This window comes from Rhamphochromis sp. 'chilingali' (genome assembly GCF_963969265.1).
Source record: "Rhamphochromis sp. 'chilingali' genome assembly, chromosome: 1".
In the NCBI taxonomy this organism is placed as follows: domain Eukaryota; kingdom Metazoa; phylum Chordata; class Actinopteri; order Cichliformes; family Cichlidae; genus Rhamphochromis; species Rhamphochromis sp. 'chilingali'.
This window is the reverse complement of record NC_137929.1, coordinates 26,897,908-27,018,022: the sequence shown is the minus strand read 5'-3', so window position 1 is coordinate 27,018,022 and position 120,115 is coordinate 26,897,908. Positions and strand designations below refer to the sequence as shown.

At 42.3% G+C, this 120,115-nt stretch overlaps 1 protein-coding gene and 1 long non-coding RNA gene across 7 annotated transcripts; one reads left to right on the top strand and one right to left on the bottom strand.

The window, feature by feature from the left end:
* The first annotated feature begins 8,783 nt into the window (after nucleotides 1-8,783).
* Nucleotides 8,784-73,316, top strand: LOC308412197 (nuclear factor 1 B-type-like). 5 transcript variants are annotated; one of them, XM_080906365.1, is made up of 12 exons: nucleotides 8,784-9,106; nucleotides 13,264-13,795; nucleotides 46,965-47,021; nucleotides 48,945-49,013; nucleotides 51,536-51,656; nucleotides 52,233-52,351; nucleotides 55,295-55,429; nucleotides 55,537-55,721; nucleotides 57,892-58,030; nucleotides 58,674-58,756; nucleotides 62,721-62,809; nucleotides 66,279-73,316. In XM_080906365.1, exons 1-12 carry the CDS (start codon nucleotides 9,089-9,091, stop codon nucleotides 66,409-66,411), a joined length of 1,680 nt encoding a protein of 559 aa, XP_080762491.1. In that variant the 5' UTR covers nucleotides 8,784-9,088; the 3' UTR covers nucleotides 66,412-73,316. The 5 variants fall into 5 exon arrangements, with proteins under 5 accessions (XP_080762491.1, XP_080762490.1, XP_080762489.1 ...); XM_080906364.1 differs by lacking the exon at nucleotides 8,784-9,106 and adding an exon at nucleotides 10,289-10,722 and having other exon boundaries at nucleotides 55,298-55,429; XM_080906363.1 differs by lacking the exon at nucleotides 8,784-9,106 and adding an exon at nucleotides 10,289-10,722.
* LOC308393529 lies at nucleotides 20,304-24,738 on the bottom strand. Of its 2 annotated transcripts, XR_013970998.1 has the most exons (4): nucleotides 23,186-24,738; nucleotides 22,902-23,034; nucleotides 21,224-21,288; nucleotides 20,304-21,125 (listed from the first exon to the last, which is right to left on the bottom strand). It is a non-coding gene; the product is annotated as an uncharacterized lncRNA (long non-coding RNA). The 2 variants fall into 2 exon arrangements; XR_013970997.1 differs by having other exon boundaries at nucleotides 20,304-21,288.
* Nucleotides 73,317-120,115: the final 46,799 nt, after the last annotated feature.

Genomic DNA, 120,115 nt, shown 5'->3' with positions numbered 1-120,115 from the left:
TTTTTCTCTTTGACCCAAAAACAAAACAAAATGTGTTAAGAATATGAGTTAAGAATAACTCATAGACATCTGAAATATGATGAGATGGTGAATCCAGTGAATATGCAACCGTTATTATATTGTATGTATTGAGTTTATTGTGAGTTTTGGATAAAATAAAAAAAATCTGCTTTAGACCTCAGTCTGTATAATATTAAAACTTGTAGACCAGCAACAAAACATCACAAAACTAATCCCACTAAGTTGCTGAGCATGTAGTTTTACTTGAATTTAATGGATCTCGGTGTCTGAATGAACAGTAGAGCAGCACGGTCCCTGCCGTGCGCACACTGACATCCACTTTAAACAGGAGCATAAATGTTTTTTTGACATTATTTCACAGTTTTTCAGTGAGTGTCCTACAACTGCGACACTAAAGTCAGGCTGCCTGGCTGTTTTAATTGCTGTTTGCGTCTCTGTGTACAATTACCATACGAGCGATTGTTTCCAGCCAAACGGTCATTGTTCTGAAAAGTTCTTAAGTCTCAGTGAAGCGTGCCTAATGTGTGCACGATCCGTGAACATAATCTGTGTGTGCCGTCCAAAATGGTTACATGCTTTTAGCATACTCTGAACCACACACACACACACACACACACACACACACACACACACACACACACACACACACACACACACACACACACACACACACATAGCCATCATGGTTTTGACCTTCAGCTGTCTACAGCTCCAACAACTAGTCATCGTGGATGGATTTAAAAGATGAGATCGAGACTCTGTGTGTGCATGTGTCTTTTTTTTTTTATTCTTAATGACATTTGGGTTTTAAAGAAATTGAGCATGCATACTTGTTTGCAATATTTTCTCAATACGCTTTATTTTGCTCACCTATTATAATCATCCCAATTCTAAGAAAGCACCCACCAGGATTTTCAGATATGTCCAGCTTCCTGAGTGTGCTTGGATCTTCATATAAACTTTTTATGGTATTTTGGAATAGATTTCAAAATAAAAGAAGCATCCTGTGTGTTTTAATGATGTGAAAACTGCAACAGAAACTAAAAAGTCAAGCCAAGAGGTATTTTACATTTCATATAAACGGCACTATCGCAAGAATGCCGCATTGGTTTCAGTAAGCCTTAAATTTAATTGGTGAGTTTGGGCTTTGGGATGTTAATTTAAGCGGACCAGTCTGCAGCAGCCAGGGTCAAATGTGCTCCTAATCTCTGCTACTAGTTGGTCAGCTGGACTAATTAGATATGGGACCACCTGCTAGTCTCATGGTCTATGACATCTGGCTGAACAAAAGAAATAATTAGCCACATGCTTCATAAAAATAAACTGTGCTTGGAACAGTTATCATATAAGGCTGTTTACCTGTCTAGGATTAGAGTTAGTGGCTTGGCGTGTTCTGCTGCTATGTTGCCCAGGCTAAACTCGGATTAAGTCAACGCTAAGGAACACCGAAATTTATTACTGGAACGCTAATTATGAGGCACACGATCATTTTCATAATTCTATCCATATGGGCCTCGTATCTGAAATGGCATAATGAGCAGAATCACCCCCATCATTAGATATACTTTGCTTCGATTGCTGGTTCCAACATGCTTCCTTACCTGTTGGGGTCTCTTGGGTCTTTTTATCTACAAAAGTGGACACAAAGCAAACTTAACATCTTTTTGAGACCTAAAATGACAATTCTTACTTCCTGTCTAATTGCTGTCTGATGAAGAAAGAAGTTATTTGTGCAGATCAGTAGCAAATGCATGCTAATTAGATTTGTTAGACCTCACTGACTCATGTGCGCGCCTCTCCAGTAGCAGGTGTCTGCTACGTTCCTCCATTTCCAGCACCACAGCTGAACTTTCTGAACATGGAGGTATTGATTGGCGTATTGATTTTCAAATAAGCTTTCATTGTAGAAAGTAGAAATCCAATTAAAAGTTGAAGTTAATCCACTCAAGACGATGAAATGTATCGATTTTGACCTCAAAATCAATAAGGTGCACGCCGCTCTCGTGAGAGCTCAGTGCTTTCTCCGAAAGAGCGAAGCGCACGCTTTGCATCAACTGAGTAATAGCTCTGGAATGTTATTGGTTTTTTTTCTATCTGCCAGGATATCAAGTTACTGAAAGAAAATTCTTTAAATCCATCCAACTGTGTCAATGCTTGTGCTCTGTTCAAATATATGTAAATCCTACTTTTCCTATGACCCAACTGTAGAAAAACCCATAATTACGCCCATAACAATACCTCATGTCTCTATAGAATATACACCCACTGCCACTTTATTAGTTACGCTTTGCTAGTCTCATTTAAGAGATGCCTTAATTCTTCGTGGCATAGATTCAACAGGAAACATTCCTGAGAGATTTTTGGTCGATATTGGCATGATAGCATCACAAAGTTGCTGTAGAGTTGTTGGCTGGACATCACGATGCAAGTCTCCCAAAAGGTACTCTGTGAGATTGAGATCTGGTGACTTTAAGGCCACCTTAAAGAAATCAGTTTAAGATGATATGGGTTTTGTGACGTGCTGGAAACAGCCATCAGAAGATGAGTACATGGCGGTCATAAAGAGATGGACATGGTCAGCAGCAATAGGTAGGCTGTGGTGGTGTTTCAGCAATCCTTAATTGGTACTATGAGCTACAAAGAAAATATCTGCCACATCGTTACAGCACCACCACCGGCTGAGCTATTGATATAAGGCAGGATGGATACATGCTTTCATGTTTATGCCAAATTCTGACCAGCAGACCAGGGAACTTTTTTGGCCAAAATTGGACACTACTTGCCCAGTTTTGTTTTTTCCCGTTTTAGCCGTCCTTCTCATTGTGGCCTTCTGCTGCTTTAACTCATTTACTTTGATTGCCCTTCTACCAGCTTGAAGCGGTCTGGCTATTCTTTTCTGATCTCTGTCATGAAAGAGGCATTTATATTCACCCTAGAACTGGTGCTCACTGGATATTTTCTCTTTTCTCTCAACCATAGAAATGGTTGTGTGGGAAAAATCCCAGCAGATCAACAGTTTCTGAAATACAAACATGCCTAAATACATTAAATCGCTGCCATGTGACTGACTGGTGAGATATTTGCATTAACCAGCAAGAGCTGAAGAGGCATACCCAATAAAGTGTCCGGTGTCTTGTTTGATTTTTTATTTTTTATTTTTGTCTTTTTTTACTTGCACAGAGCAAATGAAGGAACATATACTGAGTTCAGTCTCCTAAAAAGACAATCTCAGATTGAAAACATGCAAACTGAACACAGAAACTCCACAGTATTTAACAGCTGGGGCCTCCAAACATAGGTGTTGCGTACTTTTCTGCAAATGAGGAAAAAGTCACGCAGTGTCGATATACAATGTTAAGTGTGTTGCCGAGCTAAAGATGCGAACCACGTTTCAGTTCACAGGCCTCATCTCAGCTGGGGCACATCAGTAAAATCATTGCACAATAACCTATAACAGAAATCATCTTCCAACTTCTGTTTTCTCATTTAAAGAGCTACAACTTGATCGGCCTGAGATGTCTCAGCTTTTTTCACATCCAGTCAGTCTACCATCATTATATGTTCATCGCTATTTGCAAATATCAGAAGTTCAGAACCTTAGCAGGACGAAAACGGTCCCGGCACCACATTTGGACAGTTGTTTTTTTCTGAATGGGTCAGATTTCTTTCTGTTCCTTTCACATGTAAACCACAGATTTCACTGACACCTTACGTTCCTTTGTCTTAAACTCTGCTCTGAGTGGACATTTGCCTTCCTCTACTCACTGTCTCCTTGTTGTTTAGGTCACCTCATTTATTTGTTGTAGCTAATGCTAAGTTACTGTTGCTAAGTCCACCCACTGCCCTGTTGCTGGGAAATCCAGCTGCCACGGAGTGGCCTCAGTGAGGAGGATTGGAATGTGGCAGGAGGAGAAAAGGTCTTTTCAGCTGGCATTCAGATAACATTTACATGGACACGCCTAACATCTTAATATATGGATCAAAATACAGTGGGTTCCATTAAAGCCCAAAGACTCTGAAAGAAGCTCTAAAGCAACAGGTCTCATGATGACTACTTGATATTTATGGCTTTTTTTGCTGCTTTTGTTATATAATGAGGCAACTTTCAATAGGAACAGTGACATCTGATAATCCTTTACCTTAAAATCCTCACAGCAGAATATAGAGGACCTCAGTATTTTCAGATACCCACACAGTGACATCAGACCGCCTCGGTTGTATTGATGAGTGATTCCCAGCACTGGCAGGTTTGTCCTTGGATGAAAATGAGGTTGAGTGATGGGGGAGGCCAAAATGTCAGCGCTGGGTCACAATCAAGTTGCTTCTTACCTTTTATATTCTTCCAAAATGAAAAGGTTTGACTCTGTCCAGATTTTTATTTTGGCAGATGATCATTTTACATGGCAGTAAATTGAGCGGCAAATTTCTTTTCCATGTTGCTGCAATTCATCTCGAGCACTTGGTGGAACAAATGTAAGAGAGGCAGAGGGGAGGGAGTAAGGGGGGGTTAGTGTGGGAGGGGGGGATGGTGAGGGTTACTGGGTCATGGCTCTTGTAATTACCACAGTCAGGTTCAAGTCACTGGTCAAGCTGTTGCTGATTTTTTTTTCTGTCTTCCCATAATGCAACATCATCAAGGACTGTCCTACACGTGGCTCAGCATGCCTCTACTGATGCCCCTTTGATTAGGTGTCTCACCCACCGCCGAGCTGAGTTTGATTGGAGCTGAGAGCCCTGTGATGGCTGAGAAACTGACTGAGAGATCCATTAAGTGGCAGCTTTGCTATGATATATCAGCCAGGACGTGGTGGATGGTAAGTGCTCTCTTTGCTCTTTGCCCTGTGCTCTCCCGTCCATGTTCCAGTCTGCGTCTTTTCCGTGTCTGCTTCTAAGTCAGGATTTGTGGAAGAGAGCGATATAGTGAGGAAAGCTTTCCCGATAAAAGATTTTGGCTGCAGAGCAAACTGTCTTGTCAAGTTCCTTTCACAGCCTTCATTTTGATCCATTTTTTAAGAGCATCCTTGGCACTGACGTTCGTTTCCTTCAGGCCTGTAGCTTTAACTCAGATCATTGTAAATTGAGTTATGCTTCAGTTTAGCTGCACACAATAGAGGATTTTAAGGTGAGGATGGACTGGAACAATGTTTTTTGTATTTTCACTGGGATAGCTAACTAAAGGAAGTATTCAACCTGCCTTTTAGCATAAGAGCGCTCCTCAAGTGCACCTCTCCGTGCACCCTCAGCAGTGTTAATTTAGTGTTGCACAAAGAGCCCTTGTCCAGCCCGCGCCTTTCCCATGCTGAAGAGGCAACACAGGCTGACATTTCTTTCTGAATATTTATTTACTTGTCCGGGCACAGGCGAGCTTTTATTGTGCCCCATCTCCAGGGTTTAACTTGTGTGTATCAGTGTATACAACCCCCCCCCCCCCATTCTTTCCTCGGTTTTTACTTTATTTTCTCCTGTTTTCACTCGTGGTTTGTGAGTAATTTTAATTGGACACTGCACAGAATTACATTTACCTCACGCCGTTATGAAGGATATAAAAAAAAAAAGAATACGTGCTTTTAAGAATTCGGGATTCATTATGAGCACAGTTCCAAGCAAACAGGGGACAGAAGACGATGTCAAGTGCATCACTGCCAGGAACAGCAGTTCATTAAATGTGAATGCTGAAGGCTAGAATAGCGAAGGCTTTAGCTGAGATACACTGAGCTGCTCTCTTGCAATAAAAAACGATGTTATGAAAGTAGGAAATTGTGCAATTGGTAGGAAGTTGCAGATCCAACCCATTTAAGCACAAAATCTGTATTGTTTTTCTTGCTTTTTGGGTTTTTTTTGTTTGTTTGTTTTTTTTTTGCAGGAGAAATGCACAATTAAATACACAGAAGCAGCAATAGCAGTAGCAGCGCCCTATATATTATATTTAGGGATATATTTTTCAAACTTTTATCAATTATGTTCCTACTTTGAACGATCTTTTCACCCAAACAACCTCTTACTGACACCAAATGTTTTTAGAAGGGGTAAAAAAAAAGGTCATATAAAGAGTTACAATGCAAAAACTTTCTGTCTGTCATGTACAGTATACCACATAGGATCTGTTCCTGGTTTGAAACGTCGTGTCTCTGCTGCTTTATGTCAATGATTTAGTGTTGAGTAATATGACGTGAATTTCACAACTCTGGGTCTAATAAAGGTCATCTTATCTTAGCTTTAAAATGTGCCATCTTTCTCCTTTTTTGTTAAATTTCTTTTTTTAGCCACAAGTCTTGAGAGACTTACATGTTGAGCTTTGTAAGCTAAAGCCAGTAAAAATGTGGTGCATCGTCTCAGTATGTGGAATAAGAGGGAAAAGGGATAAAATTCCATATAAAGTAAAGTAATTAAGTACAACCATACATTCCCCTGATTATAGCCCTTTATTCACACTGCAGCTTAATTAAAATAACTCAAATCAGATTATGTACATTTCAAAAATTGTGTTTTGTGTTCTTGTTTCCTTAACTGTGGAACCTGCTAGAGTTTAAAACCAAAAGGTCACTGCTGGAGCGTAATGGTAGACCCAATGGTAGGTCCATGATAACACTGTTGTACTAAAAAAGTATGTTTAGAGTTTGTTTTTCAAAGGTCTATGCTCTATGAATAATAAATGAATAATAAAATGAAAGATGGCTGGATTGCAAACGACTGACATGTTCATAGAACCGCTGTTAATAATTAATGGTTACATCTGCACTTTTTCTACTGTGACAAGTCAGAGCAGAGCTACAGTAAATTTGTATTTTCGATGAGAAATTCAGACTTTTAGTAAGTCAAAGAAAATACTTGTGGGTCCTGTGCATGCTTGTGACAACCCGCTTGGTGTTGGTTGTACCACACTATAACGACCACAGAATTTATTCCCCCACCTTGCAGTTTTGCTTGCGGCCACATGGGGGCGGTAGCTCCATGTTGAGAGTGCTGAATCTGTGAGGGCTCCTGCCATGTGCGCCGGTGGATCGCACGATACAGGGCTGGATTAATGGAGGCAGAGAGAGAATGGAGTCATTATGAGATAATGATTCGGCCTTTTATGGTAACATTAACAGCAAATAAGAAGTAAAATGAACAAAGACTAAAACATTCTAAGAAATGTGAACTGAACGTGTCACAAATTATTTATTTACTTTTATTTAAAATTTCCGTTCAATAATGATCTGAAGGAGGGCTTTTAAATCCAAAGGCTAATAGTCAGAGGGACTAAATCTATTCAACCTCCAAGGAGAAAATAGCACAATGCGAACTGACATACTAACATTATCAGACCTGATTTATCTTTCAAATGGTTATCGATCAGTCACTTTTACTACAGCTGAGTCCTCTTAGTCTTAACAATACAAACAAGCGCTGGATACACGTGACTGCGGTGACATTTTTGGATGTTATAAGCAGTGTGTTAATGTCACCACAGCAGTGATGACAGAGGCACTAAAAATCTATTGTGAGACTTTCCATTCAATTTACGATCACATTTTCTGCTATTGTTGTGGATTGGATGCTCTGTGTACAGTAATGGGCATCCACTGAATGATTATTCACGAGTTTAGTCTTTCGATATAGGGAAGATGTGCAGTCTTTTAAACACACCGAACAACATGTGCTGTTAGTGTTTCTCTGTGGGAACAATTGGATAATATTAATAATTAAAATGTGTTCATATATTTTCTTAATGAATATTAACTACATGTCTCATGAACACGATTTGATCTTGTAGGAAGAGCTTTATTTTCTAGAGGTTGTTCGTTTTTCAAGGTCACTCGAAACAAGCCTGATCTGTCTCCCTTTGTCCGATGAGCACTAATAACCCACACACCTTGTAATGACTATTGCTTCCTCCATGTGTGCCTCCTCCACTATTCGGCCAGCCCTCGTGGGCACATCTTAATATGTGAAAACGTTTTCCAACTATAGTTTACTGTCATTTTACACTGATAATAGCACTACTGCCACCTCCTCTAACTGCAAATATTGAAAATATGAATCTAATTTTCATTACCACAGGAGACTGCATTTAGGGCAATAACTGCTGCGATGCAGTGCTTTCATCATCACTCAGTAACTATCGCTATTCAGCCCTGCCGTCCAGCAGCAGCCGCTCTGTCAACCCCAAACATGCACGTCAGAGGAGCGGAAGTGAGGGGCCCAGGGTACAGAGTCCCGGGGCCACGGCTGCTGGCCAATGAGAAGCAAGAATGTAAAGGCTATTACAAAACTGCGCTCTGACAAGCTGCAGACAAACGGGTTGCTCGTACCGGAAATTGTAATGTTTCAATTTCAAAATAAGATGTATCACGCCAGCATACGAGCCGGAGTTGATCTGAATTTGATATTTCATACAAAAATATTAAGAAAACCTGTGATATAATTCACAGTAGGACAATACTTTAAAAAAATATGCTGCCACCTATTTGAAGTACTTTTTTTCAGGAAGACATATTTTCGATAAATTCTTGATTTCGTGAAGAGCAATAGCGGCCCCCTAAAATGCGCAAACATAGAAGAAATTACGAATAGGTCTCAAGGTATTTTACATATTATTACAATGCTACTTTGGGTAAATATTTTGTCAATTTCTGTTCAATTTATAGTTTTAAGCTTAAATTGTTTTATTTTGAAAGGTCGTATCGGAAATGGCGCTGTTTAGCCTACGTGCGGTTTGACGGTTAGTGCTGAGAGCCGGAGGGGCGGCAGCCAGCCAGGCAGTGAAAGTGAAGGCGGAGACCAACCCAGTGCCGAAAACTCAGCCTCTTCTGGATCACGTTCAAGTTCACTGGACAACCCTAAAAAACGATCCAAAAAAGTAAGACTTTAAGAGGAAGGAAGACAAGAAAAAAAAAGAGAAAAAAACGCGAGGTGCTCCTAACTTCTTCTCACCGATATCTGCCAAGAATTGTCTTCCGGTGTTGACTTTTTTCTTGCGAGCACTACAAGAGAGAAACCCCTTCAAAGCACAAAGTTGAGCGTGAGAAATGTGAAGCTACCGGCTTGTGTGTTTCAACCAGGCTCCAGGATTCCCCATTAATCCATGCAGTACAGTGCAATGGTACGTGAACGTGGATCATTACTACTTTCAAATGTTGTGTAGCAATCCTTGTGTACCTTTCTTTAAAAAAATATACTGTCCCGTCCTCGCGGCTGGTGGGGGGGGGGAGAGGAGAAATGTGGAGAGGTGGGTTGACTTTGCAGGGACCACAACACAGGCACGGTCGGGCCAAAATTGTTGTAAACTTGGCACAGACTGTCCCGCAGCCTATTTTAACATCCCAGTCCCCCTTAATCTGGCAAATGAGCTCCGTGTAGACTGTTAACAGCTCTGTAGGGCACACACGTGCGCGCGCACTGTAGCGGCACCGTAACAATGTTTAACTTTGACTCCTTTTAGCTCTACTACTATAATGTTACTGTACACCTACCCACCAAGCTTCGCCCTAAATGAGCACTTCCTAACGGCGTTATCAACGCTTTTAAGTCAGGGAGTTTTATTTTGAGGAGGGGTTTCTGAGAGCACAACATAATTTAATAAATTAAAACATTTAATACCTATAAACTCATTTTAACGGGTGCTAAAGTTTAAGCTAGGTGTCCCTTTTACCTATTGTTTCTAGAACAATGCAGGCTAATTGTGTTGGAAATAGGTTTTAAAAAAAAAGTTTAATAAAATGTACTTCCCTTTATTTCTGTCCCCCCTAAAGAAATCATATTTTAAGAAGTTCTCCAGCAGACGTTAACAGGCTAATAAAGTACTGCTGCTTGGTGTGTAACTGACAAGCTAAAAGGTTTGTTATCACTGTGAGCCACCAACACTGGGTTGAATTATCTGAACTGGAAACGTAGAGTGCGTGTGTCTTGTTGACACGGAGCTCGGTGGTTAAAAAAGGGTGGCAGCGGGACGTTATTCCCCCCGTTTGTTTACGTTCGTGTATGTGACCGAGGCTGCGGTCCAAAGTCCCAGAAGGTCATAAAATAATTCTGCAGAAGGAAGGAAGGAGGGAGGTGTGCGTTTATGTGTGTGTGTGTGTGTGTGGGGGGGGGGGTTAATGAATTTTATGCGGTGTGTTCATATAAAGCCGAGAAGGAGAAGAAGGTGCTTGGAGGGGTTGGATATGGTGTGTGTTTGGAAGGGGGAGGAGGGGGAGGAGTGTGACTGTGCAATTACGTGGGTGAAAAAAGTTGGGTCTGATTTGCTGGAATCGCGCAGGACCGAGGGCGCACCGGTCGATTTCATATCAAGTTTGGTTAAAGCAGGGGTGAACATCCCACACTCGGCGCCCTCTGAAGCTCCCCGTAATGCTTTCATGAGATAACGCCGCACAGAGACGCGCGCAGAGCCCTGTGCAGTTCAGGAGTACAGCAGCGGCAGCCTCGTTTCGCACACCGGCTCTACGAGTACAGTCCGTGCATGTCAACTTAAAAACAGAGAATAAAAAGTCGCCTGCAGAAAATCTGTCTTTGTCTGCGGTGAAGACAATCTCTGGATTTGCAGAAATTCATGGATGTTATTGGATAATTACTTTTGGTTTTTACGCGGATCCACAGAGTCTCGCATAGCGCACAGCGGATCCAGGAATGGCGCGATAAAGTGATCTGAGGAATCGCTCCAAGTACAGTCACTTTCTGTGTAGCCGTCTCGTCATGTATTCCCCGATTTGTCTAACTCAGGTAATTGTGTCTTTTTTTTTTTTTAAAGTTATGCATCTTATCGCTGTGATTTTTAATTTGTATAAAAATTGTCACACGGTTTGTTTTTTTTGTTTTTGTTTTTTTTTTTAGCCCGGGAATAGAAAGTTGAGTGTCTGCGCTGTGAATTACTTTCATAATTCTTATAAATAATACAGACTTTCCCTTGTAAGTAAAATAAATAAATAAAAGATATGGCATTAAAGCGAGGCAAAAACTTCTCGACTGAGATTATATGTTTTTGTGATAAAGTCGTGACACATATATTTTAAAATGTCTTTTCTACGAAAGTCCTAACGAAAGATCGGCTGTGTCCTGTTGGCGCTTGAAGTGCAAATCTTCACACGTTCTTCGCTCTTTACAAACTTTTGCGTAAAGATGAGTTTTAAGATAGAACCAAAAGACTCTATTCTTGCTAATCCTGTGTAAGTGGTGCAGGTATTTTTCTCTGGTTTAATTAGCTTATTTGCGTCCTCCAATAACCTCTCTCTGTCTCTCTCTCTCTGTCTCTCTCACACACACACAGGCGCGCACCTCCCGGCCCTGCTTGAGCTGTGGCTATACATATATATTTATATATTTATGTATATATATTTTCCAGGCGTATATTTTTTATTTAGAATAAAGCCCCCATACTTTAGGGAAGTGAAGTTGGAAGAAGATAAAGCCACTTGCACTGTAGAAAGATCAAACGCGTGATAAAGTTGATTCAGCGGTTGGACAGAGTAGCTGACTGTTTTGGCTGACTCAGTTTTACTGTTTATATTTTACTTGGCATAAGTAAGTGATTGACTGAGATGTGGTTTAGCTTGTACTTAAGAGGATTGTGCTTTTATGGCCCCAGCTGAAGTGCACTGCACAGGCCCTGGCCAAGTCATTTATCTTTACAGCATTTGGCTTTAACCTGGCTAGAAAAAAAAATTAACAGAATATTTAAAGTGATTTTGAGCAGGAGTGAAAAAAGGATTTGAGAAACAGTTGCGAGTGAACACATTTACTAGCATTTACACTTGCTTTTGTCATTTTAATTGGCAGCTTTATAGTGAGGAGATGACATTAAAAGAAGTTTTGAATGGATTTTTAACCTCTCTGAAAGACAATGAGGAGCTATACTATTCACAGTGAATATAATACATTTACAAGCTGTTAATGGAATCTGCAACATACACAGAGTTACCTCTTTCAGTGTAATAAATGATCATAATTTGACATTAGTGTACTGGAGCAGAGTTTTATCAGCGATGGAGCCTGAGACCAGAAATGTGGCTTTTTAGAGGAGCACCAGCAGCAGCCACAGATAGAGAGGGGATTTCTGTGGTTTGCTATAGCCGGCTTGTTGCCTGACTGCCTACAAAAAGAACAATAACTCGTCAAAAGTCTTCCCACCCTAAAAACGCCTGTGTATAGTTATTAAATCTGGCATTTTAATGACCTCAAACAAAAATAATTTAATGTTTCCATCCCTCAGCTGCAGTCCTTTCTGATGAGTTCTAGAGATTCCCAGAGAACAAGAATTAAGAAATGAAACAAATATAATTTATTGTTGAATCAGTGAATCAGTATTAATATTAGCCATTTAGTTGCTGAGTTGTTGTAGGAATTAGTGTCTGTTTTGTTTTGTATTTTTGAAGGGGGGAAAAATTGAGTGGCAAAAAATCCATAATGATGTGTTTTATTCAAAGGTAACAATTTTGTAATGCAACACAAAGTAGTGTAATATGACTGTAATACGAAATGAGTTAAACAAAAATGAATAGCTAAATAAAAGTGAGATGAAACATTTTAACAGTAGGCCGGGCTACCTAACCTCAACTTTTAGGAATGAAGCTGGGCAGGGGCCATTCCATGTGTTAACCTCAATGCTTGAAACGATTTGGCATGAAATCCTTTGAGTACTCGATCAACCTTTGCAAATACCTTTCACACTATTGCTTCATTTGATGTGCCGCCTCTCTCGCCTGCCTGTGTTTTATTCCGTTTTGTACATTAAGCTGGCATGTATACATGAGGCCGTGTGCATCGTGTCTGAAGAATGAGTATCTCTCTGCCTTCCTTTTTTTATTTTTTATTTTTTTAATGGTTGCATCCCACTTCCAGATTATGGTATGTGGATAGTTTGATAAGAGAAATGCAACTGTGTGGGGCGCATGCTCCCTGCAGCACCAGCAGCAGCAGTGTTACAGGAGTCCCACTCAGAGCATGCTCGTGAAATGCGAGCAGAGCTGCAAGTGCATTCAGTCACCGGGCTTCGAGTTGATATAAACGGTGGAATTTACTTGTCACATCTGCAGCATATCTAGGATGGTAAAGCTAGAGTTCCTAATATAAAGAGATCATTCTTAGCTTGAAGAAACTGCCAGTGACATTATGTGACTGATTATGAGGGATTTTAAAATTGTGGTCTGACTTCCCTTCTGCTTTAAATTAGTAGCTGGGTAAACACATATTTCTTCATGTTTGATGACATGAGTTTCTGATTTCTTTCTGTCTCTTTCTCCACACTGTGCCCCTCGGATGCTCCAGGATGAGTTTCATCCCTTCATCGAGGCACTTCTTCCTCACGTCCGCGCCATCGCCTACACGTGGTTCAACCTCCAGGCCAGAAAACGCAAGTACTTCAAGAAGCACGAGAAGCGGATGTCCAAGGACGAGGAGCGCGCGGTGAAGGATGAGCTTCTGAGCGAGAAGCCCGAGGTTAAGCAGAAATGGGCATCCAGGCTGCTAGCCAAGCTGCGTAAGGACATTCGGCAGGAGTACCGGGAGGACTTTGTCCTCAGCGTGACGGGCAAGAAGCCCCCTTGCTGCGTGCTATCCAACCCGGACCAAAAGGGCAAGATACGACGAATCGACTGTTTGCGGCAGGCCGACAAAGTATGGCGTCTGGACCTGGTGATGGTCATCCTCTTCAAAGGCATCCCTCTGGAAAGTACAGATGGCGAGCGCCTCGTCAAGTCTCCACATTGCACCAACCCAGCACTTTGTGTCCAGCCACACCACATAACAGTATCAGTCAAGGAGCTGGACTTGTTTCTAGCATACTATGTCCAGGACCAAGGTAGGTTTCAAGTTCATACTGATTCTCTGTGTGTGTGAGAGAGAGACAGTTAATGTTGTGCGTGTGTGTGTGAGAGAGAGTGAGTGATGATTTAGCAAGGTCAAGAGTCGCATGAGTTATTTTCTGGCAATTCTAAATCTGCCAGAGGAGCAAATGTACGACTGTGACGGTCAGTACTGTGCATACATTTATACCACAAACATTTTTATTTTTCTAAGCAAGCCTCATTACAAAAACAATGTCATCAAAATTAGATAAGACCATGTGTTAACTGTGTTTGCTTTGCTGAAATCCAGCAGCAGCTTATATCCCTGTAATTCTCCTGTAATTATTCAGTTACCTTGTACACACACAACCACACACACACACACAGGATTGCACAACTGCACACACACTGCATAACTGATCCATTTGTTTGGAAATCAAGTGGTGGCATTTGTGGAAAGTTTCAGTCTTAAATGTCCAAATGCTGAATATATGGAGCAGTGTTATATTTTATTAATTCATTTATAAATAAATAAATAAATAAATAAATAAATAAATAACATTTAATGTAACCTAAGATTTAAAAAAAAAATCTTTCACTTTTTAATCTCAATATTTTAAAAATAATCATGGCATTTGTCCCTTTTTAGTTTTCATTCCACGATAAAAATTTCAAACTGGTTTGTCTGCAAACACTGTTGATTTTCCACCAATTAAAATGGTAATACGTGTGATCAATGAAGCGATTTCTAATAGTAAGTCACATTACAGACATAAAAACACTTTCAGCTGTTATAAAATTTAAAGTTTCTGTTTTTTCTGTTTTCTTCTTTGTGTGTCATGTTATTTCATGTTATTTTCCTGATCCCTAAAAAAACTGGATTCTTTTACATGAAAGGTTTAGAGGACACATTTTGCACAGTTTAGGAAGTGTACTTTATAAGAGGGTAGTAGTTATAGTTTTTGTCATGCATATATTTTAAATTGATGTTTTAATTTATTTCTTTTTCTTTCCAGAATTAATTTGCTAGGATTTCTTTCTTTTTTTTCCCTTTAATAAAAAATAGTAAACACGGCCGCAAAAATAAAATAAAGGCATTTCTGAAAGTCCAGAATAGAAACGGTGTTTCTAGTGTACATCACCAGAAACTGGTTTACATAGTCAGTCATGCAGACTGTAAACTGGGAGATTTTCACTCAGAGCATGATCAGAGCAACGCCGCATTCAGATGTGATCTCTTCCAGGTTCAATGAGTTCTACAGAAAACACTTTTCACAGGATACTGTGAATGATGTTGTTTTTTTTCCTACTCGGATCTCGAATCAGATAGCACCTTTAAAAGGCCTTTGAAAATGAAATTCAGGTCTCCTCTGACTGCGAGTAAACACATTTCAGTCATATACATCCCACACTTTTAAACCTCTCATGTGCTGCCCTTAAATCTACTGCAACCACACCGAATAGCCGCCACTACACTGTGCTCCCATTGGAGGGTAGTGGTATAGCTAGCTCATTATCATCAAACCCTGAGCGCCATTTTGTGTTTGATAAGTGCCAGGGAAAGCAGAAGGCACAGCACAGAGACAATAATGGTTGCCATTGGCACCGGGGTTGGCATCAGACCCTCTTTTGTGTCTTTTGTAGGATGCCACCGCTTCCCTGGTTTACATCTGCTGCATTTTGAACTGCTCAGTACCAACTCGAGAAACGGCATTTAGTGCTGTTTTTTCACAAAACTGACTTTATAAAACAGCCGCTGTTTTAGTAAACTGTATCTGAGTAGAGAGGACGATCATGTTGAAGATTCGTTTCAGTGTTTATAATAAAAGGTTAAAATAATGTCATGTTTTTCTATATGGGAACGATCATTTGCCGCCATCCTCAAAATTCCCATTGAGTGAAATGCTTGGCAAACGCCGAATAGCGGGGATCACTCAGATGGCCATCTTTTTCTTTTCCTTCTCCAGTTTTTGCAAACTAAAGCGTCGCCTTCTTTTCTTTAAGTTACCGAGCGGTCCACAAACCCAGACAATGCAGCCATGTTGTGGTAGCGTGCGGCACGGCGCCATTTTGTTTTACACGGTGCCAGGGAGGCAGGCAAAATCACCAGTAATGGTTGTTAGAGGTTTGGAGGTTGGCATCAAACTCTCTTTGTCTGCTTGCAGCGTGCCTTTGATTCGTTGGTTGGCATCCGCAATGCAGTGGGCACGTTGGGAAAGTTTTTTGACAGTGGCAGAATGGAAGCCGCTGCCTTTGTTCTGCTGCAACTGCACGAAACAAACAAACATACAATCAAACACAAAGAAAGTAGCAAACGGCTCGGGCTGCAACAGAATCTGGTTATTGTGCGAACTTTGTGGGGGGGAAAAAAGAGCGAGTTCGGACTGTGATTTTTAATGTAGTTCTGCTTCTGCCGTGTTTTCTAATCCGTTATTTCGCTGCTGTTATTTATTCTGGAAAATCTTTTTTTTTTTTGTTACTTTTCGTGAGAAAAAAAATGGGGTTCATAGAGTGTTTGTTTTTGATTCTGGTGGGCTGCTGCCTGAGAAAGGTCGGCGGGTTGGCAGCGAGTGTACCGGGTGAATTTTGAGAGGGCACTCAGCTCCCTTGTTCTGGGGCACAGACGCGTTTAGCCAGGCAGAGCTGTAGCACCCATGTGCATGCCCAGATGAATGCCCGCTGGGAAGTAGGCTGGGGGCTGGGAGTGGGGGTTGTGGCATCCATTGTGCCAACTGGCAGGCCGCGTTCAATGCAGGGCCCGGGCTTCTCACACTCACACACACATACTGCCGTGGTAATCCACTGCACCATTTTATCATTTTCCAATAAAACAAGAAGGGGAATTCTTATTTGTTTTTGTTTTTTTTAAATCATCAACTCTCACCTCCTAGATTCATATTTTGCATATCCAGTTTGACAGCGTGATGGAATAGTTGCAACGGGGCATGTAGATAATCATCGTGTCGGGACATGCTGGGAGTCTCTAGGCCTCGTTTGTATGTGGTTTTTGTTAGGCTGCTCATCCCTGTTTGTTCACGCAACTGCAGAGATATACTTATTGTGTTCACTTGTTCTTTCAGGCCATGTATGGAAAAAAGGAGAAATTAGAGAATAACATTGTAAAAAGGCTTTTTTTATTAAGATTATTAAGATCTTACATGATCTTCAGTGACTAATTCCTAAAAAGATTTCCGAGCATTTAGAAAGTTGGCAGTGGATTTCCTCAGAAACCGTGAGAGTCGAGGATTGCTGAGGTAGTCCAAATCGGGATGAAAGAAGTCAAGGTCAAGCAGCCTTCCCATTAGTCGTGTGCTGAAAGTTAACGTGGCCATAAAACATCATTACCTTTACTCCCACCCCCACACCCCCTGTGATGTTTTTTTTCCATGATAGTTTGTAGAAATGGATGGATTACCTCCGGATACAAGCCGCCATGTTAATCAAAACCTTGTTTTACAATTGCCAGGCTTAACCTCTGCCCCTAAGGTCACGACCTTTACAAAGAGATGTGACAGGGTGTCCTCTGAAGTTTAATTGAGCAAAACAGATCAGTGAAAACATGCCTGTGCTGGCCCGGGGCACGTGGAGGAGGAAGACTTTTTGCCGTGGGGGTGGTGGTGGTCAGCAGAGCTGTTGGGGAAGGGCGGATTCTCTTAAGCCCCTGTCGTTGAACTCTTCAATCGGGGTCAAACCACAGCAGTCATGGGATCACCGGTGGTCTCTTGGCAACTGTTTGTCTCCGCTCTTCTGCCACTTCTTGTGGTATAGCCAGTGGTCCCTTGGTTCACTGGCCTAAGTGAGGGGGAGTAAGCCCTTGTGATTGTCTCCCGCACACACCCCTTCACCCAATGAACCAATCCCTCAAGCTGGGTAGTCTGGCTGGTCGGTATCTTCAAGACTCTCCACTGCCTGCTCGCCACACTGCTCGGGATCGCTGTTTGCATCTTGTTTTCCGCCTGGCTGCCTCAGAGGCTTTGGTCAGGCGGCCAGTGCGGAGGTCTGACCTTCTGGGTCACAGTGGAGGTCTGTGACTAAGCAAAACATCTAACCCTCCCTGCCTCTCTCCCCCCTCGTATCCCCTTATCCTCCTCTGCCATCAGGAATCACCCCTGCGGCACACTGCCCGGCCAAGTGACTCTCACTCCTTTTCTCTCCCGTTCTCTTTTCTTTTCTCAGTCCCTGGCTTTCCCTCAAGCCTGAGACTCTGACCATGACAGCTGTCCCAGGCCCAGGCGCTTGGCCAGAGAAATGGCGGCTGGGTTTATGCCAGAAACGTGAAACAAAACTTGTTGTAAGGAGGAGCGCATTAAAGACACCGCTGTCAAGTTTAACTACAGTTACTCAACTCCTTGTAAATTTTGTGCCATAATGTTAGAACAAGTCTGGAGAATAGCTCTCATTGCAGTCGAGATGGAGTTTTATCTTGAACATGAATTTTAAGGAACAAGCTAAACCCCAAACCCTGGGAAAAACTGTAACCACTGATGCCAGAGATATATAGAAAAAAATCTTCACAGTGAACTGCACAACCCTGTGCTTAGCTTCCATGCTGGCTTCCTTATTAGTATGCAATAGAGCCTGCGGTGTCTGGCTACCTCTCTCTCAGAGCCATAACCTATCGAACACATTCTCTCAATCTAATCCACTTAGAACTCCCTCCCAGCTTCACCGCTTGCCTTATTGATTTCCGCTTCCCACTAAATGTCTTCCCGATCCTTTTTCTCTTAACCCGGCAGCTATTTATGTTTTGCAGTGCAGCCTTTCTTTCTTTCCTTTTCTTTTTTTTTTCACTTGCTTTCTTGCTCTCTCGCTTATTTTCTTTCTGTATTAATGTCTTCACCCCCTTTCCAGGATCTTTGGTTGTTTTGTGATCTCCATCTGACTTCCTTCTGCCTTCTTTCCTCTCCTGCTCTTTCTCAAACAGTAACCTGGGTGCATTGCAGCCAGGTTGCCTGGCACAGTATGAAGCTTGTGTTATTAGCAGCGGGGCTTTGCTCGAGCAAATACCTCAAGGCTTAAACAGGCCGTGTTACCTCCTTAGCCCTCTTTTGTGTGCCATGTGTACATAAATCGCCATGGAAACAAGGCAACTCGGAGCAGAGGCCACAGAGAAATGTGGATGCTTTCTTTCTCAACAAAATTTACAACTCCCTCCTTTGCTCCGCTACAGTGTGTTTAATTTGCTTGTGTCACAGTTTGCGCTGTTGCATCTGTCAAAAAAACGGGACGAGGCCTTTCTTCTGCATTGTGAGGCTCAGGCATTGTGTTGAAAAGGCTTTTCTTGTGTATTTCAGCAGGAGACTCAGTTTTGCGTTCGTGGCTACACTTGGTTAAGGTCTGCAGTTTGTGTCATTAGTCTATGGTTAAGATCTCAGCTTCCCCACACTTTCCCAGGCTTTTTTGGGGAGGACCCCAAATGCATTTCAAATCCCCCCGAGGCCACTTGACTGGAGGACCGGCACCTCCCACTTCACCCGGATAGATTCCCCACCCCCCATCCTGTCTGCCAGTCCTACCAAATGAAGACAAATGGGTACATTCACCCTTATGCCAGACCTTATCACTGTCCTGCCTTACAAAGCGGGCCCTCCCTGCTGCCTGAGCTTCTCCATCCAGTGGCTGCGCCCTCTTCTTCACCGTTGTACTAGCGTAACTGCTAGAAAAACCTACTGTTGTCCCATCTGCCTGCTAGACTGGTCATGTAAGACAGCAGAGTCTGGAGTGAAAAGAAGGATAAGAAGGTTTAGAGGGAAGACAAAAAGTCTTAGTTAGAGAATTTGTGTGAAGATGTTCTTTGACCTTGCATTTTTTCCAGTCAGTCAGGAGAAAAGCACCCTCGAGTATCAGAATGAGACTTTTATGCAAAAGCCAGTCCCCTTCACCCAGGATGGAGGCTTGTGAACAACCAATGAAGGGAAGAAAAAAAAAGGAAGGGGTAGTAGGTGGGGTGTTATTGGGAACTTTGGGCAGGGACAGACAATCGGAGTGGTTGCCCAGGAGACACTGACTTCTCTGAGCAGCACCCCCCACTCTGCTTTGCCCCATCAAAGTCTTTTCAGGCCAGACAAGGCCGATCAGTGGCCTAGAGTGATGGTTGTCTCTTCCTTTGTCTGGCGTTACAGTACGGCCCATCACTGTGACGGCTCGACAAGACCTGAGTGGAACAGAAAAAGAGAGGCCCGCCATCACAGCGCCGTGCGAAATGTACTTTTGGGTGGGCATGTTGTTGTTTGGGGTGGGGGGCGAATCCCCAGAGAATTTCTTTCTAAAGTCAGTGCAGTGGGTCAGAGAGGGGATATGGTGTCTGGGGCTTGGGAATGGCCTGCTTGGGACGGATTCATCAGCACCCCATTGAGTTGTCAAAGCAAGCAAAAGGAACTGCACTCCTCCCTCGCATATGTTGGGTTGACTTTTCCCAAAAAAAAAAAAAAACCTCCCAAATTTAGAAACCAACTGTTAAGCAGCAGCGCAATAAACAATAAACACTGAGTGCATATATATTATTTTTACTGGCTCTTACAGTAAGAAAAGTTATATAGCAAAAAAGGGGAAAAAGAAGTCATTTACATTTTTAGCATGTACAGCAACTTGTTTTCACGAAGAAGCAGCAGGGCTGTGTTTGATTAAAGTGAGCCATACACGGGGTAGACAGGAGAGGAAATGTGGACTTCTCGTTGTTTGTAACGACATGAAAATCCCATATCTCAGGATCACCAAACTGCAGATGTTACACATTTTCCACAGAGGTACTTTCTCCTCTGTCACAGGCAGTTCTGCTTCTCTCTTTACATCAAGGCATTAATAAAAAAAACTCAGTGATTAAAAAGGAGAACAGAAAAGTGCACATTTCCTTCATATTATCTGTAGATGCATGTGCATAAATATGGGAGAATTGCACCGCCATAAATGCAGCATTCACAACAACCCAGCAACTTAAATCAGAAGTGAAAATAAGCTCTTCCTATTTTAAACCATACTACAAATTGTAATCACAAAATGTAGCTATTAATTATAACTTTTTCAAAATGAAACGAGGGGAATTTTGATGTTGTAGTAGTGATGAAATTGTTAGCCCAAAGTGCTAATACTTGTGTTAGGAGTGGGCTGGTCCAGTGCCGTGTGTGCTCCCGTGATTAAAGCCAGCAGGAGCACTAACAGGATAGTTAATGAAGTCCATTATTTTTCTTGAAGAAGAAGAGGCTTCGTTACCATGGTGTCCACTAAAAGTCTGTGTGACGATCCGGATCCCAACAGCTTGAGTTCTTCTCGAATTGTCCCGCTCTCTATGCTGGCACAAAGCTCCAGCTGGTTGTTTAGCTCACAGGGACTTTCAGAGAAGCGTCCCTAAATTTGACATGCAAATCCAAAAATGTACACATGGAGACCTGTGTTCTCACTTATGCACGTAGAAACTGCAACAAATCCGTCTTGTGGTTACTCACCTGCACTTCTCCTCAAAAGACTGCGTTTAGTTTTGGTGAGCAGCAACTCCTCGCCACTCCGGGAGCTGTCAGGCATAAAAAAGAAAAAGCTGAAAGTGGGATTCCTTTTTAAAAGCTTGTTCCAGATTTACCAAGTCAAGATTGTAATTAGGCCTCCAACATGTGCACATACCTCCAACCCACAATTACACTGCACATTCCTGCTCGCCCCCTAAAAAAAAAAGCCTCTCCTCCAGCATCCGTCTCCTAAACCTAATGCTGTATTCTACATTAGTAGGGAAATTTGGCTAACAGGAGGTCATCAGGCTCTTGTTATCTGTGTTGTATCCCACTCTTGCTCGTTGAACAAAACCCAGACGCTGACTAATTTGAGCTCTGCCCAACAGGGCCGTGATGTAATCGCAGATCTTCCCTCATAATTTTCACCGAATTGTTTGCAACCCGTGGTCTGGGATCTGTGCTGGTTTAGCATAGTCCTTTTGAGCAGTTATGATAATGACTCTAGTTGACCTACAGATGGCTAAATGAGTAATGCTCAAGCTCATCATCTCTTATGGGATCCCCGCCGAGTCTGCTCGGTGTTTCCCAGGAACATCTTCATCTGCTTATGCGGGCCCTGTTCTGCAAACTGTTAGACGCTCGCCTGACATTTTTTACTCCCTTTTTTTCTGCAAAACTTCTGGCTGTAACTTGCGTTGCCATGTGTGTCTTGTTAAGGGCAGTTATGACAAATGGCAGCAGCTGTACAAACTAATCTCTCTGTAGCTTTCACACATGGCGCCCAATTAACAATGGACCACTGTGGGGCCCTAATCCACGGTGCAGCCATCCTCTGGTCCCGCTTGCTGAGCCAACTGCCCCAGGAGACTCTTCTCCTCTCCACTCCTGCTAGCCAGCCTCTTAACTCCATTCAGATGGGAGCCGAGGAACAACGCCTTCAGTTGGAGACACGGCAGCCATCTTGTTTGTTTCCATGTTGGGAATCCAGGTTCCTAACGGTAAAGAGTCTGGGTTTTTAATGTCACATTGGAGTGCTTTGGGATCGGGTTGCAGCCCCAGAGAGAAGACGTGTACGTTACATTTGAATGTTTGGACTCGTGCACATGCAAACGCGTGTGCTTTCTGCTTGTGGGCCTGTGTGGTATGGAATAAAATACATGCAAGCAGATGAAGTTGATAGATTTAGCAAAATGTCTCAAGAACAGGTGGGTGGGAAGAGTTTTTTTGTTGTTGTTTTTTTAAATATGTGTGTGTATGTGCAATCCAGATTCCCTGTCAGTGGGCATATTTCCAGTAGTTGCATGATGAAATACTGTTTCTCCGGGCCTCAGATTGTTGAACGCACTGTGTAATAGACTTAAAGTTCTGGTGGAGAGCGTATTACTCGGTGTGCTCACTGCTTGTGCAAATTTATGGGATAAACTGTGTGAAGGCAAGGGAATGGTAGCCCACAGTCCTTAATGGTTCTTTTTAACTTTGGAATTATACCAACAATCACATACATAAACCATATTCATTCAGTTTCCCAGGAAAAGTTTTATTATGACTTTCTTTTCATCCAAGGGCATGTCAGCAAAGCTTCATATGGCTTTGCTAAAGTATCCCTTTTTCAGTTTTACATTACAATTAATAATTCCAGTCCTGAAATACAGTAAGACAACAACCCTTGGATACGAACCAGCATGAAATTTTTTTTCCACATTTTCTCCGCTCTTATCCAAAACAAAGCCACAAACGGGAGTTTGAGACTCAAAAGGAGGGTGTTGAAGGGTCGGCGGCCATCAGGAAAACGATGCAGGCCCCTGCCAAATCTATGACATGAATGAAACAAATGGATGAAGGAAAATGAAAATGGTTGGGGTGTGATCTCTGGCAGGCAGAGCGAAACCAGTGCCAACTATTATGAATGGGAAACTGCTGCTGAGCTAATGAAAAAAAGAACAAAAAAAAGAGAGAACTCACTTTTTTTTTTCATCCGCCATCCAAGAATAATTAACCGCGGGCAGGCCTTCTGGTGAGGGTGGAGAAAGCCACAAGACACTTGACTAACATCTCACCGCAAAGGAGGACAGCGACACACAAAGAGGGGGGGAGAATAGGAGCAACAAAAGGAGGTTTATAGGGGGACAAAGTAGACTTCTCAGTTACTTTAAGCTGTGAAAAGAGAAGCTAAAGGTGGCGTTTTAAAAAAAAAACAAAAACGGTAACTGTTTTAAAGGAAGGAATACAACATCAAGTCAAAATGCCCATAAAATCCTAGTTAGCTATTGATGCAGAATAAATGCATAAAATGATTTCAGTGAACAGACTTTTAACTTTTTAGCAGCAGGGTGTTTGGCTTCAGTACGTGTACTGTATCAGTTAATCAAGAAAAAGTTAGTTCAGCTTAATTTAGATTCATTAATCATCATTTACGAAGCCAAAAATGTCAAACGTTTCTTATTCCCAGCTTTCAGCCTGAGTATTTTTTTGCTTGAATCTTAATCTACTAGTCAGGCAAAAACCATAAAAGAAAGATTTGCTTTTGGATCTGAGAAGCTTAAGACCAGGCGTTTTGACATATAATAAAAAAGAATCAGTCAAAAAAAATGAAAACAATAATTTCTTCCAGCCCTACTGTCCTGTCCTGTACTGAACTGTATGCATCTCCCACAGCCTGCTCCCATGTAGGCAGGATGACATGATGGAAAGAGCAGAATGGGGGCCAGATGTATGTTTATATATAGGACCTGACAAGGATACAGAGCACGACACCAGGCAGAGGCTTTACATATCACATGCACATTATCACGTACACCATATCCTATAGTGATAAGGTCTGTATGTACAGTATGTTTAGCAAAAAAAAAAAGAAAACCTGGTAACGATGCACGGTGGATAGAGCTTTGTCAAACCGGACGGATTAATGCTGGAAGAAGGTGCAGAGGCTAATTACAGGAGTTAGTGTGTGTAATCAAAGAAGAAGCACTTTAAAGTCTCAGTTTTAGTTCTTTAGTTGTATTTTTTGTGTGTGTTTTGCTTCCCTCGCTGAGAAGCCCTAAAGTGCCGGCTTTTATTTTAATCCTTCAGACGCCGCCCTGTAGCCAAGAACAGCAATAGTTTTGTTTTACCTTCAACCTTTGTCGAGTTCGGCGTCTTGTATGCCGCAAACATCGCCCGAAGGCTGACAAAGCATTCACTGTTTTTAGGCAAATGCTCAAAACAAAACGCGGTTTCCCCATTATGGCGATCAAAGCGCCGTTATCGACGATCAACATATTCTCACCCAAACACAGAGAGGAGAAGAATGCCCCATTGACTGATACTGCCTGCTAGGCTGGTTGCGCTGATCTCCTGAAGAAAAGATCAGTGTCGCTGGTGGACCCCACACTCCTCCCAACTGCCTCCCCTCTCTTTGCCTTCTTCCTGCTATATATGTCTCAATACTTGAGGGTTCTTAGAAAGGGGGAGCTGAAGAAGGCTGCATGTGTGTAAGTGTATTGTTGAGGTGCTGCCTAGGGAGACTATCCCATGCTGGCGGTGTGTGTGTGTGTGTGTGTGTGTGTGTGTGTGTGTGTGTGTGTGTGTGAGTGATGGTGGTGGGGGGAGCTGAAAAGACGGAGCCGTCACCTGCCAGACTGCTGGAATGTTAATGCCACGGCTCTGATAATTGGATTTTGTACACACCGTCTGTGAGGAACGTCCAGCAACTTTCCCCCTCTTATTGTTCAACCCAGCCCCGGACCCTCAATAGAGCTTGTCTATGTTTATACAAGCACTCACGTCTCAATAAAGACTGTTTACAATGTGTGTGTGTGTGAGTGAGTGCGGTGTTGGACTTCTGAATCACAGAGCAATTGTGTGTGACGGGGGGGGAGAGACTGTAAATGAAAACAAGTCGGTGTCAGATTATCAAAATGTGGCAAACATTTAAGATATTAAGAGATTTGTTAGGGCTTAAAATCCGATTTTTCAAGATTTTCCTGGTGTTGCAGAAAGATTTTCTCGGATTAAAGCTTTTCTTTTTTCAAACCTCATAGATGAACTTGCCACTAACTATTCATCAAATCACTCTAGCACCATTCCTGATCCACATGTCAAGTCGAAGGTAGACACACCCACTCTGAGGTCAAAGGTGGAGAGGAAGCGCTTCCTATTGGCGAAGTGTGTGTGAGGCGTACATGATCTCAGATCATTAGGGAAGTTATGGCTCTTGTTTGCATTGGGGAGGTGGGGTGGGGGGTGAGCCTGGATTCAGGCCGGGAGCTGTGACGCACTGGTTTCCCCCTCCGTGGCCTCCCGTGCTATTTCCACCCAGGCTGCAGCGGCTTGATCTGGTTAAACGTCTCGGCTGCACTGACCTGAATTCCTCGTATTCACCTCAGAAGACCCATGCCTTAGCCAGCCAACGATCCAGCCATATTCTTTCCCCGCAGCAAGTGTGTAAACGTTCCTTCCTGTACATAGAGAAGCTATGTTTAAAAAAAAAAAAAGTTATCCTATTTCCAGCTTAATTCTTCGGAGCAGAACTGCTAGGAACAATGACAGCGGTTTTTCTTTTGGCAGAGTGACTTGTTGTGATTAGATAAACAGCCTCTAATTGTATTTAATCTGTGTTAAAATAAGGCATTTGGAACAATTACTTTGGTATGTTTACCAAACAGCTGTTGTATGGATCCTTTCTCCTTTTTTTTTCTTTCCACATCTTTCTAAGATATAATGGATTTGGTTCACCTCATTGATTAGTGGGGAAAATAAGATAGGCGCTACATTAACTTACGCATGGGTTTGTTTTCAGGCTTCAACTGTTACAGAAATAAAAGCACAAAAATCTATTTAGTTTGGGTAAGATTTCATTAAATTTAAATGGCTTTTAGTTAAGGTCCTGGTTTTCCATTTTGTGTCATTTCGAGAGTGTTCCTCTTTTAGAAAAGACAGTTGGTTATCTAAAGCATAGTATTTATAAATTTACAGGGTTATTCTCACATATGTACAATTTGTGAATTAACTTGCTTAAGATATTGGCTCCAGAAAAGAAAAGAAAGAGTTATAATAATATTCTTAAAATGTCTCACCATGTGTACAAAGACAGAAGCTTATTGCTGCAGGTAGGAGCCCTTCATTTCCCTCCACTGTTTTGCTCTTTTTCCCTTTAACCTAGCAGTAGTATACTGTTGCATAAACAATGGTCCTGGCAGCCACCTTTGGGCTGTTGTAGCCTTCCACAGGGCTGAACTCTGGCCAAGTGGATGTTGTTGCCGAAGACGGCCCAAAAGCCAAACACACAAGGCAACCGGAGGCATCCGTTCCAAGAGGCTTGCAGTCGGCAGCCAATACGAGGGGACAGTAGCATTTGACAGCTCTTGGGTTGTGTGAAGGAACTTTGAAATTTAAACAGAGTGGAATGATTTGGCCACTGCCCACAAAGTGACGCATTCCCTGCAAATGTCACAACTTAAATGAAACGTGAACCACTCTTTGGAGTGTGGGTGAAGTGCTTGTTTGTGTGTGCGCTGTGTGAATTGACATGCTGCTTGTGTTTAGTATTCATAATGAGGTGTTGCAAAATGCATGCTCTCTGCATATCTCGCTCGACTCACCCACCACCTGTATAAACAACAGTGCTATTGCGAAACGGTTCCAAGGAAAGACTCTTCCCGGGCTTGTCAGAATGAGGTCAGCGAACACTACTCTTTTTCTCTCTCGTTTTCCTCGTTCTCCCTGCCTCGCTCGACCCTGCTCTCTTAGTTGTTCTTTGTCCTTGTAGAGCACAGGAGGAATAAGGCCACTGGATCATCCTCAAGGCAGCTCTATCCACACACAGACTGTAAATGCATACTGCTGGGTGGAGATGCTCAATTATTTCCATAGTACATCTAATGACAGGACATTATTGTGCAACAAATGGGAATTTTAGTAGTTACAAAAGAAAAGTATTTAAGTAGCTAAAGGCAGAATTTACTTGGAGGACCCTTGGATCGTCTTGTAATGAGGATGGGAGGGTCACTTTATCCAAATTCTCACAGCATGACATCATCTGACCCCCCCCGATCATTTTACCCTGTCGCTGCACAAAAGCATGCTCAGGGACGTAAGAGGAGTTCACATGTATCATATGCTTGAAGTTGAGGAAGCAGCTAATCGCACCGCCCCAACCAAACGCCGTGCTCCCAGAGGCACTGGTGGCGGACCGCGTCGTGTCTGGAACGCTGTAACAGGATCTCCAGAGAGGAGCACAAAATGGGTGCTTTGTGTCCAAGATTTGTCCAGACAAACTCCGATAAGGAAACCCAACAAGGGCGAGCCAAAGGAGCAGCCTCTGTGACTTGGGCAAATAACCTTTAATCTAGGTCATGCAGCCAGATAGCGTCCACGGCAGCGATAGCCTAACTGCCAGTGGTGATGTTAGCGCTGATGGGAGCAATAAAGAAAAGGTTAATGTGGCCCTTCCTATGATGGCTCATAAAAGTTTTGTTTTTAATGTAAATACAATTTCTCATGTGCCATTAGGCTAAATGGGAAGCTGACCTAATTATTAATGAGTTCTCCATTTGGTCAAAGTTGGGGTCGATTCCTCATATGGTCGTGCATAAAGTGTCTTTGGGAACGATGCAGCTGGTGGCATTTTTAAGAACCTCCTACACATTATTTTCAGAAAGGGCCAAACCTTAAACAAATACTGTTTGGTTAGTTCTGCACGTTGTGGCATTGGACTGATTGCAGCGGTGGCCCCGCTGAGACCAATTCTCTTGGCAGTCATAACAAGACCCATACACGTCTCCCCCCATAACTGCGGCCAGCCCCTGGGGCTGTGTCAGTCTCCTTCTGCCCACATCTCCATGCACGTCCCAAAACGATCTACAGGGGAGGAGGTGGGGGGGCAGAACTGGTTCTGCTACACGGACCATATGTGTCGGCAGACCACAAAACGCTGAAGCCATTACTTGGCCCACTCTTGAAATTGAAAGCAGGAGCCAGTAACAGCAGCAGCAACAGCAGCAGCAAGAGCTAGTTTTGGCTGAGTGTATGGGGGCAGTGTTGGGAAAGCCCAGTCAGATGGTAGTGCTCATGCTGACTTGTTGACGGCAGCAGGCTGCAGACGGCTAATGTCTTGTTGTCATAGTGCCAGCTCCTCCCTCTCATGACTTCTCAGTGATGACGCTTGTCTGCTTCTCTCTGTTTCAAATTTGCTAATGCGTCTACATGTGTGTATGGTTATTGAATCCCTGAAACGGGCTAATAGAGATCTGCTAACAGTGCCTTTTGGATGCTGTAACAGTTCAATAGCAGACTTTTATAGGGGAAAAAAATAAATATAACAGAATATACGCGCAAGTGGGGTTGCCATGTTTAGCAGGACTGGTTCCAGTATTTTCCCGCAGTCATTCCAGCTAGAAATGGAAGCTTACCGAGTACAAGATTGCATTACACGCGCTGAAAAAGAGTATTTAAGCAACTCTCCAAGCAGCTCTTATATTAATGATGAAAAATCGCACAACAGCTGCCAAGTAATTCTGCTCTTGCGCTTGGCATTTAAAAAAAAAAAAAGAAAGAACAATATCTTTTCAGCATTAGTTAGCGGTCCCCCCTTTTTCTTAAATGTTCATGCTGCTGTGTACCGCACGTATCTAATGCATTAGTTCAGGGTATTGTTTTACTACCGCATACATTATGCATTGTAATTGTTGGTAATTTATGTACAAGACAGGATGATTTGTGGGAAATTTGCTTTTTTGAAATTTCTCATGTGAAAGACGCTGCGCTTGAGGCAGCTGGTTGATTTTATTAGTGATTTATTGCTCGCAGTTGGGTTTGTGCTTGAACATTAACAGGCTTTTTATTCACTGCGCTGTCTTTGCATCTGCATGCATGTTTGTCCTCCATTCTTGACTTAATTCCCATCAGCTGAGTTATGGTTCACTTACTCAACTGGGCCTCGTCCGGTGCCACTTGGTTTTAGGTATCATCTCGAGGCACCATGTTGGGGACGTAACACTGACGGACAAAATAACAGCCTTCTCCTCCCCCACTGATGCCTTTTTAGAGGTGGCACCCAGTTCTGTTGTGTGTGGCGTTTTGTAATGCATTTATTTATTTCTTTATTTGCTCAAACGGCGGGTGTTCGCAGGATAAGGGCTCACGCAGAAGACTTATCTTCAAGCGCGCGTCTGTCATCTGCCGCCGCAGACAGAGTGTTCTTTCATTCGCTCGAGTGAATGAGGGTTCACAGAGATTTAAGGGCCAGCATTGTTTGTGCTCTGCGATGCTTAATCACTTTTGATTGGACACCATATTAAAACTTGGGCTCTAGAAGGGAGAGAGGCTCTTCGTCTAGGACAAGTACCCGTGCTCCACAAGGGGAAAAAAAAAAAAAAGGAGGAGCGCCGCCGCCTTGCTGGGTGGATGACGAGGACAAAGACACGCTGACAGAGTAAAGCCAAGAGATGGATGAGATGAAGATAGATGAGAGCGAAGGTCTTAAGCAAAGTGAAAGTTAACACTAAGTTAACAGTGCTACTTGCATAAGGCTTGCTGATTTTGTTCATCGAAAAATGCACGTGTTCAGCATTTGCAGCAGTTTTCAGCAATGAGTGTTTTGCAACAGTAGCATTAGAGGTTCTGCAGCTTTGCTTCCAGCGCCTTATCTTTGCTTGAGCTCAGCGAGTAAAGATGTCGACTTATTCCTAAAGTGCTTCACTTTCCCACACAGCCCCTGCACTCCATTTCACTGCAGCACTGATTACACGTAGTGTTTACATATTCCATAGAGCACTGTGACAGAGATAAACCTCTCCTGATGCTTATCCCCTGGCCACAATGTGGAAACCACTAAGATATAATGTAAACCAAAAGTCGCAGCTGCCCTTTCATGTCTCAAGTGCCAGTTCTGCGTGCTGAGCTAGACTTTTGAGAGCTTGGCTTTAAGTGGCATTGGTTAAATTGAAGTTAAAACCATCATACTTTTTTTTGTCCTCCTTCTTTTTCTTCTTCTCCCTGGAAAGCTGCTTTCATAAGTGCATTTTCAGTCTTTTCACGTGGCATCGCTCAGAAATACAAGTATGGAGGTGTTTCAACTTAAAAGGTATTGCATTAAACATTTTAAACGTTTAGCCAGCTCCTTTTGCTTTATAATCAGATGTGAAAAGTTTGAGCCGCTCGTTCTGGTAAAGAACAGTGTTTGACATGCATCGTTTAGAGATTTGGGAGTGAATATTTGTGGCTAGGGATATGCATTTGATATGAAATGTGATTAATGATGCACACATCAGCGCAAGAGGGGAGTGTTCGCCATAAAGTAGGTTGTGGGATTATACAGAGGGCTGCACTCAGAGGACGTCTTGCCATTAATTGGCCTGTCTCTCCTGTGGCTCCAAGTATTGCTGTCGCTCTCCTCAGCAGACTGCAGTTTGTACACGTTATCACTCTTGAGGTCCTTCGCAGTAAATGTGTCACAGGGAAATTGTGCTGGCCTAAAAATACCCTCGCATCGTCTTGAATATGGAATTCTGAGTGTCTCAGGGCTCTCAGGACCCGGCGCCGTATTAGTCCGTATAGTCAGCGATGAAACCGCTGCTGGAATCATCAGCTCATTAAAGGATCTTTCCATCTTCTTGAATTCAAGAAGCTTTGCATTCAAAGATTCCATTTAAACATTCATTCATAGTTGACATAAACGTGCCTCATATCCTTTACAGTTGGACTCCTGCATGTAGGGCTCGCCTCACCACCCTCTCACAGTCAGACACCAAGGGTAGACTTTAGAGAAGATGCTATGCCACAGTTGCCTGTGCTAACTAAGAGAAATGATATTGCAATCTTCTTTAATGATAGTGCTCTATGGCCGGTTTGTTATGTACCTCAGATCTTCTTTACGTGAACACCTCCATAGTCAAATAACTCTACAGTGAGTCTTAAACGGTCGTCGCTTGAACTTAAATGTGTAAAGGTGAATTTTCTCTTCACAGCTTTGACAGACTTGTGTACTCTTTGCTTTGCACTGACTCTAAGTTGTCCTCATAAATCTAATACTAATCCACCAAGTGCGAGCTCATCCCTCTTAATTTGTTTGCCCGCTTTACATCCATGGAGATGTTCTCCAGTGACATCTAAGCCATCACGTTGACAACCCCTAGTGGCGTCTAATACTCTGACTGATTCTCTTCTATAGCTGCTTTGATGCTCCCTTTTATTATGTTGGATGGGGCTATTTTTTCCCCTCCTCCTCTTGTTTACGAAAGAGGCCCTGATAAGGCCTTCAGTGCACAAAGCTGAACTTGCAGTCTGCTGCTTGGCCACTTGGGCAAAGCTGAGGCCTACTTTAATCAAGACATTAGAATGACCCACTTCATCTTATGCTAATTTGTTTTTTTTTCGGTTTTTGTGGGGAAAATTAGCTCAGATTGACTCTGAAGAAATGTTTTTGGTCTGTTTAATAAGCTTATATCAAAGTAATAAATGTGCATTGAAGCAGGCTATGTAGACTTAATTCCTCTGTGTCTTTCTGCCGTTATATACCAGGAACCCTGTTTCTCTAACTCTGTCACTGCATTGAATATTTTTGCTTCGCTATTTGTGTGAAAGCAGGCGTAAGCTGGTGTAAAGCATAGAAGTGGCCCTTTTACAAGGTGCTAATGGACTGCTAGTTCTTGAGGAAAAGCAAAGTGACCGATTCATTAATACCAGTGTTTACTACCTGTTGCCCTTTGACCTCTGTCAGTCATGGTGAACTCAAATACAAGTTGTTGTTGTTCCAGCTTAAGCACCGTGTTTGTCTTTATTGACATGTTGAGTCAAATCTCCAAATGTTTGTCATCACATATCTGTATCAAAAGGAAAAGTGGCACGTTATTATAACATCTCAAATAATCTGAATGACTGACCTTAAACTTTTCTGTGAAAGTGTCAGAAAAGTTTCTTTTTTTAGGCTGGACAAGCATGTTAAATTGGAGCCATGCCATGCGGATAATAGATTGGATTTTGAGTGACATCACCAGCTTCTTAAAGAAAATAAACAGATCTCTTCCCTTTATAACCGGAAAGGTTGTGGGCACAAGATCCAAAAAGCTAAATCATAAGCCCAGAATAAGGCTGTAAAATACACAAGCAATGGCAACGATATGCTACATAAGCTAACTAATGCTGATCTCAGAATCAAAACAGTCTGCTGGTCTCCTGTGCTCTCTGTTGCACTGTGTTTGTTTTGGAGCTGAGCAGAACAGCAGAGAGCAGAGGAGAACAGCAGAGACATGGGCTAGGTAAATGAAATATTAAATGCTAATAAATGAATTGTTTGATAAATATAACGTAATATGTTTGTTTTTCTTTTGCTTTCTGGGGGATCAGGTTTTTGGGTCATTTTTCTTTCACTTTCACTCTTGTCTTTTTATAAACATTGGGATTGGCAACTTTGGAAAAGAAAAAAAAATGAGGCACTGACATGAGTGCGTGGCCAAACCTGCTACCAAAACACTGAATGGAGAGGCTCAGATGACAACACAAAGAAAGTGACTACATTCTCTCCTAAGCATGCCATTACTCCTCTAAATCTCTGCAAAGGAAAGAGTTGTTACGTCTATATTAATGTTTGACTTGTAGGACCTTTGTGATCTTTTTTTCTTCCAATATGTTATGTAACATTATTATGTGATATCACGTCAGACTATAACCTTAGTTGAGGATGAGTGTTAATGAGTCAGTGCCTTTCACACAGTAAAAGTTAATATTTACCAAGAAAGTTGTATTTGTTCCACTTCTATCAAACTTGGATTAAAGTGTGCAAGCCTTGTGAATGTATTCCTTGAAAATGTTTCGTGGCCGAACTGTCCATGTAAGGCAGCTTTTGTAGTCTCCCTTCTTTCCAGCAATCATCCTCAGATGTATTTACTCAGGCTTGTTGTCTTTATGATTTCCTCTGGTGAAATGTTCGTAAATAGCGGTGGATAAAACGAGCGGTGATTTAGTGACCTCGTCACAATGCGCCCCGCTCCAACGGCCGCTTCCTACCTTTGTGTGGTCGAGGGCTCAGGGGTGCGGCAGCGGATACATGGCCCGAATCCCGGCAGGCTCCGAGGAGGGAAGGAAACCTGGTGTCAAAGGCGATCGCATGCCGCTTCTGTTATCCGAGCAACAGACACTAGCGGTTTGACTCTGCCGCAGATTGAATGCCCGGCTGAGATACTGTTGAATGGATGTATGATACGTTTGGCAACGCGTTTTTAGATATAACAAGTTTTTTGCGTTAATTGGAAACTTAAAATACGGCATTTCTCCAAAATGAAAGCAGCAATAGCAACAAGAGGGCAGAGTCCAGTGAAAAGCTTGTTGCATGTGGACTGCTACTGCATGATTTCTTTCTCCTGCTCCGCTCAGTACAGGCCTCTCCTGTAACCTTGAGAGAAGCCTGCGCAGGCCCCAAGTTCAACGAGTGCATGAGGCATATTTTCGCTGAGCGTGCTTGGACCGCCCCACTAAACCCCTCGACCGCCCCCACCCCCACCCGCCCCTCCCTCCTCACCATACATACAGCTTTTTTTTCCTCTCCTCCTCCTAAAGAGGACTCCCTGTAGGCCTTGCCTTTCACGGCGGCTGCAAAGGAAATATATTATGTGTAAAAAGAATTCCATATGGTGTCATATGATCTGTGTAATTCTCCCTGAAATGATAAAAAAAAAAAAGTCACCTTGCACTCACAATTGTGTCCCTTGTGAAAAGTTCTGTAGCTTCTATACTGCCCTGAAACATTCAGTCAACTTTTTTCAACCAGTCAAAGCAAGTTTTTTAACATTTAATATATATTATACAACAATTATAATATATATTAAATGGTGACAAACAAGAGGAACTGCTAACAGTGATGTATTATTCAATAACAAAGTACCTGCTGGAAAGCAGCAGCTTAACCTGCTCAGCAGGGAGTTACTTGGGACCTGCTCAGTTTGATTTGATAACAAAAGCAAAACAGAAAAAAAAAGCTATGCTTCCTTCTTCCTTGATAAACACCTGCAAATCAGTTGCAGCCAGTTTTCTGGAGGTGTGGCTGAAATCAGCTGTTATAGTTTACAGTGAGGCTGGCTGTGTTGGCTGAAGGGGGAGAGTCTGTGGCAGTCCTACGGGTAGGCTGTTCCAGGTAAGCCTTGCCAAGTTCAAGTGGCTTGGACCAAGCCCCACACCACAAATGGGAAGTGTTTCTGCAGGGCTGCCAACCTTGCTCGAGCTGCGACTGCAACAAGTCTGTTGTGCCGTCAGTGTCAGCAAAGAGATAGTGTTTTCTACATGCACATGCACATTCAAGCAGGCCCTCAGGAGGAAAAAAAAACGTTGGCAAGGTCGAGTGTATATATGTAGATGCTTGCCAGGAGGAGGATTACAGAGTCTGCTCCAATGGTGGCCCTTTGATATTCCTTCCAGTTCCCATGATGCAACTGTGGCTAGTGTCAGGAGATAATTTTTTTATGACCTTTAAAGAGATTCCACAGCAAATTAGGTGCAATTACAGTTTGGAATAACTAAAATTCTTAAATAACTGTAGGCATAATATGGCATTAGTTTCTGTTTGTAATTTTTACCTTTTTAATTAGAATAAAATGATGAATTTGCAAGTTGATGATTCACCATATGCATTCGGTCTGACTAATTGTTAAAAAAAAAGGACGGATGAAAGGCAAAATGAGGACACCGAGGAGTTTGTAGGACCCCAGATAGTGAAAACACCTTGAGGAAAACTTTCTGTGAATATAAAAACCACTTCATCAGCAATTATGAGGTAAAATGGGAAATGCTTGTGAGTGTGTGCACACTTTAGCCTGTTTTGTGTGTGAGTGCAGTTGTGTGCAGTTGTGATGGAATGATAGAGTTAAGTCAAATGCAAATACGATCACGTTTCCAAAACTTGCTGCTCTTAAAAAAACATAAAGAAAACAGCCACGCTTGCCTTCCTAAGCTGAGCTATAGGGCACTAAAGATGATACCTCTTCTCCGCACCAGCTTGCAGAATTTACCCCAACCCTGATTGCCCTCTCACCCACCCCTGATCTCAGTTAGTGAACTTTTGGCATCTCAGATAAAGTGGGAAAAAAACAAAACATGCTTGCACAAGTGGAAAGCAAGGGTTGCAGGAGCTGGCTGCAAGGCGAGTGTAAAGGCCCCTGTGGAGTGGCCCTGAGGGGACAAATGCTAGCAGGCTGAGGAAGTGGAGGAAGGAGTGCTGGGAGGCTTGTACAGGGTGGTGGGAGGCGGGTGGGTTACAAAGAAAAGCGGCAAAAGGGGAATTCCTGTTCCTGAACTGAAAAGTGATGGAAAATGTGACTGCTAGATCTTGCTCATGCCGCTCCATGTCAAAACAGCCGAGTGCTGCCGTCATCTGTGCAAATATTTCAAGAGATTATGGTTCGGGAGCCTCGTGGGAAAGGCTGAAGCAAAGAGGAAGGCCAGACTTAACTGAAAGCCTTTCCTTCTTAACTCTATCACAGCAAGAATATAATCACAAAACCACAATATATATGATACCTGCAAACAAACCTGCCAGGTGAGGCCCGATGACATTGTTCTGTGTATGATCCTAACAATTTGGCAGCAGTCCATTTTAAAAACAAAGGCCCTTTACATTTCTCTTCTACATAGCAAGACTGGGAGAAGCCTCACAATGCCTGGGGACACGGCAGGCTTGCGTGCCGGCTACACACAATTGTTTCAGACAGTACGCTCAGCATAACCACAGTTTACTATGTAAATATGATTTGTAATGTTTGAGTGCTCACTGTGATGATAATCTATTCCCGAAACCCTACAACGCTGCTGATGTAACATTCTCTAATCATGTGACCAAACACTGTGGCCACCTCTGTGGATGTCATGCCTCGCTGTAGCATTGTTTATGACTTTCAAAAACAGAATCTGAGATTAATTTAGCGCCTCTCCTCTTCCCACTGTAAGCTGGCGCTGCACAGCCAAACCACATGTTGTTATTGCTGCAGTGGCAGAGGGGGCTGCCTCAGCAGGCCTCAGTCACAGAGAACAGATTTGCTGTTTTGTTTTTTTTACTCGACTAAATGTGTAAGAGAGTTCTATCTTTCTTACTCATTTGAGTCTGTCTGGCTGTGAATATCTTGCTTAGCGTGCACTTAAGAGCGATTTATAACTTGTGGTGCAGCAAAGGGAGTAAACGGTTAAACCCGAAAGATCAGATTTGCATTTTGATCTCCTGTAAGACCCAGATGTTTAATCACGATTATGTGGCGCTTTGTTGTGGTAGCGGATAGGCTGTTGAAAGCACCGAGCCGCTGAATGTTTGTATTTAAACCCTGCATCGGGGACCTGCAACCACAAAAGATGTTTTGCACCTTGACTGCTGTTAGTCGGATATCTCCAGACAGTCGGAGGGTCCACGAGGAGGTGAGGAGCTCCACTAACTCTGGATCACTGCCAAAGCGTTGACCTTGTGGCGGGCAAGGAGCTGTCACTCCCTTTTGAGTTACGTGAGAATCTGTTTTATGACGCTGTTTAATTTAAACCACTGCTCTGCATCTGACCGTGGCTCACCGAGTAAGAATTTAAGCGGTGCAGCGTTTCCACAAGAATCGCTTTTCTTTGCAAGAGTAGTGGTTTTGTGAAATCACTCCTATAATTTCCCTCACTCCCCCTAATAGCTTCATTCAATGGTCTTGTGCCAGTGGAGACACCGAAACCCCATTCCCCCAACTCACCCTCTTGCCCCCGAGCCTTGATCCCCACGGCTGCTTTGATTCGGACCAGCTCTGATGGGGCTGAGGGGTGGGGGCTCTGAAAGCACCGTCCTCCAGCCTCATTAAAAGGAAAGGAGGGGTTTTACTGACCATGCAGCATGCAGCCGGTTTTTAAACCACCAACAAACTCCTCAGTTCCCCTGCTGCAACTGAGCATTCTTTGGAGTGTTGAGAGAATGAGAGACATCTTTCTGTCATTGTTGCACTATTTAGAGTGAGACATTCAAGAAAGGTGTAAGCATTATTAAGCCTCGGGTTCTCATAGAGAGCTTAGCCCATGTGGTGTTTAAGTGAAATCTAAGTATCTAAAAGTTGGATGAAGAGGACAAATGCAAACCATGATTCAGAGTTTGATTGGTGCCAAAGGCACCGAGCCCTCTACCCATGATCCATGTCTGAGTAATAGATCAGGAGACATGATGATGCAGCAGCACAGTAGCTGGGATTGTAAAGAAGAAAGCCCCATTTGCACCTGCCGCTTCATTCCCTACTGGAGTTGTAATGGCAAATATAAACTGGCTCAACATCTGTTGGCAATGTCAGTAGTCTGTTTTTATGCTTGTAATGACACATTAAACTCTGTGGTTGTCCCCCCCCACCTCCTTCTCCACCCTGTGTCCCGTTCCAAGGGAGCAGTGCCAGCAAAATCGTCTGAATGAGTGCACGCTTTGTTTTCCTTGTCTGTTTTGGGCCAAGATCTGGTCTTAGATGTGGTGGCATTCTATGATCGGATAATTCCTTCCACGTCCCCACTTTAAGGTGTGTGTGGGCATGTGTGTTTGTGTGTGTTTTACTGCCGCTTGCTTGGCAGACCTCAGGGAGTGCAAACAGTGGCAATGGGTGGCCAGCTGGAGGAGAGCCATTTTGCCCTGTTAGGGAGCACCCAGTCACCCTGACGCGGCCCTCGCCAGTGGGAAGTCCTCTTGGCTGAGGCCTGATGTCGTCGTAAGCGCTGACAATCACCGACACGTCACTGGCAGAGGCAGAAACGGGCACAGAGAGTTGCCCAGGCCTGAGTGAAAATTTGTTACCCAAAGGAAAAATTCTTTCACATGAATCACTTTTGAATTCAAAGTGCTCGTACAGATTGGCACATTGATTTTCATTTGAATTACCAGTCAAATAAAGCAGTATTTTGCATGTGTGTTTGCTTCAGGGATAAGGCCTTCAGGGTTTGGTGGTTGGTGCAAGATAAAGATGTAGGTAGCATTGCTTTTCCTAACTGTACTGCCTTATCAGTGCAGACCAGAGCAACATCAATTACATTAATAAAACAACATGTTGTGCATGGATCAGTCTAACTGAGCCAGCTACAAGTTAGAAATCTGGCAGCGTTTTCCCAAAGTTTTCTTTTATACGTTTTTGAAAATAAACCGTAAAAGTGTGATACTTCTTAACTGTGTGTGTGTGTGTGTGTGTGTGTGTGTGTGTGTGTGTGTGTGTGTGTGTGTGTGTGTCTGTCGAAGTTGAATGGAAGTAAAGCGGAGTTAAACCTCGTTAGTAGCACAACCAAGCTGTCCCTGAACTATGATCTGTTGGCCAACTTGTCTCTCTTGGGAGAGTGGGGAAATTCCCAGACCCCTAAACACCCCCGCCATCTCTCATTCCCTCTGTCCCTCCTCCCTCCGGACCAGTCGAGACGTGCAGGTTTGAACCCTCTATGTGTTTCTGGCCTCCAATGCCCATTGCCACTCAAGCAGCAGGGGTCCGGTGCATTTGTCTCATAATTATCCGACTGGATAGGGGGGTTCTAAAGATGAAAGAGACGAATCACAGAGCTCCTCTGTCAAAGGTCTGTCTGCCTGGCTGGGGGGTTTTGGATCTATCTCCCTTGTCCTCTCTCTCTTTCGTGGCATCCAACGCCCGCCCCACCGCCACCTCTACTCCATCACACACACACAGAGTCTTGCTTTTCCTCAAGAGCTGCCTCCACAGAGCATATTCACCAACAGTGAACGCTCGTGCACAGCCCCCCCTTCTACTAGCCACCCCGCTGATTCATTCACAACTACAAAACTGCAGAAATACCCCCCACCCTCACATCCAAGACTTCAGACTTTCTCCTCTCTTTTTTTTTTCCTCACCCCCTCACAAGCTCCACCCACCAACCATCAGCTAGCCGCCTACCTCACCCATTTGCCCCCCCCTTACTCCTCCTCCTCTCCCTCATCCGCCTCCCCTTTTTCTCCTCTGCACCCTCCCTGCAACCACTTTCTCCTTCTTCTCCTCTTAACTACTGGCTAGGAGTTAATGGACTGTTTTGGCTAGTCTCCAGACGGTGAGTGTCACCTCATTAGCCTATAGCGGCTCGCTCCCAGACTGCTCCTTGTGTGTGTATGTGTATAGGAGGAGGACTACAACGACGGAATGTCATTGGTCTGCCCCCCCCCCCCCCCCCCCCCCCAAACGTCCCACCACACACCCCTCTTACCCTCTTCCTCTCCCCTTCCCACCACTACAATGAATGAGAAAACACGCATGCATAATTAAATCTATAGTCTCGTCCTCACTCCACCCTCCTTCCCCTCCTTCCTCCACAGACGTGCATTTAAGGGAAAAAAAAAAAGCTCCTGCTTGGAAGTTTGCCACCGTGGAAAAATAGCAGTGTCTTCGAACCAGAGAGATGTGGCCAACCTTGCACCCTTGTATGGGCCCATTCTTCTTCTTTCTTTTTTTTTTACCCCCAGCTCGCCGAATGGCAGGGTGGCAACAGCGGGCGAATGTAAATGCCACCCGGTCCTGCCAGTCAATTACACCGCAACAAAGCTAATTGTTTGTTTGGTGCATAGCAAAAAAGATGCAGCGTTGGCCATTGATTGGCCCTTTGTCTCACGCACAGATGCAGCGCTCTCTTTTTCTCACAGTCTGGACCTGATGGTCGTTTAAGTTGTGGATGATGACGAGACCACACTTTTGGAAAATCAGTTAATCCACGTTTAAACAATTTTTGGTCCAAGATCTGATGATTGCTTTCATTATCAGTGAATCTGTTAATTATTTTCCGACTAGCAGATTATTTAGTTTACATAATCAGATATTAGTCCGAAACACTGATTAGAATCTGCGGGAGCTCAAACTTAAGCCTTCACATTGTTTGTTTTGACTTATCAACAGTCACCCGTTCAAAATGTTCAATTTACAAAGATTTGAGGGGTGAGTTGCATATCTTCACATTTTAGAAGCTGATACGAAAAAAAAGAAAAAATTGTTGCTTGAGAAATGATAAAAAAAAAAAAAGGTTGATTGATTTAAGTGGTTTCAGCACAAACGGCTTTCATAAATACATTTGCGCATACTTCTAAGACAGTGTCAGGGTTGTCGGAGGTGAAAAGTTTTGGCTGCAAACGATCTTTTTTAAAGCGTCAGGAACAGAGAAAAAGCAGATTTTCGTGAAAGGAAAAGAAAAGAAAAAGGAATGTCGTGTAAAAAGTGAAAGGAAAGTCCAATTTGTGAGGAAAGGGTGAACTGGAAGAGAGCGAAAGGAGCTGGAAACATTAAGTGGGGCACAGTGTGCTGACTGGAGACCAGCCTGCTCATTTTTCATTGGACAGATGAGCCACTGTGCCGCGTCGCTGTGTAGCGTAGTTCGTCTGCAGCCCGGTTTGCCGATTGCATCGTTCGCACAGCACACATCGGCTTCCCGCAGGATGTGGCATGCGTACCCCTATTTGTACACACGTGTATGTCATAGCGTGCGGATGACTGTAAATGCATGCGATTTGTGCGTCCGCACAGAGGTGGGTAAACTTTATTTCGCAGCTCAAAAGGTGGGGAAGTTGAATTTTAGATGGATTAACCCTCATCTGCATCCTTAGTTGTATAGCTGCGTATCCTTTTGAGCTTGCCAGGTTCTTCCTTCTCCTCTCCTGGGCCGGTGTGGCTAATGATCCGTCAGGCCATTCAGTCCCTTGTTCAAGGCCCACTCGCCACTGAATACACTCCCTCCCCGTCCACACTGTTTGGTGACCTCAATGAGGAGCCTGTTGTCCTCCCGGCTCAGTTAAAATGCTCTCCTCTTTTCACTGCCGTGAGAGTTTACCGAGGAGAAGGCACAGAGACTCGGCCAAGAGAAAGAGGGCCTGCTCTTCACCGGCATTAGTATGCAACGATTAGAAACAAACACACAAACTGATGATCCGCGCACGCATGGGCATACACACTGAGGCGGCAGCGGCCGTGAGCGTGCACTCCATTGAGAGACGGGCACAGAGAGATACAAATGAGCTGGGTCACACACAAAATCAGCCGTGCGCACACACACACTGTATGGCTTCTCATTGTTCTTGTCTGGGCTGGGATCCCACTTGATTCCATAAGTCTCAAAACCCTGACAGACCTACTGTGTGCGTGTGTGTGTGTGTGTCTCCTGGTCTATTGAACAAGTCTGGGGTGTCTGTCTTAGAGAAAAGAAGGCAACATGTCATTGTTCTCACAGACGTTTCAACTTTGCCCCTCTCACTTTCTCTGAGCTTTTTTTTTCACTCGTTTGACTGAGTATATCTGTGTGTGTGTGTCTGTGTGTGTGCGTGTCTGCGTGTAACTCATCCTACTGTACCTGCATTCCCCGTCAGTGGCAGTCATTTGATAGGGTAGCTATCCGGATTACCAGGTGCTCCTTTAAGCCAATAAGAAATACTTGGCTTGTTCCAATTATGAGATAATCATTACAGTGTCACACAGTGTATGGCCGCCACTGCTGCAACACAGTCAGTCAGAGGAATACAATGGTATCTATATCAGTCTGTGCAGAGGTATCACTGATAATAAAACCAACCATGTGGTATAGAAGAGGCCGTAAGAGCCATTTTCTTTAGACTTTACCACATCCTGCTACGTGCAAAGTGTTGAAGTTCAGTCCTACCAAATATATGTAAAGGAAGCTTTCCCCCCTCTTCGTCAAAGCTCACCCTCCTTATGAGACAACGCCGCCCCAAGATGGCGTTCAATTTGGCACAGCGTTTGTCTTCCCTTCACCCTCGGCATCAATATCACTCTCCTTTCGGCCAGGTCAGGTGCCAGCCCTATGCAGAATGCCATGCGTGAGTCCTAATGAGGAAGGGGGGGGGGGTGAGATGCCAGAATTTGGTGTGTGTGTGTGTGTGTAAAGGGAGGGGTCGTCGGTGGGAGGCATCGCCAGTTGGCAGGCTGGCACACAAAGGCTGGCACGATAAGATCCTCCCTCTTCTGCGGGCAGATTTTCTCGCCCATATCTTTTGTTTGGCTTGTTTGGGTTGCGGCTCATCCTGATAAAGGCCACTTTGTTTAGACAACAAAGCGTGAGGGAGGGAGAGAAGGGAAAGATAGAGAGACAAAGAGAGAGAATGAGAGAGAAGGGTTGGGTGGGTTGGAGTGGGGGGTGATGGGGGGCATTAGAAAAGGCGGCAACGGGAGTGTGGGGGGCACCGGCACAGATGGAAACATTAAAAGAAAAAGAGAGAAAAGTGTTAAAAGAAGGCGACGCGAGAAGGAAAAAAAAAAAGAGAGCGCGCACCTCGTACTGGATAAGACATTATCGTTGCAGATACACGCTGAACAGTAGATATGCACACAGAGGCGGGTATGAAAAGATACAATAGAGGAGGGATACTGTTGCAGGCACAGGGACAGCGATAGACAGATAGCGAGGAGAAGAAAAAGATTTGGAGAAGGGAGCAGGTTCTGCTGGAAGCCAGCCCGAGTAGTGTGAGGTCATCGACAAAAGCTGTGAATGATAGAAACCAGGAGCAGAGGAGGACACGGGACACACACACACATATTACATACCAGCACATGTACAGTCATTTATGCACGCCGTCACGACTTGTGTGACCCCTGTGCTGCACATACACGGACACACAAGCACTTGATACGCATTTGGACTGTGCATTTCCAAGGAAGGACAAAGTGGAGGCTCCCGCACCGGAAGAGGAAAGAAAAGCAGGAGGACACTGAGCAGAAAGTCTGCTCGGCCACATCAAATATTTACTCAGGAGCAGCTGTATTGTCGAAACATTATGCATCGGAGGCGCTCCGTAATTAGGTCGATATTTTCTGCCCCTCTCCCTCTTTCTGTTTCCCTACTTCTCTGGGAGTCCACCCCTCTGCACCTCTCCTCCGCACACTCCCCTCCCCTCGCCTCCCCAGGCTGCTGAAATGCGTCTTGGCTCGGGACCCATGCCTCTGGCAGCCAGAGTGCTATACATGTGCACAGAACCCCGCTCGGCATAAAATGGCTGCCAGACAGGCTTCTCCTCCTGAAATGTCGACAGCGGTATGCATCTGCAGGGCGTGCGTGTTGCGCGTGCGCACTGTTTTTTTGTGGAGGATATCTGTACGCGTCTGCAAGTGTTTGCGGACTAGAAACGTGCACCGCAGTAATCCAAAAAAAAAAGAAAGAAAGAGAGAAAGAAAGAAAGAAAGAAAGAAAGAAAGAAAGAAAGAAAAGGGGGGGAAAAAGCAACTTTCCCAAACTATGTGGCTAATTTAACCCACACTGTGTGCGTATGTGCATGTGTGTTCTGCAATTTAGTGGGAACAGAATGGGTATCATGCCAAAAATGAAGAGGGTGGGTTAGGGAGAGTGTATGTGTGTGTTTTAGTGATTCTGAAATCCAGGCGAGCAACACACTTGGGCGTGGAGAAACCTCACAAGCACTGCGAAACTTTCTTGCCGAGCCAGATTTCTGTTGCCATTACCCCTAATTGCCCTAATCGTTACAGTGGTATGATAAGTATCCCACCGGACGAGAAGGTGTAAGAACTCGTGGACACATCCAAAATACCCACAAGCCTTTTCTCCTGCTTTTTTCTTCCCCCTCTTTCTTTTTTTTTTTTTGCTGAGTAACAACAGATAATCTGATTCATACGTGGTACTGTGTTTTTTTCCGCTTCCTTCATGAACCGGTTTGTTTATTTAAACAAGTGGCAGGGACGGAGGGTGCCAAGAAATGTTGTTTTTGGAAAAGGGCCGCGTGTGTATATGTGCGCGCGCGCGTGTGTTTATGTGTGCGAGAGAGAGGCCGCGTGTGTGCGGTGTCTGGCCTCGCGATCGAGCCCTGCCAAACTCCCAGGGCAAAGCCGAGCCTCCTCGACCGCAACTGTTTATTTACAGGTTACACTACTGTTTATTTGAAGACTATCGGATTGGCTGGGCTTCTGCAAAGGACACCTTGTAGATACAGATACCAGGCCTCAGGCTCGTGCTTCACCACATGTTTACTTTGTGCAATCTTTTTTTTTTCCTTTTTTCAGAATAGCCTCTTTTATATGAAATTTCATTTGATATTTTGGAGTTCAGCACGGTTATCTTGTTTGCACAATTTCAAACGAGCGCTTTGTTCGGAAGCCTGTTGAATCACAAGCTAAGACTGTTCAATCCTACCTATTTAGTCATCTAAATAGATTTGATAGAAAGTTGATTTAGTGAGGTCGCACTAAACAAATAAAAAATGCATGCAGAAAACACCACGGGGCATGAAAAGCCCAGAACGAGAACGAGAGATAAAACGAGCACATCCGCAGACTCCCAAATGTGCAAGCGTCTTATTAAATATTTTAATCAAACTGAAAAAATAGAGGGAGCGTGAAGCTGCCCTTCTTGGGTCAAAGATAAAATGTAATGCAATAGGGGAGGTGTTTCCAGCTCTGGTGCAGACCTGGCAGATGTGCCATATGCTTGTATCCCACCTTGAGTCATCCAGGTGGTCTCTCCTGGTGCTACAGTGGGGCCTCATGCTGGAAGATGCTGCCTGGGATCTCTAATTGCCACGACCATCTGCTCTTTTTGTCATGGTTGCCTGTTCAGCCTTCGAAGAAGTAGAAAAAAAATAAAGGAAAAAGGAAAACAAACAAAAAACCGCACAACTCTGATCCGATCTAACCGAACTGTAGCAGCTCTCCCACCTCCCCGCTCCCTTTTCCCCTCCCCGCGCTGCCTTTTCAGCATTTACCTCCTCCCTACTCTCTTGTGCTCTTTTCTCGCCCCCTGCCTGTTTCTCTCCCTCTCAGCACTTCTCGGGGAGCCAGCGTAGAGTTGGCAGTCGTAACTAGACTGATGGATGACTCGGAAAGTGGCAATTGGGATGGAGTGGGGAGGGGTGGTTGGATCGGGGAGACAAGGCCACTGAGTGTCGTGCGATAACTTTATGGACATGTGCTAACTTCATGTAAAAGTTTGTGCGAGTGTGTGTTTGTAGGAGGAACTCTCTGTGTGTTGGTGGAAGGCAAAGAAAGCTATTTGGCTGATGTCTGAAATTGATTTGAACACGTTCAATGTGCAAGTTGCGATGTCATGCAGATTTTAGTATTGACCAAATCTACTCTAATAATTTAAATAGCTGACTACTCATTTAAATAATTTAGTAAGGAGCGGTATCATTTGTTTTCCGGCTTCCCAGCTTGTCAAGTTTAGTTTTTTTTCTGTTTTATTTCAACTTTAAATGAAGTCTTTTTTTACTGCTGATCAGCCCAACAAACAAAAAGATCCATAGTTCGATCCTGAGAGGAGACAATATCCCTTTTTTGAAGAAAGAAAAAATAAAATAATGTGGAGCTGCCCGCTGTGGCGACCCTTTGTGAATAAGGGAGCAACCGAAATTAGCTTTTTAGGAGAAAGCTCAAACAGCTGAACAGTTCGATGATGAAAGCACAAGTCGCGCTCAAGTTTTCACATGTTTTGGAAGTGTAGCAGATCTGTACCGTTGGCCTTTAACTTGTATGTTACGCATACATTTTTTAAAAGTTAAACATTGAAAGGGGGATTTTTTTCCCCCTTTGCTTAATGTATGGTCCTGTTCCCTCCCTGCTTTGTCATTGTTGAGCTTCAGCCAAGAACATTCTGTTTTTGCAGTCCTGTTTAATAGTCAAATTTAGGAGTGGGGGAACGAGAGAGAGAGAAAGAGAGAGAGAGCGGGAGAACCACATAGGGAGAGAACAAGAAAAGAATAAATCTTTCAACGTATTTTTTTTTTCCCCTTCTCTTCCACCAGCCTCTCTTTTCCTTCTCTCCGTTGCCTCTGTAACGCAGCTCATGAGAGCTGCGGCAGGAAAAGGGGTGTTGTTCCAAGGCGAGGGTATCTGAGTTCACCGTCTCTGGCTTCTTGGGTCTCATGTTAAATGTGTAGATGGTAATCTCTCTGCTGCTTCTTAGTGCACCCCGTCTGTCCCGGGGCATGTATGGGCTTGGACTGGTTTGAACTATTATTGGGGTCCCATTAGGAGCCCCCTGCCAGGCATGGCTTGGTCTTAATATACTTTAGCGTGCGGTTATAATAAGGTTATAATATCCTGTTTATGCCGATGTTGACTGTTATGCTGCACGACTTATAAGGAAACAAAAAAAGGTGCCTTTGATCAATCACTGGGCGATGACGAACTCGTGAGGAATGATACGTTACCCTCCCAGTTAGGCTGGCAGGTAAAACACATCAGTCCGCGTGGCCTCATACCACAGCCCTGCGCACCATAACCGGTGGAAAGAATTCCACTCATGTTTCCTTGTGTTTCCCCACCCCTCCTGTCCTCTCTCTACGTTTTTTGTTCTGTGCTTGTATCTTGCGCAGCAGGACCAAACACATTTCGTATGCCCCTCACCCCTTCCTCCCAACACACCCCCAGCCTCTTTGAAAAATTACCCAGAGGTCTGCGGGTAAAAACATTTAGGTTTATAGGTTAGTCCGTGTCAGACGCAGAGCTTTTGCTTCAGTTTACTCTCCCATTAATGATAATCCTGTTCAAACAAAAATGACTTGTTCATTGTGTAGTGGGTGCACTTTCCTGGAGAAACAGATAAGGAAAAAAAGAGGGGAAAAAACCTTCACGCGCTCGCGCAGCAAATGACTTCTTGCTCCCACAAAGGTGTTACATGTTACAATAAGAAAAAACAAAAATAAAGTCGGTTTGCATAGTTGCGTAATTTTTCAAGTTGTACGATTTGACCTTTGCTGGAAATAATCAGCGCTGACAAGAAAATATTTCACTTTGAGCGAGACGTTGCTGCCTTCTTTTTGAGCTAATCCCCGGCCCTTCTTTCTGTGTGTTTGCAGACTCTCAGCAGTCAGGAAGTCCAAGTAACAATGAGCCAGGCAAGAACCCTCTTCCAGGTATGTACACTGCCAGTCATCCTCCCTCCTGTCATCAGTCCATTGTTTTCTGTGCAGCTTTCCAACTGTACAGCAGCTTATCTACACTGTAACCTACTGAGTTTAAACAGTGTGCTAACCTCTGTGACTGGAAGGGAAAATACCTAAGTATACAAGCTATGTTTAAGCAGACCCAAGGTATATACCAGATGGTCCTCTGTGTGAATACTCCAAAGAAATCGTCAGCACAAACCAGATTTAGCTAAACAGACAGTTGGTAAATGTTAAAAAAAAGTAAAATTCAAGTTAGTATCACTTTTGAAAATTCCCTGGCTAAAGCCTAAGTTGTAAACTTTATGTAGGCTAAGGAAAGAATAACATTTGAGTTCATCACCCCAGTCGGAGCTTCTGTGTTTTCAAAAAAATCCAAAAAGATCTGGAGTGAAAATGTTACAGCATATTGCGCCTTTGGCTGGTAGTTGAGTGTGTCAAGGTGAGCCAGCAGAGCTGAGCTGTAGAGAATATTCTTTGACAGTGCCGTTGTTCCCCTGGACTGACCTGCACTGTGTCGTCACAGTGCTGGAATGAAAATAGTTTGAGAAGTATAATTAGTTTTCTACCTCAAGAGCAGGTTCTGCTGATACCGGTGCCAAGAAAAACATGCTAGCGAGCCAATGACTCAGGCCTGGGAGGCCTTCGGCAGTGGCACAGTTCCTCGCAAAAGCCATTGGCTCACTTGAGGCATTAAGCTTAGTAGGTGCCAATCGAGATGCCCATCTATCTTTCTGGCACAGCCCGAGTGCCTTTGGCTTTAAATCAAAGCAGAGCCAGCTTCATTTGGGTGTCAGTAACCTGTCTGAGTATTTTACATGACTGACAGCATCTGATTAGCGCTGATGAGTTCTGGGCAGGGCATACACACTATAGTGTAAACCGGGGAAGAAAACACACACACACACACACACACCCACACATTAGGGGTACTTTATTTAGTCTGAAAATTGTTTTCTAAAAAACAGAAGAAGAAAAAAATCTGGCTGTGCTTAAATAACCGTGTTCTACCTCATTCAGAGCAGCTTCGTTTAAAAAAGAAAACTCGAGCAGTCTAAGGTTCTGCAAATGATTGTTTTTATGATTATGCTTTTCTGCAGCTATTTCATGCTGTTATATCGTAACAGTGTCAATATTTACAGTGGTGAAGTTCTACCATTGTATTGATCAAACGGGCAGGACCTGCTGTTCAGCACGGACTCGTCTTCAGTTCTCACAGCAGCGGCAGCCTGCGTGTCCTCCGCCTCTCTCTCACACACACACACACACACACACACACACACACACACACACACACACACACACACACACACACACACCTGTCCTGTCACTCTTTGCTGCGCTGCACAGGAATGGTTTTGTCCTCGGCATTTGTTTAAACATGTCAGGCCAGAAACAAAGCGAGTCACTCAGCACTTGTGCTTAAAATACTAGATGGAAAAAATAACAACAATAATACGAATAATAATAATTGACGCTTTCAGGAAATAGACCGTGACCCATGCACTTTCCTTTTCCATTTTTCGATTTTTTAAAAACTGCCCGTTCCTAAATCCATAATCCATAAATTATATCCATAATTTAATGTATAATACATTCTTTATAATCTTATGATATCTTCCAAATTTAAAATGTTTTTAAATGACAGTTTGTTTTGTTTGAACAGTTTCCTGACTGAAAGAAGATACTAATCAATTTGCATGCAAACACAACTTGAAAGGGGGGAAAAAAATCATAATAAAAAAGAAGAAATAAAATAGGTTCTTTAGCTCCATCCATGTCTAATGAAATAATTTAATAGCCGTAATAAATCTCGTGTTATTGTTCATTTTACAAGGAAATAATTACATGAGAAAGCCACAGCTTCATTAATCATTGCTTATTATGTTTCAGTGTATTTGGAAGACAGTTTCATCAAATCAGGAGTCTTCAGTGTTGCAGAACTAGTGCGAGTGTCCAGAAGTGAGTATAGAGCTCTTATATTGCTTTTAATGTGTGTGTCTTTCTCTTATCACTGATCAGACGTGTGGTTATGTTAAACACGGGTGGAGCCAAGCTGGAGCTTTAGAGATATGTTGACCGTGTAACAGGTTTAACAAAGTTAATATCAAGGTCAAAAAGCTGACACTCTGTCGGTCTATTCACAGGCAACTAGGGTCTAATTAGTGAATAGAACTGAAGGTACGACGATTGAAAAGACTCGTGTGGGTGTGCGCAGGCTCTGTGTGTTAATGTGTTTTCATATGAAGAGAAAAAACAGATTTAAGAAAGACAAAACAAAACAAATAAAAGTGCCTTAACCCTCAACAGCCACTTAAAATTCTGTTTTCCTCATAATCTCTGTATTTACTGAAACCCACCACACAGCTGTAGTGTGGATAATCCAGTTTGGCTGGTCTGCTTTTGCGAGAAAAAGAGCACTTGAGTGCACAGCTGTCTGTATGAGCCTGCAATCATCTGTATAGACATGTCCGCCCCGCGCAGAGCCGTTAACCGTCGTCCCTCCAGGACTCCAATGATAACTGAGGGCACGTCAAGGCACCTTTTACCTGTGTTGCCTCTGAGCTGTAACTGTAGCGAATGCGCCTGTGGTGCACAAAGACCCCAGTCACCCTCAACAACGAGCGTTTTAAAGAAACATACCTCCATGTGTTGTCTGTATCTTGCACCGCCTTCCAGCTAGTTTTAATCCGATGGTTAGTGTGGTGTAGAATAAGCAGGGATACTTACATAAATTAGGAAATATTTATTGTTGACTCATGGAGATCACTTATGAATTAAATATGTCACTTCCAGCTTCTCAAGGAAATTATTTGGGTTTTTGGAGTAGACAAAACAAACAATTTTAATATGTCAGCATGGACTTAGGAGGAGAGTAGGAGAAAATAATTGTATATAGTTCAAGTATGTCTTTATATTTGGAAAAAATCTCACTGCAATGCTAACAACAAATGCTGATTAAATCTGAATTTTTTGGTAGTTTATGTAGTGCATAGCACGTCTCTGATGGAAGCGTGAGCCACTTTGTCTCAGCTGTCTCGTTCATTGTGCTGTGAAAGACAGGACCTACTTGTTTCCATGCTCGCACACTGAATATCCTTTTGAAAGACTCTGTGTTTTTGTTTAGTGTTTAATGTGCCCCCTGACCAGATGGCCTCTGAGCTGCCATGTTTGCTCTCATGTGACCGAGCCTGGTTTCACTAAAGCCGACTGAAGTCACGCTGGAATTTTAAAAAGGTCGACGGACGCACAGGAATTGTCACTCACTCAGCCAGTCGCTCCCTGGGAAGATATCTAAGCAGCCACTCGTCCGTCATCGCGCTTCTCTCCCAACTCTCCAGGCCGTTGAGACATTCTTTGAAGTCCATGAAAGGGGGGCTGTGGAGTTCAAGGCTGATTTGCAGTCCTGCATTTCGCCGAGGACGCTCATTATTTGCAACAGGAGCCTCGACTGCAAGTGTAACAATATTTTGTCAACAGAAAACGTGGGCATGCACGGGCAACTGTTGAGCGAATTTACTCAAAGTAAATCCTCTCCTGCAGCCGATTCAGAATCATTGTCTATTTAATGTTTTTGTTTTGGGGTGGTTTTCACGCCTAAATGTCCAAGCCCAGATGATCAAATGAGATGACTGGCAGGGTGGCCAAGTGGCATCGTCAACAAATATTGTGCTGAGCCAAGAGCCATAAAGAGAAACCAGCACACAGAGAAATCGTCGGGAATGTTCAAAGCTATGAATGAGAAAATTAAAAAAAAAACAGACAAAATAAAAACAATGGTCTCATCTTAAGCGTCCGCGGGCCGGGTGCATTCCTCCACAGACAGCTCGGTATGGGTAGCAGCAGGTAGGGGCCTTTGCCAGGGCTACAGCGGGCTGCCAGGGTGGAGGCTGGTGGAGGGATAGGCCAGTGGTGAACCTCAGACCACAACAGACGGCGCCACACACTCCATCCTCTCATCCACTCCAAACCAACCAACCGCTCGAGCTGCAGGCTGCCTTGCGGGCCACACACTGAAGAGAGATAAAGTGAGAGGCAGAGGAAAAAGAGAGCGGGAGAGAGCGAAGCTGGGTGGTGAACCTCTTTTGTTCTGTAAACACAGGCCTGGCCCCCACTGAAACAATATCCCTCACCTTGACCGCAGTGAGAAAAACAACACCTTTTCCACTGTAAATCATTATGTGAGGAAACTGCCAAGTTTTGCGCCCGATGATAAAGAAGTGAAGGAAATGCTGGCGATTGTGAACGTTTGCCACGAGTTTCTTTAGAAGCAAGCCGAAGGCATCGTTTTAACTTTCACAAGAGGCATTTAATGCAAAAAGAAAAACATTTCACTCTTTAATTTGTTGTAAAGCCAAATAGAAATCTAGCCAAATAAAAATAACTCGCCTGTTCTAAACACACAAGCCGATGAAGCCGTTGTGCATCTAATTGTGCGAAAGATGGTGATGACATTGATTTCCTTTTCTCTGTGTCCTTTGCAGTGCCCATTACCCACGGTGCAACAGTAAACTTCTCCATGGCGGACATGCCCAGCCAACCTTACTATCATGACCTGAACTCCAGCGTGGGGCTGCATCGCCCCCTGTCCTCCCCTCCTGGCAGGTCAGTGGAAGTTACGGCAACAGATAGTTTCAGGATAAGAGCTATTTGGAGATAAAAGTGCTGCTGCAGCGTCAGAGTGACTTTGCTTTCTTATCTGATCATTTTAAACACAAAAATATCTTATTAAATTTAAGGGAAGTGCACTGACTTCTTCCGAGATACTGTTTTGTATATATTTTTGCCAAAATGAACCACAAATGAAACAAAGATGATGACAAATGTGCCTACCGCATTATACTACATTTGTTTAGTCAGTATAAAGCTGCATCCCTCTGCTTTCCATCTTTATGCTAAGCTAAGCTAAACATCTCCAGCCCTTAGCTTTAGAGTTAGCACACTAACAGGAGAGTGACATCAGTCTTCCCATCTAACTATTGGCAACAGAGCAAACAAGGGTGTTTCCCAAAATATTGGACTCTTCCTTTTAACTAAGCTTGTACATAATGCCAGTTAATCTTTGTCAAACATCTTCTCCAACTGCCCCTAAATCAGTATTGACACCATCTTGCGTTCTCGAAAGTTGCGGTCCCCCAAACTACTGTCTGCATCAAACCGTAAACTTCTCCATGTGTGCAGCAAAAGGCCCAAAACCGTCAACATGGAGGAGAACATGGACACCAGCCCGACGGGACCCGACTTCTACTCGTCACCCAGCCCGCCAAACAGTCAGGCAAACTGGCGCGACAGAGACGGAGGTGAGTCTTTCCCAGTATCGTTCTCCTTCTAATTTACATGGTTGCACAAACATACAGAGTGCTCGGCTCACGGTTGCACAAGAGCATGTGGAGATAATTTGCAGAGGGATGAGAAGATCTTGTGTCCTTGTATGCAAATAGATCTGATCAAAGTGAACACCTAGCATTGTTTTGCAACAGCAGCTGAACTCTCTTAAACTCTCAGCCTTGTCATAACCTACTGTGCATCAATGCTGCTCACCGCTCTGAAAATACATACCATGGCAGATATAGCCTTGGGCATCAACAGTCATTATAAATACATACATTTGTTTGGAGTTGCTGGTTGAATACAAATCTTTGTTCTCTCGCACCTGTCGCTTGTATAAAGGAAGTAGCGTAGAGTGTTGGCTCAACTGCTTTGAAGTGAATTATTATCTGTATGCAACAGCTCCCTGGAATTTCCTTCTAAGTTTGTGTTTACGCGGCGCTTTCTTTTTCATAAACCTCATCCGATTTAGATCTGCAGTGAGTTATGGACAAAAAGCCAATCGGTGGACTTTTGATGATCGAGTTCAATGCACAGAAGGGAAAGAACTCGTAATAAGCGAATGCATGGGGCTCACATTATAAGGAAGTAGATAAAGATGTGTGTTTCCGTCCGAGAGAGAGTGAGATCTTCACAGGGCCGCTTGCACGTCTTATTTCGCCGTCTCCCGGTGCAGAGCAGAGCCCGTCGCCCTTTTAATTAAGGCCTCGCTTTCCCACGTTTCCAGATCATTCTCACTCTCTGCTGACTTCCTTCAACACTCCGATGCCCACACTTCATCTGGATTTAACCAAGTGAGGCAGTAGTAAACATTTTGTTTGAACGTGATGAACGGTATCATTGAAAGTAAAGCACATCTCTTCCCCCCTGTTGCGGCTTCTAGCTTCGGTCTGAACTTTGAACACTTCTCTTTTGGTTTGCTCAACTATTTTAATATAATAAGTAGGAAGGCTGAGTGGGGAAAAACACCACATGATACACAGGAGGCGCAGCACTGGTGGGATTCAGCCACAGCCCAATGTGGCTGCATGAAATTTCAGCGTGTCCCTGTGCACAAGGCCTGAGAGTATGGCTCTGTGTAAACTTAGACACTTGGGGTGAGGAGAAAGGGAAAGCAGTGGGTAGGAAACTCTCCAAAGACAGCCATTACTCTGTCAAGAGAGAATAAATGAGAAGTGGGGTGATATTAAACCCATATGAGTCATACTAAGTGCCAAGCAATTATTTTGTCCACATGGTTGCCGTTTGACAAAACCTCACCATGTAGTGGAAGAAATAGTTTCTTTCTTGTGTTGTGCTCTGGTTAAAGTACTGTACATTTTCACATTTGTCTCCTTTTTTTGCATTACGGTGTCATATTTACCCCCTTTAATACAAAATATATTGTTTCCAAAGGACGGCCAATCCGCTCTAACTGCAAGGACACTTTGGACCTTTTTATTTAAACTATTTAAAGTGTTTAACGACTGTTAATTAATTGTTCAGTTTAATTTCTTGGGACAGTCTCTGAAGCAGTTAATTAGCAGAAGAGAGGAGACGCTGAATACTTCTTCTAGAGAAAATATTTCCCTTTTTTTTTCTTTTTTTTACTGGAAACATTAGGTAGCGATATAAATCTTCTCCAAGGTATTTCTTCCTCTGACACAAAATGAAAGCACTTAAGCCTGTATCCTCTTGCAACCTCAGACTGGGAAATCCCCCTGAATTCCAGCCACCTTTGTCGCTCTCTCCTCTGGTGATGAGCGATTTTTCCCGTCACTTGGGTGGATCCTTCCCTGTTGTTAGGAAAAGGGAGGGAAGGACGGTTAACGCTACAGAAACGTCTGAACAAATGGGGTTTACACAGCTTCTTTCTTTCTTTTTTTTTTTGGAGGATGGGGGGGAAGAGATGAATGATGTGAAAGTTATACACCGCAAGAATCTGTGACAGACCAGAAAAGCACTTGATGAATGTTCATAGAAGAAGCACAAGCAGACATAAGCCACTGCCTTTCGGATCTATTTGTTATCACGTTCCCTTCAGACACTGCGTCTTACCATGGAAAATTGAAAACTGCGCAGCCGTGACAGCAGAACATTGCTCACGAAAGTGTAGAGCAGCAATAATGAGCGACTCGTAAGTTGAGTTTGTGCACCTACTTTGACTTCATAGAACTACACGAATTGCCTAAACAAATTCCGTGTCTTGTGCTGAGCCTCCAGGATTATTCATGGGGAATTACGGTGGCTTGTCAAACAGTGTGTGAGGCCAAACAAAGCAGATGTAACACTGTAATATTCTATTTAAGATTACGTGAGGGTCTTGAGATTCCTTAAATCCTATTTGAGCGACCAGCTGCTTTCCGACTGCGTGTCACTTCACTGGATTTAATTGTCTTCTCAGACATGACAGAAGACACATTTTTTATTTCTAGCGGATGTCCGGTGGTTTATAATGATTCCAGAGATTATATGTGATTTTGACCCTTGGGGATGTCTGCAATTTGCAGAGTCCATTTTTCATCTGTGAGTTACATTTGCTGGCGAAAGGGAAGGGGGGGGGGAAAAGAAACGGTCCCCTGATCGCACTAATCTCAAGCAGATCAAATTCTGCTTAATTTCAACTGTAATTCATTTTTGGCACTCAGCTCCTTTCATTCATGAGAAATGGAAGAATTAGTACAAGCTACGGGGAAATCTTTGATTAATTTTCAACAAAAAAAATTTAAAAATCTGCAAAAGAAAATATTTAAAAGTTCATTTTTTTCCATTAGGGAAGTCATTTCATGTCAGGGAAGTTGGGAGAAACTTTTTTTTACTTGAGTCCCATGACTGTAACCTGAAAGAAGCTCAACTTTTGAGCAATAATCAAAAAGGCTCGCTAACGTTTTCTGAGTGCAGATTCATTCACGTGTTCGTGTGCCCTTCCCTACCAGCAGACATGTCCTCTCCTACGATGAAGAAGCCAGAGAAGCCGCTGTTCAGCCCGACCTCTCCGCAGGACTCCTCACCACGACTCAGCACTTTCCCTCAGCCTCATCACCCAGGCCTAACAAGTGTAGGACACAGTGGTGAGTTCCAAATGCTGACTCTCTTCTTTAACGTTTGACTTCATTCCCTGCCTAAACACAGTCAAAGGCTCATACTCTCTCCGCTCCTTTGTCTGCGTGTCTTGCAGTTATATCGGCGAGGAGCCCCCCTCCACACTCGCCGCTGCAGTTCTCGGCCTCGGCTATCTTGCCCCCGACGGCGTCGTCCTACTTCTCGCACCCCACCATCCGCTACCCGCCTCATCTCAACCCTGCTGATTCCCTCAAGAGCTACGTGCCGTCATATGACCCGTCCAGCCCGCAGAGCAGCCAGGTCAAACTTTTTTTGTCTTTTCGTTTTTCCCCCGTGTTTTCAAAAGGCTGTAAGCCAGATCTTCAGCCAGAAGTCGTAGGGTTGTTTGGCACAACTTTCACGGCCTCTAGTCGTTCTTTGTTATATTATTGGGCTCCGTTTCCATCCGACAGATTAAAGATGAGAACGAATGTATGAATTACAGCATTTGTTTGTCTGTATTTCAGCATTACTGCCTCATTAGTGCTTTTTGCATCAGGGAAGATTATTTTTTCCTGCTCTAAATATCTTTATATTACAAACCTCAAACTGCACTTTTTATACACTTAGGATGACTAAATTTGATGGACTCCTGCCTCCCTCCCACTTTTTGAGGGGATAGAATATTGGAAAAAAGGCAAAACTACACTTTAAATTAATGAATTTAGTGTAAATCACATGATATCAGAGGAGAAAGTACTGATTTTTTTTTGTTGCCACTTCATGTGACAGAAAAAGCATATATATATTCTGCTTGATATAGAGCTCACGCCAAAGGTTATAGCACATTCCCAGCCTTATATTTGTTTTTTGTTTTTTGTTTTTAAATCAACCGCGTGACTCTATTAAAAAAATAAAAAATACTGGACAAACTATTGCAATTGCAGTCACACATGACAAACAATACTGCACGGAGACGTGGCAGTAAATCAAATAGCTCTGGGCTTTTCTACATTCAGGGTACACACTGCGGCCAGTGTGTTGGAGAGAGCTAGCAGGCGTCTCTATAGATGAGAGAGCCGTGTGATATTTATGTGAGTTTTATATCCCCGCTGTTCTAACTGTAAACAAAGGCCTCGTAGACGGCTCCATCTCCAGAGCAGGGAGCGGGCTGGAAGTGTGGGGAGGTGGGGAGGAGAGAGGGTTACTCCAGAGAAAAACCGCGGGGAATGATAAAGGTTGTAAATATTTGCCGTTGCCGGGGCCCGGCTCTTGTGCAGAATTAACTGGCCCTCTGCTGGGGTGCTGGAAAGTTGGGGGGGGTGACTTGGCTAGCGAGGTGGGCTCCGGTAGGGAAGAGAGAGCGCAAGAAGACTGAGGTGAGGGGGGTAGCGAAGGTTGGGGGGGCACAGCAAATAACACAGCGCTTATAATCCCATGGACGAGTGCCAGAATGTTTTTATGCTTGCTTTAACGCAGATTATATTACACTCTAATTAAACATTCTATTCACATGGAAGGGAACCCTGCGGACACAATTCTTTTCCAAAAAGGCCTGTTTGAGTTTTGAACTTGGGGCGGCCCCGAAATGAACGCCCCAGACAGTCTCCAGCCGTCTGAAAGAGTAGCTCCCACTAGCTTCCTTTATTTCCTTCTCCATATATATAGTCCCACTGCTTTTCTTTCTATACTGGCACATTCACGCCATTGTAACAGGTCACTCCACAGCTCTCTCTCCGTCTTTTCATGCCCGGGTCCCCCTAAATTCCATTTATGAGCGCCATTAAAATCATTGTTTAGAATCATGTAGGAATTACATTGTCATTGACTGAAGATCTATTGTTGCTCATGCCCCCCAGAGTTTTGGTAATAACTGTGACAGGACAGCGGCTGAAAGTACTAAAATCCTTTCTTCAGGCGGAGCATTAAGTGTGAGAGTCAGTGGTCCAGCAATCTTTTGTTGTTAAGTGTAAGTTTCTCAGGGCAAACAGAGGCGGTTATGTCCCGTCCCCCCCTCCCCCGAAAAGGAGGGAAATGACGCCGTGATAGGATGTTCAGCCTCTTTAGTGTTCAGTTTGTTGCATGCTTGTCTTGGTTTATTGAGATCTACCCCTCTGCAGATTAACAAGGGAGCAAGCGCTTGTAAACTCAAGTCACTGGACACAGTCTGTCGTTTTATAAGGTGACACGTTTTTGGTGGCGGGCAAAGCAAATGCGGTTCTTACATGTGGATGTTTAGGGGGGAAAACAGATTTTCTTTGCTTTTTGTGTTAATTCAGATGCATTATTTGAGTATGATCCTGGTTTCTATTACTCCTACTGAATTATGTTTCAAATAAAAGAGAAGTGAAAGATTTTAGGTGGTGTTTTTACAAGAACATGCAGCTCGTGTTTGCTGTGACACTTATTTCAGGTCTTAAAAAAAAATAAAGTGCATAATTGTGTTGTTGTTGTGTTTTTTTTTTTTATATCATCTGTACCCCACCTGCAGCCTAACAGCAGTGGTCAGGTTGTTGGAAAGGTCCCAGGCCACTTCACCCCAGTTTTGGCTCCCTCCCCACACCACGGCGCTGTGCGACCTGTCTCGCTTTCCATGCCAGACACCAAGCCCATCACCACATCAACAGAAGGTGAGCTCCAGTACCTGCTGCCCACTACTGACACACAGTACCTACAGTACAGCAAATACAGCACTTCCTCACAGTGTAGTAGCTCACGCTAGAAACACACTGGATTGTGCTTTTTAATGTAGTGTATAGTCTGTGCTCTAAATTTGCATCTTTTCAATTTGCATCGCACTTAAGGTGGAAAGTCATTTCTAAGGGCAGCACTGATCTAATTATTTCTCTTAGAATAAAATAACCCTTGAAGAGTAAGTGAACATGAGAGTGACACAAAGCTAGTTAGCAGTTTGTCTGTTTCAATCACTCAGTATCAGTATTCTGGTAACCATGCCAACTGTATGGCCGGGAGTATGCTTGTCAGTGCAGCCAGGTGAGACCATAAACCACTAGTGGGGGACAAACAGATTTTAGGCTGTGTCTGACATTAGAAGCAAACGATAAAAAGAATCAGAGTGGTCCCAGCATTGAATCTTGCGGAACCCCTGCAGGCAGTTTTCACTATATGTTTATAGTTTAGAGTATCAGTGGAATTTAACAATGTTACTATGGTTACAGCAGTCAATTCCATGTAAATTCCCGACATCCAAATTTGAATCCAGACACTTATTCCTGTTTTTGTTTTGTTTTTTTGTGATGCTATGCTACCCAGGCTACTCATCGCCTGGCACGCCAACAGCTAATCGTTTTGTGAGCCTAAACCCTAGAGATCCCACCTTCCTGCACCAGCAACAGGTGAGGTTTCACCCCCTTCAGCACTCAGCTCACCTGTTCATCTTATCCTTTCACCCCTTCCCACGTCTCCACCCATTTTATCAAATCCCTGCTCTCTACAAAATCCAGAAACACACTGTTACTGACTTCTAGGGAGCAGTAAACGATCCCTTTAGATTAGAGCACTTCAGAAGTTCAGATTAAACAACAGATAAGTTGAGGTCAACCATAGCCGTGGATGCTGGCATAAAAAATTAGCAATGCTTTCTTTTATTTGTTTGTTTGTTTGTTTGTTTGTTCAAACCACAATTGAACCTTTGATATGCAAGCATAATATTTTCACTTTGGAATTGAGAAGCTTAAATTAACAGCTTAAATTATGCCCATTTTAAACTATCATTTTGAGTGAGTGTGCTTGAATTTAAATTCCACACTTGAGGAAAAAGAGACCTTAAGAAAGGTGAAGGGTCATTGCCATTAGAAGCTGGATGGTACACATGGATGCTTTTGAGAGTGAAATGTGTTTTTGTTTCCTCTACACGTACTTTAGAAGCTCTCACACGCATACCACACGTAGTCAGCACACTCATTTACCTCATTTACCGTACATGTGCTAAATATGTAGCGTTGGTGTCGGGTGGTTGCCTCAGGACTGGCTACAGGATGTCCTGGGATAGATGTGTGTGTCTCTCTGTGTGTGGGGGTGTGCGTATGTGCGAGGTTAGAACTGTTGCGGTGTTGTCGGACGAGAGAGGGAGAGTGCTCTCCCCTACCCAGTCTTATTGAAAGCGCTGTTCTGAGCCAAGGCTTTTCCAACCACAACTAATTGAATGCATCTGCACACAGCTACATAATGATCGCTGGGTTTCTCCTCAGCTCACTTTTTTTTATGTTTAGTTTGAAAAAAAAAAAGACAAAGCTGGCCTCTATTTCCTCACTTCTCTTTCTGTCTTTCCTTTTCTCTCTGCCTTTTTCACTTGAATTTCCTAAAATCAGGGCAAAAAAACCCCAAAAAAAACACAGGGGGGAATATTTGTCAGCAGTCGTGGGATGCTTTTATCCCACTCGGGAGGAGAGGGAGGAGGAGAGGGAGGATTCACTTGGCTGATGTCGCACAGTTTGTCTTCCACATTTCTAGTAGCCCTGCTACTTCTTTCAGTGGGGCACAAAGTGACTACACAAGACAGCGGCAGTCTGAGAGTAGCTGCATGAACTGCTGAATTTTGTCCAAACCGTGGCTCCCCGAGGCTACAAAGCCTTTCTGTTTCAGATTTTGAAATCAGCCAGATATATAAAGATCCCCTCAGTAAGGACTGTTGGCACTTAAAATAAAGAAATATAGTCAAAGATTTAATTACTAGTTTTATTAGTTAATGACAGTTATGTTTTGTTGGCATAATTCTGTGATTTTATTGCACTGACAAGTCAAAAGATGAATTATTTTGGGCCTTACATATTCCCTTAGATTTGGTTTGGGAAGCATTTTATCAAAAAGACAGTAGCTTAGAAATGTAGAAGAATGAGAGCCTTGTAAGCATAACAATGATACCTTTCTGAAAGGTTACATGCTATATCGCCAAGAATAAATGTTTGTGTCGGCTTAAGGAAGTCTAAACAGTCCTCGCATTGATTCATCATGCTTCTGCTTGTCGCAGTTGTTTTTGTTTTCTGTGGTATGATTTAGCGGCCTAGGATCTGGCCCCGTGGAGCGGAGAGAGACACCGAGCCAAGTCCCTCAGGACTAAACACTTTCACCGAATGCTCAGTCATTGTCCTCATCTGGCAATGATGCGTATTGTGTGGGGGGTCCATAAGACTTTACTGACGATGTCAGTTGTTTGGTTGAAGCCGTTTCTGGCTAGGCTCGGTAGGAACGAGGACGAGAAGGAACGGGAAAGAGACAGTCAAGGTTTTTAAATGCGGTCAGCCTTGTGTCTGGACCGTGGAGGTTCAGTCTCTGTCTGTATGTGTGATTGATAGAGGCCGTGACTTCCATTGAATCTGTTTCGCATTTCCTTGCCGCTGCCAGAGATATTAAATAAAATAAACCAAAAGCAGAGGGCTCTGATGGAACGACATTTTTTGGAATACCCAAGTTTCCTGATCATCACCGAATTACGAATTATTGTTAAATTTATATCTCATTGCTATAAAAAAGCATGTCTCCTGTGATAACTTGCTAATAAATTTAAAAAAAAAATCTACTTCTCACCTCATGCCTATTTTAAAATGTCGCACCACCGAAATAGAGATCCTCGGACACAGACACACTAATACTAGGCTTCAAAATGAAAACACAAAACAAACCACCACCACCACACGCTCTCACACCTGCTCTACGATTCCCAGGCAATGAATGTGTGAAAACCCTCCATTCATCTCTCGCCTTGGTTAACCCCTCGAGGGAATGCCACCATCTAGCATTCCGCAGGGAAAGATCCGTGATCAGATGTCATTTGGTATTATCTAAGGAAGGATTCTAATCCACAATCTGCCCGCATCTGTTTGCTAACGTTCCCCGGCTCCTTCCCCTTTTTTCCCCGCTGCCCGTGCGACTCTGATGTGTCGGTGCCAGCGGACAGATGGCGAGCCCCTCGAGGAGCGGTGGCACCGAGCGTCTGGCCCAACCCGCGCATTCTCTCCAAGCTTTTGTCAGGCTGGAGAGTGCGGGAACAGCGTGGGGGTTTGGTCTCCCAGCATTTGATAAATACTAAGAAAACACACTGAATGAAACAAGTTTGCGTTGTTTCCTATTCAGTTTTATTAATCAGCCGCTCAAAGCAATTCATCAAGTGAAACCGATACATTAAATTGAAACCAAATGACTGTTATTGCGTCACCGTTGCTTAAAATGAATTCCCTTTGCTGGTTGTTTCTTGCCATTACTTCACATTTGTTCCAGGAAAGATGAAGGAACACAACGCAAACATCCCTCAATTTAAGTATGGCTTAAGTAGGAAACCATCAGCCCCCACACCACCCCTCCCTCCCGATGTGTTCATCCAGGTGCTCGGAGAAAAAAGAACACATTTCTTGACCGTTGCAAATGGCTCTGAATATTCAGCGTATGCGTATATCTGATTAAATCCCTCTTAAGAGCCTCTGCAAAACGTCTGCCACTGCACGAGGAGTGCTAACAGTGCAGTTTTATCCTGATGCATTACTAAATGAATGTGTTGACCACAGGGCAAGGTTAGGTTGGTATTGGCAGAGATAGCTCTCAGCTGGATTGCCAACACGTGCGCTCGCATAATGCATGCAAAGGAGACACAGTTTGTGCGTGGCTTTTTTTGTTGCAGTAATTTGTAATCTGTATGTCAGGTTGGCATGTCTTAAAACAGGGGAGAAGGGGTTAGTGTGCGCGTTGGCGCGTGCGTGTATTTGTGTGTGTGTGTGTGTGGGCGAGTGCTGTAACTTCATTGTAATTGCGACCCTTAATCAATAAAAACAGTTAGCTAATGAAAAAAGTCTGCATGCTTGAGGGCATGCGTCCTGAATCTGAAAGTGCACTTAGAGTGAAGCAATCATTATGGACAGGGTGCATGCATCCAGTGGATTGCATGGCTTCATTGGTTTACCAGGTAAAATGAAATAAATAAATAAACAAGATAAAACAGTAGAGACTGCTCACAGATGAACTTCCTGTATGATGCCACTCACATTTTCTAACTAACTAACTTCGTTTTGTTTTTTGTTTTGCTTCCAGGTTAGCTGTTTCCACTAACTGTAATGCATGCTTTTTATTTTCTGTCTGTTTCACCTGTAGCTGTTATTTTATCTCAATAAGTATTAAAAACACTGACTCAGTTTTCATTCTTAGGATTCATTTTGGAGCCTTTTTTTAAAAAAAATCTATTTTTTATTTCCCGTGCTCCTGTCCTAGGCTCTTTTGCATGCATGTGTGTATACAGTGTTGAGTTGTAGTGTAATCTGAAGTGGAAGTTGTCTTGGCCCAGTGATCTGACTGCTAGGTTTCAATTGACAGCTGAGGAAGTGTGACTGGAGCGTGACTCAAAACGGCAGGCATTATGGCCCCAGTGCCACTGACGACACTTTGGGGATTACTTGGCAAAGGTAACCTTTTCATTCTTTCATGCCGTCTCTCTCTGTCTCTCTTTCAGCACATGCACAAACACACAACATATAAGCATTGAAATGAGTAACTCAGTATAATGTATGATTTCCTTGATTGTCTCCTCTTTACGTTCACATATAAACGCAATTACGGGGCCAGTAGCCGTGGCTGTTATTGCTGCAGATGTTGACCTTTTTCGAGATGAGGTCATGCCTTTGATAAAACACACGTTTCCTTGTGTCTCCCTCATGTTTTCTTTCCCCCGCCCCCTTTCTGTGGCTTCATCTCCTTTTCCATGCCTTAATAGTTTTATACATTTCCCAGTAACTTCTTCTTGTTTTGCACTTGAGAATTCGATTAGCAGCGGAGTCCCTTCATTCTGTTTTCCCCAGAACCGACTTTTGTAAATGCAGACGAACACAAACCACGAGAGGAGAAGGTCATATTTTCTTTTCATATCTGTTGGAAAGCGATAAATACAAATACCAATATTATATTTCGCTGCATAACGACAACTCTTGCAGTGTGATTCAGCTTTTGAAATAAAGCCTTTCTTCCTCTTGGATTCATTCTTAATAAAAACAACAAAATAATGCTTTGATGTAACTAATTTGACAAAGCATGTGGAAAATTTAAAAAAGGAAGTCATTTCAGGTCAGATTGTTAGCCATGTGCGGTTAAGTTGCTCGCTGTATTTAAACAAGCTTAGCTTTGTTTAACTTTGTGCTCAAGTAATGCTTTACTCTCTGTAACTTAAAGTTACAGACCCCCCACCTTCCACACACACACACACACCCCTCCTCCCTCGCTTCCATACTGTATCTCTCCCTCTCTGGGGGAAAACCTGAACCATTTCACCATGCTAGAGCGAGCAAGCTGAGCTAAGCCTTTTCCTGTTACGTCTCCCCTTTCCCCTTTTCCCTGGATATGTACAGTGTGTGTGGGTGAGTGTGTGTGTGTGTGTGGGTGTACAGGTCATTTTGCGCTCGCTGAAGTTACAAATGTTTTTACAAACACAAACGCACACAGCAGAACCCCCTTCGAAAGGCCTCCTAATGGGCCAGTAGAGATAGCAGAGAAAAATGTCCCCCGCTGCAAGCCTGAGGTCTCTTTTTCCACTCGCACTCCAGCTCACTCCTCCTCCTTTCGCCATGTGACTCGTACAGTAATAAGAAAAGATAGAATAGATCCCGACTGGATTCAGTTTAGTTATTGCGAGGATGGGGACGGTAATTCTATTACACTTTTTTTCCCCTCTTTGATGGATTATTTACGCCCAATCGTTCAACATACAGATGAGATCAGTTTGATTTCTCCTTTATCTTGCTCGCCCCTTTAAATGGGGCGCTTCGCTAGGCCTCTTCAGTACTAGCCCTCAAATTAAAAAGCTGCCAGACTCGCATGTTGCTATTGTGCAGGAAATGGGTCAGCAATCCATTAAGATGCCATTAGATAATCTAATTTAGGGAGCTAATCCTTAAACGAAGCACGCTGTATGGCCAGGCTGTGCTCGCGGGGAGTAGAATTAGTGAGGTTTGGGAGCCGGACAGGGCAGGGGAAGGCCATCTTGAAGGTTACCTAAGGAAACGCGGCGATGGAGGTCAGGTCTTTTAGCCGTGCTCAGAGCTGCTCGTGTGGAGACAAAATCTAGAGGAGCTGCACTGATGCAGGTTAAGATTGCAACAACAACAAATAGCTTCAAATAAAATGTTTGTCTTTATGTTATGTCTTTTTAATTATTTAAAAGCTACAGGGGACAAAATGCCTGAACATCTAACTTCCTGTGAATGGGGCCCTTAGTTCCTGCACAAGTTCAGTCATACTAATGAGGCAACTGATCCCCACACACACACACACACACACACCCTAATGCATGCACAGACACTGATGCAGAGAGTTATTCTGTACTGTAAAACAAAAAACCTACTTATAGGATGCAGGTGCGGACAGGCAGCCAGTTTAAAACTGATCTGTGCAAAAAAAAAGTGCATTTTTGTAGCTGTTTGACCCCCCGCACACACCTACTAAACAATGTAAGTCATTACCTGAGAGGCGTTTCATAAGAAAAGCGAAACATTGCGAGATAAAAGAAGGGAAGGAAGGAAGAAAGAAAAGGAGAGCGCTGCAGTCCTTGGCTGCTCTGTGCGCTCTTTGTTCAGAAAGGTAGGAAAAACTTAATCCCCCGTTTCCTGTCCGATGATTTTTGGCAGAGTGAAAGAGAGAAGGAGGGAGGGAAGAGGATAGAACGAGGACGGGCTGGACGGTAAAAAAAACTGCTAGAGAGGATTAGCCTTGAAGTCTTTTTTTAACACTTTGCGCACTGAAACGCAACCTAAAACTTGAGTGATGTTTGCTTTTGTTTTGAATGCGTCTCCTCGGCTCTTGTGTTTTCTGTCTTTCACTCTTTATTAGCGAGTCGGGCCTCTCGGGCCGTGAGGTGAATTGAATTTGCACTTCCATTGTTTTAAGTAAAAGAGCGGTGACTAGTGATTTGTAAAAAATGCAGACTGGTTGATGAGTTGCTTTTATGAGCCCAGACAGTGTTGTTCTAATACTGAAGTTTCACAAAGAGTCGAGTCTCTGCACAGGAGCATCATCAGACTCGAGGCTTGTCTTGTGTTTTGTTTCATGTGAAGAAAACCCCCAAAAAACAAAACCTCCTTGTCCCCTTTTCCCATCTAAGCCTGCTTTCCTTTTCTTTCCTTTTTTCTGCATTTTCCCTTCACTCCTGCGTTCCTCACTTTTATCTGTTTCCTGCTCTTTTTTCCATCCATCACGTTTCAGCTGCTGCAACAGCGTGCTGATGCTTCGTATGCGTGCATCGGTTATTGGTGAAAAGTGTAACACAGGTATTTTCATACTTAGCGGGAGTGATACGAGAGGTGGGAGGGGGTTAGATGAGTGCACACTGGGGCCCTGCGGGGAAGAAAAGAGCAAGGGGGGGCTAATTATCTGACATCTACGTTGCGCAGCACCCCTCGGGAACAACATGCTGTTTGTTCCCGCTCGCGTTTTCAGTTAGCATCGTTGCTCCCCAGGAACAATCACTGTGTTGTTTTGCCATTAGCGTGAGATGAATAGGGATGGAACAGCTTTGTGTAGGGACCCCCACACTTTTTACCCACAACCACTCCTCCTTCACCGCCGCTACCAATCGCGCTCCTCCTCCCCCCCATCGCGCTTTTCTCCACCGCCGTTAATGCACAGAAGAGCGGCTGCGTCACGGCCCTCTCACACGATGTCCTTCACTGGGAATCAAGTGGGATCCCCTCAGCTTAGTTTAACGAGCTTTTTTTTTGTTTATCTGCGTTTGAACAAACCAACAGCGAGACCACGAACCTCAATGACAGCAGAGCTGGTCATTAGCGAAGCAGCGTTCAGGATAACTGGGTGAAAGAATCTGATTTTGACTGCAAACGGCACAGGAGTAATCTCTTTGTCTCTCTCTCTGTCTCTCTGTCTCCACAGTCCTGGTACCTGGGCGAGCTTAGTTCCATTCCAAGTGTCGAACGGGACTCCGATTCTGCCAACAAATGTCCACCAGAACTACAGCATAAACATCATTGGTGAGCCCCTGGTCCCCGCCGAGACAGGGAACTGATCACACAGAGGCCGGATGACCCCCAGGGTGGATAGATGGGTGGGGGCGTTGGTAGTGCGGAGCTAGCACTACAGGTGTCCACAGCCATGGATGAAACCAGCAAAGCAGCAAGCGCTGCATAACCCTCTCTACTATCCCCCCCCAACCCTCATCCCAGCCCCTCCTTGTTCCCTCCCCACTCCCGTCCCTCCCGATGATGGACACTGGCCCTGAAGTGAAGATGAGGGTTCGTTCAGAGGAAAGAAGAAAAAAAAAAAAACCAAGAAGCTTCAGGTCTGCTGTCTCCTCACCCCGGCCCACACACACACAAACACACACACCTACCACCCACCAGTCAGTTGTTGTGTGTTGCAGAACTTTGCAATCCATTCAGATACTGTGATGTATAGATGCCTTAATGTTTTATTGCATGACACTCTAGTCTCTTAGCGGCGATTCCTATTATTTTTCCATGTTGGAGGAAGATGTAAAATCTAGATTTACAAACACACCCACACACACACACGCATAAGTGAGGGGGTCTGCATATTTGACAACCTCTGCCTGGTGGATGGCTCAGAGACTCTAAGCTCTCCAACTGAGACCTCTTGAGAAGAGGCTTTCCCGCATCAAACGATTCACTGTGTGCACCATAGGAACAAAAACTTGTGAATTCAGAGTGTTTCTTCTTCCATTTGATTTCAGTTTACTGTGATACGACTCTTTGTTCAGAAAAATGTGTTGACTTTGTTTATTCTTTACTGCTACTTACTTCATGAATTAATGTAAACACTTAGGCCCCTTTCAGACATGGCTTCACGGGTTTGTCAAAGCGATTAAGACCCCGGTAACTCTTACGTGAACGCTCCTCATGGCAGCGCCGCAGACAGCCTCGGTATGTGCAAAAGGCTTGCTGCATTTGTGGCCGCAAGATGTGCCCGGCGATATTTAATTCTCTTCGCCGCCACAGACCCTGTTCACAGGAGACATTTCCACATGACAGGATGATGGCTCAGTTTTCATTAAGTGTCCCAGTAAGTCATGGCAAGCTGGTCAGTGAGCAAGCAAACGCAACAGCAGGACTTCCCCGACCTTTTTACTTGGTCTGAGCCAGCAGCATCTCTGAGATGGGCACAGGATGTTCTTCAGTGGCAACGCTGGACGCCAAAAGCAAACCCTCCTGGCTGAAAGGGCAACAAAGTCTGCACAAGTTAGGATGGGTGCTGGTGGGGTAAACTGCCATCATCTGGAGCGTCATCCAGCATCCAGACAGATAGCAGTTCCTGTCCTGTGGGACATGTTTTGGCTAAAAACCGCACCAGTTCACAGCTTTCCAATTGAAAAGTGATGGTTAAGAGGTTACCTAGAGTGTTAAGTGGTGACACCAGTGGGTCGTCACAGAACATCTGCATGTTGCACCCTTTCCTGCTTTGATATGTTAAAATATCTGCTGTGAAAACAGTGAAAACGCCCTCTTCTGTACGGTAAACTTGTGCATGCCTGTCCGTCAGTACGACTGAGACCTGCGCCGTGTCGAAAGCTGCCCGTAAATGTTAAGATGCTGTCAGATTAATGGAGAGGAGTGCATGTCTGAAAGGGGCTTTATGGGTAAAGGTTGAGAACTCTAAATGCAGTTTTCAAAACAACACTAAATGCTAGGCTTGAGATTGGACCCCTCACGAAAGAATTAGCATCTCCTTTAAAAAAAGGAATATAAAAAAAAAAAAAAAATGCGACAGAGGCAAGTGCAATTGAATTTTTGAAGGGAAGCTATCAGTCTGTCAGCCCTAAGACTCTAAAGGAAGGGGGATAAATATGAAATGTTTTATGGGTAAAATGTTTGAGAAACATCTGAATTTGATTTCAGTCACGATATCCGTCTCCTCGCGTGGAAAAAAGTAAAAAAAAATTTAAAAAGTAAAAACATTAAGTAGGAAAGGCAGTTGAAGGCGAGCATTAAAGCTACCTGTGCAGCGCTGAGCAAAACCAGCACTTATTTTGAGCCCTTCCCATCATTATGGGGAGATTTTTTTTTTTTATTTATTTCAGAAAAATCGTAAGTAACGAAAACGAGATGCACATAGTGCGCATAAATGTTCACGATGAGATCAAGAGCATACGCATTTGGCCAACAGCTTCTAAAGCTTATGTTTACGGAAAAAAAGAAAATAAGAAGTGTTAATTCATGGGAAAATTTGTATTATTCATGCAAATGTAGCGTGGGCTTATGGGTAAAGCTACAGTTTGTGCAAGGTTAACTCTAAAGTGGAAGAGGTTGAAAGCTGAAATTCCGAATCCAGGTGGTGGCAAATCCCCGAAATCAAGAATTGCGCGTGGCGTGTTCACGGCCATTGCCTCTCCAGTCCAGACATATTTATATACGAGGAAAAAAAAATCTCTCCAGTACTCTTAATTTGCACGATGACATATAGTCCACATTACGTGCCTTGCCTTTGAATATAGAGACATCACTACACTTGTTTTTTGCTGCATTTATCATTATAGAAAAAAAATTAACATTTTTATGATAAGAATTGTTTTGTACTCTGAATGAAATTGTTGATTTTTAACTTCATGTACTACTCTATGTCACAGTTACATTGCATATCAAGGCTGTGTATAGTTGCCGTTTTAAAGTTTGTAATCAACCAGCATTTTTTTGTTTGTTTGTTTGTTTGTTTTCAGTATTTTGGTGGTTTTTCTAATAACCTGTCATCTTTTGTTTTCCTTTTTTTTTTTTCTCTTTTCTCAATGCTCATTTTGTTCATCTTCCAGTTACTATTGCGGAGGGTGGAATTCAGAATTATGAAAATTATGCAATACCAAGTTTTGCCTATGTAGGTAGTGCTTATAGATGCGTCAATTATTAGAAGCTAGTTTGGAGATAGATAATATTGTAATGCATTTATTTTGTTGATATCGTTGTTTGTCGTTGTTGTTGTTGATGATGTTGTTGTTGTTGTTGTTGTTGTGGGTGTTTTTTTCTTTTCCTTTTTTATCGACCAAAGTGGGGACTGCTTTCTATGCAGTGTGAGACAAGGTCTTTTTTTTCTCCTTTTTTTCTTTCTTTAGCTTGTAGGCCTACCGAATGACGGTGAGACAAGTTCCCGTGTATTATGAATTTGGGAGATTTGGGAGGAGGGGTGGTATTTTTCTAGAAATACTTATCTTAAAATGATGCACCCTTGGGCTTGCTGCGGCTGCAAAGTCACTGATTGGTCTACTGTGACTCTTACTTTCAACTTTCCACCTGGGGTGCTAGCGTGTGACCTTGAAGGAGCTCTTTTTTCTTCTTCTTCCACTGGAGAGACAGCTTGACTTGAGCGCGACAATCATTTGAAGAAATCGTTTTTGCGTAGAATCCCGTTCTGTCTCGGCTCCCCGAGAGCCGCAGCCGATAGCGTCGCGCGCGTTTTTCCAAATCTTTACGCCGTGCTATTCTAGATGTCGCCTAATGCAATTCCCAAGTAGATGCCTTAAACACATCAGTGAAGTGGCCTGTGACTGCGCAACAATCACACACCGACTAATGCTAGTGAGACCTGTTGAAATCAGTTCCAGACAGGCTCAAGCAAGCCTTTAGAAAGTATTTTATAAGTAGTAGATTTGTATAAATGTATATACGATATGCACATATGTCAATTCCTGAGACGCTTCCCTAGCAGAAGCCCCGTAGAGTATGTTAAAGGAAATATTGGACTGCAGGAGTGTGGTGTCTTCTAACTTCCTGTCCAAATGCCCCCAGTAGAAGCTTAAATAGAATCCACTAGGAGAAAAAATCTAGCACTTAAATAGCACATAGGCAATCATCTCCCCCACCCCCCATCCTCGTCCTACAGTGTTCAGAAGTCAAACTAAACCTCTCAGGCGTATTACAGGGCATTATTTATATCAATCGATACCTTGCCATTTTTATTGTAAAAAAAAATTTCTCGCAGAAAGCTGCAGCGCAGCCAGTGCTGCTATGACACCTTTTGCACTCTTTCCCTGCAATCGTGAAAGAAACGTTTTCCTTCGGAGAGTTCCCCCGAGAGCTCTCCGGCGCCAGCAGAGGGCTAAGGAGCAGAAATCGTTGTTAAAAAGTAATCCTCAAGTCAAGCTCAATCTCTCCGTCTTCACCCAGATTTCTCACGCAGAAAGAAAATGTTTGAAAAAAACAAAACGAAAAAAGTCACCCCGTTGTAAGTGCACTGCTCTTTTTTTTTTTTTTCTTGGTTGCTTTTTTTTCTTCTAAAAGGAAAAAAACTATAAGTGCTTTGCAGCCTTTGGCCATTGGAGACCCCACTGAAGTGCATTGTCCCCAAGTGTGTGTGTGTGTGTGTGTGTGTGTGTGTGTGTGTGTGTGTGTGTGTGTGTGTGTGTGTGTGTGTGTGTGTGTGTGTGTGTGTGTGTGTGTGTGTGTTGTGTGCGCAACTTAAAAGTGTGTCAGGGTCACTGTGCTGGTGTCTGTTTGAAGAGGAGACTGTACATAATGGTAAATATCCTGACTGCGTCGATAGCTGCGGTCTGCGAGGCTGAACTCTGCTTTGGCAGCTTGAGCGTGCGTGCAAGTGCGTACGCGGTTAAATTTCCGAGCTGGATGTATGATCGAGTGCCTCCGACACTACACAGCGATAGAAGATGAGGGTCTTTCTGTCGAGGAAAAGAAAAAGCCTGCCGTAGGACAGGAGTTTGTACACTGTAAACTTTCGGGGGAGTTCTTCTTTGAAGCCCACATTTGTAAATGTTCATTTCTGGGGAAAATGAGTCAATTCCATTTTAGGAAAAAAAGAAAAAGAAAAAACAAACAAAAAAATGTTTTTTTAAATTTGGATTTGTTTGTTTCAGAGACTGGATTTGAGTTAGAACTCTCCAGGTTTCTCTGATTAGTGTTTTCATCAGGTGTTCCTGTATGTAAAGAAAAAAGAGGGGGGGTCGGGGAGGGAGTGTGTATTCTGTACTGATCCATAAATATTAAGAAACAACAACATTGAAGGCTTTTTTTATTCTTATTAATATTATTTCTGAACTTGGTTAGTGCTTAGATATTTCCACTTGGGAAAGACTTCATGAATATTTGAATTGTTGTTCTTTCAGTAGTGTGGCCATAGAGCGTGTGATGTGATTTATCTCGGGGGTTGGTTTTTTTTTCTTTTCTTTGGAAATGGGTGTGAATTCTTGTCCAACAAGATTGTGGTGTGAGTGTGTTTCTTGTAGCAGCTGGGAAGTAAACCTGTAAGGCAAAGGCCCCAGTTTGCACCTGACCTTAAGTGAGAAGCAGGGTAAAATCTGCAGTGACAAACGTCCTTGATGAATCTGTCGGATTTTATTTTTTTCCTTTTTCTTCTTGTTCTTAAAAAAAAAGAATCACAATTGTCACAACGTGATTGGTGCTGCATCTCACCGTATATCTGGCAAGTTTGGAGCCGTGCGCGTCGTTCGCATGCAGGCGATGTTGTTTTAAGAATTTCCTAAAAGAAAGCATCCACTCATTTTGCACTTTTGTCATTTCACACGTTGTCAAAACCTGATGTACTATAGGAAACCCTCCATTCACACTACAAACAAATACTACATGCTTTTCAGGTGCTTCAGATTAGGGTACTGTACCTTCCAGCTGAGCTAGTGTTTTCGGGTTTAAAAAATCAGTGTTCAACCCATCAGCAGCTTCAAGAGCCCCCATTCAGAGCAAATACTGAGACTGGAAAGTATTATTACACTGATCGCTGCGATCGCAGAGAAACAGGACGACTTTATGCAAGGAGGACCTGTGGCACTCATGCAATATGTGAGATTGTTCCTTTTTAACTGAATGTCACACATTCTGTAGGGACTGAGAGGCTTGTACACATGCAGACTTAAGAGAAAACTTCATTTTCATCCTACATGAGCAATATACATCTTCCATACTTTGGCTAGCTGCTAGTCACTTGGCATCAGGTTGTTATGAAACATGAAAAACCAGCATTTTTACAGGATGTAACATTCACCAAAAGGAGACTAAAAGATAGCAATGCAGTGCCTGTTCAAGCTGTCCAAGTGTCTGTTGTATACAATATGTAGAATGTGATAAGCTTAACTTTCCTACGTGGCGAGAAGAAAACGGCGTCACACCAAGCAGAATGTGGCAAACGCTTCTGAAAATATGCTCTTTATCACTTCTTTTGGTGTTTTTTTTTTTTTTTTTGTGATTTATTCATTTTTGAATTACGTCAGCACACGATGCCCACGTCGGATTTGTTAAAAAATAATAATAATAGGAAATTCTTCTTTTTTCTTTTTTTTTTTCAGGGAGGGAGGGGGAGTTGGGCGGGAGGGTCAGTGCTACATTAAGCGCAATGACGGAATTTCTTTAGTCACCATTTTTCTCTGCAGGGCTGATTTCTTTTTGGGTCTTGTGGCACTTTTACTTCCCGCTGCGCACACATTTCTATTTTAGGAATCACGGTGGAATCTATATTTAAATAAATATATAAAAGGAACAACAACAACAACACCAACAAAACAATATGTAAACAGTCTCCAGTAGTGATCGTAGTTACACTGCAAGTGTGTGCAAAGGTCTATGTATGTATCTGAATGTATGTTTTAGAGGACTTTTGGAAAACCTTTTTTTTTTTTTTTGTTCTTTTTTTTTTTTTTGTTCTTTTCATCTTTTCATTTACAGTTTAGGAGCCACAGGTGTCCATTGTGAACTGTATAGCAAAGGCCTTGATATCCCTTCTTTTATTGATTTTTATCAACGCCACCCAATAGGCGATGCCTTCAAGCTAGTTACATTTGGTGCAGGGGCTAAAATTGCCACAAGATTAAAATCAGTGTAAATAAGGCTCAACTTTTTGTGATTGTTACTGTTATATCCAGCCTATACTGCTAGCAGCTGTTTTTACTGCAGTCAATTACTGGAAGTGGATATATTTCCTATGCAAAACTGTTTAAACAATAAAATGAGCTATGCTACAAAAATGACTTCATTACTGTGGCTCTTTCTTGTGTTTATTTATTGCATTTGGTCCTTGCTGATTGTGAATGATTGCAATTTGGCACATAAAAGTCCCAGTTCGATATCTGGTGACATTAACTGATGAACAAGTAAAGTGACACAGCTGATGTCTGTATTGAAGACAGCTGGCCGCAAAGCCACCTTAAATTTAAAGGTGGCTTTGCATGTCGCACAGTTCAAGCCAATGATTTCTTTATTCACATTTAGACCTGCGTGCTCGAGAGGAAACTGAGTTTTTGCCTTACAGCTATTCTTTGTATATATGCTCACCTTGTTATCTGAAACTTTGGCCATGTTTAATAAGAGCATCTACTCTCACTGCCCTTTTTATTAGGAATACCTGTTCAACTCCTCATTAAGACAAATATCTCATCAGCCAATCAAATGGCAGCAACTCAATGCATTTAAGAACATGGTCAAGAAGAGCTTTTGAAGGTCAAACCAAGCATCAGAATGGGGAAGAAAAGATCATTTAGATGAGCTGCTTTTAGTATTTCAGAAACTGCTGATCTGCTGGGATTTTCCCACATTTTTCCCACTCTAGGGTTTGGAAATAATGGTCCAAAAACAGAAAATACCCAGTGGTAGGGTAAAAAAATGTCTTATTGATGCTTGAGGAGACTGGTCAGACTACTGCAAGCTCATAGGAAGACAGCAGTAAGTCGATTATTACAACTTAGGTTGCAACTATTAGGTTAGGCACTTTTAAGATGTGGTCAAATGGGAGATTCTCATCATGGATATCGAGCCAATAAATCTGCAGCAACGGTGGGATTCTGTACACCTACACTTCATGTAGGCACACCTAATGAAGTGAGTGTATGAGTGAAGCAAGGTAAAAGAAGACAATTAACATTATGAGTTCTTTACCTAATTAAGACAGGGCTACACAATGTGAGTGTGTAAAAAGATTTCAGAATACCCACACACATGTGCATCGGTGAGGTGTTTTTGGAACAATGCATCAATAGAAGTATTTGCAAAATGCCATCAGCTCAGTGAGGGCACTGACCATATCATTATGGATAATGTTTGTCATTTAGTGTTCGATCACAAGCATCCATAAAACTGCTATTCAAATATAATATAGATATGGGAGAAGGAATCGTGTTTACCTGGAACAGACATTTAAAAAAATGATTGCTCCTTTAAAGTGAACTCACTGAGAAAAAAATCTTGGAAATAATAAAAGAGCTTCACTGAACCCATACTAATGCTAGTGTGAGTTTTTGCTGTGTCTGTACCCCTTTGGTAAACACACACGTCATCACCTAAAGCTTCTCTCTCCTACAATCCAGAGTGGCAGTCTAATCGAATCTACAATTACCATAAAAGAAGACAATACACTATCAGTAGGTATGATGGGGGGGTCACTTGGATCTTATAGACCTTAACCTCACGTAGGTAATGTGAATGTGTCGAAGGGTCCACAGTATGCATTCAATAAAAATTCATTGCATCACATTCCTGAAAGCAAGAAGAGGAAAACAGGGATAGAAGCTGTTGCAGGGGTGGAATAAGGACAGTGTCAGATCAGAGGAAAGACGACTATTTGACTTTAAGTATTAAACTAATTGGATTTCCTTGATTCTTAGAAGTGTGTCTGTGACAGTTTGCTCCGAAAGCAAACATTAGTTTTCATGTCCTGGAAAGATCCCATGACCCCGCATACCCATGCTCCATAAAGGTATTACTCCAGCTAATCTGCTGTAATGCGCCAATCCCCAAGGGATGGGAGACAGACTTCAGTGCTCGGACCAGAGCACAATTGGTCTGCTGGGACCTCACGGGTCACACAAGGTAAGATCCATCTGGGTCACTGTGTCAAGCACATGAAGCTCTGATCGAATAAGCTTTTCCAATGGGATTGAGGACATTGAAAGAGGCAAAAGTCAGGCTAAAGCGCCAATTAAGTCTCATTACGGACCTGTGTGATGTGCTCAGGGCTCAGCTGGACACTTGATGGCAACAACAGGAACTGTCAGTTGGTGCCCACAAGACCAGGTGCGCTGACTTCAGCACAGGCGCCCTCCGAATGGTGGTTAAAGCGCTGCATGTTGCATACCAACAGCAGAAAAGCCCACCTGGCCTCAGGCACAAACCAGAGTTCATTTGGCTATCATTAAAGAGGACCAACAATGTGGCACGCTGATATAAAATTACCCGATCTATAATGGTAATCATTATGCCATTTATCAAAATTGGCCAGTTGAGTCAACATCTGGCTTCAATAGGGGGCTCTTGTCGGTGAGGGTCTTGGCACAGTCTTGTACCCTACATATTTTCCACTCTCTTTTATCAAGGCCTGCTGTCAGTGATTTGACGAAGCTAAATAGATGATGATTTGGCCCTATTATGTTTCGCAGGACTCAAGCAAACAGGATTTGTTGATTGCTTTTGTGTTTGTCCTTTTTTTTCCCGCCCTTTTCTCTTTCTACCCATATAGATCCAGGAGAGGTAACGGCGTCTTGTGGCTCTCCAACGTGTGTCTGACTGTGTACCGAAAAGAGGATGGAGAGGGGAAAAGCACAGAGAGTACTCTCACACAAACCTGTGAGTGCAGGGGCTGGACTGAACCGCTGGATTCAAGCCAAGGCCGGCACAAAGAACTCTGTCACATCCCCAAGTTTTATGGGAGGAATATAATCTTGTGTGCTGTTGGAATCAGGTAATGAATGAATCTGATCCTGTCGTCGTTTGGCATCAAAGTACGAGTGTAATGTACTTTATCTAGCAGGAAGTAATTAAGGCAAACTTTGCAGTGATTGATATTACTAGAGTTTGGCGCAGACACTGTTGACACTGCTTATGATTTCAATACAAAAGGGAAACTATAAAATAGATTGCAAACTGTCAGCGCTGCTCTCTCTGCAAATAAAACCCACAAGGGAGAGATTTCAGGAGTCAATGTTTTGCTTAAATGAATTGTTTTGTGGAAATATTGGACTGATACTCTTTCATATTTGTCTGCTGAATGTAAAGCTGCAGCCAGAAGAGATTGCCTTCTGGCTATACCTCTGAAGACCATGAATAAACACTGGACTACTGCTGAAGGGATTCAAGAGGTGGCTGTAGCTCTACAGGTTCTCAAAGCCTTATCAGAGTAGCTCACTACATGTAACAGGTTGAGTTTTTGGAGTGCTAAGTTAGCAGCTAATGCTATCTAGCTTCATTAGCAAGGCTCAGGCACAGACTGAATGAGCGTGTTACAAAAATACACATATTTGCTATTAGCGCTGATAAAATTATACTTGAATTTCATCACACAGTGCTTGAACAGGCACCAATGCCACAAGCATGGTTGAGAAGTCCAGTTCTGTGATTAAAATTAGCTGAGGTGACACCTAGCATGTATTGGTATCTAACTTAAACTTGCAGTGTGTAAAATCTCACCAGTAAATGTCAGTAGGTTGCAAACTGCCATCAACTGAGTCCTGCATTCTTGCCCCTCCTAATTCAAACGCATCAGGTGGTCGCTGTAGGACAAAAAAGTCTTGCCGCCGTTTGTCTGTGTTGTTTACCTCAACTGTCAATATGTGTCCACGTTTATTTACTCTGGAGAAGGCTGTAAAACTTTGTTGAAGGACTTAGATATCAGCTAATGAGTCACTTCTGACCAATGAACTGTTCTGTGTTTTTGCCGCTGTTAGCCGGTATTAGCCTATGTGTTGGTGTTACTGAAACTGTCTTTTAAGTGGATCTAAAATGGTTAGACTTAGACACAAGTAAACTCTCATATGAAGTGAGAAGGTAATGAAACTGAAACTTAATCAGAGGGAAAGTGGGATTTTTTAGGACACTCGAGCCTAACATTAGCTAGCATAATGCTATCTTAGAAACATCAGTTGTTTAGTCAGCTCATTGTCAGCTTTCTGGAGATGGGAAGGTTGCATTTTTAATTTGCTAACAATAATCCGGTTGTTCAGTCTGACGTCACTAGCCGTGTCTGGGTCTAAACTCCGCTGCAGGTCCATATATCCAACGATCACTATGGCATTACTGAGAGTTGGAAAAACAGTCTAAAGTCTTTCATCTTTAATAAAATGATCAGCGTTCTGCTCTACCAGGTGTAACAATTGAGTTTAACATCCAGGCATCCATGAAAATGGAATTTATGACATTTAACGGAGTTAGAAGTTAGCAGGAAGTTAGCTCGCTAGCTTCTATCTAAATACAATATAGCATGTCCTGACTGCGGGGTTTTGGAAACAAATTAAAACGTACATCTCTGTTATCACTTCCAACATAAATGAAGACAGAAAACGAAACAGCAGTGACGTTTGTAGGGTTACTGAAGTTTGGCTAGCTGGTATATAATGATGTGCTACGTGACCGCTAGCGACACAGCTATGCTAGCATAATATGAACAAGCTAACTTTTTTTCCACTCGATAAAAGTTAACGTGAGTGTTTTCGGTGGTCAGGAACAAATGTAATCGCATGGCAGGGTGCTGTAAAAGGACAAAACTTCAGCCAGGAGAACAACTGAGATAATCCATCCACAATACGAGGTTAGCCATTCATATACTGCTGCATGGGCTGGGCTGTAGTTACATCCTAAGGTTTTAAAAACTGAGCTTAAATAAATGATTAGTGGTAATAAAAGCCGAGGGAGGTCAGCAGTGATCACTGACTGTTTTAGGAGCTTTTTGAGATCAAATATAAGAAAATACAAAACATTAAACATGTTAACAACACAAAATCCATATTAAACGCAGACTACTTTAGACCCGGAAGTAGGATTCGTCGCGTCATCACTGAACAACCGGATAGAGCCCATCCCTATCTATTTTTGATAGATTAATGACAACATTTTGATAGCGCATCAATTTGTAAATTATACATGCTAATCAATGCATATTTGTGAATTTAACATATTTTTTTATTAAATAAGCTAAAAAAATGACTTGCTTTATCTTAAAAAACGAATACAGTGTAAATTTATAAGTTATACAAAGACCACTGAGTTTGCAGCTGCTATAAAAGGGAAAATACGCTATAAACAATTCTTTTTTTTTTGCACCAGGCTGTAGACAGCTGCATTTGTTCTATAAAGCTGGGTATTTTAACTATCTGTTGTCTGTGAGAATTCACTCAGAGACGTGAATATCTATTTAAATATTTCCCCCCAAAACAGTTATTTTAACTAATTAACGACAGCAGGGCTTGGTTCGCTAAAAATATTAGAGACTTCTAGCGTTTTAGGAATTTCACAAAAGACAACCTCTTTCAGTGAACAACTTCAGCCTTCGTGAAGGGACCCTCAAGATCTCAGGCAACAGCCCGCGTTTGTTTGCAAAAATGTAGTTGAAGAGAGCTCTGGGAATAAAAGAGGGCTGTCTAAAAATGCACTAGTCCTAAATAGTGCTCTCGGCTCTGTGTATTCCCACACAAATTTGCATAAATTTCATAGTCTAAGTCATGGACTGTGGCTGGAGCGTGTTATTAGTCTATCTATAGGTGGTAGTACAGACCGATCACACTGAGCCTTGTTGTTATCTCACTGAAAGCACCCCGGTATTACACCCTGCGGATTGAGAGTGGGTTCTTAAGATCGTGGGATTTGTTCACATATTAAAGCATGTCTGTTTGGATGCGCGGAAAAGAAACAGGTGTTCAGTGTTTATGTGTGTGTGAGAGGGAGAAAGCGGGAGAGCGCCTGTGTGTCTTTGTGTTTTCCTTCTGATGTTTGTTCGAAAGCGCGCACGCACATGGGATGAGAACCCATCATTCATGTGTGCGTGTGTGCGTGCATTTGTGTTTGTGTGTGTTTGACTTGACAGAGGGGTGGGGGGTGCTTTATTGAAAAGTACTCCTCTCCTCCCCTGTTCAACATGCTGGATTAGCACCAGCAGTTTCCCATGGAGCCGTCCCTCCCAGCCCCCCTGTCCATTTGCATAAGGCGCAGACAGGCGGAGATGTGACAAACAAACCTGGCACACACAGTGCCGGCTGCCTCTCGTACGTGAACTCTTTTGCCTCTTTCTCGCCTTGACAAGAACAAAACACACAAGATAGCTCAAGCGAGCCCACCTGCATGTGTGCTCCTCGGGATAAAGATGTGTTTCCTGAGTCCAAACTCTGCTGCATAAATAAAATTAAAAGCAGTGCCAGACTGCAGTTTGAGGCCTGTATTCCTCCGGGTGATCATAGTGATTCACAAGTGCAGGAATGTGAGCGGCTCAAGGAGGTGAGAAGAGCTTTCGTTGCTCTGTCATTTGGACAAAATTCCCCCTGAATCAAAGTATCCTCCCCCTCGTTTTTCCCTCTTCCTCCAAGATGGTAATGTTCACCTTAAAACATCTTTACTGTACTGTAGCTACATAACACTGCACTCTGCACCGCTGTCTGGCCGCCAAGTTCCTATCAAGCCCCTGATTTATGGCGCTTGATGCATTCCTTGGCCCTGGCGAGCAGGCAGTTTAGCTGAAATATGAGACGAGATGCAAAGAACACACTCAAAGTGAATTTCATTCCAGCCTGCCTCCATACTGCAACGCTGCTGCAAGCCTTCACATTTTAGCAACCTGAGGGATTTTTTCCCCCGTTTCTTTTCTAAATATTTCGGCAATGTGGCCCGTCTGCCTCTTCAGCATGTTGCGTTGGGAAACAATAAAAGTGACCTGTATCCCAGATGTCATAAAGCTTACAAAACCCCCTTTTGTTGTTGGTTGCAGCGTGCAGCTTTCAGCCTCCCAAATTACACTGGCATTAAAAACTACAACCTTCCCCTGTCTACTTACATGCAGAAAATTGCATGCAGATGTATATAAGAACAGAGAGCAACGCCTTTTAAGTCGTATTCTTTTTCTTCTTTTTGTTAAATGGCTTTTTTTTGCTTTCGCAGCAAAGAGCTGTAATCAATCAAAAAGGCTTTAAGGGGCACTTTGTCTTCATTTGGGTCTTAATGTAAAATTGCCGATAAACTCGAACGAGATAAGCAAAAGCAGACATTTGTGAACGGGGACGAGTCCGTATATGATGAGTTCACTGCCGCGCCTGCTTTGCTTCGTCTGCTCCCAAGTTACAACACTGCGATTACATGCTTTATTAAGTGCTGAAGTGCTCTCCCTGAGTAAAAGCAGATGTCACCGCAAGTTCTGTCACTGAGTCTGGATCGGGGTGCCTGTGGTCAGTGTCTCAGCCCGCCCGGAGCTCCCTGCGGTTTGCCATCAATTCAGCTCGCAAAATCATCGCCAAACAAAGTTGGTGAAAAAAGACAGAACAACAAAGGGCTTTTTAGAAAAAAAACAACAACAAAAAACCTCACTGTATGTTTCTATTTCTCCGAGCATAATACAATATCAATATACAGGATGTTAGGAATTAAACAACTGTTCAAACAAACGATATGAGGGGAAAGACAGATGTTCGCCCACTGCACAATAATCTGGCCTGTTATGAAAAGCTTGCAAGTTAAGCGAATTTCTGCTGAACCAGGAACCGATTCGTGTTGCTTTAGAAGCGTGATGCGCACGTGCCGGCGGTGCCGCTGCAGACCCAGTTCAGCAAGAAAAACACGAGTTTTGCTGTTTGCCGTTGGCAGGGAGAGAGTACGGTAACCGTCCACGTTGCCCTTGCGTTGTCACGCACGCTCACGCTCGCTGAAGCGTCCTTGAACAGCACGCTGCATCCATATCAGCTTCTGCCACAAGCTGCTATTCGGTACACAGGGCTGACCTTTGACCTCTTTTTGAAGGAGAGCATATCGCTTCACACACTCAGTTAGTAAACAGATAAATAAACCAAGAGAGAATAACAATAGCCCTCTTCTTACTTTATGAAAGCTCAGATAATTAGATTAGCTCGCTTTGCCTAGAAGTCTCGTCCTGTGACTTACAGTGCTCAGCATAAATGAGTACACCCCCTTTAAAAAGTACAGATTTAATCAGCAGCTCAATGAACGAAAGAACAATTTCCAAAATCTTCACAAGGCTGAGTTTTATTGAAGACTTGTTTAACTCCATAACATGAAATTAAGGTTAATAATATAACTTAGATCACAAAATCTTCAGTTTTACTCAAATTGGTTGAAGCAAAAATGAATACACCCCACAACAAAAACTACTACATCTAGTATTTTGTATGACCACCATGATTTTCTAGGACAGCACCAAGTCTTCTAGGCATGGAATGAACAAGTTGGCGACATATTGCAACATCTATTTTTTTCCATCCTTCAAGAATAACCTCTTTTAGAGCCCGGATGGTGGATGGAGAGTGATGCTCAACTTATCGCTTCAGAATTCCTCACAGGTGTTCGATTCGGTTCAGATCAGGAGACATACTTAAATGAACCATTCAATCACCCTGTTCTTCTTCAGAAATGCAACAGTAGCTTTAGATGTGTGGATCTTTTTTTTGGAGTCCCAGTAGTCTTCATCTTTTTCAGCATGGGCCCTAGGAAATTCTAGGCATGCTTTTTTGTGCATGGGCTTTAGGAGAGGCTTCCTTCGTGTACAATACCCATGCATGCCATTCCTCTGCAGTTTGCGCTGTATGGTGTCACAGGAAACGGTCACTCCAGTTTGGCTTTATACTGCTTTAGCTAACTGCAGTGAACTTTCACTGCAGTTAGCTACACTTTCGGTCCGCTAGTAAAACATAGTTCTATTAATCTGCGCTCGATTACTCTTGAACCGGAACCGGATGTAAGTCCCAAAAAAACTGAAATTTGGAACTGAAATTGAATTGTAGAACTGAAACTGGATGGTGACAAGTGAATCTGAAATTATTCGAGAGCTAAACTTTTAAAGGATAAAATACGGTTTCAAAGCAAATTAATTCATTTTCAAAATATAAAATTCAATGTCAATTTAGTGATGATCATTTTCAAACCAATAAATTGAATTTCAAATTAGGATAATTCATATTCAGTTTTTAAAAGCATTTATTCAAGTTACAATTCAGATTCAATCCGAGCAATTCAAATTTGAATTTAACTTATTCAAATTCAGTTTCTGATGGCACAGACTTCTGCCCATATTTCTTTTCCATGTGGAGCCATTGCTGACAGCATGAAATGGGAAGGGCTTTTCTTTGTTAAGTAATGCCCTTTTATAGTCACCTGTCAGCTGGACACCTCTTAAATGAATCATTAGACTCACCTGTGGTTGAATGCCTGTTAATTTGAATTTTGTAGTCTTAAGTGTGGCTTTTCTCCTAAGACTATAATTGGGGTGTACTCATTTTTGCGACATGGGCTTGAATGTGCTTGAATGAATTTGTTAGGGAAATCACTTTTTTGTGTGTGCAAATTCACAAATCTTGTTTGCAAGATTGCAAACAAGATTTGATCATAGAAAATGTTGACTAAAGGGTTTTTGACAAATGTAGTGGGGTGTACTCATTTATGCTGAGCACTGTACCTCCTGTTTCTTTTCTTGCTAATGTTGAAGTGTCTGACTTTTCCTGCCCCCTTCAGTTGATCAGTTGATTGATTTTATTAATGATGTCTAGCCATTTATTCCAGCTACAAGAAGACTTTTGGCAGAAATTTTGATATTTCTCCCCCAGAATTGTTTTTTCCTTTTTTCCTTAAGTGTCTTTCTCTAACACTGCACTATTAAGCATAATATTACAGTACATTTTACTACGTTAGGCCTAGCAATAGGCCTAAATTTGCCATTTCAAAGGGACAGATCACACTAAAATGATGTAGTTGTTTTAAAACACATAGGTTGTCATCCATCTCGATTGTCTCGATTGTGGGAGTTGTCCAGTTTTGGAGTGTTTTGGAGTGAAGGGCTCTTACTTTGTGCTAAAAAATGCATTTGAAAAACTCGGCAGTCTCTTTCTACAAACCACAAGTAGGTTACTTAAAAACGTCCGGCAGCCGTGCTGTGGAGAATTTAAAGTGGGAGCTATTATCTTTCTTCTGTCTGCATCTGTCAACCAAAAGAGTTGCGCAGCTAGTTAACATTACAGCTCAGCTGGTGTTTGCAACCTGTCAAAACAGACTGTAAATAAAAGATAGATGCAGCCGCTGTATGGTTATTAAAATATTGTTCCTTTTTCTTTTGTTTTTTGTTTTCTTCTTCCGATGTCATCTCCGTGTTTTGAAAGTGGACCTAACAAGCAGAGCTGTTAATCAAACGGCAGAGCATACCGTGCTTTTTTTCTTCTTTTTTACTTTAATGGAAATCGTAATGAGCAAAATCAACATCATGTTGTATTCGGTATGATTTGAAACTGGCGACTGACGCTATTAACTCCTTATGAACGTGTGTACTGAGGGCGTGCGTCAAAGGAGACAAATCTGTTCCCTGTAAGCATCTATACCAGTGTTTTCCAACCACTGTGTTGCGGCACATAGGTGTGCCGTGAGAAATGATCAAGTGTGCCGTGGAGGATTATCTGGTTCCACCCGATTAGTACTCTAAGCTACAAGCGTGATTAACGGGCAGAACAATTAAATTCTCTTCCACTAGAGGGCCGTACAACTACCTGCTCTAATTAAATGGTTTGCCAACTGCCAGTAGAACAGAAGAAGATGAAGAAGAAATTACATAATAGTCACGCTGTCAGACGACAGAGCGCGTAATAGCAATACATAAATATTTGAAAAGAAAAAAGTAGCCAGTTTCGACCCAGATGAAGGCCCTAGCATGAATAGTGGTCAGAAGAAAGAAAACAAAAGTATACTGGGGACAAACCGAACCAATTCCCTGTGCCTGGTGCGCTGGGAAAAATGATCAACATGCTTTTTGTGACATTTTGGTTTGGTGGTGTGCCGTGTTGATTTGTCTAATGTGAAATATGTGCCATGGCTCCAAAAGGAGAAACACTGATCTATACAACCAGAGGAGTGGCCTCCTGCTGGACAAAAAAAAAAAATGCAGTCATTTTTATACAGGTTTCACTTTCTATGGAAGCCCATTTCTGCCACTAAAAAAAAACAAAACAAAAAAAACTATCCATCAAATTTTGAGTTATCTTTCTCAAAATTTTAACTTATTAATTTGACAATAATAACTCAAAATTTTGAGTTACCATTGCTAGTCAGTAAACTACGTGAATGACGTTATTTTCTTGTTACCCGGAAGGATATGGATCTCAAAACCGGATCATGAGCTACCAATGTATAGCAACAAATTGGCTCTTTCGCAAGTACGTTTACTGATACCATCGTTCCCTCGAAGCTGGACAGGAAACTGCAGGATCTAGGACTGAGCAGCTCCCTCTGCAGCTGGATCCTTAGCTTCCTGTCTGACAGACGCCAAGTGGTCAGACTGGGCAGCATCACCTCATCCCTCATCACACTGAACACTGGTGCTCCACAGGGGTGTGTACTGAGCCCTCTCCTGTACTCACTCTACACCTACGACTGCACAGCCACTAACAGCTCCAACATCATTGTGAAGTTTGTGGACGACACTACAGTGGTGGGTCTTATCACCAACGGTGATGAGACGGCTTACAGGGAGGAGGTCAGCGCCCTGACCCACTGGTGTCAAGACAACCATCTCACCCTCAACGTCGCAAAGACAAAGGAGTTGATAGTGGACTTCCGGAGGTGCAGAGAAGTACACACCCCCATCACCATCAGCGGCGCTGCTGTGGAGAGAGTGAGCAGCTTCCGGTTCCTTGGCGTACACCTGGCTGAGGATCTTACGTGGTCAGTACACACAAACAAAACAGTGAAGAAGGCGCAGCAGCGCCTCTTCTTTCTCAGGAGACTGAAAAGATTCGGCATGAGCCCCCGCATCCTCAGGACCTTCTATCACTGTGCCATTGAGAGCATCTTCACTGGATGCATCACCACCTGGTATGGCAACAGCACCGCCTACAACTGCAAAGCTCTCCAGCGAGTAGTGCGGTGCTCTGAACGGATAATTGGAGGTGAGCTTCCCTCCCTCCAAGACATCTACAGGAAGCGGTGCCTGAGGAAAGCGGGGAGGATCATCAAGGACTCCAGTCACCCCAGCCATAAACTGTTCAGACTACTTCCATCAGGAAGGAGGTTCTGCAGCATCCGGTCCCGAACCAGCAGACTGAGAGACAGCTTCTTCCACCAGGCCATCAGACTGCTGAACACGTCATAGACACCTCAGCTTCACTACTGGAACTTCAACATTATGCACTCCATACTGTACAGTAACGCCACTGTTTTGCACATATTCAACTCTGTATATTTTATTTTATTTATTTTATATATTTTATTTATTGTTTACTCTATTTAATTTGTAAAATATGTGTACACACACACACACACACACGCACACACACACACACACACACACACGTAGAAAAATATTTAGTACCGTATTTTCACGACCATAAGGCGCACTGTGCTAAAAGGCGCAGTCTCAGTTATGTGTGCCCTTACTGTATTTAACACACACATAAGGCGCACTGGACCATAGGGCGCATACAAGTACCGTATGCGTATTTAAAAATAAAGCGGGAGCAAACCTGAATTCGGTACCTTACTCACATTTCTATTGCCGGTAATCGTCATCATCAACAACACACAAGCATACAAGTGTGCATATTTAAAAATAAAGCAGGAGCAAAACAAAGTTTGGTACTCACATTTTTATCATCAATCAAACCCATCGAAGTCCTCATCCTCTGTGTCTGAATTGAACAGCTGCGCTAAATCTCCATCAAACATGCCAGGTTCACTGTCTTCACTGTCAGAGTCACTTTCCGTGCCGTGCGGCTCCTCGGAAACGATGCCGGCTTTTGCGAAAGCTCGAACAACAGTGCCAGCAGACATGTTAGCCCAAGCATCTACAATCCATTGGCAAATTGTGGCGTAACTCGCCCGGCGCTGCCTTCCACTCTTAGTGAAACTGCGTGGAAAAAACCACCTGGTCTCCTTACATACACCTCCCTCAGCCAGTCTTTCATCATTTCCTCATCCATCCAGCCCTTTTCATTTGCCTTAATGATGATTTCTGCTGGAAACTTCTCTTTAGGCAAAGTCTTTCGCTTAAAAATCACCATAGGCGGCAGTTTCTGTCCATTAGCATGGCAGCCAAGCACAACAGTAAAAGAAGACTTTTCATACCCCGTTGTGCGTATCGCTACCGTGCTGGTCCCCTTCTTCTCCACAGTGTGACTCACCGGGATGTCAAAAGTGAGCGGGACCTCGTCCATGTTTGTGATGTGGCTGGGCTGGATGTTTTTGTCGCCGATGTGTTTGCTGCAGTAGGAGTGGAAGATGGCCAGCTTTTCCTTATAATCCGCTGGAAGTTGCTGCGCTACCGTAGTCCTGGTCCGGATGGAAAAATGGCACCGTTTCATAAAACGAAAGCACCAAGATGGACCTCCTTGGAAATGTTCAATGTTCATCTCTTCAGCTAGTGAAACTGCTTTTAGCCGAATGGTGACCGTCGAAACGCTTCTCCCGCTTGCTCTTTGCTCGATGATCCACCGCTCGAGTCTTTCCTCCAACTCGGGCCACCTCGCCTTATGTCCGCGGAAACTCAGCTGCGTTTTCTTGACCTGCCGGAGCTTGTTTTCCAGCTTCCTCCATTTGCGAACCATCGATTCGTTAATCTTAAATTCTCTCGCCGCTGCTCGATTTCCATGTTCCTCCGCGTAGCTGATGGCCTTCAGTTTAAACTGTGCTTCGTAAGCGTGTCTCTTTGCCATTTTCAGGGTTGTTAAAACAACGATGTCCTGCATAATGCACATACCTGTTCTTTTATACAGGTATGTGCGATTGTCCCGGTATATACGATCAACGCCCACACTTCACCCTTTAACGTTCTCATGGTGTTCTCTACTACGTCCTCCTTACAACACATAGGGCGCACCGCGCTATAGGGCGCGCCGCACTTTTTGAAGAAAATCTAAGACTTTTAAGTGCGCCTTATGGTCGTGAAAATACGGTATACACATCCAGAAATGCATATACTATTATATATTGTACATATATTTATTAGTTTCAGATGTAGCCATTCTTGTATTTTGCTTGTTTACATTATTGTATTTGCACAACTCTGTTGCTTGTGAAGCTCGCACACAAGAATTTCACTCACATGTGCTGTACCAATGTACCTGCACATGTGATGTGACAATAAAAGTGATTTGATTTGATTTGATAGTAACGCCATGTGATTCAGCTAATAACACAAGGATTTCATCATTTGTGAAGCCACGTTGAAAATACTCAGCAATTTACGCATTCATGACTGGCTGTAATACCGGTAGCTTAGCTGTAGCATTTGTGGCTGAGGGCCTCAGCTTACGGGTAACAAGGAAATGACGTCATTCACGTAGATTACTTATTGGCAGTGCTAACTCGAAATTTCGAGTTACTTTTCTCAACATTTTTAGTTATTTTTGTCAAAATATGACTTAATAAAAATAATAATAATTTTGAGAAAGATAACTCAAAATGTCAAGTTATTTCTTTTTGTTTTATAGTGGCAGAAACGGGCTTCCATACTTTTCGGATCTGGATACTGCTTCACCTTTTATATCATGTCTGTTTTGGTGAGACAGTTATGGTGGGTGTATTTTGGTGGAAAATATTTTTTTTGAGTAACCAGGTACTGATTTCTGTAAAAAGTCATTGCTGATGAGTTTTTTCAGAATTATTCTTTTAGAGTAAGGCCCATTTATTTTTATTTTTTTATCTTTGATAGAAGGCAAACATGTCTACATGTCTATCTCAGGAACCAGGCCAATCAGACCAAAGCACTCTAAACAACTGCTATCTTATGTCACATCCCACCAATAATACAGCACAATGCTTTTTCCGAGGAATGAACACATCGTATGTTGTCAGGTGTTTTCATTCCTGAGAACAAAGTCACTAATAACTATTTATGCAAAAACCAAATGAACAACTCAAGGCAAATTATTTTCTTCTTCCCATATGTGTTACCCAACACTCACAGGGAACAATGTTAAGGCTTTACCTACCATAGTATTAATTAATCATTGCACATCTGTAAGCGTGTATGCCCATTTCTGTGCCTGTTAGTTTGTTGACTTGTGTGTGTGTGTGTGTGTGCTACAATGGTGCTTTGGCACTTTGGCACCTGCGCTACATTATAAACCTAAAGGCTTGGATAATAAGCTGCAGGTGCACTCCTGGCAACCAGGGAGGAGATGATGGGGTTGTGGATGGTGGTAGGGGGGTGGGTGGCACTGCTGGAGTGTTTGTGTGAGTGTGTGCTGGAGGGGGTGGGGGGGAAGCTGGGTCACCTGCTGTTGTTGGTTGGCGCACAACATTAGCAAATATATGACGTCAACTTGGCTCCTATACCTCGTGTACATCGCACGCTTACTGGACTTTTTTTTTTTTAAACTTCTTCCAGGAAACTGGCTTCAAAGTGCTCAGGAAAGAGAAGCGTCCGTTTCGTCCATCCATCCCTCCTCGTTCATGCCACTGTCAATAATTATTGATGTTAATTACCGTGATGATTAGGGTAATTTCTTTATGGCTTTGTTGGCAGGTATGCAAAGCAAAAACGGGCCTGATGGAGCGGACTGCAGAAGGGGCTTCTCGCATTGATGGCACAGAGTCGACGTGACAGCCAATAAGGAGGCAATCTACTTCATGAAAATCTAATTATGTGATGAATGGTGCAATGTATAGACTGTGGCACGGTAATATTGTACTCCCACCTGTGAACGTGCTAGCTGGAAAAACTGTTTATGTTGTGGGCTGGCTACTTTTTAAAAAAAACCCACTGCTAATACCTTAAAAATGGTGTCCACAAACTTCTGCCTCACGAACACGAAATCTGTGGATTCAAATGTAAAAATGTTTCAGGCGTAACAAAATAGTTTTGTGTTACTATAGCTTCAGAGTCTCTCACCTGCTTAACATTTACTGTGCTTTCTGCTCAAGCCGGGTTATATTCTATGTTAATGGTTTCCAGACTTGGTCTTGGCTGAAGCACATTGTTGTGACTCAGCCAGATCTCTCAAAACTGTGACTGACTTAGAAATGTTTGTATACTTTAGTCGAGAGTGAATATAGATGTTCTTGGTTTTCATACGATCTGAACACCACCAGGGTCAGGTAGATCCACAAAACGGGCCTGAACTTTTTAAGGCTTTAAAACTTTCCCAGAGTGTCACGTGTAAAATGGCCCTGACAGCCTTCAGCTGTGTATTCTTGTCATAAATTGTATTAGCTCTGAAGCTGTTTGCAGCTTTACATTAATAAGGACCGTCAGCCCACGTGAAACGTGCTGTCTCGTTATGAAACATATCAAAATGACAAATTTGAAATCCTTGGTTTAGAAGAAAGGTAGTGAGGCAGCGTGCAACATATGGCGCCGCGCGTCCAAACCTGGCAACAGGCAATGGATTAACAATGAAGATTTGCTCTAAATGAAACAAAAACCTCTCTCTCTCTCAAAAAAAGGCCCGTCATTAAAAGGGCTGCAAGAGCAACCTTCACTTTCATGTGCCCAGGGGACTATATGAGACAAGAGAGGGAGTCCTTTTTTGATTCTTCAGCTGCATTTGGAGAAAGACTGGAAATGCATTGAACTCTTGGATCTTGTCATCCGTGCTTTCCCATATGGCATATGGATCTGGGCGCAGATCGAAGGATGAGACACACACAAAAAAAGAAAAAGAGTCCCATATGTGTGTCTTTTTCTCTTCATTAGCTCCCAGCTAAACAGAAGTACTTCCTCAGCAGCTTGATTGAAATTAATGTTGTTAAAAATGTCAATACGGACGCAGCTCATTCACTCGAGGACCTGACATCACAGAGAGTTTGACATTGCGCTGCGAACAGATTTGAATATGTGGAATAAATGGCATGTTTAAGTTGCCATTCTTTCTTCCTCTCACTGCTTTTGGTAAAAGTGAAGGCAGGACCTGTCACCCCTCTGCGCTTAAGAACGAGCCCTACGGGGTGGAAGAAATCTCCATGTCGAACTAACCTGACATGAAACTAAGAAGTGAAGATGCTCTTTACACCCTATATTAAATTCTGAGAATGTACTATGAATTGAACCATGTTTATTTACATATTTATATGAAGCATGCCACCTTAAACCTGCTTCAAGTGAATTTCACACAGTAAAAGCAGTAAGAATAATTTCTGGTACATCGATACCTGGGGGACATTCCTCGCTCCTTGACAACTACAGGCTTCACTGTATTATTTGAGTATCTCTTATTTGAAGCAGGTACAGTGTATGGTTGTTTTATCTCTGTGGAAACAGCTTCCTAAACCAAGCAGCTGCTTCTGGTGATGCTAATATTCCCCCCTACACTCTGTAAGGAGAGGTAATTTTATACTCTACATTTATATTCTAATATGTATTACAAAGATATATTTTATTAAGGATGAGGGAGCTTTGAGTGACAGGTAGACAATATTTTGTAATGTTAATCACTCAGCTGCACTTAAAGACACTCTAAATGAGTCTGCTGTTCAGTTTTTGTAGCAAGCATCTTTCGTTAGCCAAAATTAGCATTCCGCTTATTAGCGGCTAACTAGCTAGCTATTGCTAGTGTTAGGTGACAGTTCCCCAGGCAACTCTTACCTCTTCATATAGTCATGCCTAGCTAAAATAGGATGGTGATAGCAAGGGTTACAGAAAGACCTCAGGTCCTATTGAAGTTTGGTGTAAATGCAGCTTTCAGTCTTGACCTCTGTGAACAGTTTTCTAGCTTATGGGTTCAGTCACTCATTTTCGGTCATTTCGGTCAAACAAGAAGAAGAAAAGAAAACGAGAAAAGAATGTGTATATATATTTTTTAAATATATATTTATATATATATATATGAATATATTTTGTAGTTTGTGCTGTGTGTGTATTGTAAACTACAGCCTAGTTGTTGATATGGTTGGATGTTTTGTTGCTGACTGAAATCGCCACTTAGGTGGTTTCTGAAGTTTTGAGCAAACCTGACATTTGCAAGTTTAAACATTTATGACCTCCACCAATCAGAGAAATCGCTGTTTCAACTCAGGACAGTAAGATAGAGTAATTCTTTTCTACAACTCCACAAATAAAATGAATAAAATGCTATAGCTCGAAGTAAGTCTTCTTTGGATGGTTACAGCTTTTTATGAGAGGAATTTTACTACCCGAACTTCACCGTCAAGCTCTATTTTACCAAGCTAATTGATGACATCTGTGGCGGCATCTTTTAAAACCACAACAATAAGCAGAAAGAGGGAAAAATGAAAAAAATGCTAGGTATACCTTAGGGATGATCTTCTCTTCTTCACCTCCGTTACATGTTTTTACGTTACACATTACACAATGGCTCAATGTCATTTGAGCCATTGTTTACCTAAGAATATGAAACTAAGCAGCTTTGAGAGACATTACATGTTAATACACAGCAAAATCTCCAGTGTTAAATTAACACTGGAGAGTCTCTATATGGGTCCACACCTCTGAGGGTTAAATACAACACTGTTGAGTGTTAAATTAACACTTTTGACAGTGTTATATGCTTAAAAGTAACCTAGTCAGTTTTGAAGATTAACAATGGCTAACATTGAGTAGTGCTGATTTTCTAACACTGGAAAATAACTCAAAATGTTAGAAATATTCCAGTGTTAGAAAATCAGCACTGCTCAGTGTTAGTCTTTGTTAATCTTCAAAACTGACTAGGTTACTTTTAAGCATATAACACTGTCAACAGTGTTAATTTAACACTGGAGATTTTGCTGTGTACTTGTAGCTTTTTAAAGTACAATTATTCCGAAGATTTTGAGGAATACATTTCTTGCTGTGGTTTATAAGGTAGAAGTCCCCAAAACTTTAGGATTCAGCTACTTAGGTTCAATCCATTAATCCCACAGCTCTATTCCCACCGCAGTGACCCCTCCCTCTGTTAGCCTGAAACAAAGTACCCATTGTACCAATGCCCTCATTCTCCCTGCAAAACCAACACCCTCATAAGGATTTTCCTATCCCAACCCCTTCTAACCGCAACGTTAAATTAGTCACATCCAGCCGTAACTGAAAATCAGCGTATATATGGATTTATTTTACCTGCCAAACACCACTTATCTAAGTCGTAAAATTGCATTTGACCTTATTATCTGCACACAGCACTTAAAAGTTACCTGTGCTGTTATTGCATTTTGTCCTCTGAGTTTTTCTATTTTGACTTTCAGTTGCTGAAGCTGCTGTAAACTTTTTATTTTGGGCCCTTTTTTTTGGAAAGCAGAAGCTCTCACTTGACATTTGAGGAAATTAGGTGGGTTGCTTGCTGCCGTCATCATGTGGGCATCTTTATTCACAGATGTTTCACTCACTTAGACCTATGACAGCTTCAGAGGCCCGACAGGAAATTCCAGTTTCCTAAACTCATTCGGTTATGACAGCATTTTCTGTGCAAAAAGGCATGATTTTTTTCTCCCATAGACGGTGTCGGTTTGCACATGCCCCCTCCCCCTCACCCCGCCTTGACCCTTTTTGCCTACGTCCTGAGAGGGATGGGCATAAATCTGCTGTTACCTTGAAGGTGTTGACACTGGGCCCAGCACCAGTGAATTGCGCTGCTGCCTCAATTAGCCGCTCAGGATCTTGTGTCAGAGCCATGAGGACAAGAGCGGTGATGTGATACCCTGCAGCTGAAGCTCTGTCACTTACCTGGTTGCTTCATAGTGTGCCTTAACATATCATGTGCCCGCAACATGCTAACACATACATGCTCTCATCTCTTTTTACATGGATCCGGCAGAAATGTGACCACGGCGGGTGAGGCGGTGGGTGGTGGGGGAGGCCTCTGCAGGTCCTCGACTCCTCCTTAGGTCAGGAATGTACTTCTCTAACCAGGCCTAACAGGAGGTGGGAGGGGGGAGAGAAAAAGTTACAGCTGATGTGATGTTATATATTCTCTGGAAACTAGCTGTTGCCAGCAGGATTAAGGTTAAGGAGCATTCTGGTGCTAGATCTCCGCTTAGGGGCGTCTTGTAGCTCGGAAGGAGTAGTGTCGGCAGAAGGGGGCGAGTGTTCCTCCCCGTTACCCCCTAGCCACCCTCCTCCAACTGCCATCTGATGTGAGGTAACATGTGAGGGCGAGCTTCCATCTGTCCACGGTATACGCTAGCAGAAGGTGCAGCTAATGAGGCTTGATTTGCTGCTGCACCTGCCTCCAATCTGGGGGGCGATGGTAGTGGTGGTGGTTGAGTGTGAGGTTTTGTATGAGTGTGTGTGTGTGTATACTGGGGATGCTCTATCTCACCAGCCTCCACTCCTCTTCCACCCGCCCCCTCTCCCCCTCTAGGTGTAATCATTGGTTAGCTTGTATGGGAGCGCCTGCAGGTTGATGGACCCTGGGAATTCATTAGGAAGTAGGTGAGGCCTTGGGTTGAAAGGGCCTTTTGACCTGCCTCCAAACACCCTCACATTACAAAGCAGAGGACGATTCAAAGGGAGAGGGGAGTCAACCAACTTGTCGATGCGCCTTCCCTGCTATCACGCTAGCCCGTCTTTTGTTAAAATAAAACATTTTGACTCTCACACTGTTGCTATTTTTTTCCCCCTTCACAAAATCGATTTATTCAGACACAACTCGAGCGCCAGTTGAGTTGTTGCTTCAGAATTAAAAGCAAATTGAGGTTGATGAAATGCAACCAAAAACAGGATCTTTCTTTGGTAGCTGCGGATGAGATTGTTTTCCTTCCCAGATGGTGTTAGGGGGAGGTGTTATGTCCACATGTTAAATGCAGCATGTTTATCCCCCTTCCCTGTTCCCTGTCACAGATACCATTTGATACAAGAGCTCTTCAGGGGCCAGTTATTCCAGGCCATTGAATCCAGATCAAAACCAGCCCTGAATTTTTCCTTTTTTTGGGGTGGGGGGGACTCTGTTTTCAGCTCCTCTTTTCTTTTCTATCACTTCTTCGCTGCTTCTTCCCCGGCTCGGTATAGCGAGGCCACAAATATGACCACCTCTCTTGGGTCGACTTGTCATGCAAAACATGCAATTGTGAAAGTTTTTCTAAATATGTTGTTTTTGGCAGTAAATTTCAGACGCGGTGGGAAAGCGAGGGGGAATTCTGCACCCTGCGGTTCGATGTAAGTATTTTGGACGGGGAAAGGACACAGAGAAAACCAAAGAGAAAGAGCTTGTTGCCCCGAGGCGGCACTTATAACTGGTAGCAAAGCCATCACTGGGAAACAGTCTTTAGAAGCGGCGTGAATAATCGACGGGATGATGTCATTGCCGACAAAAAGCTGTGTGCCACTTTAGATTATTTTCAAATTAGCTCCTCCATTCAGAAAGGACTTATACGTGGAGGCCCAAATTAGAACTCACATATTAATGACTGACCTGGAAAGACTGGTAATGCTTAACATATTCACTTTTCATTTGGAGATTAGAGATAACACTCACAATCACCAAACATCCTGGGAATCGACTCAAGGATGTTCTTAGAGCTAATATTTTAACTTTCACCTTCTCTCACATGAGCGTGCTCGAGACTGTGAAGGAGATCGGCATCCTTGACTGGCATTAGAGCCGTTTTCATCAGAACTTTAAGGCCGTATTTTAAGTTGCCTGACAGCAAAACAAAACAGTATGGACTCGATAATGGTACTTGAGCCCTGCAGCCACTCCATAAATTGCATTTTAAACTCATCCCCTCTTTGAAACCTCTAAAAAAAGACGTCAGAGTTGAGAGCTGTTATAAATCAGAGCTTCGTCACCAAACGAGACGAGAGCTGAGATAAATCCAAGTCCTGTGCTTAAATTATGAGCCAGCTCCATGGGAAAAGAGTTTATGCTGCGAATCTGAGAATGCTGATCATCCCATCGGGCTCATTTGTTTACTTTTAAATTCCCTCTTTTGTGGGTTTGGAATTAGAGCAATGTTTGTGCTTGCACTGGCCAAGGGGGAAATCACTTGAGATGTGATTAAGAAAATGGATACTGCCCTCTTCTGGCAGCAGCAGTGATCACTTCTAGAGAGAACAGTAATTTTATTGAATATCAGTGTAAGCTGGCATTAAAGTTGCATCTTATAATTACAGCAATGATCAGTGCAGTGCAGAACGAATCACCAGCGAACAAATGGGGATGTTAAACTACTTATTTGAGCATTTGTAGTACTGACTGATAGTGAAATGTAACTGTTAGTGTTGTTTCTCCATAGTTTTATCTGATTACACAGAGATTGTTTTTACAATTCACATAAGACTTTGGAGGGCAGGCCATCGGGCTCCAACCAGGTAACTGTCCAAAGCTTTTAATGACCACTGCAAATCATTCATTACAGCGAGGTATAAATCCCATATGTTTCCTCTGCCTCGCTCTTGTGTGTGACGGTGCTCCAATCTTGTGGCTGACGTGGGTCAGATCTTCAGGCAGGTGGCTGGGAAACAGAGGCAGATGGGCTGAGCACGCCACCACTGAATCTGTGAAGTTCTCTCTTCAGTTTCAAGCTGCACCGATGGGCCCTTGAATTATTACCGGGCCCCCCATTCATAATTAGCCCGGGCCTGGTGGAGACTAAAGCCCCACTAATGACGCCTTTGTTGCCGCTGATCTGCAGCGCACAATCAACAAGAGAGGACGTATGACTGGAGAAGCAGTCCCACACTGAGCGATATCGTGCCTTTAGGGCAGCCTCTCTAAAACAATCACGCATGGTTTCAGCTCTCCCCTCGTTAAAGATGAGTGTTCACACGGGGCGTGAGACAGAGCGGGTATGTGTGACTCAGGGAGAAAGTGACGCTTGTAGGTCCAAGGATATGCCAGTTCCCACAGGCAATATGTGGCTTTTGATAGGCCATTAGTGTCTTTAGTGTTAAAGACTCCTCCAGCCTATGACAATCATATTGAGCCTACATTAATCTCTCTCTCTTTGTCATATAATTATATATAATAATTATATATATTTAAGTATGTACTCCAGCACCATCTGGCACTTATCAGTTTTAAATGTTTTTTTCTAGAATATACTATATTTTAGAAACTATTTGTCACATTTATAAAATGCCAATATGAGGGCCTTTTTTTAAGTTATAAAAAACAGATACTATTATACTATATGTTAAATTTAGAGAAGCTTAAATAGAAGCTGAATTGTTGCCATGTTGTATTTTCATTCTTTCTAGCATTTGAGCAAATATTGATTGACTAACAGGGAACAAGCTCTGATGTCAAACTGTTCTCACTGGAGTTAAATTTGATGTTCAGACAATCTTCATTCAGAAACAAAAGACAGGTGTACAAATCTTATTTTAACTTCATTTAAAACCCCAATAGTACATTTTTAAAGTAGGTTGAAGAACGTCACCTGTTTTCTTGATGTCCTTTAAGTCTCCTCGTCCCGTGTGTGATCCCCGTGAATTTGGAACAAGTCAGACTTTAATAAAGTGTAGAAAAACATGCAGAAATGCTGCATTAAAAACAGTCAAAATGTTATATATTCTTATCTATCTGTGTTGTGTATAAAAATTTATGTCAGAGAAAGCTGCTGTGGAGTATTTGTAGGATTTTCTTATTTTTGTAGTTAAATAAAAGTGTAAAGTAGTATTGATGAAGTTACACAAAACTACAATTTCATTAAATATTCTCTTTTTTTTTTTTGTCTGACTGTCACTGAAAAATATTATGTAAATATACAGTACAATTGCTGTTTCAATTGGGGAATCGTAAAGGAAAGGAATTTTCCATGGATGTTTTTCAATGCATATTGTGATTCACCATTTAAGAAAATGACCATAAACAAAACAAAAACTGATGGAAACATAATAGAGTATTTTCATTATTTATAAAATATAGTGTACATGATTGTTTTCTCCCATACTTATTGGTATTTAAATAATGCGCGTAATTTCAAACATGCTATCTGTTATCTATTACACCTACAGTACCTAAGGCCTATCCCATTTTTGCCACATTTCACTACAAAAAACACCATCCCACTGCTTCCATCTACCAGCTCTTCTTCACCTTCTTCTTTGCCCTTTTCACCCATCATATCAAAAACACTCAAAAAAAAAAAAAAAAAAAAGAGAGAGAACCCACTCCCACTGATGAGTGCAAGGTCACACATAGGTCTGAAATAATCTCCTACTTTCTTCCTCTTGGTCACAGCACTCATCTTCTACCTGGAAGTGAGTTGGAACGGAGCGGCAAGGAAAGGAGGGAGGCGAGGATGGAAGAAACACAGAGCAGGAAATGAATCGCATCTGTGCTTTCTTTTCATATCAAGGACTTCATTTGACTTCAAAAAATGTTTAAGTATTATTTCATAAGCATCACGTCCACATTGATACTGAAGTCATTTAACATATGAGACAAACACAGTTTCCTTTAGAGTGCGCACTTGAACATCACTTGAGCCTCCGCTGGTGAAGGAGACTGAATTTGGCAGCTCCTGTCATCTTGGCAGTATAGTGGTACCAGCATCTGTTTCTGACTCACAGTGGCATTGAGAAGCTAGAGTAGGGAATGGATTTATTTTTTACTTTTGGGAGAAAACTTAAAAAATCCTGGTCAAATATGAAGTGTCTAATGGCTCTTAATGTCTCGCGGGGATGACGGCAAAGTGTGCCTTTGTTTGGTGCTGCAGTGGAGGTTTGTTGCTTAGTAAGAGAAGTGTGCAGATGTGCTGAATGAAGCTGAGGGTGCTTAAATCTATCCAAGAGGGGGTGGATCCCAAAGTCCAGAAACTTGGCTCTTTTTCAAATCAAAGTGTATTTGTGCATTTATCAGTCAGCACTGACATCCTGTGTTAAAAGACTTCTTTCCACCCACTGGTTAAGTCCAGCTTTGAAGTCACATGTGGAAGGATTACCAATCTATACATGCCAAGGCAGGGGTTAAAAAAAAAGGAATATACTCTGGATTCTTTTTAATTATTTCTCAGAGTCGAAGGAGTGACTTGAGTTATGTTGGCTTTGACAGCACAGTCGATGAAAATGAGCGTTAGGATTGAAACACAGAGTTGGGACATCGAGCTAAATTCAGACAAACTCAGCAGCTATTTGGATTTGTCTTGTGTTGTCAAAGGTTATACTGGCGTCACCCTTGTGTTTGTCTGTTTCTGTTGCTTTCTCTTGCTTCCAATTTAATTTTGAAGAATTTTTCCCGTCTTGCCTTTGTTCTCATTCCATCCTCATTAGTGTCCCACTGAGGCCGCCTGTGCCTCTGAATGAACACAATGGAGCTGGGACTGAGTATGGAGTCAGCATCCTATCCCTGCTCCTGTTCAACCTATATGCCAAAGAGATCTTTTGGAATGCTGGGCTTGCTGATTGTGAATAAGGATTTTGTGTTGTTGGGGGCCAAAATACGAACAACCTCAGATATGCAGATGACACCCTTTTAATAGCAACCAGCACCCGATGCATGAATAACCTACTGAGAAAGCTATAACATGGCACTACTACTCAGTATCAGTGGTCTCCAACCTTTTTTCCCCCACGGACCGGCCTTTAAGGTGTCGCGGATAAATACAACAAAATAAAATGATACGACCGAGACAAAAACTGTGGTATTTTGTAAATATAGTAATAAACGCAAATTCATTGTGTAATTGTGTAACTCTATTAGCAGCGTCCTCCTGAAATGCGCCAGCAACATTGAGAGTAACATCCTCCTCTCTGCCCTTAAATGCTCTCTGGTCGCTATGGTAACGTGTAAATATTTCTTTCAAAATAAGACATGCAACTACAACACAGAAAAAGACCTAGGGAAAGCGAGTTAACGATAAAAACCCTGAAAACCATAAATTTCACACCCGATTCTCAACTCTCAGGGCCTGGCACCAAATGACTCTGGCCCGGGGATTGGGGACTGCTGCTCAATATGTCTAAACCCCCAAATCCTAGCAGCTAAAAACTACACCTTCAACACAGACAACAAGAAAATAGAAATATTCAAGAACTTTAATAATGAGGCCACGTCTACGTTGGAAATCAAAAGGAGCAACGAGGAAATCGCTGCATAAGGTCTTCAAATCCAAGGACATTTCTCTGTTGATTAAAAGAAGACTTACACATGGTCAGATTTTTTTCATGGTTATAAATACTTGTGACAGTTGGACAATAAGAAACCAGGACTCAATGAGAAGTCAGTGCTTTTGAGTGTCTCCTGTGTTGGAGACAGGTTTTATTAGTACTGTGGACAACCAGCGGGACAGCCATTCAGCTGTGGAAGAAATCAAGCCAATAATGTCACTGGAAGGACAAATAAGGTAACTACAACCTGCTGAATTTTAGACACATCATTAAAAAACAAAATTACAAAGGGACATCATGATTGGAAGAACAGAAGCAACAGGGTGCAGAGGAAGACCAGCAACGGGTTGGCTGGACAACATTTTGACAATGACAGGAAGTAACTTTGGATGGGCTTGATCAACTCACACAGGATTGGTCTGCTTGTAGATTATTTATCCCCCAAGTCACTATAGACTTGGCCTTAACTATGTTTCTTTACTCGTCTCCCTGCTGCAAATTTAGTCTTTTCTCAGTTTTTGTTGGATCATTGCAGCTCCCACCTAACCTGCTTCTTTTCCTCTTGCAGCAACTTTTGTCTTATTTCTTCATAATGTAAAGACACTTATTTTAGTTCCTGATTGCCAGCCTTCCTTCACATCCTACACGTGGGTCCATTAAAAAAGCTTAAACATTAAAATCCTGACAGGCTTAGCTTAGTCTAAAAAAAAAAAGCTATCTTGGTTTCTTAAGACTAATAAACTAATAAACTTATTTCACATGTTTTTGGTTGTCAAATCTTTTCTCAACTATCAAGGTGGAATTTAATTGAAATTAACATCATTATATATAATCAATAATATTCATTTAACTTAGCTTCAATAACTACTTTTTTCCCCCCTTGGTGATCCATCAACAGCCCCCACCCTCCACCCACCCAAACCCTTTGCCAAATGCAAAAATGTGTAGAAATGTTTTATGGTACGCAACATGGCCATCACTGTAATGTAGCCCCCAAACTCATCTCTAAAGAGATTTAAAACTTCTCTCTTTTTAATGACTGCCTGACAAGTGTTATGTTGCCAACATGTTTTCCAAGATCTAATAATTCAGCCTTTGGCTCACAGCTCTTTTGAAACTGATTGTTAAGATGTTGTTACAGATGTGCAAATGCTGCGAAATTAACAATATCTGAGCAGCGCGGCTCACTGATTACATTGAAACTAGGATGCAGGAAGCCAGCTGTGGAGAAGCCCTCTATGGTTTTTGGCATGTTGGAGCCACTATTTGCAGCCAATTGTTCGAGTCTCTGTTGTTTTACAGATCTGAGCAAAAGAGCGTGCAGTGATACAGCAAACTGATTAAAAGAGGACATCACAGCACTTGAATGTGCATTTGTGAAGTGAAAATGAGAATATTAGGACTTTATAGAGAAACCCCGAGTGTTTTAGATTTGTGTTATTCTGAGAAGTTTTGCCGAAACACATATTTTTATTACATGCCAGTGTTAAACGCCTCATGGAACTATTTTAAAAGGGATTTGGAAAAAAAAGGCCAGAAGCTAACAGTTTCCAGATAAGATTCCACTTTTCTCAGCACTTGCAGTTCCCCTGCTGACCTTCCTCCTGTCAGAAGAATACACATTTACCTCGTCAACAGTGCGAGGCTCCTTAAAGGAAAGCTGAAAATCCATAATGTGAAATGTGATTTCTTCTTGTTTCCGGACATACTTCTTGTTTCGGGGCAAACTCGGGGCAGACAGCCACTGTGCCTAGTAGATTAGACTTCTCCAGTTCTTCCTGTTTCATTCCATCCAGGTGCATACTGGGAACGCTGCCATGTATATCCCTCGGTGCACAACAGTACAACGCAGCTGTGGAAGCCACCTAAATTTGATTCCTCTCGTTGTAGCCTAGCAACGGTGGGTATTAACGCACACAGGCTGGATGGGTGCAGTTCTGGTGCCAGAGGCAGGATGGGCGCCTGGTTGCAGCTCATTGGCAGATGACATTGAGTGAAAGCTGGCATTCTGAGATTAGAGGATCAGATGCTCACAGCACTCTATGCAGGAAGTAGGATGAAATGTAAAAATCAATGCCAGGAGGGCTTGACAGGTCCTTTACACTTGACGTGCAGATGTACACAGATACGCCATACATAATGTTGTTACACAGCGCATGAGCCCGCATGTTTTAGTTTGCTGTACACTGTAATTTGCTTTTTGGAAAGAGAAATTTATTATCTGGTGATGTAAATCCGAAAATGAGCATTTCAGAAATCTGCTATCCGATCTTGGCTCGTCCTGCAGATAAGACATTTGAGAAAATATTCTGGCACGTTTCCAATAGACGCAAATTCCTGCCGTCACCTTACCTATTGATTTACTCGGAGTAAATAAGCTAGTGTTTATACTTGTTGTGTTAAGAACATTGCACAGGGGTGTCCTGGCAGCTCTGCGGTATAAAGTGTGTGCCTTGTAAACATGACTTCCTGGTCTGAATCCAGGCCAGGACCTTTGTCACTTGTCTGTGTTGTGTCTGTTCCACCTGCAAAAAATACCATGCCCACTCCCCTCAAAGCAGCCTTTGGACGACGCGGCCAACAAACACACCTCTTGTGGATTTAAAACACAGCCTTCGCCAGCAGCACTTCCACTGGCTTGAGGCCGCTGAGCGGGGGGAGGCTTCTCTCCCCTGAAAGCATTGGCAGCTACGCTAGCTTCTGTTTTCTAGAATACCAGATGCCTCACGCCACATGCTTCAGCCACTTTGATTTCATCTCTGTGCAGTTGTTGATCAGATCTGTCTCTGTTTGACACAACCTGCCTCCCGTCTCCCTCGTAACTTTCATCTTTTCCATGCCGGGCAGGCAGGCGGCCGCGGCTGTCTTGAGATGTCACCCGGTGACGTGCAGTGTCCATCTGGTATACGATGTAATGGGCCTGGATGAATGAATGGCCAGCCACTCCACTGCTTCCTTTATGATTCTCAGCAGTGGTGCTGTCCAACTTTGATTCCCCAGTTATTAGGGAATTGAATTCCCCACTGAGGCGACGCCCAGAGGAGAGGAAGAGAAAGAGACACACAAAAGGAGTGTGAAATCTGTGGCAGTGCTACAGAATATGCTGCACAGCCCACCACTGCTCTCTTCCTGGAGCCTCTTCTCTCTTTGTGTTAGTCTGTAAACACATTTGCACCAGAGCCACTGCTCCAAAATGTAAAGATTTGCAGCAGCAATTCATTGTCAGGCATGATCTAGGGCTCTTCACTTTTCACACAGGCGGAGAGGAAGTCACTCAGTTTGAAGAGCAGCACGTCCTCTGAAGGTCACGTAATGAAACAAACCTCCTATAACAGAGATGGAGTAAACTAGGTGGATAACCCTCAGGGGATTTTGCTTTATCTTAAAAACTATTGACGGTTTCCCTCTGAATTTAAAGGGCTCCTACTGGATCCCATCACAAGGGGATTAAAAAGGAAAAGGGCAACTGGGATCACTTGGAGAGCAGACCCCTTCCACTTGAGCCAACACTCAAGCAGGGATGAAGTGGAGGCGTAGAGGCAACCCAGAGGGAAAGAGCGCAGAGGGAAGGGAGAGACGGGGAGGTGGCATAGTTTGGATTCCCAATATGTGTCCAGGGAATCCGAAGTGAGGCCAGATGGCACAGGCCTGCCGGTCTTTGGGAATCACAGCATACGGCGGCGGGATGCATGGCAGAAGGTAGCGGGAAACAGTGCCGGGGTCAGCTCTTGATGTTGGACGCTCCCCGGAGCGGTTCCTTCCATCCCTTTGAACAAGAGAGCATCTCCACACAACTGTGCCGCTTCTCTGCTTAATGCGGCAGTTGACTTCAAACGCAGCGCTATTCCCTCCTGCCCAAAACCTCCCGAGTTCGAAACATATGTTATCAGACCCGATGAAAACACCGTGCCAATAATGTGCCACCGAGCGCCACGTATGGACATATGTGTTCTGTTTCAGCTGCAACTTTCATCTCGTACAATTTCATTCGACTCGCTGGCGGAGCCGACATGTGGGAGCTACGTCACAAGGCCGGAGCGAGGTGCGGCGGCGCTTCGCGGTGCCTGTCGTGCCAGCATGCTTCGCCGTAGACCGAAGCACAATATGATGGCGGCCAATTATATATCAGTCAGCTTTCGGAGACAGATGTCCAATATAACCTGGTTAGCGCTAATAGGCAGATTTTTAAACGAGTAATTATTCATCGTTCGCAGACCAGTAAAAGAGACGGATGCTAATATCTGATGCTGAATGTGTGTGACAGGTGTTACCAACGATTTCCCTCAGTCTCTCGTGGCAGCCACCACTACGCAAACATCTTAAAACATGTCTGCATTCACGTTGCAGTGATCTCACATTTTTTGACACATACTCTTTGACTTTGGGAAAGAAGCAGCCCTGTATGTGCATACTGATTATCTGCCTCTATTTCTGTCGAAATAACAGTTTTTTGGAAGCCAAGTGTGGTGTTATGCTTGTTGTCGCATCTCCATATCTGTGTATAGACTAAGATCCCCTCATTATTCTCATTAATGGTCCATCTGTCATCTTGGCAGAAGCCCACTGGTATAGAGTTAGCTATGATTAACATTTAATCTATATGATTTTCTAATGAAAGCAGGGGTACCGCACTCGGTAATGATTGATTTGTTTCGCTTTTTTAATAATGGCTCGAGTTGTTGGAGAAGATGTTTCACTGTGTGCTGATTATGGTGCCATTGTTTTCTTAATTTCATAAAGTGCTGCTTCTTAATCTGAATTTCCTTATTGTGTTTTTTCTGAAGTTGTCATTGTGCACGTCGCAGGGGGAATGAAAACGCTGTCACTCATGCATGAAGTGCTGTTTTGTGTTTTTTTGTAGTTCAGCTTGTGACATGTCAATTTTCCGAGGGCCATCAAAAGGCTTAAGGTTTTCAGTGAACCGAAAGTTCACACACACTGTGCGTTTGATCGATATTAAAACAGATTTGGAGAGTCTGTCTAGTATTTCTCTGCAGGTCGTACAAGTGCAGAATAAAAACGACTAGGTTTTAGTAAGTAATTAAGATGAGTCGGTCACATAATAAAGAAACAAAGCAAGTATGAGGTCAAAGTCGCATTTGATCTGTTTTGCAATCTGTATTCGAAATTCACATAAAGAACAACTGTAACAGGAGAACAGGGAACAAAACAGGTAGAGGAAAAAAGAACAGGCTGCATATATAGGTGCCATATGTGCAGAGCAGCGAGGAAAAGAACTGCAGTAAGATTACACCGCAGAAAACCAGAACTGCATTATCATAATCCCCTGGGAGACTGCTTAACTTCAGTTTTACCATCTACAACAAACTAAAGCTACACATGGAAATTTCCCAGATCCCAAAGCGGTATCTGTCTGAATAACTTCTTTGGTTAAATTTAAAACAGCATTAAACACAGAAAAGCTGAAGAGAGTCTTAAGCTGAGCTCAAACATCAACATTTATTTGTGTGGATGCTTTAAGCATCCACACTATTGAGTTCCTGTTTCTCTTTATTCTTTATTATTATTGTGTGGATGCTTTAAGCATCCACACTATTGAGTTCCTGTTTCTCTTTATTCTTTATTATTATTATTATTATTCTAGTTGCTTCCGTACACTTTTTGGCACTTAACTACTTCCACAATTTTCAGCCGATTTTCACCGTTCAAATTTTAAACTATTCTGCTATTTCTGCTAATTTACGCTACGATTTTTGCTATTTTTAACTATTATACTTTTTAAAATATTAAGCTTTTTTCCTTTAATTTGTCCCATTGAAATGAATGGGAAACTTCTGCAATTCTGCTAAAATTTGCTTGTTTTTGAAACTTAACTACTTCCTCATATTTTCACCTAGAACAACCATTCAAACTTTAAAATGTTCACAAATTATTGGGCTATTCAGGTATGATTCAGCTTTTTCAAATGTTTTACTGTTTTACTTTTATGCCTCTTAAAGTTTTGAGTTGCAAAATTGTGATTTTTCACAAAATACATGCGTTGTTATGGTTGCTATGCTCTTGGCTTCCAGTGTGCCACTGAAGGTTTTGCAATTTTCACTTCATGTCCGAACAACTTCTTGCTACTTGCTCAATTTTCACTCAACTTCCACAAATTATACATCAAAACGTAGGTATTTTTGCTGGCTTTCAGAAAATGTCACTATCATTGTTGTGGGATTTATAGAATTTTTGCAAATCTCCTCAGACCAACACAAGGTCTCAAAACTCTCCATATAAAGTCAATGGAGAGCTTGTTCAAAATCATCGCTGGATTTTTGTAATGAGAGGCATATTCGAATCGTCATATCTCCTTAACGAAGCGACTTTAAGACATGAGGCTTGTCCCCGAATATCTTCAGACACCCCTGACGCTCACAATTCAAGAATTTCTTTCTCACCTATTACCGTTCTGAAATGAGTTGGACTTGTTTGAGGGTAGGAAATTCGTCCTTCGCTCAGATTTCTTCAGATTTCAAACTGTGGAAATGAACCACTTTTTTCTCTCGTCATAACTTTTTGTTGGATTTCCACAGAGACCTGAAAATTTCCATGATTGTTCACCAAAACCTGCTGTCTCTTACGGTGAAAGAATGATATCGATACTCCAAATAGATTTCAAGTCACAAAGCGTTGTTTGAGGGCAAGTCAAGGCAGTTTTTGCTTCGCTCTACTCAGTTATGGTGCATTAGAAGTCAAATATCTTTAATAATTCATATTTTAATGATAAATTGTAAACACTGGAAGATTCCCCCATCTCTTCTGAACAAAACGGTGTAAGAATGACCGCTCTAGCCCCTACGGTTTGGAAATTATGGTCATTTGTTTGAGGGGAGTCCTCACTATGAGAAATAGGCTGCAATAATCCTGTGCCTCTCTGTGCTGCGTGTGTAAAAAGAGGCACATGTTTTGGCGGGAAAAAGTACACAGGCTCTCTGATTGGTGGATTCAAATTCAGCAGCTCCCAGGCTGACCTAGAAACTTACTTCTCTCTCCCTGTGCATTTTTTTGCTGATTTTTTCATTTAACAAGTATATTTGAGGGACCCTCAGCATGTTCAGCATTTTTTCAGCTGTCCATTTTGCTTTTCCAATTTTTCTGTTTAACTTATTACTATTGTGCTAAATAATACTATTTCTGCTATTTTATAAGATTTGTGCCTAATATAGTATTTCTGCTAAATTACAGTATTTCTGCTTTTTATACTATTTGTGCTAAAACATAGTATTTCTGCTTTTAATAGGATTTGTGCTTAATATAGTATTTCTGCTTTTTATAGAATTTGTGCTTAATATATTATTTCTGCTTTTTATAGAATTTGTGCTTAATATAGTATTTCTGCTTTTTATAGGATTTGTGCTTAATATAGTATTTCTGCTAAATTATAGTATTTCTGCTTTTTATAGTATTTGTGCTAAAACATAGTATTTCTACTAAATGTAGTATTTATGCTTAATCATAGTATTTCTATATATTTCTGCCAGGTCCCCAGGCAGCCAATCCTCTGTGAGGACTTAGACATTCAAATTTTCAAATCAGGGCCTGCACGGTTTCCCAGCCAATCATATATGTGTCCTGAGGCATTCAAATTTGCATATTGGGGCCTTCATGGCTTCTAAGCCAGCCAATCATATCTGAGGGCTGAGGAATTCAAATCCACAAATCAGGGCCTGCACGGCTTCCCAGCCAGCCAATCATGTATGTGGGCTCCAGGTATTCAAATTTGCATATTGGGGCCTTCATGGCTTCTAAGTCAACAAGTCATCCATGTCATATATCTCTAAAAATTCATATTTTAATGATAAATTGTCAACACTTGAAGATTCCCCCATCTCTTCTGAACAAAACGGTGTAAGAATGACCGCTCTAGCCCCTATGGTTAGGAAATTATGGTCATTTGTTTGAGGGGAATCCTCACTATGTGAAATAAACTGAAAGAAGCAGGTCTATGTCTCTGTGCTGCGTGTGTAAACAGATGCACCTGTTTTGGCGGGAAAACGTAAACAGCCTCTCTGATTGGTGGATTCAAATTCAGCAGCTCCCAGGCTGACCTAGAAACTTAGTCCTCTCTCCCTGTGTGTGTGTGTGTGTGTGTGTGTGTGTGTGTGTGTGTGTGTGTGTGTGTGTGTGTGTGTGTGTGTGTGTGTTTAGTGGGAGAGAGAGGACCCTGCCCTTATTTGACAGCATGTCATTGTAGGATTTAAATTGAACATAGTTAGACTGGTTGACTGGATTAGAGCCTGTGTTTGTGTGTCCCTCTGTGCATTTGTGTTTCAATAAGTTATTACTATTCTGCTAAATCATAGTATTTCTGGTACTTTTCGGTACTTGTGCTAAATACAGTATTTCTGCTAAATCATACTATTTCTGCTTTTCATAGGATTTATGCCTAATATAGTATTTCTGCTAAATTATAGTATTTCTGCTTTTTATAGGATTTGTGCCTAACATAGTATTTCTGCTAAATTATAGTATTTCTGCTTTTTATAGGATTTGTGCCTAACATAGTATTTCTGCTAAATTATAGTATTTCTGCTTTTTATACTATTTGTTCTAAATTATAGTATTTCTGCTATTTTATAGAATTTGTGCTTAATATACTATTTCTGCTTTTATAGGATTTGTGCTTAATATAGTATTTCTGCTAAATTTAGTATTTCTGATTAATTATAGTCTTTCTACTAAATCATAGTACAGTATTTCTGCTTTTTATGGGATTTGTGCTAAAACAAAGTATTTCTACTAAATGTAGTATTTATGCTTAATCATACCATTTCTGCTTTTTATAGGATTTGTGCTTAATATAGTATTTCTGCTAAATTATAGTATTTCTGCCAAATTATAATATTTGTGCTAAAACAGTCTTAATTTAAAATTACAATATTCATAGTTCATCACAGTGTCTCTGGTAAATCACAATATTTCTGCTCTGTTGTACTATTTTTCTAAATCATAGTGTTTCTGTAATGTTTAAGTATTTTTGGCTAAATATATTCTTTCTGTTATCTTATACTATTTCTCCTAAATTCTTGTATTTTTGAGAAGTTATCATGTTTCTGGTAAGTTACAATATTTCTGCTAAATTCTGCTATGCTATTGTATTTCTGCCAAGTATTATGTTTCCTCTAAGATATTGCAGTTCTGCTAAGTTATTCCATTTTAGCAAACTTCTTTTGCTTCTGCAAAGTTTTTACAATTTCTGCAACTTTTCAGCTTTTTCAGCTACTTTTTGCATACAGCTTCAGCTTTAAGCATCCACACTGCATTTTCGCAGGAAATGCAAATTTTTCTAGTTATTATTCTAGTTGCTTCCGTACACTTTTTGGCACTTAACTACTTCCACAATTTTCAGCCGATTTTCACCGTTCAAATTTTAAACTATTCTGCTATTTCTGCTAATTTACGCTACGATTTTTGCTATTTTTAACTATTATACTTTTTAAAATATTAAGCTTTTTTCCTTTAATTTGTCCCATTGAAATGAATGGGAAACTTCTGCAATTCTGCTAAAATTTGCTTGTTTTTGAAACTTAACTACTTCCTCATATTTTCACCTAGAACAACCATTCAAACTTTAAAATGTTCACAAATTATTGGGCTATTCAGGTATGATTCAGCTTTTTCAAATGTTTTACTGTTTTACTTTTATGCCTCTTAAAGTTTTGAGTTGCAAAATTGTGATTTTTCACAAAATACATGCGTTGTTATGGTTGCTATGCTCTTGGCTTCCAGTGTGCCACTGAAGGTTTTGCAATTTTCACTTCATGTCCGAACAACTTCTTGCTACTTGCTCAATTTTCACTCAACTTCCACAAATTATACATCAAAACGTAGGTATTTTTGCTGGCTTTCAGAAAATGTCACTATCATTGTTGTGGGATTTATAGAATTTTTGCAAATCTCCTCAGACCAACACAAGGTCTCAAAACTCTCCATATAAAGTCAATGGAGAGCTTGTTCAAAATCATCGCTGGATTTTTGTAATGAGAGGCATATTCGAATCGTCATATCTCCTTAACGAAGCGACTTTAAGACATGAGGCTTGTCCCCGAATATCTTCAGACACCCCTGACGCTCACAATTCAAGAATTTCTTTCTCACCTATTACCGTTCTGAAATGAGTTGGACTTGTTTGAGGGTAGGAAATTCGTCCTTCGCTCAGATTTCTTCAGATTTAAAACTCTGGAAATGAACCACTTTTTTCTCTCGTCATAATTTTTTTTTGGATTTCCACAGAGACCTGAAAATTTCCATGACTGTTCACCAAAGCCTGCTGTCTCTTACGGTGAAAGAATGATATCGATACTCCAAATAGATTTCGAGTTACAAAGCGTTGTTTGAGGGCAAGTCAAGGCAGTTTTTGCTTCGCTCTACTCAGTTATGGTGCATTAGAAGTCAAATATCTTTAATAATTCATATTTTAATGATAAATTGTAAACACTGGAAGATTCCCCCATCTCTTCTGAACAAAACGGTGTAAGAATGACCGCTCTAGCCCCTACGGTTTGGGAATTATGGTCATTTGTTTGAGGGGAGTCCTCACTATGAGAAATAGGCTGCAATAATCCTGTGCCTCTCTGTGCTGCGTGTGTAAAAAGAGGCACATGTTTTGGCGGGAAAAAGTACACAGGCTCTCTGATTGGTGGATTCAAATTCAGCAGCTCCCAGGCTGACCTAGAAACTTACTTCTCTCTCCCTGTGCATTTTTTTGCTGATTTTTTCATTTAACAAGTATATTTGAGGGACCCTCAGCATGTTCAGCATTTTTTCAGCTGTCCATTTTGCTTTTCCAATTTTTCTGTTTAACTGATTACTATTGTGCTAAATCATACTATTTCTGCTATTTTATAAGATTTGTGCCTAATATAGTATTTCTGCTAAATTACAGTATTTCTGCTTTTTATACTATTTGTGCTAAAACATAGTATTTCTACTAAATGTAGTATTTATGCTTAATCATACTATTTCTGCTTTTTATGGGATTTGTGCCTAATATAGTATTTCTGCTTTTTATAGGATTTTTGCTCAAACATAGTATTTCTACTAAATGTAGTGTTTATGCTTAATCATGCTATTTCTGCTTTTTATAGGATTTTTGCTCAAACATAATATTTCTACTAAATGTAGAGTTTATGCTTAATCATCCTATTTCTGCTTTTTATAGGATTTGTGCTTAATATAGTATTTCTGCTAAATTATAGTATTTCTGCTTTTTATAGTATTTGTGCTAAAACATAGTATTTCTACTAAATGTAGTATTTATGCTTAATCATAGTATTTCTATATATTTCTATATATTTCTGCCAGGTCCCTAGGCAGCCAATCCTCTGTGAGGACCTAGACATTCAAATTTTCAAATCAGGGCCTGCACGGTTTCCCAGCCAATCATATATGTGTCCTGAGGCATTCAAATTTGCATATTGGGGCCTTCATGGCTTCTAAGCCAGCCAATCATATCTGAGGGCTGAGGAATTCAAATCCACAAATCAGGGCCTGCACAGCTTCCCAGCCAGCCAATCATGTATGTGGGCTCCAGGTATTCAAATTTGCATATTGGGGAATTCGTGGCTTCTAAGTCAACAAGTCATCCATGTCATATATCTCTAAAAATTCATATTTTAATGATAAATTGTCAACACTTGAAGATTCCCCCATCTCTTCTGAACAAAACGGTGTAAGAATGACCGCTCTAGCCCCTATGGTTAGGAAATTATGGTCATTTGTTTGAGGGGAATCCTCACTATGTGAAATAAACTGAAAGAAGCAGGTCTATGTCTCTGTGCTGCGTGTGTAAAAAGATGCACCTGTTTTGGCGGGAAAACGTAAACAGCCTCTCTGATTGGTGGATTCAAATTCAGCAGCTCCCAGGCTGACCTAGAAACTTAGTCCTCTCTCCCTGTGTGTGTGTGTGTGTGTGTGTGTGTGTGTGTGTGTGTTTAGTGGGAGAGAGAGGACCCTGCCCTTATTTGGCAGCATGTCATTGTAGGATTTAAATTGAACATAGTTAGACTGGTTGACTGGATTAGAGCCTGTGTTTGTGTGTCCCTCTGTGCATTTGTGTTTCAATAAGTTATTACTATTCTGCTAAATCATAGTATTTCTGGTACTTTTCGGTACTTGTGCTAAATACAGTATTTCTGCTAAATCATACTATTTCTGCTTTTCATAGGATTTATGCCTAATATAGTATTTCTGCTAAATTATAGTATTTCTGCTTTTTATAGGATTTGTGCCTAACATAGTATTTATGCTTAATAATAGTATTTCTATATATTTCTGCCAGGTCCCCAGGCAGCCAATCCTCTGTGAGGACTGAGACATTCAAATTTTCAAATCAGGGCCTGCACAGTTTCCCAGCCAATCAAATAAGTGTCCTGAGGCATTCAAATTTGCATATTGGGGCCTTCGTGGCTTCTAAGCCAGCCAATCATATCTGAGGGCTGAGGAATTCAAATCCACAAATCAGGGCCTGCACGGCTTCCCAGCCAGCCAATCACATATGTGGTCTCAGGCATTCAAATTTGCATATTGGGGAATTCGTGGCTTCTAAGTCAACAAGTCATCCATGTCATATATCTCTAAAAATTCATATTTTAATATTAAATTGTCAACACTTGAAGATTCCCCCATCTCTTCTGAACAAAACGGTGTAAGAATGACCGTTCTAGCCCCTACGGTTAGGAAATTACGGTCATTTGTTTGAGGGGAGTCGTCACTATGAGAAATAGACTGCAAAAATCCTGTGTCTCTCTGTGCTGCTGCGTGTGTAAACAGATGCACCTGTTTTGGTGGGGAAAAGTGCACAGCCTCTCTGATTGGTGGATTCAAATTCAGCAGCTCCCAGGCTGACCTAGAAACTTACTTCTCTCTCCCTGTGTGTGTGTGTGTGTGTGTGTGTGTGTGTGTGTGTGTGTGTGTGTGTGTGTGTGTGTGTGTGTGTGTGTGTGTGTGTGTGTGTGTGTGTGTGACAGAGAGAGAGAGAGAGAGAGAAAGCCTTTTAATGGGATGATCCCATTGTAAGATTCAAATTCAATATATTTAGACTGGTTGACTGAATTGGATCTTGTGTGTGTGTCTCTCTGTGCATGTGTGTTTCCTCATGTGTACATATTTGTAATTGTGTGGCAGTCATAAATTTTTTTGCTGATTTTTGTCATTTAACAAGTATATTTGAGGGAACCTCAGCATGTTCAGCATTTTTTCAGCTGTCCATTTTGCTTTTCCAATTTTTCTGTTTAACTTATTACTATTGTGCTAAATCACACTATTTCTGCTATTTTATAAGATTTGTGCTTAATATACTATTTCTGCTTTTATAGGATTTGTGCTTAATATAGTATTTCTGCTTTTTATAAGATTTGTGCTTAATATAGTATTTCTGCTTTTTATAAGATTTGTGCTTAATATAGTATTTCTGCTAAATGTAGTATTTATGCTTAATCATATTATTTCTGCTTTTCATAGGATTTGTGCTTAATATAGTATTTCTGCTAAATTTAGTATTTCTGATTAATTATAGTTTTTCTACTAAATCATAGTACAGTATTTCTGCTTTTTATGGGATTTGTGCTAAAACAAAGTATTTCTACTAAATGTAGTATTTATGCTTAAACATACCATTTCTGCTTTTTATAGGATTTGTGCTTAATATAGTATTTCTGCTAAATTATAGTATTTCTGCCAAATTATAATATTTGTGCTAAAACATAGTCTTAATTTAAAATTACAATATTCATAGTTCATCACAGTGTCTCTGGTAAATCACAATATTTCTGCTCTGTTGTACTATTTTTCTAAATCATAGTGTTTCTGTAATGTTTAAGTATTTTTGGCTAAATATATTCTTTCTGTTATCTTATACTATTTCTCCTAAATTCTTGTATTTTTGAGAAGTTATCATGTTTCTGGTAAGTTACAATATTTCTGCTAAATTCTGCTATGCTATTGTATCTCTGCCAAGTATTATGTTTCCTCTAAGATATTGCAGTTCTGCTAAGTTATTCCATTTTAGCAAAGTTCTTTTGCTTCTGCAAAGTTTTTACAATTTCTGCAACTTTTCAGCTTTTTCAGCTACTTTTTGCATACAGCTTCAGCTTTAAGCATCCACACTGCATTTTCGCAGGAAATGCAAATTTTTCTAGTTGTCATTGATTTACCAAAAGAAATCAATGGGATGCTAAACAATAGTATATTTAATAATGTGTTAAACATCCAGCACTTTTTTTTTACTGAAGAGCAAAACAAATAAATTATACTCTTCAAGTTGCAGTGATTAAAGTATGGTCTAATTCACAAGTACAATTCAACTAACACAATCAGACTCACTTTTATTGAACACAGTCGGTAATCTTTCGCAGTACAGGCTGGAAAATTCAACCGAACCTCGACCTCTGCGCTAACGACGTCTCTAAAAATACAGGGAGTCAGGTGGTCCAATTAAAGAGAAGAGACTAGAAGTGGGGGTTGTTCTCGTGTTATTCCTATAAATAAATGCATTAAAAGTCTTGTTACTGACACAAAAGTCTGGACTTCATAAAAGTGATTCAGTTTGTGTCCTGATCACAAGAGTGGAAGCTGGAAAACAATTCAAGAGGACGCGAGTGTTCACCGATCCACATTCGGACACTTTGTTTACAAGCAGGGGAACTCTTGACATGATTCTCGGTGTGATCACCAAGCAGCACCAAACCAACTTCAAAATAAAAGAATTGAAGTTTTTAAAGACTAAACAGATTTTCCACAACACATCTGGAACAAATGAGAGACAAAATGCTGAACACTATATGTAGCTAAAAAACAAACAAACTACACAACATCATCAAACCTGTGGCGATTGGCGGATGGCTTCTGGGGCTGGAGGCTTTGCTGCTAAGGGAATCAAAATTATATTTAGTAAATTTTAGGTGAGAATATAAATGGAGAGGGTTGGTGATGCAACAAGACAATGACCCTATATCTGCTCGTGTGTTAATACCCAAGTCAGATTGTGTTTGTCTTCAGTTTGGTTGTAAAGAGCCAGTTTGGAAATCCCGGTAATCCCAAATGGTTAGCAAACTTTCTCTTTATGACGCTAAGTTGTGTTGCTGTTGTCTGCATGAGAAACAGATCTGTAACCTTCCATAGGCTCACCGAGACATCTGCTGTACATGGCAACATGAATAGAGCTTTTGGCTTGGGTTCAAGGCTCCGAGAGTGCCTTTTGTCGGTGAACGGTCTATTGTGGGTGGATAGGAGGATGGTGTTTACGGTCGCCACTACCTCCATGGCCCCCGCAAGGAGGATAATGAGATACAGTTGTTATCAGTGACAGCCGAGGGCCACGAGGAGTTGTATCGGCCCGGTGCCTCGACTCTGATCCTCCCAGGCAAGCTTGGAATGATGCTAATGTTCACTTGAAAGTCTTTCTAATTACTTCTTAGTGGGAACTGCACATCTTTAACTGGAGAGATGTGACATGAAATTTAGCATATAGTTAATAAGCTGGTCCGACTGGTCATTTTTGCACTATTTTGCTCATTAGTAAGTTGCATAATTTGCATTTTAATTGACCACAGCTAGTGTTAGACTCTTGAATAACTTTTGATAAGTCTAAATTTAGCTAAAGATACACAAGGCTAGTAAAAAGTTGCTTAGAGGTGTAGTTCTGTTGGTCAACATATAACCTCTGTGGAAGTCTGCATTGAAATCCCTCTCATCTTAGTGACTCATGTTAAATTTCCCAACTTAGCAGCAGAAAAAGAAAAAGGGTATGAAAGCCTGGTGTAAAAAGGGGTACTGTGGTATGTGATAAAGTGAATGAGCAGTGGAACACTTTCATCCTCACCACTTGTCTCATAAATATGAATTTTATACACCACAGTATATTATTTTCTACATGTGCTTATTTGCTATGTTTTGCCATTGCCAAGGTAACACTGCTTCACTTACTATTCTGGGTTTATTTGTGTTAGCATTATGTTGCAGTTAACATCAAAGCAATTGCACAGATGAAGGCAAATACAGTCTATCTTTTATTGTGTTGTAGATGTTTCCTGTCATTTATTCCTTTGTTCATACTTTACTATTGTTTCTTTGTTCTGAGCTGTAGTGGAGGTAAAGTGTTTGGGAAGGAGGCTCCTCCACATCTCCTGACTTTTATAGTGCTGGTGATTTCATGGTCGATATGACTGGGTTACATCAAGACGAGGGTTTTTCTTTCAGTAGGAATGTTTTCTTTTGTGTGAGTTTTTTCTTGTCTGGATCACGGAATCACTAGTCAAGAGTATTTGTCTTATTGGGAGCTATTTAGCTGTGTAAATTAGCAAGTTATTGAGTTACAATTGAAGTTCAGTAAAACACATAAGAAACACACAAAAAAACCCTACACAGAAGTATTTTTGTGGAGACATTAACACAATGAAACAGCTGTGACAAGCTAACAGTGACAAGCTAACAGTGACAAGCTAACAGCTAACGGCTACTGGCTAACATATATATATAAAATCATATGACTCATGAGATTAAATCACATATTACCTGCATCTTTTTCTACCTTTGTGTTTTATGACATTTTGTTATTTTCTATCTCTGTTGTGTTTTATTCAACTTCTGTTGTATTTTGTGTTTTTCTTTTTCTGGGTATTTCCTTAAGCAGTGGTGCTTTTGACCCTTCAGGGCCACAATAGATTTGGGGAGTTTTTGGTTTGACTTTTGCACATCCTGTAGAACACTTTAAATAAACTGCTCATCTCTGGGAAAGCATTGCCAGACTGTTTTACATGGTGCAAGGACAAAAATGTTGAAAGACTCCTTTAAACTGAATTAAGACTTTAAGTTATGCATATTAGGAGCATGGCAGCTGGCACGTAGGTTTTCGGTACATGCAGTGCTAGCTACTAGCTGTCTGCTAAATGATTTCACAGGGACATTTTTATATAGGCACAATAAATACTAGAGCCCTGGGCTAAACTAATGTTTCCCACTGAGTAGGCCTGTGCATATTAATATAATGGAAAGTATTCAAGCATTACTTTGTAAACTGGCATACTATTCGGCTGACAGAGGTCTGATTTAGAATTAAGACGTTTTGATCTAAAATATACCTTAGTTTGAACTTTGACATATCTTTTACTCACCCAGCCTCACTCTAATCACAGATGCCATTCATTCTTATCTCAGTGCTCAGACCAAACATAAAAGCGAATCAGTAGTAGAACCCTTCACCCAATATCCTTGCTGGATATAGCACAACATCTTAATTGATTTGTTCCAAAACCAGATGAAGTGACTCACAAAAATCTGTACTATATGCCCTCAGATAAGTGCAAAAAAAACAAGATTTCTGCTTTGAAGAGTATCCAACAATTATATGTGGTATTTGCGGACAAACACCATTGTTCATGGAATTTAGGGTCGAAGCCGAGGCCCTTACAGATGATTTATGTATTCAGCTGGGGATGGGGGAGGATAAAATGGGCAAATTTCATCTGGCTGTAGAAAGCTCCAGCCCAGCGGGCCTAGAGAAGGCTTAAACATAAGCAGGACGGGTGCCAGGTCCTCTCCTCGGCCATTGTGCTTTAATTAACCTACATAGGAGCTGACTGCTTAAATGTGCAATGATAGATAAGGCCCCTTGGATGATTGATTTATTTACTGCACATGCTAGTGATTTCCATAACATTACAAGCCATATGAGGCACAAAAGTCATTAATGCTCAATATGGCCGTCAATGTATACAACATACAGTAAAACCTGCTTTCAGGTGGAGGTAAGCTAATAAAAATGCAGCAAATGGATGGGAAATTTTGGCTTGAAGATCAGCCAAGGTCACTGATGTTCCAGTAAATAACAGCGAGGACAGGAAATGATGGAGAGATGTTGAATTCACGACTTTTAGAGACATTGTTTTATAAAAGCACACCAGGTCTGGCTTTGTCAAGTGAAGTCTGGCATGGGCCCAGCAGCAGTCTGAGGCTGTGATTGCAGCCGAACGTCTCCATCAGAGAGCACTAGAAGGTAACGGTGGGATTAAAATGGGCACTGCTGGCACATACAGGCGGGCAGGGTGTTTCTTTCTTTTTTTTTAGCTAGGCCATTGTTCCATATGTGCTCCACCTGCGCCTCTCAGAGCCTCGCGCCAAACACACGGCCGGCAGGCTCCACCATCCTCGCTGATTGGAAGTTGCCATGGTGATGCTGGAAGCCGGAGCTGAAAATAGGGGGGGTGTGCTGTAAATCTCAACATGGTATTTTTTTAATTTAGGAAATTGGCAAAGGAAGTGTAGTAAATGAATCGGCGTTAATAATAATTCACATATGGGACAAAACACAATTAGGCTGCTTTTGGCTACAGGCAAAGAGAAGACAGCTCCCTCTAAAATGTGATCTCATCTCATCAAAGGCACTTCAGCTTTCCCAGTAGTCCTGAGTGAGCAGATAGTACGGCTCTATGTGATAATGATGTTTATGGAAATAATATGACTGAAAGTTATCACTGGACACAAAGAGCAGCGAGATGGAGACATCAATCATGCAATGATGACCCATAAATTGATTCCTTATCAGCTCGTGTAAATGGATGGAAAGAGTGATTCAGTGCTTTGGTTTATTAAATAGAAAACTCAATTTTTTCTCCCTCCCCACTACCAGCACTGTTTTGTTTCAAAAGTTAGCTTTTAAAAAAAAAAATTATTTCGTTTTTTTATAAATTTGTTTGGAGTGCAGAGGAAAGCCGAGCAGCAAAGCTCACCCGTAGCTTTTAATAACACGATGGCCACCATCCAGCTTCAGACGAGTCCTGGGATTGGCTGATCCCTTCACACTCTGGCACCTGGAGCAAGCCTGAAGTATATGTATGTGTGTGTCTGTATGTGTGAGTGGGAGAGGGAGAGGGTGAAAGAGGCTGTCATTGGTGGCTGCACTATTGGAGGCGTGACATGACGAGAATCAAAGGCCGTCACCTGCAACCGAGTGAGAAGAAAAATCATTAAAATGGTTTCAGGCCAAAAGCCTTTGCATAAAATCCGAAAACTTTTAGTTTGGGAGAGGAGAAAAAAACATTTTCTCTTGGTTTTAAATTCAAAGTTCAAAGTGCATTCAAGGAAATTCTTGGCTTAGGTTTTGGTATTTGCAGCAGGTGTGAGGGAATACGTGAGGAGAAAAACCTTCCTGACTAAAACTGTCTGCGTTCGAGTTTGTATTAAAAAGACAAAGCTGCAGCGCTGCCCGCAACACTCAGTGGTGACCCACGTATTTGTTTATGATTGGCAACCCCCGTCTGAAAACGGCTGTGCAAATACGATATGTACATTTGCATGTTTGTTGTCATTCATTTCACCATTAATCTATAATCCAAACTAAACTGGCGGTAAACAGCATTGCGGGGGGAGGTGTTTGGTTGTTCAGCTGTGGCTCCAGGATCATCCAGTGATACATGCAAAATGGGGCTTTGGGTCAAGATCACAGCACAGATAGAAACAGATAAAAAAAAAAAACCTGCCATTTTCTCTGCACAGAAATCCTCAGCAGCGTTTTCTATACTTCTCAAGTTGGTGTTGTTTATGAGACTCCTGCGCCAGCTTAGCCGGTGCGGAAGTGACCTTTCCGAGTCATTGAAAATGCAGAGTAGCTACAGACAAACTGACCTGCAGAGGAATTAGCCGCTGCTCCTTTCGTCTCCTGCAAACCCAACAGCTTGAACACGCCTGGGCGCTGCCTCACAAAGGCGCTCTATGGAGGAGGCCTATTAATCTTCCCAAAGCCTCAAAAAAGCAAAAGAGTCAGTGTGGGCCCCTAAGTCTGGTGCCCGGGGCCCGCAGAACGGGGGTCCTTGGCAGGCTCTGTGGGGTCAGTCTTGGCCCTGGATCAAATAGGTGGGGGTGGGACAAGGGCACAGGATGGTGTACCTATGCCCTTTAACAGATGCCAGGCTGAGGCTGGCTCCGGGGAGAGGGGAAAGGATCATTCCTGGTGCTGCTGGCCTTCACAAACATCAATCAGGATGTAGCTGTTCTTCCTCCATCATTAAAGAGGAGATAGAAAGAGGGTAATCTGAAAGCGCTGCAGCTTCTCCGTCTGATATTTAAGGGCCCGGAGTGCGACTGAAGAGAGCGAGTGACACCTGTGATGCCGCCACTGCATTACGGAGAGAAATATTTTATTAGGAGTTTAATCTTCTGATACATGAAGCGATAACAGCTGACAGTACAACATGCAGATTGCGAGTGTGAGTAATTATTTGCCTGCACTCTGAGTAAATATTGAAGCAAAATAGGCCCGTTCTGTATTTTGAGCCTTTTGCGGCATGTAAAAATAGCAAGAAATGATCGTTAAATCTTTAAAAATATAAGTATTTAGTAGTTCCCTACAAACATCTGCTGAAACACATTACACATACTGTTGCAATGGATGATATATTCCTTCAGAAAGATGTGAAAGGAAAGAGGAAAGGTTGTAAAATTTGCTGGCTTCTAGTGGGTGGGGCTTTTAAATTAAATCAGAGGCCCAGGTGCAAGAAGGCATGAAGGGAGGGGATCTTTTTCCTTTTTTTTTCCCTTTAACTGAGCCAACACCTGCCTTTAGCTTAGTTTACCTTTTTGGGACTGGTCGCAAGCAGCAAATCTTAACAAGAATCTCTGTATTAGGTACTATTTAGGCCGGCTGCTGGTGCTGAGAAATCTACTTAAGCTAACCTGACTTAAGGTAAGCCCTAAATAACCCAGTGCCAGCAACCTTCAGTTACTTCCTGTAAATCCTTTACAGGCACACCCGGTGTTAAAAAAGTAGAGCTTCTAGTCATTCACTGTCATGTCTTAAATATACATACATGCATTTAAGTGTGTGTGTATTGTCAACAGCGTGCACCAAACCCAGTGTTACTCAGAGGGTGTAACAG

Bases quoted from the DNA above. Each gene is read 5' to 3' on its own strand.
- LOC308412197 (XM_080906363.1), top strand. From the start codon at position 10,696: ATGTATTCCCCGATTTGTCTAACTCAG. The intron at 10,723-13,263 runs GTAATTGTGTCT...CGGATGCTCCAG, and splicing joins CCCCGATTTGTCTAACTCAG to GATGAGTTTCATCCCTTCAT. The intron at 47,022-48,944 runs GTATGTACACTG...ATTATGTTTCAG, and splicing joins AGGCAAGAACCCTCTTCCAG to TGTATTTGGAAGACAGTTTC.